A 144,179-nucleotide genomic window follows, 5' to 3' on the forward strand; every position below is an offset into this window, starting at 1 on the left:
TTTGACAGCACCACTGTGGGCGGAGCCTACCCGGTTACCAGGAGGAGGGGCTTGGCATCCCCTTATTTGCCGCCGCGCGCTGCGCGTGAACAAAAGCTCCAGCTCTACAAACGTGGCCGTGACCACTGCACCCCAGCACTTTCATCACCTTGCACTTTGAACTGCACTTTGCCCAGGCGGGGAAGACCGCGGGCATCACTGCCTTTATCTTCACAAGCCACCTATTTCACCACTTTGGCGGCCATCTTGATTTGACAGCACCACTGTGGGCGGAGCCTACCCGGTTACCAGGAGGAGGGGCTTGGCATCCCCTTATTTGCCGCCGCGCGCTGTGCGTGAACAAAAGCTCCAGCTCTACAAACGTGGCCGTGACCACTGCACCCCAGCACTTTCATCACCTTGCACTTTGAACTGCACTTTGCCCAGGCGGGGAAGACCGCGGGCATCACTGCCTTTATCTTCACAAGCCACCTATTCACCACTTTGGCGGCCATCTTGATTTGACAGCACCACTGTGGGCGGAGCCTACCCGGTTACCAGGAGGAGGGGCTTGGCATCCCCTTATTTGCCGCCGCGCGCTGCGCGTGAACAAAAGCTCCAGCTCTACAAACGTGGCCGTGACCACTGCACCCCAGCACTTTCATCACCTTGCACTTTGAACTGCACTTTGCCCAGGCGGGGAAGACCACGGGCATCACTGCCTTTATCTTCACAAGCCACCTATTTCACCACTTTGGCGGCCATCTTGATTTGACAGCACCACTGTGGGCGGAGCCTACCCGGTTACCAGGAGGAGGGGCTTGGCATCCCCTTATTTGCCGCCGCGCGCTGTGCGTGAACAAAAGCTCCAGCTCTACAAACGTGGCCGTGACCACTGCACCCCAGCACTTTCATCACCTTGCACTTTGAACTGCACTTTGCCCAGGCGGGGAAGACCGCGGGCATCACTGCCTTTATCTTCACAAGCCACCTATTCACCACTTTGGCGGCCATCTTGATTTGACAGCACCACTGTGGGCGGAGCCTACCCGGTTACCAGGAGGAGGGGCTTGGCATCCCCTTATTTGCCGCCGCGCGCTGCGCGTGAACAAAAGCTCCAGCTCTACAAACGTGGCCGTGACCACTGCACCCCAGCACTTTCATCACCTTGCACTTTGAACTGCACTTTGCCCAGGCGGGGAAGACCGCGGGCATCACTGCCTTTATCTTCACAAGCCACCTATTTCACCACTTTGGCGGCCATCTTGATTTGACAGCACCACTGTGGGCGGAGCCTACCCGGTTACCAGGAGGAGGGGCTTGGCATCCCCTTATTTGCCGCCGCGCGCTGCGCGTGAACAAAAGCTCCAGCTCTACAAACGTGGCCGTGACCACTGCACCCCAGCACTTTCATCACCTTGCACTTTGAACTGCACTTTGCCCAGGCGGGGAAGACCGCGGGCATCACTGCCTTTATCTTCACAAGCCACCTATTTCACCACTTTGGCGGCCATCTTGATTTGACAGCACCACTGTGGGCGGAGCCTACCCGGTTACCAGGAGGAGGGGCTTGGCATCCCCTTATTTGCCGCCGCGCGCTGCGCGTGAACAAAAGCTCCAGCTCTACAAACGTGGCCGTGACCACTGCACCCCAGCACTTTCATCACCTTGCACTTTGAACTGCACTTTGCCCAGGCGGGGAAGACCGCGGGCATCACTGCCTTTATCTTCACAAGCCACCTATTTCACCACTTTGGCGGCCATCTTGATTTGACAGCACCACTGTGGGCGGAGCCTACCCGGTTACCAGGAGGAGGGGCTTGGCATCCCCTTATTTGCCGCCGCGCGCTGTGCGTGAACAAAAGCTCCAGCTCTACAAACGTGGCCGTGACCACTGCACCCCAGCACTTTCATCACCTTGCACTTTGAACTGCACTTTGCCCAGGCGGGGAAGACCGCGGGCATCACTGCCTTTATCTTCACAAGCCACCTATTCACCACTTTGGCGGCCATCTTGATTTGACAGCACCACTGTGGGCGGAGCCTACCCGGTTACCAGGAGGAGGGGCTTGGCATCCCCGTATTTGCCGCCGCGCGCTGCGCAGAGCGCAGCGGGCTCCGGCGGCGCTCCGGCGGCGCTCCGGCGGCGCACCGGAGGCGCGCCAGAGGGAAGCCCGTCTGTGCCCGTCCGTGCCCCGGACGGGCGGACCAACAACAACTTATTTATCTCTCACTTTGTTTTTATTAATCCTCCCCCCCATCTTTATTAATCCTCCCCCCCATTGTTTACATATTTATTTCTTTTAACGCTGTTATTCTTGAAACTTCATCCAGTCTCCAAACTGTAAGTGTTACTCTGCGCATTCTTTATCGCTATCGATTATTTTTATGCTAAATGTTAAGATCATATATCTCTGACAATTGGTAAACTTGTCGTTATCTGTTATTGTTATATATAAATGATTGTGCCTCAGCTGTTGAAACCTTGTAGCATCATGAGTAACCTGAATTATTCTGCTTCTTATTTAAAGGCTTTAAATACTCATGGCCCAATAAGTATTCGCACTGCCCTCAAATTAAAGAAAAATAAAATATTATCTCACTATGGAAGCTCCCAAATTAAAACTATTCTTGATTTGGCCAGCAACCTTAGCGAGACTAATAATACTCTAAAGAGCAATCATGGCCCGTCTTTTAAGGGTGCACTATTGAATGCCCGCTCAGCAATTAAGAACGCTGAGGCCATCAACATCATAATTAAAGATAACAACCTTGATTTTCTATTTTTAACGGAAACATGGTTTTCCCCCTCAGCCCCACCTCGTCTTGATTAATTGCCCCCCCCCTGGATATCACATACTTATGTGCAATCGGGCAACAAGAAGAGGCGGGGGGATTGCGATTATTTTTAAAGAACATCTTAAAATCAGGGAAAATGAGATGGAGGTGACATCCTTCACCACATTTGAATATCTCTCCCTCCTATGGCAGCGCACTGAGAGGGAGACGGCAGGTCTAGCTCTCATTTATCACCCGCCTAATACTAGTACCCCCGTCTTTATGGAGGAGATATCTGAACTGCTAACTACTATTAGTCTTAAGTTTGCCTCCTCCATTATTTTGGGAGACTTTAACTTATGGGCTGATTCTCCATGGACTCTCATGCCCAGAGTTTAATACTCTACGCAAAAACCATAGGGTATAACCAAGCAGTGTCCGGCCCCACACATAGAGCCGGACACACGCTAGACTGGATTTTCCACAATGGGTTGATTTCTTCGACTACTACTCCTCAACCCACGGCCTGGAGTGATCATAATCTGATCAAGTTTGAGGCAGTAGGTGTTGAAATGAAGAAAATCCCCCACATCCCAAAAAGAAATAATATCTGCTCTTGGTCTCGAGATATCTCCAAAGTCACCGGACCTCTTCTTAGTACAACTTTTTCCAGCAAAATGGACTCCATTAAATTTCATGCTTCCCACACAGTAGAAGAGAAAATCTTACTGCTTAATTCAGTGATTGTAGAATCAATAGAACTTTTAGCCCCCATGAAAAAAACTTGTCTAGTAAGACAAGTAGACAAAAACCCTCCCTGGTTTAATCAGGTGACCAGGGAGATGAAATGGCGATGTCGAGCAGCTGAAAAACGGTGGAGAAAAGATTATAATGCCGACCTCAAATTGGAATATTTAAAATCTTTAAAATTATATAAATCTAGTATTAAAAATACGAAAAAACAATATTTTACAGATAAGATTACAAAAGCGAAGAACTCAGCGGCAGAGCTTTTTCGCACAACAAACCTCCTAGCAAATCCTAACTGTTCGCTTCCCCAAGAAGAAACATCTCAAAAGTTTTGCGAATCCCTCTCTCACTTTTTTAAACAAAAAATTGACCTAATTAGGAGCAACATAGTGGTGGAACCTGATACAGAAACTTTTACACCCTATGATGGCTCGATGTTCTCGAATTTTAAACCCGTTAGTACGCCTGAGATTTTGATCATCCTCAAGTCTCTCAGGGCATCGTCCTCACCGCTTGATCCCTGCACTGCACAGCTGGTGAAGGATGCCGCTGATGTTTTGGCCCCCTATATTGCAGACATTGTTAGTATGTCATTTGCCACCGGAGTTGTTCCTGGCATTCTGAAGCAGGCTGTGGTTATCCCACTGCTGAAGAAACCAACTGTGCCACGCTCCGAGTTGAGCAACAATCAACTTATTTCAACCTTGCCTTTTTTGGCCAAGATCATCGAGAGAGCGGCGGTCTGGCAAATTCAGCCTCACCTGGAGTCTAATCACATTCTGGATGACTTCCAATCGGGATTTCGACCTGGTAGAGGGACAGAGACTGCCCTGGTTAAAGTCCACGATGATCTCCTATGGGCCTTGGACAGAGGGGAGGAAATTGCCCTGGTACTCCTGGATTTATCGGCGGCCTTTGACACCATCGACCATGATAGATTGATAGAGAGGCTACTCACTGTGGCTGGTGTGGATGACAGGGCCTTGGCTTGGGTGACCTCATTTCTCCACGACAGGGTTCAAAGGGTAAAATTGGGAACATTTTACTCCTCTAACATCGCCCTGACGTGTGGAGTCCCCCAGGGTTCGGCTTTATCTCCCCTATCATATCTATGCCGACGATACCCAGTTGTACTTTCGCCTGGCCAAGAAAAAGGAGGATCAAATCAATCTTTCCTCCTGCCTACAGGATATCCAGTCGTGGATGGGAGCCAATTATCTAAAACTTAATGGCTCCAAAACTGAATGTATCATCTTCAGTAACCAGGAGGTGAATAGTATCTTTCCCTCATGGCCGGACTCGTTTTCTCCATCTCTGAGTCCTGCCGCCAAGGTCAGAGATCTGGGAGTCATCCTCGACTCCAGGTTGACACTGAAGCCCCAGATTAATCAGGTGGTAAGTTCTTGCCACTACCACCTGAAACTTCTGAGGTCTACTTTTAGATTCATTGCCCCCTCCGATCAAATCTCGGTGGTCAACGCCATCATCGGTAGTCGATTGGACTACTGCAATGCTCTATACCTTGGACTGCCTCAGAACATCATACACAAGCTCCAGTTGATACAGAACGCAGCTGCAAGGCTACTTACGGGTGTGGCCCGCAATGACCATATCACTCCATCATTAAGAGCCTTGCACTGGCTGCCCGTTCGTGAACGGGTTCTGTTTAAAACTGGTTGTTTGGTATACAAGGCAATCCATGGTATGGGACCAGACTATCTGAAGGATAAATTCACACGCTATGCTCCCAGTCGATCCTTGAGATCGGCTGATTTGGACTTATTGAAGATTCCAAATTTTAAAAAGAAAAAGTGCGGAGGGAGGACGAGTGATGTTCAGGGAGCGCAACTTTGGAACTCCCTGCCCCCGACATTAAGACTTGAGAATGATCTACTGAAGTTCCGCCGGAGCTTAAAAACAGTTTGCTCAGGCGTACGGGATTACATGAAAATTTTAACCCTGGTTTTAAATGCACTTGATTTCAATGCTGTTGTTTGCTGGATATTGTTTTATCTGTTTTTATTGCTGGTATGCGCATCGAGACCCTATGGGTAACAAGACTGCGTTTCTTAAGAATTTTTAATAAATACATTTTAATAATAATGTTTTAAATACAGGCAAACAAATTGTCAGGAGATTTTAAAGATAAAGGATACCAAGAAGGTTTGTTGGAGAGAACATACCAAGAGGTAGATGGGGAGGAGAGAGCACCCCTTTTGGAGTATAAGCAAAAAACACAGAAAATGATAATCAAGTAGCCTTCATCTGTGATTTTATTTGTAAGAGCCATGTTCTTAAAAGAATTATAAATAAATATTGGTCCATTCTAAGAGGTGATGAAACCCTCAATGCTGTTCTCCTGAAAAAATCAAAAATGACATATAGGGGTGTTCCAAATCTTAAAGATAATCTAGTACATAACCACATAAAATCTAAAACGAAGTCTAATATGTTTAATGAACCCGTAGGTTTTTTATGGGTGCAGAATATGTGGTGCTTGTAGGAACACAGGGAGCCAAACGAGATTTTTTTTTATTAATTTAGGAAACCACGAAGTGAAACAGAGAAATATCAAATTAAAGAGTTAATTAACTGCCACTCCAAGAAAGTCATCTACTTAACAGTGTGTACTTGTGGATTGGGATATGTGGGTAGGACGTCGAGACCCCTAAAAAAACGAATACAGGAGCATATCAGAAATATTAAAAATGGGTTTGAAAACCACAGTCTCTCCTTGCACTTTAACCCCTTAAGGACCAAACTTCTGGAATAAAAGGGAATCATGACATGTCACACATGTCATGTGTCCTTAACCCCTTAAGGACCAAACTTCTGGAATAAAAGGGAATCATGACGTGTCACACACGTCATGTGTCCTTAAGGGGTTAAGGGGTTAAACACAAACATAACCAAAACCCTTCACGACTCACTCAGTTTTATGGGTATACACTTAATTAAGACAAATTGGAGGATAGAAGAATTAATTAGAAAGATGGAACAATGTGAGATGTGGTGGATTTTTAACTTAGAAACCTCACTACCCTACCATTTAAACAGTGGTTTTGAATTATGTAATTTTTTATAGAGATAGAATATGTTATGGAAGGATGTGATTTGATCATCTCAAAAATGCACTTTATCACTGTGATGGAACACTGGCACTCCGACCGAGTACCTCCGCCAATCGATGCTCCTAGTGCTTGCAAAGGACTCCAAGCACTCCAACTGACACCATCAGCACTGCAGACCCCACTTCCAGCAATGCAGCTGCGCCAGGGTCTCGCGTCCTTCACCCACCCTGGACCCAAGGCCAGGATCCAGCTTCCAGTGGGCAGACCTCTCTTCCTCCAGAAAGTGTAGCAGGAACAAGAACAGCTCTTACAACAGCGCTTACTCTGGGGAGAATAGTGTGATTATAGCAATCCCCAGAGTGTAGTTATCCCATCCCCCAAGCATGAGCCAAGGCTTCAAGAAAGGGTCAAGAAGGTCTGTTTAATGCACAGAAAATGAATTTCTTTTATAAAAGATTTCCGGCCAGAGGCACACCCCCTGGACCTGGTGGTAAACTGTGACAAAAGGGACACAAACCAATGGGAACACTAATTAACAAAATAACACTCCCTCATACACAGTAAAATCCCTCCCCTCTATCCTGGAGATAATTGGCTTAAGGCACTGCAGTAAACTCAATTATCTCCAGGTACAGAAAATATCTCCATTTTACACTAACAGTAAAAATACATAAAAATACATAATTCCTATTATATTACACAGAACCCCCACCTTTAACCTATCACCAGATAGCTTGGATCTGAGTGCCCAATAAGTGAACAGCGCTCATATCCCACAAACAGAGCAAATTTGCCATGGGGTTAAAGTTTTGTAAGGGCTGATGAGAGATTGAGGAGGGACAAAGCAGCCAGTTTAAACTGGTCTGGCAGTGTCCCTGGGACAACGCCCTGCTGGAGAACAATGGGACAGGAAAAGGGGGGAGGGGAACAGGCACATTCTCCCATGGAATCAAAGGTGCAGAATTGTGCCAGTTCCAATTTAAGGGCCAGAACAGTCTTTTAAACACCAATAATTCCAAATATTGTTTTTAACTGGCAAAGTCTCCCAGGGACCATAGTCACATGGCAAGAGGCTGGCAATTAGTCCTCTCCAGGCACAAGTGGGAAGGGCACTTCTTCACAATTACATTTTATGTAGAGTCTTAAGATTGAGAATGTTGCTGTCAAGTAATGATATAATTGAAGTTTTAGCTATTTATAAGTTGTTCAATTTGATTTGAAATGAATCTTAAATAGACTCTTGTGAGGGTCCCTTTTTTTTTTTTTAAACAAAATCATTGCCAATATATTATGTACTTGTAATTCATTTTATAATATAATATATTAATGCCTCTATTTTTCTTTGTGTATGTCTTTGTATGTATTTTCCTTTATGTAAGTCTGGGTATTGATGGTAAAAACCCATCTACCTGGATGTGTAAAGTAGGAATTAAGTTCCTAAAACAGAGTGCAGATGATTGATTCCAGCACCCAAAATTGCAAAGGACGATTGGGAGGAAGTGACGCGACGGCAAACTCAGATACGTCACTTCCGATACAAGCAGAGGGAACTAAGTGCCCTGACACAAGATGGCAGACCAGGTATTGGATGTGGCGTGGACCACGTCACTTCCGGGGCACCGGGACGATTATTGGAAACAGAAGTGAATATACCCAGAGCCAGGTTCCACTGGCTCTGGAAAAGGTGTGCAACCACGTGCACTTAAAGCTACAACACCTTGATGTGATAACATACTACACCATAAGTGGTTTCTGTTTAATGTTGTCTTATTTCCTGAAGATACTTTCTGTGACCGTAAAGGCAGTGACGGCTCTAGACTTTGTGAGGCCTTAGGCGAAACTCAAACATGAGGCCCCCACTAACACCTAAAGTTAAAAATAGGGGTTGCATTGTGTGTATAAGGTGCTGTTGTTGTATTTAAGGACGAGCTTGCAGCGCTGGATACAGAGAGCTAGTCTCTGTATTCATCGTTCAGAGGCTTGCAGTGTAGCGGCTCCCTGTGCCGCCGCATTATGATTTCTCTGACTGTAGTTATGACATAATATGAAAACTAACTTAATTTGCAATAAACAAATTTAATTAGCAATTATGCCAATCATTTATACATGACTGAGGGGTATGGTTACATAGCCTTGCAGTCGTGTATACATAAGTGCCGGTGTATGTATATATGAGTGTATCTGGCATTGTCTACCTATGTGTGACAGGGTTTGGGGTGAGTGTTGCACAGTTGGAGTACAGGATTGTAAGGGTTTATGTAATAGGGTGAGTGTGGCATGGTGAAGGGGGTGAGTGGGACAGACTGATAGAGGATGAGTGACAGGGTCGGGGGGTGAGTGTGACAGTGCAAGAGAAGGTGAGTCTGACAGGGTTGATGGGGGGGTTATTGCAATAGGGTAGGTGTGGCAAAGCAAGGAGTATTGTATGGTTGCAGTGGGTGAGAGTGACAGGATTAGGAGGGGTTATGAAAGTTTGGCTGGGTGTAGGGGGCGGCAGTGTGTGGGGTCTGAAAGTGTTTGGGAATGGTGATAGTGTATGTGAAGGGGGTGTCAGTGTGTGTGGTAATAGGGTACGGGTGGGGAATGACAAGGTGTGCGGTGGAAGGCTGTGACAGTGCATGTGTGTGGGAAGGCTGTGATTGGGTGGGTGTGGGGTGACAGGGTAGAGGATCTGTGAGAGGGTAGGAGACTTTGACAGGACAGGGGGTAGTGGGGGGGCTGATGCAGGGGGTGGTGGGGCAGGTGGTGGTAGGGGGCTGTGACAGGGTAGTGGGGTTGTAGGAGGACAGTAGGAGGGCAGAGGGTGGCTGGGGCAGAGGGTGGTAGGGTTCCCCTGGGGCAGGGGGGTTATGACAAAGCACGGGGTGGGAGGACGGCAGTGACAGGGTACGGGGTGGTAGGGTGGCTGTGACAGGGGGTTGCAGGAGGGCAGTGACAGGGTACGGGGTGGTAGGGAGCAGAAGGTGGTAGGGTGGCTGTGACAGGGCAGGGGATGGTAGGGGCATAGGATGGTAGGAGGGCAGAGGGTGGTAGGGTGGCTGGGGCAGGGGGTGGTAAGAGGGCAGAGGGTGGCTGCGCCAGGGGGTGGTAGGAGGACAGAATGTGGCTGGGGCGGTAGGGGGGACTATGACAGGGCAGGGGGTGGTAGGAGGACAGTGACAGGGTAGTAGGAGGGCAGAGGGTGGCTGGGGCAGAGGGTTGCTGGGGCAGTGGTGGTAGGGTGGCTGGGTCAGTGGTGGTGGGGTGACTGGGGCAGAGGGTGGCTGGGGCAGTGGTGGTGGGGTGGCTGGGGCAGTGGTGGTGGGGTGGCTGGGGCAGTGGTGGTGGAGTGGCTGGGGCAGTGGGTGGCTGGGGCAGTGGATGGCTGGGGCAGTGGTGGTGGAGTGGCTGGGGCAGTGGGTGGCTGGGGCAGTGGGTGGCTGGGGTGGCTGGGGCAGAGGGTGGCTGGGGCAGTGGTGGTGGGGTGGCTAAGGGTAGTGGGTGGTGGGGGCAGTGGTGGTGGGGTGGCTGGGGCAGTGGTGGTGGGGTGGCTGGGGCAGAGGGTGGCTGGGGCAGTGATGGTGGAGTGGCTGGGGCAGTGGGTGGCTGGGGCAGTGGTGGTGGGGTGGCTGGGGCAGAGGGTGGCTGGGGCAGTGGTGGTGGGGTGACTGGGGCAGAGGGTGGCTGGGGCAGTGGTGGTGGAGTGGCTGGGGCAGAGGGTGGCTGGGGCAGTGGTGGTGGGGTGGCTGGGGCAGTGGTGGTGGGGTGGCTGGGGCAGAGGGTGGCTGGGGCAGTGGTGGTGGGGTGGCTGGGGTAGTGGGTGGTGGGGGCAGTGGTGGTGGGGTGGCTGGGTCAGAGGGTGGCTGGGGCAGTGGTGGTGGGGTGGCTGGGGTAGTGGGTGGTGGGGGCAGTGGTGGTGGGGTGGCTGGGTCAGAGGGTGGCTGGGGCAGTGGTGGTGGGGTGGCTGGGGCAGAGGGTGGTAGAAGGGCAGGGTGGGGAGCGGAGGCATAAATACCTTAGGATCCCTGGTGGTCCAGTGGGCGGCCAGGCTGTTTCCCTGGTGGTCCGGTGGGCTCCCTTTACGGTCTGCAGCTCCGCCGGGTGCAGAGCTGCAGACCACGTGGTAAGTTTAGTCTCGCGATCTCAGCCAGTCAGAGCATTGCCGTGGTAACCCGCGGCAACGCTCTGATTGGCTGAGATCGCGAGACCCACTCAGTCTGCAGCTCTGCGCTCGGCGGAGCTGCAGACAGGCTGGCTCTCCCGGGCAGGCATAGGAGGGGCCTCGCACCCGGCGGCATTAAGGGCAAGCCGCCGGGCACCCTCCTGTGTCGGGTCCTCGGTCTGTGACCGAGGACCCGACCTGTCACACTGCCCTAAGGCGATTTAGGCGGCCGCGAGGCCCCCATCAGCGCGAGGCCTTAGGCGGCCGCCTAAATCGCCTAATTAGAGAGCCGCCTCTGCGTAAAGGGTAATGTGCCACCAGACGGCACCACTGCTGATGTGATTTGAGCCTGTCCTTTAAGAGGCTCTAATCCATGTGAGTTGACATCTTATAGTTTTTGTTATCCACATTTCTAATAACGGACTTACGATACGTGATTTCCCTTTTTTTCTACCTTGGGTACTAATATGGCACTCCAATATGCTAATCTTTTTATGGCAGATCTAGAACAGAGATTGCTAGAAATACAGCACACCAAACCATAAAAATATTATCGCTATATCAATGATATCTTCATCATTTGGACTGAAAGCAAAGAAAAACTCATACAATTCCATGACTCTTTTAACTAATTTCATCCATCAATCAAAAAAAAATTGAATATTCTACAATTTTATGGATACCACTGTGACATGTAACAATGGCACAATCCACACATACAGAAAACCCACAGATAGATGCAATTACCTTCACAGCTCCAGCTTCCACCCCTCCCATACTAAACAGGGCATCATCTACAGCCAAGCAACTAGGTACCATCAGGGGCAGACTGAGAACCCTCAGGGCCCCCGGGCAAAATAAATCAAGGTCCCCCTTAGAGGCCCCACCCATACTCCGCAGCAAGCGCCACCCATGTCCCGCCTCAATGCACCGCCTCCAGCCACACCCTACACAATCTTTAGACACATGGAACAAAAGTGCAATAATCCCTTCGAGGCCCCAGTAGAGACTACAATTGAGGGCTAATGGGCCATGGAGGGGGGTCTTTCTAGCAGAGGCTATCTCAGTGTCCTTTAGAGAGTGTGTTAGAAAGAATCCCCTCCAGGCCCTATAAGAGACTACAATGGAGTCTAATAGGCTTGGAAGGGGTCTTTATAACAGAGGCCATCTCAGTGTCCCTGCTGGAAACAGTCGCCTCCAGGCCCCAGTAGAGACTACATTTGAGGGCTAATGGGCCATGGAGGGGGGGGGAGCATTCTAGCAGAGGCTATCTCAGTGTCCTTTAGAGAGTGTGTTAGAAAGAATTTCCTCCAGGTCCCATTAGAGACTACAATGGAGTCCAATGGGGCCTGGAGGGGGTCTCTCCAACACTCTGGTTCCTATTCACAATATAGCAACACAACATAGCTCGCTGATACCTAGGCCAAGTTAGCTCCTCTTACCTTAATTACTGTTGCTGGCTGGCAGTCTGTGGGCTTGCTGGAAGGCTGTGGGCTTACTGGCTGCGGCTGGCAGGCTGTGGGCTTGCTGGCAGGCTGTGGGCTTGCTGGCAGGCTGTGGGCTTGCTGGCTACTGCCGGCAGGCTGTGGGCTTGCTGGCTACTGCCGGCAGGCTGTGGGCTTGCTGGCTGTGGCTGGCAGGCTGTTGGCTTGCTGGCTGCAGCTGGCAGGCTGTTGGCTTGCTGGCTGTGGCTTGCTGGCTGCGGTTGGCAGGCTGCGGGCTTGCTGGCTGTAAGCCTAACTGGTGGCCTGTGGGCTGGCTGGCTGGCCTGTGGGCTGGCTGGCTTGCTGGCTACTGGGGCACTTGTAGATTATTTAAAGAAATAATCCATGCACAATAACCACTACTGCTCTGTGTAGTCGTTATGGTGCCAGGAGGGCCGGACCCCCCTTTCAGAGTAAGTAGTCAAACCGTTTAAGAACAGTTTGACAACTTACCTGGGGTCTGCTGGGATATGAGGCTGTAGTAGGGTATAGGAGCAGTGGTGCAATGTGTAAGGGGTGCAGTGTGTGTGTGTGTGAAAGGTTCAGTGTGTGTGAGGGGGTGTAGTGTGTGAATGTGTAGGGTGTGTGGGGCAATGTGTGTATGAGGGGGCTGTGTATGTGTGTGGCAATGTTAGTATGGGGAGCTGTGTGTGTATGGGTGGGCAGTGTATGTGTGTGTGTGTGGCAATGTGTGTAAATGTGTATGGTGTGTGTGGGTATATGGAGGGCAGTGTGTGAATGTGTATGGTGTGTGGGGGCAGTGTGTTTATGGGGCTAGAGTTCACTCTCACCACTGCGACCACCAGGAATCCCTGGTGGTCACAGTGTTGAGAGTGAACTCTAGCCCGTAGCTCCAGGGCTAGAGTTTACTCTCGCAAGAGCCGTAACGTTGCCTTGGTAACCGCGGCAACGATCTGCTCGTGCAAGAAGGACCCAGAGGAGCTGCAGGCTGAGCTCCCGGGTCCTCTCTTCCTCCCTCCCCTGCCGGCTGCCCGCACGGTGCCTGCAGGCAGGGGAGGGGGCAATTGCCCTCCTCTTACTCCCCCCCTCCCCCTCGTCTTACTGCCCCCTCACTCTCTTCTTACCCTCCTTCTTACTCTCCCCCTCTTCTTACTCCCCCCTCCCCCTCTTCTTACTCCCACCTCTTCTTACTCCTCCCTTTTCTTACTCCCCTCCCCCCTCTTCTTACCCCCGTCCCCCCTCTTCTTACCCCCTCCCTCTCTTCTTACCCCCCTTCCTCTCTCTTCTTACCCCCTCCCTCTCTTCTGCTAACCCCCCTCTCTCTTCTTATGCCCCTCCCTCTCTCTTCCTACCCCCCCTCCCTCTCTCTTCTTACCCCCCTTCCTCTCTCTTCTTACCCCCTCCCTTTCTCTTCTTACCCCCCTCCCTTTCTCTTCTTAACCCCCTCCTTTTCTCTTCTTACACCCCTCCCTTTCTCTTCTCCCCCCTCACCCTCTCTCTTCTTACCCCCCCTCCCTCTCTCTTCTTACACCCCCTCCCTCTTCTTAACCCCCCTCCCTCTCTCTTCTTACCCCCCTCCCTCTTTCTTCTTACCCCCTCCCCTCCCTGTTCATTCCCCCACCCCCTCCCTCTCTGTTCATCCCCCCCACCACCTCCCTCTCTGTTCATTCCCCCCCCACCCCCTCCCTCTCTGTTCATTTCCCCCTCACCCCCTCCCTCTCTGTTCATTCCCCCCACCCCCTCCCTCTCTGTTCATTTCCCCCCCCACCCCCTCCCTCTCTGTTCATTTCCCCCCCACCCCCTCCCTCTCTGTTCATTCCCCCACCCCCTCCCTCTCTGTTCATTCCCCCCACCCCCTCCCTCTCTGTTCATTTCCCCCCCCACCCCCTCCCTCTCTGTTCATTTCCCCCCCACCCCCTCCCTCTCTGTTCATTCCCCCCCCACCCCCTCCCTCGCTGTTCATTCCCCCCCACCCCCTCCCTCTCTGTTCATTCCCCCCACCCCCTCCCTCTCTGTTCATTCCCCCCACCCCCTCCCTCTCTGTTCATTCCCCCCCACCCCCTCCCTCTCTTTTCATTTCCCCCCCACCCCCTCCCTCTCTGTTCATTTCCCCCCCACCCCCTCCCTCTCTGTTCATTTCCCCCCCACCCCCTCCCTCTCTGTTCATTTCCCCCCCCACCCCCTCCCTCTCTGTTCATTTCCCCCCACCCCCTCCCTCTCTGTTCTTACCCACCCCTCCTCTGTAGCGTGGCCGAGCTGCTGTGCGGTCCGGTGCCTGGCCGGAGTGATAGGAAGGTGCACACTGAGTGTGCACCTTCCTGTCAGTCCGGCCGGGTACAGGAAACAGAAACTCCTGTTCCGCGCGGAACAGGAGTTTCTGTTTCCTGTACCCGGCCGGACTGACAGGAAGGTGTACACTGAGCACCTTCCTATCACTCCGGCCGGGCACCGGACCGCACAGCAGCTCGGCCACGCTACAGAGGAGGGGAGGTGAGAAGCTGCAGCCGCCTGAGCGCTCTTAAGAGAGCGCTCAGGCGGCTGCAGCATTTAAAGGGGCGGCCGGGCCCCCTGATGGCGGGCCCCCCTCCCGGCCGGGCCCTCGGACCATGTCCGAAGTGCCCGACCGGTCAGTCCGCCCCTGGGTACCATTGCATATGCTCTGATCCTAATGACCGTAATTCCCATCTAAACGTACTCCCCCAATCTATGAGACAGAAAGGCTACAAAACAAGGACTATATCAAACAAATCAACTCTGTAAAAACACCACGCATGCTCCTGCTACAATAAAGAGAGAGAAAAAAATTTCTACATGTGTACCACTTGGGGTCACCTACAACCCAGCTCTTGATGAAATACAGAAAATCATTAAAGACCTACAACCAATGTTAACAGAAAATGAGACTCTGAAAAACATTTTCTCTGAAACACCCATTTTGGCATTCAGACAACCACCAAATCTCCAACAAAAATTAATCAACAGGACCTATTCACTGATGGGAAGAATAAAGAAAACAGGACCAGACAATGCAAAAAACCTTGCGGCAAACTGTCCCAGCACATATGCACAGACAACACAGCCACACACAAAACAATAAAACCTACAGTATTAAAGGATCATACTCCTGCACACCCATAAATGTGATATACATGATTCAATGCACCAAATGCCACCTAGGATGCTACATTGGGGAAATCACACAGCAATTAAATGGCAGAATGAATATGCACAGACACTCCATTAAACACCACAATCAAGAATCCTACTGCACTCCTGTGGGACACCATTTTATCCACCCTGGCCACTTAATCAACGACCTAAAAATCAAAGTACTGAAAGGGGATTTAAAAAATACCTAATAAAGAGCTGTCCTGGAATGATAAGGAAGGGAGGACGTGGCTGATGACAGGGATAAGGGGATACATTTGGAAGTATACATTGTTGCAACCAAGGGACATGATAAAAAGGGTGAAAAGGGAGGGAACTCACCAGTCTCCTGGCAGAAGTGTAGTGAGCCTAACGTTTCCCACCTGCCCGCCCTAGAACTGCAAGTGTGTCTGTATATTTCGGGGGTTGTGGGTGCTGTTGTTGTTTCTTTTGTTTTGTCACAGCTCTTGGTATTCCTGGCCAGCACAGTTAGAAGTGGAAGAAGGTGCCGAGACGGCTTAGGGAGTCGCAGCCTACTAAGAGCTGATGGCGGGGGCAGGCTAGACTGGTTTATATTGGATAGAGCTGTCTGTTGGTGAAACATCCCAACAGCTGACAGAGTTAAGATGCTGGCTATTGAAGTTATCAATAAAGCTGTGGCCCTTGCCCTTACCCAAATTATATAATTTTCGTGTGTTTATTGGGCAGCAGGATATTACTTGTCAGCAATCAAGAAAAACCTTTGAAGCCAGAATGATCCAATTTTTTTAACAGCAAGAATAGATTACTAAATATTGATTTGTGTTTCCTGTCCCACTACCAACTGTGGCAAACCTAGCCACTTTAGATCATATTGCTCAGTTGACTCCCAGAACTGTGTTTCATCCGGTTACTGGGGGATTTGGGATATTGCCTTCTTTTCCAGCGCTTTACTTTTTACTTTTTACTTTCTATACCAGTGGAGATCGTGGGATTTAATATTGCAGCTCCGCTACACCAACACTTTACATGAACACTCCCCCAGCATTATCGCACTGTTCTGTCATATGTATCCACATCTTAAAATGCATTCCAATTACATGTTTATTATATCAATATACAAAGAATTATATATAGACCTATGCTTTCCCATACTCTTATGCTTGTATTCTTATATATGTGGCTGTGCATTGATATTTGTGTATATGAGTTCATGTACATGTAATTATATGTGTTTATGTTTAAATGCGTGTGTGTGTACATGTGTATGTATATCTGTGTATGTGTTTGCCTATAAATATATATATTTGTGTATATGTATGTATATATCTGTGTGTATATATGCCAATATATGTGTATATGTGAATAGTTGTATGTGTACATATACATATATATATGGGTCTGTGTATGTGTAGGCACATTTGTACATGTGTAGGTACATGTATCGGTGCTTGTGCATGGATGGATGTATATGTGTCCATATACATATATTTGTGCATTTGGTTGTATTTATATGCATATCATTGTATGTACTTGTGTATACTCATACACTGTGTGTGTGCGTGTATGTGTGTGTGTGTGTGTGTGTGTGTATATATATATATATATATATATATATATATATATATATTTGCCTGGATATAGGCCTTCATACATATTCTGTAACTCTTGGGTGAGAATTCATGTATTCTTTATCTAAGTAAGTAATTTGTTTACTCTCCCCTTCTAGCACCATCTTCTGCACTGTTTGCTTGGGTTTTTTTTTTCTCCCTCTCCCCCCTCGCTCTGTGATCTTCACACAAGATATTTACGACCCTCTGAGAGAATGGTGTCTATTTTCTATCAAACCTGTGTCTTATCTGCACTCATGTCGATTTAACCCCTGTATCACAACTCAGATTTGAATTCTGTGTCGTCCTTACTGAGAAATGCTTTAGACTTTAGAAAAGGAGGTTCTCCCGAAAGCTTGTCATTAAAAAAATGCTGTTAGTCCAATAAAAAAAGTATTACAAGATGCAAATGTTATCTGTTTTTTAAATTTAAAATATTATATATATTTAAAACCAAGAGGCTGCACTGACCTGAACATATACCTCGCCTATAGGGTGCCGCTGTGCCCAATTCACACAACATACAAAATCCAGAGTAGGACCTGCCAAGAATGGGGTACATTGACGTCGTGCTAGGCTTATGCAATGTATGATCATATACTTTAACTAAACCCCCATTATATTTTGCCTAGATTAGGTGCTTTTAAATCAAATTCATATATATATTTTTATGTTGTATTAATTGGCCCCAGCAGCACCCTATAATGTATGCATGTTTTGGTGAGTGCAGTCTCTTGGTTTCATGTATATATTTGGTAGTCTGGGCCAACTCCCCGGTTTTGCACCCCTCCCTGTCACAGGTACCTCATTCCACTCCTGATCTCATAACAACTAAATAGTGTAGAGGAGGATATATGGACCTAATCTGACTAGTGGGCATTTGATAAGACAAAATTGGGGTAATTATAGGAGACACAACACAACCCATGTCTAACTATATTTACATGCATGGTGGAAGCTAGAGCATTTATCATTGTGTCATTTTACTAAAGCCTGAGAGTATTTTGTTCTGCCATCGTGACATATTTACATCAAAATGTCATTTACTAGCGGCCTTTATCCAGGAAGAGACTGCCATCTTTCTGGGTCCCTGGGCACAATTCTGTCCAGGGCTCATTGAAAATGTATGTATTTATCAAATGCTGCATATAAAATGACGAACTTTCGATAAGTTGAGCAGAGATGCTGGAGATAGTTGTGTCCTCTTCTCCCCACCCACGACATAAATGTATATTTACCTAATGAAAGCATTGTGTGTCGTTTTACAAATTATAAGCATAGTGTGTATTCATGCATGGGGTCTCTTTTTTATATGTGTTTATGACAGCTAACAGTGTTATAATGTCACTATTGAGAAATTTTACAAATATTTATTTTGAAACAGCAATGTCCTACTTGTACTTATAGCCCTAAAACATGCACAAAAAAAGCTAAGAACATGTTAACTTTGAGTATTTCTAAACTCAGGACAAAATTTAGAAACTATTTTCAATCATATTTCATATAATTTTTTATCGTAAATTATATGATATGATGAAAATAATGGTATCTTTAGAAAGACCATTTAATGGCGAGAAAACCTGTATATAATATGTGTGGGTACAGTAAACGAGTAAGAGGAAAATTACAGCTAAACACAAACACCGCAGAAATGTAAAAACAGCCCTGGTTCCAAATGGTAAGAAAATTGAAAAACTGTCAGGTCACTAAGGGGTTAAATACATAAAGGGAATCAACACAGTAAAGAAGGAGACTATATTTAAAAGAAGGAAAACTACCACAACAAGAGGACATAGTCTTAAATTAAATGGACAAAGGTTGAAAAATAATATCAGGAAGTATTACTTTACTGAAAGAGTAGTGGATTCATTAAATAGCCTTCCAGATGAAGTGGTAAAGGTTAATGTGACGGTAGTCACCATCACCTGAACCCTCAGACAGACTATTATGTAGGTTGCTGGACTTTTCTTATGTTTTAGTTACCCTGTACCCATTATAGGTGCAGGGTGTGTGTAATGTAATTGTTTATAATGTATGTGTGTGTATACTGCTAAATGTTTTGTCTGCTCTCCTGTACTGCTGATTTTGCTACCAAATAGGTGGATTTAGCTCTGGAGCCTGTGTAGTGCCCTCTGTTGGTAGCAACAGCAATATGCGCTACCTGAATAGCAAGGCTACTTAATTTGATATATTTGGGAAGATTTGCATATGGCTAAATTCTGCAGGCAGGAGAGATATTTTCTGTTAATGATTGTCTTCGCCACCCATTTATAAATATGTCATTGTGTTATAATAAGTTGCCGTATGTTGTTTGCTGTGATTTGACTGTAATTGTATTGAGTTGTTAGCAATGTATATGTAAACTCTAGCATGTAAGCTCATTGAGCAGGGCCCTCAACCCCCTCTGTTCCTGTACGTCCAGTGGTCTGATCTCAATTATGTGTCTGTTAGTCCACCCATTGTACAGCGCTACGGAATTTGTTGGCGCTATATAAATAATAAAATAATAATAATAATAATAATAATGATCATATGTGCTAGTCCCAAGTAAAATAACGTTTTGGATGTCACTTCCTTTTGTCCTGTGTGTATTCGTATGGATCCCAGTGACAGAGTCTTTGGACATGTCTGCTGGTTGCAGGATCCCTCTACCCCTGGGATAAAGCAAGAGAGCTAGGCCGCAAGTTTCTTTTTAGACAAGAGACAAGACAAGAGCTATAACATTGTAGGCGGATGTGGATATCTGCCTGGAAGAAGGACTGCAGTGTATGAGGCAGAGGGGACGATACCTGCCTGGAAGAAGAGTTGCAGTGTATGAGGCAGAGAGGACGATACCTGCCTGGAAGGAGAGCTGCAGCCTGGTTGTGTGGAAAAGTTCCAGAAGGACCCCAGTCAAGCTTTGGCGACTGGGGATGAAGCATTCCACGGTCCCTGCAAGCGGCTAGGAAGCGGACTGGGTGGAGGTACTTGGTCAGAGTACAGGAGCTCCTTCACAGTTAACACAATGGAGTTTAAGCATGCGTGGGATAGGTAGATACAAGAGACTAATGAAAGTATTTACAAAATTGGGCAGACTAGAATGGTTATCATCTGCTGTCACATTCTATGTTTCTAAGAGTTAGATCAATCATTCAAACTATTTTTTCACCCTAGAATAATGTCTTACTAAGCACTCTCTGTGACTGCTAAAAGAAACCTACATAAAGCTAGCACTCTCTATATGTTCCTTTAAATAAATATCAAGATGAATATACAATAAAAGGTGAGTGTGGTCTGGAGGCCATTCAATTTGCTTGACTTTATTTAGAAACAAGTCACATAATGAGATATGGCATTTCAGTCCACAAAACAAACTACGGCAATCAAATGTGAACCATTTCATTTTCTCATAATAACCTTGCAGAAAATACTGCTTAAAGAATAAATATTGTAATTTTATAAAAATGTTATAATTTATGTATAATATTAACTGCCCTCTGTTCCCTTGCATACCATTCACAGTACAAATATATAAACTGAACAAATGAGACTACATTTTTTGAAAACGTTTTATTTTTTTTTATTTTAGCCATTACTTTTTAACATTCAGCCATTGGTTTCATAAAATAGAATACAATCCAGATTATTAAACATGGAGTTTCAATACTTTTTCACTTAGAAATCTTGCCTATGAACAACGCATATAAATGTACAAATAATGTATTTGCTGTAGTGTGAAGGTACATAGCATTGATGTAGTTTAAAATCTTTATACAAGTATAAAAAATATTTAATTGGTTTCTATTCTTCACATGATGGTTGTCAATCATACTCCATACCAGACCTGCAAAACAAAAATGTACAATTTAGTTTTAGCAGTTGTCACAAAAAAAAAAAAACTACTTCTACAAATACCATGCATAAATTTAGGGACAACAAATCCTGGTGTACAAGTAGTATAAGATAAAGGATAAAACAGAGTCGAATTGTCAGACAGAAATAATAGGACAAGGATATGTGAAACATAATATGCACATATGGTCATATTGTGGTCTAGTAGACAAACCTCATTGTTCAAGAGTAGGATGTATATATATATATATATATATATGTCTCTTTAAAAGCTGACTTGGAGTAGCATTCTGTAGTAAATTCCGTAGATATTTTGTAGCTCTAGAACATTATACCAGCTAAACTCAAAGGATTTGATGAGAGAGTCTTTGGAAGTGAGAAATGCAGAGAAGCTAAAACAGGGATTAACCAATATTTGTGCTATAGAAGGAGGATCTGTAGAGGACTTTCGAAATATCCTTGATTTTATAACAAGACACGGAGGCTCATATTGCATATCCCTTTCTTTACTGTCCACCAATAGCAGCAAAGAATACAAACAGAATGAAAAAATAATGAACATACATTAACATAGGCCCCTCCCCGCTCAGGTCCCAGTATAATAGGCAGCACTTCCCTTCCATTTCCGTCTTTCTTTGCTGCTCCGACACAAAGATAAGTACATGTCACTTTTGTCATATTATTTCCTATTTACATTTGTTTAATACTATCATTCCTTATAGATTGTATTGTTATTAATAATTATTATTCTAGTTGCTATTGTACTATATAGCTTCATTTTATTTTATTTTATTTTATTCTTATTAATTTCTGGTATATATATTTTATCACATTATATATTGCTTATTCTGTCTTAATTAGAATCATTTGTTGCATATTTTCTATTTGCTTATTGTGTCCAGGGTCCAGACCTCCCCTGTCATGTTTGGTGGCTTTTTGCCTCCGTTTACCTCTTCTTCCTTCTAATTCTCCTTTTCTTGAAATCCTCTGCGCCATTTTGCGCATGTTTTTTCCGCGGTTTTCGGCTGTGTGCGCATACGAATTAAGCACTTTCGGATGATTTGTAGTGCACACATACCACTCATCATTCGGCAGATAGGGCTATTCGGCTGTTTGCCACGTTCGCTTATTTTTCGCGAATGGCCCATTCGACGACATTTTTTTAACGTTTTCCTATACTTACCTATTATATCCACAAATTCGTCTCTTTTACCTGCTGAACGTTCGGTTCTTCTATTACTTCCAAACTTCATGACTTTTCGTCATGTAATAGCAAAATCATACAATTAAATATTATGTCTGCAAAGGATAAAGCAGCAGAGAAAGATGAGGTTAAGAATCCCGTAACACTACTTTGCTTTGATTACAGCTGGATTTATTGGTTGTTTGATGATGAGGATATGGTAATTATAAAGACATCATTAGTGACCAATAAACGGAATTGAGCATTATACTTTAGCAAATGAGGACAGGATCAAAAACGACATTGAAGTATCAAATTGCACCCAGATATAATAATATTGGACATGCTTTTCAAATCATTTCATATTTGTGGATACGTTTTTCAAATATATGTCATATATAAAAGAAATTTAATATGTAAAAACATATGAAAGTATATTTCAATATATTTAATCATTTTAAACATTTATTCAAAAATATTAAATCGGGGCCTTGATGATAGCAAACAAGAACCAGTGTAATAGGAATGAAGCGAAATGCGTTAAAATGATTTGATGATGTCTAGATTAAGAAGATATATAAATATATATAACAAAGATATTAATAAAATGTGCAGACTTATCACCACATCCACAGAGTAATTTTTTCAGGAGGGCTTTTGAAAAATAATTTTTATGCTATGTAAATGTTAGAAGATATTCTTCATTAACAAGAGCAAGTAGGTCAGGGTTGGAGTGTGGAGTGTGATATTATGTTGATTAACAAGAGGAAAGGTGTACGTCTGAGATTATGTCGATCTTGTCCTTAAAGTAGGAACATGAGCACTGAATAAGGAGTTTGGTAAATATGTGACGGGGTGAAGAATACACTTAAAAGAGTTTAAGAGAAAGACATTTTAAATCTCTCCCCAGGAGAACTACCATTCAAACAAACCTAGGCTGAAGTTATGTTGATTTAATTGTATTAGATCCGTTTTTATTTAGGTCAATATAAGGAACAGTTTACCCACACAGGGGTTATAATGCATGTTTGACAAGCAATATGAAATGCAGAATCGGTATAACAATGGCATTTTGTCATTTGACTTTGCAGGGACTTATAATGTGTGATCTCTGTTCTTGTTAAGATTGGCATTTTTAGCGAGTTTCCCAAGCAGGGGAGTGTGCATATGTCTAGTACTTATTTTAAGGTTCATTTACAGCTCGTTTTTCGACATATTCACGTTGATAATTAGGCACGTTGTCAGTGACGTTGGTTAGGGCGTGCGTCAGTTTTTTTGCGTAGTGTTGAGTGGTGCATTGGTCTGTCCTCTATCTCTTGGTAGTGTGTCGATTCAATTGCTTAAAACATGATTTTATTTCAAAACAGCAACATTTCAAAACTGATATTCAAGAGGAATCATGGACTATTTGTTCAGTCATAGCACACATAGAACTACTGTTATGTATTCTTTAAAATGGTTTTATTATTTGTTGTATTATTCCCCAGTGGAGTCTATCAAATACAGCTTGACATCAATAGAACAGATAGACATTGCAATAAAAAAAGTGCCAGTATTATCATGCGGTTAAAGCTAGATCAACTGTTTCAAGAGTATATTTCACATTAAATTTCCATTTTAGACAGCTTGTTAGGAAAGCATGCCTGTAAAGTTTTGGGAGTACATTCTAAAGACATACTTCATGGGGATTGTTACTGCGATTATATAGTCAACAGAAATGCCCTGTCACTCATAAACAGACAAATCATGGATTTAAAACTAAATAAATAAACCGCTGATAGTACAAATTGCAGTTATAGTGGATTGTAACATTCCTGCTGTCACATCACCAAGGAGCATGTGCACTAAATTAAATAGTATTTAAGAGAGAATAGGCTCACATTAACCATTGTAAATATGTTAAACAAAGAGGGATTTTAATGACGAAAGTCTAGTCAGCCAATGTCCTACTGCTACAGGACTCCCAAATGTCCCACGTTTGGCGGCACAGTCACAATTTCAGAGAGCTGTTCCACCATCCTGATTTAGTTTGCTGGTGTCATGCATCCAGGGACACCTAGGAACTGTCCTCGAGCACCACAGCATGAGCGCATCATTAGACCCACTCACACTGTGCAGTTTGTACTATAACCATGCAAAGAACACTTCATCAGTGCTCTCTGCATGGTCCTGCAAGCAGGAGGCTGTCTGTCAGACTGACGTGATGGATGCCAGGCTTACATGCCCCTTTGAGTAGGTGTGCATGCCCACTACTAGTATGGGCTCACCCATAGAAGCTTTCATCAGTTGCGTCACTACTGGCGATGCTCTCTAGAAGGACCACCCAGCAGTCGAAAGAGAGAGAGTAGTGAAGCAAACTCCATCTTCCACCTCCACAAGATCCTCTCCAACTCTTGCAAGCCTGGCAGGTAGAGCATTTGCCGCAGGTTATCATGGCAATGCTCCACGCGGCCTGCATGTCAAGCTCATGACCTGCCGGAAGGGGAAGACTAAGTCTCCTGGGCCCCCTCTTCACTATACTGTAGTTGGCAGCTAGTGATGTCCTGGACGGTTCGCCGGCGAATAGTTCACGGCGAACATAGCGTGTTCACGTTCGCCCCTAGCAACCACCTGCTATCTCCCCATTCACTGCATGCCACCTCTAGCAACCACCTGCTGTCTCCCCATTCACTGCATGCCACCACTAGCAATCACCTGCTATCTCACCATTCACTGCATGCCACCCCTAGCAACCACCCGGTATCTCCCCATTCACTGCATGCCACCCCTAGCAACCACCTGCTATCTCCCATTCAATGCATGCCACCCCTAGCAACCACCTGCTATCTCCCCATTCACTGCATGCCACCCCTAGCAACCACCTGCCATCTCCCATTCAATGCATGCCACCCCTAGCAACCACCTGCCATCTCCCATTCAATGCATGCCACCCCTAGCAACCACCTGCTATCTCCCCATTCACTGCATGCCACCACTAGCAACCACCTGCCATCTCCCATTCAATGCATGCCACCCCTAGCAACCACCTGCCATCTCCCATTCAATGCATGCCACCCCTAGCAACCACCTGCCATCTCCCATTCAATGCATGCCACCCCTAGCAACCACCTGCTATCTCCCATTCAATGCATGCCACCCGCTATCTCCCCATTCACTGCATGCCACCACTAGCAACCACCTGCTATCTCCCATTCAATGCATGCCAGTGCCACCCCTAGCAACCACCTGCCATCTCCCCCATGAGAAGTGGGGCTAATTATAAGATTAGAATGAGAAGTGGGGCTAATTATAAGATTAAAGACAAATGGGGCTATTTATAGTGCTGGGAAGGAAATTATTCATGACAGCAAAATCATTCATCAGTTTCTAGCCTGTTTGTAGAACAAACACAAAGCTGATCGTTTTCCTGCTGCTTTGTGGTTTGTTTGTTTTTAAAGGGAACTCATGCACTTTATTTATTGGACATTTAGAGGCAGACTGAATCTAGGCTTTATTCCCTGTCTTTTTTATTGAGCCAAAAGTATCTAGCCACAATCACTTTGCACTTATTTTTCAAATAATAATAGTAACAAAAAAATAGGACTTTATGCACTATCACAGACTTATAAATGCATTTAAATGTTCACTCTAAACGCCATGCATATAGGGTCTTTCAAATCCCCCCCTCCAGAGAGAGTCAATCCACACCGTACAGACAATCACTGCTCAAAATGTGGTCAGCAAAATCGAGCATTGGCAGGCTAAGACATGTGAACCAGGTGGATGACACCTGAAGCCTTCCTTTTAGTGCACCCACCCAGCACTTTCCTCGAATAGAATATTGCATAATGTGTAATGCATGGCAAGCTGCAAGGCACCAATTGGAGATAAATCAGCTGCTACGGAGTGTCTGCAACCTTTCATTATAGACACTAACTGCTTTGAACAAACCCTCATCCTAGCAACCACCTGCCAACTCCCCAATTATTGCCTGTCACCCTAGCAACCACCTGCCATCTCCCCATTTACTGCATGCCACCCCTAGCAACCACCTGCTATCTCCCCATTCACTGCATGCCACCCCTAGCAACCACCTGCTATCTCCCCATTCACTGCATGCCACCACTAGCAATCACCTGCTATCTCCCCATTCACTGCATGCCACCCCTAGCAATCACCTGCTATCTCCCCATTCACTGCATGCCACCCCTAGCAATCACCTGCTATCTCCCCATTCACTGCATGCCACCCCTAGCAACCACCTGCTATCTCCCCATTCACTGCATGCCACCACTAGCAACCACCTGCTATCTCCCCATTCACTGCATGCCACCACTAGCAATCACCTGCTATCTCCCCATTCACTGCATGCCACCCCTAGCCACCACCTGCTATCTCCCCATTCACTGCATGCCACCACTAGCAACCACCTGCTATCTCCCCATTCACTGCATGCCACCACTAGCAATCACCTGCTATCTCCCTATTCACTTCATGCCACCCCTAGCCACCACCTGCTATCTCCCCATTCACTGCATGCCACCCCTAGCAACCACCTGCTATCTCCCCATTCACTGCATGCCACCACCTGCTATCTCCCCATTCACTGCATGCCACCACTAGCAATCACCTGCTATCTCCCCATTCACTGCATGCCACCCCTAGCCACCACCTGCTATCTCCTCATTCACTGCATGCCACCACTAGCCACCACCTGCTCTCTCCCATTCAATGCATGCCACCCCTAGCAACCACCTGCCATCTCCCCCATGAGAAGTGGGGCTAATTATAAGATTAGAATGAGAAGTGGGGCTAATTATAAGATTAAAGACAAATGGGGCTAATTATAAGATTAGAATGAGAAATGGGGCTAATTATAAGATTAGAATGAGAAGTGGGGTTTGGTTATAGCTGCATACAGACTCTTCCAGTTGGGCACCTGCCTAACATTTGAATGTGAGCATATTTTTTTTATATTTAATTTTTGGAATTAGTTTTTATTATCTATATAACTTTCAAAACAGCAAATATTTTTTTTCCTATGCTCTTTGTTGAGTTACAAATCTTAAACATAGCAGAAGGAAAAATCACCACATAACACAGTCATCATCCGTCATCATACGTGAGTTGGCAAGAACTGGCGGGCAGGCAATTGGTGGGTTCAAGGCAGAGCTACACACCACACCCCTGTCTCCAATTGAGGATTACCCTAAACATTTTCCAAAAAAGCTGCCCTATCAGGTGACCCTTTGATGAAGTCATACTTCCTAGGTATAATCACCTTATGATTTTAGAGATCTGGAGTCAGTAAGTTGGTTACCTCCTGCTTTAGCAAAGTCCATGGGATTCCTGTTATTTTTGGCTTTGCCTTTATGTGAAAAGCCAACTGGAGTATGTTTGCTGAAGCTGCTTATTTCAACAATCTACTCTATTAGACCACAATATATAATGCGAATCATCAAACGTATTTTATTTTTTTTAATTTACAATTCTGCGTAACATTGAATGTGACAGCAGATACGAACCATTCGGCCAATCTAGTCTGCCCAATGAAAATAAGTATAAATTTTTCTGTTTTTTTTAAATAATATAATACATAGTTTAACTGCATATACAGTTCATTCTCTGTGTTTACATAAGTAGTGCTTACAAAATATTAAACTGCAGCCTCTCCTTATTGAATGATACTGCTAGTATATTTCAATAAAACTATTTACAAGCAAGTCATATAAGAGGCTCAGCTATCCGAGCATGAAGCAGCTGTATTAAGGACATGTGGTGAGGCTCAGGGAGACACCTGGCACCAGTTGTCAAAAATCATGACTGGCAGTGAAGCAGGTAGCGCCTGCCAGCAACTTGCCATTGAGTAGCTAACAGGACTATATTCTTATCACTGTCAAGCTATGCACACACCTGTTTTCTGTCCTTGAAAATCCTCTACATTAAATCAATCCCCTCTATGCTGCGACCACTATTTATTATTACATAACTCTAATCATAAATCATACCGCCCCAATTTTTTTTTTTTTAACTAGATAAATCAAGTACTTTAGCTAGAGAAAGATGCATATGCCCCTAAGAAGTGAATTTATTATAACCCCGTATAATAAATTCGGTTAGGGCATTGCAAATGATGGTTAGGGCATTGCAAAAAGTTACCGTATATTTTTTCCATGTACAAGACTGTGTTTTTTCTAAAGTTTTTTAGTCTAAAATCAGGGGTCGTTTTATACACGGAATGTCACTGCAGGGGTTAAAAACAACACTAAATTAAGATGACACCTGCCGCATTTCAGTGTGCCACAGCCTACACACATACCTGGCCTACCTCCCGCTGATGCATTTCTGAATGCTGTGGCAAGGAGGAAAAGGTCCCTATATGCACCACCAACGGAGCTTCAGAGACATGCATCCATGCATCCATATTTAGGTATGCTCCACCTCAGGTAGGTCTTGCTTTCTGATTTATATTTATGGTAGAGGAAATGGGGATCAGGAAACAGAAGAAATACTACTGTGATGTCCCAGCATGCCCTCACACAACCTGCTGTATTGTGGGAGTCTCCCAGCATGCACTATAGAGCCATTAACGTCACAGAGTACCGTAGCACAGGGAAGGCATGAGAATTAGATGTGTGTTTTTTTTCCTCAGAAGTCACCTCTAAAATATCAAAGTTGTTCTATTTGATGTATAAAATATTTATTTCTTAATTTTGGGCCCAAAAAATAAGGGTCGTCGTACACATGGAGGCGTCTTATACATAGAAAAATATGGTATGCTGTATCAGTTACTATATAACATGACAGTAATTATATATATATATATATTTTATTCTTTATTTATATCATCCCACATTTATATATCACAATGTAAAAGACAATCAAAATTCGCATAGTTGTGGGCACATATAACATTGATTAGACAACATTCGAGAAGCATGCGGAATGAAGTTTTTAGTTTTTGGTATCATGTTAAACAATAGACAGAAAATTAACTCGGTATTTCCCTAGTTCACATATTAGTTAATCACACTTCTTTTATGTTCGTTTGGGTTTATGTGAACTACGGATTGCACCCATTCTGGCGACTATAGGGGATCATGTATCCAGGATGTCAATTTAGTGCTAGTTTGGGGGGGTATGTGAAAGTCAGTACACAGTTGTCTGGGTGCAGTTTCCTTGTTCCCTTAAACCTACAATGTTAAACATTACGGTTTTAGGTCCCCTCTATCAGTTGACATCAGAGGAGCTGGAGCCCTACCCAGCTCAAGGGACAACGGCGCTGGAACAAGGAAAGTGTTTTGTTTTTTTTAATTCTTTATTTATGTTGTGGAATCACATACATGTGTCGCACCAAGACAAGATTTTCCACATGATTTTGTTATGTATAGTAAAAGGTAATCAAGTGGTGTGTGTGTATATATATATATATATATATATATATATATATATTGAAACATGGTTTAAGAGGTGGTTTAGTGGGTAGGGGCATGTAGAAAAACACTGTCAAAAGCAATAAGAACAATTTTTGTATCCTGATGACGATGGCACAGGCAGTTCTCCGTTGACCTCCAGTGCATCTGCCACTGCATTTGCATATTTCAATAAGACTTCTGGGCCCACCGTCTCCGGTACCCTGCTGTCAGGGTACCTGAGGTCTCTACCTCTAAGGGAGGTAGAGATTTGGTGGTTTGCCCGTCCAGGCGAGCTGTTTCCTTCGTTCCTCGCGGTTCATCCAGTCACTTAAACACCGGCCGCGAGGAATCCACGTCCTTTTCTAGCGGGACGCTCAATACGTGACGTCATGACGCTATCACGAGCGACCTGTCACTCAAGTGTCCGATATCCAATCGGTACTTGTCAGAGGCGTGATTACCATCCAGAGCCAGGGTATTTAAGCTTACTTCTCTCTTCAGCTCATTGCCCTGTCGTGGTTCTAGCTTGTCTAGTCACTCAGTGCTCTGGTATTCTAGTTTACTCTATTGGTTTTGACTCGGCTTGTTGTACTACCCTGCTTATCTCTGTTATCCCTTGACCCGGCTTGTCTCTCGCTTATCTGTCTTCCCGTTCCCTCGACCTCGGCTTGTCTCTGACTATTCTCTATTACTCTCGGTACGTTAGTCCGGCCATTCTAAGGCCCGGTATACGTACCTTTCCACTCTTTGTACTCTGCGTGTTGGATCCCTGTCCCGATCCTGACATTACGACAGGGCCAATGGATCCTGCAGGTACAAACAGTCAGCTTGGTTCTTCTGATCCCAGGTTTGACGCTATGGAGCATAGGATGGATCAGATGGCTCTAGCACTACAGGCACTTTTGTCTCGTGCTAGCAACCCACCTGAGGAGACACGTACTCCTTCTATTTCTCCTGCAGTCTCAGGTCTAGAGGTAGCCACTGTAGGTGCTTCTTCCTGTATTACCCCACCAGTACGTTATGGCGGGTCACCGGAGAAGTGCCGTGGTTTTCTGAACCAGATTAGCATCCATTTCGAATTACAACCCCGCTCTTATCCTACAGATAGAGCGAAGGTTGGATTTGTTATTACTTTACTCATTGAGAAAGCTCTGAGATGGGCCAATCCTTTATGGGAGAATGATAATCCACTAGTCTATAATTATAATGCCTTTGTAGCTGCGTTTAGAAGAACTTTTGACCCTCCTGGTAGAAAGGTCAATGCAGCTAGATTACTGTTGCGCCTTAGACAGGACAATCGAACACTTGTGGACTATGCACTAGAGTTCAGGTCCTTGGCGGCAGAAGTTAAGTGGAACGAACAGGCTTATATAGATGTGTTTCTGAATGGGTTATCAGATGTAATTCTTGACGAGGTCGCTACTAGAGAACTCCCTGAGAATTTGGAGGATTTAATTTCTTTTATATCTCGTATTGATGAACGCATAAGAGAGAGGCAGAACACTCGAGATAGGACCCGTAGACCCTCCTTTAAACTAGCGCCTACCTTTCAAAATTCTGAGTTCGAGGACTTACGTATTTCTGAACCTATGCAGATAGGCAGTACTCATCTCACAGAGAGAGAGAGACAGTACAGAAGAAGGGAGGGTTTATGTATGTATTGTGGAGTCAGAGGACATTTACGCCTAAATTGTCCTAATCGTTCGGGAAACGCTCGCACCTAAGTTTCTCTAGAGGACAGGCCTTGGGTGTTTCTACTTTGTCCTCTATTCACAACTACAAAGAGTTCAGGCTTCTGTTACCCGTTTCTTTGAGGTGGGAGAAGGGAGTAGTAAAGACTATGGCACTAATCGATTCTGGAGCTGCTGAGAGCTTTATAGATCAGGGTTTTGTTGCCAAGCATGCTATCCCATCCCAGTTAAAAGAGACACCACTGGCTGTTGAGGCCATCGATGGTAGACCGTTACTTGAGCCTGTTATTTTCCATGAGACCATACCGATTAACTTAACTGTTGGCATCCTACATAAAGAGGATATATCCTTAATGCTCATTTCTTCTCCGTCTATTCCCATAGTCCTGGGGTACTCCTGGTTGAGGAGACACAACCCTATTATTAATTGGGAGTCAGGGGAGATAGTTTCGTGGGGAAAGAATTGTCAAGAAAAATGCTTGCGGAAGGTCTTACCTCTCGGATTAACTAACACATCGACTACCTCTGACAATCCTACAGAGACACAAATTCCGCCTCAGTATCTAGATTTAAAGGCAGTATTTGACAAAAAGAAAGCCGATACCTTACCCCCACACAGGTCCTTTGATTGCAAAATTAACCTACTCCCTGGTACCATGCCTCCCAGAGGTCATGTATACCCATTATCTACGAAAGAGAACTCAGTTCTAGAGGAGTACATTCACGAGAATTTAGACAAGGGATTCATCAGGAGGTCCTCCTCCCCTGCCGGGGCTGGATTTTTTTTTGTTAAAAAGAAAGATGGTTCTTTGAGACCTTGTATTGATTATCGAGGCTTGAATAAGATAACCATTAAAAATGCCTACCCGATTCCCTTGATCACCGAACTCTTCGATCGTTTGAAGGGCTCTACAATTTTCACCAAGTTAGACCTCAGAGGGGCATATAACTTAGTGAGAATCCAGCAGGGACATGAGTGGATGACGGCATTCAATACTCGCTATGGTCACTATGAATATACGGTTATGCCTTTTGGGTTATGCAATGCACCAGCGGTATTCCAAGATCTGATAAATGAGGTTCTTAGGGAATTTCAGCAAGAGTGCGTCATTGTATACCTAGATGATATACTTATACATTCTAGTGAGATTGAGACTCATCACAAGCAAGTCAGGAGGGTTTTGCACAAGCTTCTTCAGCATGGTTTGTACTGCAAGTTGGAGAAATGTAGCTTTGATCAAACCCAGGTAACCTTTCTCGGCTATGTGATCTCTGGGGAGGGATTTAAGATGGATCCGGATAAACTCCAGTCCATTCTAGAGTGGCCTTTACCCAAAGGTCTTAAAGCCGTACAGAGATTTATTGGTTTTTCCAATTATTAGAGGCGCTTTATTAAGGGCTATTCTTCAATTATCGCACCTATCACTAATATGACCAAACAGGGGGCTGATACTAAGAATTGGACTACTGAAGCTCTTCTTGCGTTCAAAACTCTCAAGGAGCTTTTCGCTTCCGCTCCAATTTTAGTTCACCCCGACACTTCCCTGCCTTTTCTGCTTGAGGTAGACGCATCAGAGACTGGTTTAGGTGCTGTCCTATCTCAAAGGTTGGGTGTTGATAAACCATTACATCCATGTGGATTTTTCTCTAAAAAATTGTCCGGTACTGAGAGCAGATATGACATTGGTGACAGAGAATTACTAGCGGTTATCAAAGCTTTGAAAGAGTGGAGACATTTATTGGAAGGTACTTTACATCCTGTTACCATTCTAACAGACCACAAAAATTTGTCTTATATCGGAGAGGCCAAGCGTTTGTCCTCCAGGCAGGCTCGTTGGTCATTGTTTCTTACCCATTTCAATTACGTTCTGACTTACAGACCTGGCTCAAAGAATTCTAAAGCCGATGCGCTATCTCGCCAATTTGAGCCTTCTGCTTCAGTTGAACCACTTGTGTCCTCCATTGTACCCAAATGCAATATTATTGCTAATACCAGTCTTAAAATTCATTCTCCGCTACTTGACCAGATCTTGAAGTCACAACATCTAGCTCCCGGAAACACTCCTGAGGGAAGAAACTTTGTTCCTCCTGAACTTCAACTGGAGCTCTTACAATGTTTTCACGAAAGTAAGATAGCTGGTCATCCTGGTATTCGCAAGACATACTCTCTGATATCCAAGGATTTCTGGTGGCCTTCACTTCGAAAAGATATTGAGGAGTTCGTCGCAGCTTGTGAGACTTGTGCCAAGACTAAACTACCTCATGCTTCTCCATGTGGCCTGTTACACCCCTTGGACGTTCCTGAGAAACCTTGGTCCTGTTTGTCCATAGACTTTATCGTTGATTTACCTGCTTCCAAGAGACAAACTGTTATTCTCACGGTGGTGGATAGATTTACTAAGATGGCTCATTTCGTACCATTACCTAAACTTCCGACTTCTCCTGAATTGGCGGAGATTTTTGCGAGAGAGGTTTTTCGCCTACATGGGATTCCTTCGGAGATTGTTTCTGATAGAGGTTCTCAATTTGTCTCACGTTTCTGGAGATCCTTTTGTTCTCAAATGGGTATCAAATTGAACTTCTCCTCTGCCTATCACCCTCAGTCTAACGGAGCTGCTGAACGTACTAATCAAAAGATCGAACAGTATCTACGTTGCTTTGTTTCCGAACACCAGGACGATTGGGTCGGTCTGATTCCTTGGGCGGAGTTCGCACACAATAACCTTGTTTGTGATTCAACTCGCTCTAGCCCTTTCTTCATGAACTATGGCTTTCATCCTTCGATTTTTCCTTCGGTTTCCTCTTCTCAGGGGATACCGTCGGTTGATGATCATGTCGCCAACCTGAAGAGATTATGGGATCAGACTCGGCAAATTCTATTACATAGTTCTTCGTTGTTCAAAAAACACGCTGACAAGCATAGAAGAGCGGCTCCTGTTTTTGTTCCTGGGGATAGGGTATGGTTGAGTACTAAGAATATTCGCCTAAAAGTCCCATCTATGAACTTTGCTCCTCGCTACATAGGTCCTTACAGGATTCTCACTCGTATCAACCCGGTTGCGTATCGCCTTGCTCTGCCACCTGCCTTACGCATTCCTAACTCTTTTCATGTCTCCTTGTTGAAACCTCTTATTTGCAACAAATTCTCCTCTAAGGTTTCCTCACCTCGTCCTGTTCAGGTGCAGGGTCGGGAGGAGTACGAGGTCAGCTCCATCATTGATTCCAGAATTTCAAGGGGAAAATTGCAATATCTGGTCAACTGGAGGGGATATGGTCCTGAGGAGAGGAGTTGGGTACCTCAGGAGGACGTTCATGCGTCTCGCCTTCGCAGAGCATTTCACCTCCGCTTCCCATCTCGCCCCGGTTCCTTCCGCCCGGTGGGCGTATCTGAGAGGGGGGGTACTGTCAGGGTACCTGAGGTCTCTACCTCTAAGGGAGGTAGAGATTTGGTGGTTTGCCCGTCCAGGCGAGCTGTTTCCTTCGTTCCTCGCGGTTCATCCAGTCACTTAAACACCGGCCGCGAGGAATCCACGTCCTTTTCTAGCGGGACGCTCAATACGTGACGTCATGACGCTATCACGAGCGACCTGTCACTCAAGTGTCCGATATCCAATCGGTACTTGTCAGAGGCGTGATTACCATCCAGAGCCAGGGTATTTAAGCTTACTTCTCTCTTCAGCTCATTGCCCTGTCGTGGTTCTAGCTTGTCTAGTCACTCAGTGCTCTGGTATTCTAGTTTACTCTATTGGTTTTGACTCGGCTTGTTGTACTACCCTGCTTATCTCTGTTATCCCTTGACCCGGCTTGTCTCTCGCTTATCTGTCTTCCCGTTCCCTCGACCTCGGCTTGTCTCTGACTATTCTCTATTACTCTCGGTACGTTAGTCCGGCCATTCTAAGGCCCGGTATACGTACCTTTCCACTCTTTGTACTCTGCGTGTTGGATCCCTGTCCCGATCCTGACACCTGCGAATTCGTACATTCCGCCTGCGGAGCCGTGTCTTGAGGGTGCAGACTTTTTGAGTAAGTCTCTGTACCTGTTGAGAGTAGAGAATCTGCTTGAGAGCATGTCGCTGTGATTCGGGTGTCTCTGTTCCCTTCTCGGGTCTCAACTTCGTCAATGCGCCGGGAAAGTCCTCCTATCTCAGCCTGCACTTTAGCCAGTTCCCCGTTCCACACCTCTCGCAGGTCAATCAGGAGTTGTTTGATATCTCCCTTGGTAGAAGGTGAGGCATCGGAATCAGAATCTGCCCTCTGTTGTACTGTGCTTGAAGTCTACAGCACCCTGGGCTGTTCCTTATCTAGTGAGGCCTCCAAAGGCCTATCGAAGGACCATCAAATGTCCTGTAAGTGGCAGCTCTCTGAGTGGCCCAGTTTGTGTTTTTTCTGCTCCATCTCACAGCTGGAGGGGTTAAGGTCGTAGTAGGTATACATTTTTGTAGAGTTTTGTTGTTTTTTGCAAGGATTTGGACAATTTATTGCGGTGGAAGCCGGAGCTCCTCACCAACACATCTTGTTAGGATCACAGCTAGCCACGCCCAGATAAGTATTTAACGGGTAAATCACCCTTTATTTGCTGCTGGGGGGCACGAGTGAAGGAGGAGAAGAAAAACACTGTACAGTTTTGTATTCATAACACTATAGTGTTCCTTTAAGCTCAGAATAGCCAAACTGAAAAAAATTATCTAAGCCATGAAAGCTATGCTTTCAGTTTGGCTACTTTGACCTTAAATGTGAAAATTACTTTGAATTGACTTTGAATTCCAACTTTTTTGAATAACCCTGTTTGTGTTTACTCTGCTTACTGAGTAGTAAATTTCCCATGGACTTCAATTAACTAATTACTTTTCCGTAAACAGAGTAATTTGTTACAAGAGAATCCAGGACTATGAATCAAAATATAACTGAAACTGATAGGGAACTGTATGTATTGTGTGCAATGATCCATGTAACCCCAACAATGCCACAATGAAATTGTTGGCAGTTAAGATTCTATTGAATTCACAAAAGACTGTGTATTAGCATTACAATGACTATGCCACATGGTCTAGTTGACACATGATTAAAGTTGTTTTGTCCTATGAGGCCATCAATGTCCTCTATAATAATTTACGAAATATTATATTAATAACAAATTTAGTAGTCATTTATGTGACCTTGGAACAATGAAAAATAGATTTGACCAATAAGATTTTTAAGAAAACATACAGCTTTGTTGCTGCTATCAGTCTTGATATCAACTTCTCATGAGCAGCCATTATGTTGTTCTTAAGGGTTCTGTACATCCCACCTGGTTAGTAAGAAAAATGTACTTATTATTTATTCAGCCTCTGGACATAGAAATACCAACTGGATCCAGGAGAAGTTTAATTGGTAACTTTCAGGTTAAATACGCATTTCTACAGTATGAACATTAATTCTGTTCAATTGTCTTATTAGTTAGGCACCAGGGCTGCCATCAGGGGGTGACAACCATGACAGTTGTCATGGGCCCGATGGTCCTGGGGGCCCAGGCACCCAGGCCCCCTATTCCCAATGTGCACACACATATATATATATATATATATATATATAGTGATGTTTGAGATATATATATATATATATATATATATGTGTGTGTTTTGGCAGTGGCAGAACTACCTGAGAGAGCACATCGGATGACCCATGCACTTAGGGCCACCTGATAGGCATATCTCCAAAGGGTCCTGATCAGCGCTGTGGATTTCTAATAGCCGATCAGGCCCCTTTAAGGAACCTGGCAGTCCTTGGAGGAAGTGAGCTCACATCCTCCCAGCTAACACCCGAGTGAGAGGAAGCACTGGGTGTGGTAGTATTACAAAACTATAGAGCCGGAGAGGAGGAGAGAGCCAGACCCAGCCAGCAGAGTCCACCATCCTGCAGGCAAAAGGTAAGAAACAGGAGGGTGGTTAAAAGAAGAGTTTGTCAGTGTGTATGTATCTATGTGTACTTGAGTGTATGTGTGTATTATACAGTGTGTTTGTCTGCCTGTATCTGTGTGTATGTGTGAATCTGTCAGTGTGTGTATCTGTCTGTATCTGTGTGTCAGTGTACACCTGAGTGTATGTGTGAATCTGTGTGTGTGTGTCTGTGTATCTATCAGTGTGTGTATCTGTGTGTTTGTTTGTATCTGGGTGTCAGTGTGCACCTTAGTGTATGTTTTTGTTATTGTTTTTTGGACACTGGCCTGTAGTCCTTTGCTTTATTATATTTGATTATTTTATAGCAGGGCTGCAGTTTTTATGTCCATGGTTTTCTTGTTACTGTGCTTTTGATTTTTATGTACACTTTATGTCCACAATCGTTTTTTGTTTTTTTTTTACATTTTTACAATGTAATAAACAGGCTAGGTCTACATAAGAAAATATATGATGCTAAATAAACATGTTGCTCGTTGTCACAAGATTGCACAAGCCTCTCTGAATGTTAGAGTTAGTCAAATAAACAGTAGTCAAAATCTACGCTTAGTCAAGAATAGGCTATACATAGCATGGATGCTGTGTTGCAGTTTACTGTGACAAACATCAAGAAGAAAAACAAAAAAACATAGGTTACATTGACATGACACTGGGTAATGACAAGTAGTGGAGTGTTAGGCTAAACATCAGCGCTGAGCATATAATTAATTATATAGTGCAAGTGATAACAAACAGTTGACATGGCATTCAAACACACAGCACATTTTTTTTATTTTATATAACACCAGTTCGGTGAAATGTTGCAGTGGATCTAACTATGTGAGGTGGTATGTATGTCTCCGTGTACACTTTGAGTTCCTCTAATGTGTCAAGGCCTGGACCTCTTATATTGTGTTTGGGTTGCTTGTCTTGCTTCAGAGCTAGGCAAAGCTTCTGCTGTATTGGGGCACCATTGTACCCTCATCTGGGATGCCTAGGGCATTATATAGGTATAAATGCCAGGCTCTCATGGTCCTCTGTGGGGGGGAGGGGGATACAGTCCACTCGGTCTGTCGGTCGATTTAAAGGTGGGCTATTTATGTGGGAACTCCCTTTTGTGTTGCGCTGAATGTTTAAAAAGAAAAGTTGAAAGAAAAGAAAAACCTAAGTTAGCTAAGCTCTTTATAACATCAAAACTTTGAGTTGTAGAGCTCTATAAGGCTACGTTGTGTGATAGTTGTTAGTCCCAATTTCCTTTTCTGGTATTGGCCGCTGCATAACCAAGGAGTGATAAGAGGAAGGGAAAAAGGAAGATTATATCAAAAACAATAGAAAAAATATTAAAAAATAGAAAAATAGATTAGGCTGTGGTGGTGGTACCGGGCCGGTATTATTGGGGGACAACATTGTATCTCTGCCGGCAGTCCGAGGTGCTTCAGGTGGTGGCTGCTGTATGGGGTTCCTTCCTTGGTCCCCGTGGAACAAATGGAGGTGCAGTAGCTGGATTCCAGATGTGGGTGGTGGTAGTTGACCCATACCTAGCCATAGAGTCCCCTGGGAGCCCCAACGTAGGCAACAGTCCCTTTGCTCCCTGTAGATCGTGAACTGGGTGCGTGGTGTCTATGTTGTACCTGCAGGGTGCGGGGTGATCACCATCAATATTGGATGTTATTCTCTCGTAGGAGGGACGTGAAGGGCTGGAGAGAGCGGCGCCATTCAAGTGTGTTCCCCGATAGGTCTGGAGTGATTGCGTACTGCGTTGAGGACCACCATTTTGTCCTTACCCCTCTGGAACCGGATGATCAAGTCTTGTGGTGCCTCAGTTGGGGCCTTAACCGGTTTAGGTAAGCGGAACATCCCCTCTATCTCCACTGATTTCGCTTGCTTGGGCGGTAGAAGCACCTGGAGCAGTCTGTGTACCAGGTGAGGTAGCTCTGCCTCCGTTGTTTCTTCAGGGATCCCCCTGACCTTGAGGTTCAGGCTCCTCCTTTGGTCCTCCGCCGCCATAAGCCTCAGTTCTGTTTTTGCTTGTTGCTGTGTCAGCTCACGTACTGTTTGCTGCAGAAGCAATATTTGCTGAGCATTTTGGCTGGTTTCCCGTTCCAATGTGCCCTTACGGCCTGTCAGGCCTCAGGTCATGACGGATTTGGGCCACGTCGGCTTGTAATGTGTCTTGAAGGCCCGCTAGCAGTTCTTTCAGGACCGCTGTTGTGACTGGAGCCGAGTCTGGTGGTAAGGGTGGCGGCTTGGGGGCCGGTAATGTAGGTACGTGCTCCTCCAACTGCCCCATTTGAGAAATCATCAGAGACATCAGAGGCATAATCCGCGAAGGCGGCCATCTTGGGTTCCCCAGCTCTATGGGCCTGTCGCCAGAGTTCCCCTATGTTCTTATTCATGCCTGGCTTGTCCGGCTTAGCTTTCTTGGTCTTGCGACCCATTGTGCCTTTGCCTTCCCGGTGCTCCATTTCGGGATTATGTGGGAAGGGTTTATAGCCCTGTATTCTGCATTAAAGTGGCTTGTTGGTGCCGAGCAGTTCCAACATACAGCCATTCAGTTCAGCAGTTTGGCTCCGCCCCGTCCACAATCTTTTTCACTACTTAGTTGATATGCCCCATTTTTATTGTTATTTTTAGTTGGGGATCTATTTAACTGTTCTAATCAGATTGCTACTGTTTGTTTTGGTAACTTTGGTTGCTATGTGTATCTTTTTATTTGGTGCTGCCTGTCCTTTGCGTCTGTATGTATATGTGTATTAGTGTGTGTATCTGTCAGTCTGTGTATCTGAGTGTTTGTTTGTATCTCGGTGTCATTGTGCATGTGATTGTATGTGTGTGCGTGACTATGTATCAGTGTGTCTGTGTATTTGCATATATGTCAGCAGTGTCTGTATATCTCTTTTGTGTGTATGTGTATCAGAGTGTCAGTGTGTGCACCTACGTGTATGTGTCTGTATCTGTGTGTCAGTTTGCACCTGAGTGTGTATCTGTGTTTGTGTCTGTGTATCTGTTAGTGTGTGTATCTGTGTATCTGTGTTTCAGTGTGCATGTTAGTGTATGTCTGTGTGTAACTGTGTGTCTGTATATTTGCATGTATATTAGTGTGGGTATCTGTATATCCTATGTGTGTACATACAGTTGCAAGAAAAAGTATGTGAACCCTTTGGAATAATATGGATTTCTGCAAAAATTGGTCATAAAATGTGATTTGATCATCATCTAAGTCACAACAATAGACAATCACAGTCTGCTTAAACTAATAACACACAAAGAATGAACTGTTGCCATGTTTTCATTCTTTGTGTGTTATTAGTTTAAGCAGACTGTGATTGTCTATTGTTGTGACTTAGATGATGATCAGATCACATTTTATGACCAATTTGTGCAGAAATCCATATTATTCCAAGGGGTTCACATACTTTTTTTTGCAACTGTATGTGTATCAGTGACAGTGTGTGTGTGTGTATCTGTGTGTGTGCCTGTATGGATCTGTGTCAAATGTAAAAGAACACAGGCAGCACTCCAGGATAATGAAGGTAAGCTTAATTTGTGGGTTCACCACCTCACCAAAACATAAGTGCAAAGTTTCGGCTCTGCAGAGTCTTAATCATGCAGGATTAAGGCTCTGCTGAGCCGAAACGTCGCACTTTTTAAAGCCGAGAGGCTTTACTTCACTGCATACTTTGAGTGCATACTCAGAGTAGTGAGCACTTCTCATAGAGAAGCATTGGATACAATGGTATTTCTATAAGATATATTCTATTAGCAGAGAACTGAGCCGTAGATGTGCCGTAGGACCCTATCGCTTCTCTATTGGAAACATTGGGATGACCTTGAGATCATCAACGGAGTGACAGTGTGGAGACAGGAAATATTCTATTTTAATACACTGTGGGGTCCAATTAATCTAAATATAATAGGAGCAGTTTATAAATGTATATATTTCTTAAATAGTTAATAGTTCCTTTAAAATACCTGACTGGACAAGAGCTCCCCATCAATTACTATTGATGACACAACAAGAATAAATTATATAATTAATGCTTTGTGATCTCACCTTTTCTATCACCACTACTGTTCCTCTGCTCTAGGTACAAATTTAAGTCCACTTTTTTTATTTTGGATTTCGGAGAGATTGACTGCTGGTCCAGGAAGTTTCACTGCCCCAGGAAGTTGTTTCTTCTCTTCATTTGGTGATTCTTGTGGAACACTCTAAAAATAAAAGTAAAAATAAAAACATATGTATATATAAAAAAGTTTTTGTTCGACAATTGCCTTGTAAAACAAATGTTGCATCAACGGTAATATTAAATGTTACAACAAAACAGATCAAATATTTATCAGAACATTTTTTTAAAAATTATTTATGCTCAACTAACAAGTTAGAGAGGGAATTTAGGCATACAGCAATAGAGATATATTAGACAAAACAAACAATAGTATTAACAACCATCAATACAGCACGTCTCAAGTTGGCGTAAACCGGGAGCCAAGGGGTTTATTATTATGTATAGCTAAGGTCCAATTCGAGTGCCTGGCCATGACAGGGCTAACAGTGAGCCATTATTAAAGATCACTAGTTACAAATTTGCCTTTCCTCGGTTCGATTTATGTGAAAAAGTCCAACAGAAGGACGAAACTCATCAAGCAGGATACACTGGCTACTGAGCTCCAAGGAGATCCGGAGGCAATCACTGAGTGAACTTTTCATCTTTTAAGTCCACATATTTCCATCTGTTTATGCACTTTATCCCTGGGACTGTAAACAGATGAACGATTGGACTCCAGAGCTTGAAGTGCCTCAAAGATAAGTGGCCGCTTAGTAGGCAATGTTTTTATAGCACAATCTTGTTTATGCAACTTGTCCTCTGAGTGTCAGTTTTGCCTTATTTACTTTTTGTGTACTATATAAAATACTACACTATAAGTTTTTCCTTTTTATTTGTTGTTTCTCTCTTTATTGTATGCATAAAACCTTTGCTAGGACCCAATTTAAAGTCAAAAAGCTTATTAAAGGTAATACTTGTTTGCACATTTTTTTTTGCCCCGGCTTGAGTGTTTATATTATGCATTTTTGTTCTTTTTGCGCTAAAAACTTATATTTATATACAGATATTTTCACGTTTTGAATTTGGAACCATAAGAGGTGGTTCAATCTGTAGGCAGCACAGTCACACATTACATTAGACAAGTGTACACCCCTGAAACCTCATTATGCTTTGCTTTGGATCTATTTCGGACAAGGAGGTGGAAGGGGGAAGCCCTGCGGGCAGCCAGGGCAAATAGGGGCTAGAATTACTATCTGATGAACACTAATTTAACAAACGATCAGCCAATACATAGGATCACTTAAAGTTAGTTAATTAAAGCAATAATGTTTGCATTGTTTGACTTCATATTTTATATTACATAAAGACATTAAATCTCAGAAAAACAAAACATTTCATTATTGTGTCATGTTCTTTCCATGTTATCACATCTAGTCTATAAACATACATTAGAATGTATACTCTTCCCCAAAAAGGATCACATCAGTTCATTAATATCCCCAATTATAAATGTATGACTTTGTAACGTCTTTTTCCCCATGGATGTCATTCTGAACATTCCAAATATATAGAGAGAATAAATCCCACAATAGCATAACTAACATACCTCTTTTAATGTGGAAAAGAGGTCACCCTCCACGTGCCCTGATTAGCAACACATGCCTCTTTAATCCCTTCTTAAAGGAACACTCAAAGCACCAAAACCACTACAGCTTATTTTAGTGGCTTTGGTGTAAGAATTCAGCAGCACAATATAATTGGTTTCACAGTTGAGCTTGATGGACTTTAGTCTTTTTTACTATGTACTATGTTACTATGTAACTACTATTCATCTATGAATGCAGTCATCCTATATTTTTATGATCTGTTGTCACCCATAGAGGTCTAACACCACAACCGCTACAATAACATGTAGTAGTTATGGTGCGCCTGCATTTCGTGGTGATAAAATGCAGTTAAAAATATCTGATATAATGAACATTTGACCACGTAAGCTGTTTCATACTGCCCTACTGCCCAAACTTCTTTCACAAAAGGAAATGATCACCTTACCAAAACCAGGTATAGTGAAACACATGGAATTGGAATTTAAATCCAGTTTTCCATTTATATCATTGGTAAACCGCAAACTATCTCTAAGGGTATGACTTTCACTACTGAGAGACTTCTTGAAAATTATCAACAGATTCTATTACAACAATGTAGCACCTAATGGTGCTTTGCTACCATAATGGTAACTTACCAAGACCTTTACAATGATCTAGCACCTTGTGTGGACCTTCCGTATAGTTCTGGGCACAAGAGATGAGGGATTAAATTGTCTGTATTAGCACCAACACCACTTTAGTTTAAAGAGTGGTGCACAGATCGAAGATACTTTTTGCAGTTTCATTAGTCAACTATATTATTTTTTTATTATTTTTTTACCTCCTGACACATTGCTTGGAAGCTATAGAAGGATGCTGTACTATAATCAGGCTAGCTCGTAAAGATTGCTTTTTAATTCAAAATTGAATTTGCTTCTCATTTTATTACGCCCCTTAATATTAAACAATTGCATTGAATATAAGGTTTTAATATGTTCCCTTAGTGTGTAAGGATTTCCTCTACATATTAATGTATGTTGTATATTTTTTTAACTAATGGACCTTATTATTTGGTGCATCTTACACTTACAGGTGACATTTTTGTTATTTTATGGTTGGGGGATTTCAACTTTAAAGACTGATGATCCACAGTATATGTGGGCCACATTTGTGAAATAGGATTACATATTTAGTGGTGCCCTTACAGCTTTGCGTATGCATGTCTTGATAAATTCTGACAGTGGGGGCGGAGCTAAGCTGCCAAGCCGAGCGGTCGCACTGGAGAGGAGCTCCGGGCAAAAACGCTACCAAACGTCTGAAATCAGGGCAAAAACGTACCAAACCGGCGGCCAGGCGACCTGGAGGAGCTAGCCCTAACATTACAGAGCCAAGCGCCAAGCATCCCGACCGAAACCGGAGGCTCCTAACCGGGGATAGACCTGAGGCCTACCAGACAAAGCAGGGAACTGCAACCACCCACCTGGAGGTCTCCCCGGCATACTTTCGAACCCCCCCCCCCTGCCGGAGAGGGATATCCCGGCAACTACAGCATGAAACACAACTAAAACACTGAAGGGACTGTCCTACACAGCAGCACTAACGAGCATTGGGTCACTGAGAAGCAGCTAAGATGGCTGCCCAGCGAAGGACCCAAAAACGAAGCGCCCGCGCTCAACCACCCATGAACCCCCTGGAGGACTTCGACAAACTCTGCGAGAGCCTCTGGACCATGCTGAGTGAACGTGGAATGGCTTACCACCGGGCAGCGAAACTAGTGGCCACGTGGATCCGTCCAGCAACCAGGCGGCGTCACTACAGGCATCCACCACAAGCACCTAGAAAGGCAACCAGACCCCGCAAACAATGCCGAGCCCAAAAGCGGGAAACGACGCCATATTGCATGGGCAAACGCAAAGACCCCCGCACTCAAGAGGACAAGACTGCCAAACCAGCCGCCCACACAAGCCACTCACCAGCTCCGAGAACCGGCGCCCAGCAAAGCCCATCTCTGTCCCTCCAAGTCAGAGCTGCAAACCGGGGAGCTACGCGTCTGAACACTCTACTGAACACCGACGGAGCGGAGCCCCAACGCAGGTACGCCTCGGAGGACAAAAGACAAGTCCATGCAGTGGGCATCGGCTGAGGGACTTACCTTTGAATCGCCCACGTGAACATGCCACACTTGCATTTAGGGGGCACGCTGACATACGAACTACCTACACCACGTAAATATAACAGACTGAATTAAGCAATTGCCACTAGGCACTCTAATGGCGTCCGGAAGGCCCCAGGACGTTTTCTTTTCTTTCTTAGTCTAAAGCTGTCTACTTTTTATGTAACGAATTGTAAATATGTTTGATTGTTAGCATTGTCCCACACTTCGTTATGACCGCACATGCAACACGCTTTGTCTAAACCTGTGCACTTATATGTGACAAACTATTAACTTGCCTAACATGCCCCAAAATCGTTGACCTACCAGAAATGCTCATATATATAAACGCTAACCTCACGACTTGCCAAGCATACACTATAGCATGAAGCATTATGCCTGAATGTTTTTGGCACACCATAAAATAGGGCACTGCTCTACCTCACAACGTAGCTAGCAATGGGCAATACTGCTCCTACACGACCACTTACACGAGAAAGGCAGCACCCACTCCGTAGCACCATGACCCAGCCAGTTTAAAAAACCAAAACACAACGCAATACTATTAAGCGACTCACAATACTACATCGACTAAACTGGTCTACGGGTATTGCTACCGTTACACATGACACTGCATTTTCACTAACTTTTACTTTATTTCATGATCGGACAGATAAACGATGTTATTTTAGTTTAGCTTCTTTTAAGATATGAAAATGTCTCAGTCAGAACGACCGAACCGTGCAATGATTAGCCTAAATATATAAAAAATGTGCAAGGTTATCTTTACCCCTTCCTGTTAAAATGTTTCATAATGCGCTGGAGGAGTGCCTTTGGGGTACCTCACAAGCGACTGTACTTTGCTTATGCACTTCAAAAATAAAGAATTAAAAAAAAAAAAAAAAAATTCTGACAGTGGATAAAACGCGTTGTCACAGGGGAACAAACGTGTCAATATTATTAATTGGAGACATATTTTTCCACCCAGACACCAGAGAGGTATGGATCATTTTTGGTTTCACAGTACCTCTTCTCCACAGCAGACTGAGTCAGACAACTAAAGTTATTCTAGAGCAAGATTTTGAGAGAATATTTTGGGTTTTATTAACACATATTAGCTACCAGCAATTGTTTTGGATAACCACATATCAATTGAACCTCTGTTATTTCCCTATTGAATCTTTGCTCTGATTAGTGATCGACTTCGACAGTAGCCACATGTGATGTTTGCTTTGTGGATCAAACGGTGGTGTCTATCTACCAAGTCTGTAACCTCTATGTTGCGTTAGTGGGTGCTTTTTACTCACAGTTTTACAATACAGTTTTTAATAAATAACTATTTTAATAAGATATACTTATTCAAAATTATTTTACATATATTAATATTATTATTATTATTATTATTATTATCCCTGTGATATTTTAGGCTATAACTAAAAATAAGCATGAGTAGTCTTGTTCTGCAGAGAAAATATGTCTCAAAGGCAGCAAGAGCAAGTGTTTGTCAAGTTTCAAATACATCTCAGTTGGAAGACAGATGACAACTTTAAAAACACATTTGACACTGTTATATTTCATTGGAGACATCATACTTCTACAGGGCACATCTGACAGCAGATAAGATATAAATGTGAGACACACTTGGTCCATCTATAACTAAATCATTTCAAATCGCACAACTGAAAAGTTTGAATGGCAGAAAAAGTCAAACTTATGTTAATATTATGATGTTAGTAAAACTTAAAAAATAATGATCACTCCAGCAATTGCACATTACACAATTAAACATCACAGTTCATATCAGACATTCTATGTAGTGGATCTGTCATGCTTGGTGATATATAGTGAGATTGCATGGGACATTTTATTTTGCTTTCCTTTACATTTCTATGGCTGTTTATTATGAATTTATGTGTGTTTATAACATGTTGCACAGTGTGTTAATGAGAAAGATAGAATCTTTCAAAGTTATATTTTCAGCCTGACACTAGTCTTGTATTCAACTCCCGGTGAAGTTAGACATGCCGTCTACATGCAGAGATTGTAGAGCATCTTCCCAACAGGGTTTAGTAGCCTTTTATTTTGGTTACGTAACGTAGCAAATAATATATGGAAGCGTTACATTAAAACTTTACCAGTCAAAAAGGCTAAAAAAAAAAAGTGCAGTATTACAAAACCATGCAATCTCAGCCAATGCAACGAGTGACCAACTTAATCCAATTGGAACTCAAACAAATGAAGGGAGCACTAACTATGCAGTTAAACTACAACTAATACAAAAAAAACCCTCACAAAACACGAGAGGGGAATTTAAACTGCCATAAAATGCAGACAAAGTAAAACAGAATAAACACATAAAAATTATGATGTGGAAAGCACCCTATAATAAGCAGCTAGCCTCGAGCCCCATCACCGGATTAGAGTCCATCCACTGGCAGTGCAACAAATCTGATATGCTATAGGCAGACTTTAACTCCTGCAAAGACCTGCAGGAATATTTTGAGAGAACTACGGCCATGGATTCGCTATTTTTATACACGACTACTGCACTCAGCACTTTATAGTATTAGTAATCTATATTATGGCTGGCACTTGTGAGTGACATGATGCCCAGAATTTACCTTGCAATTGCGGCACCCTAGCTCAAGTTTTAACCATATGTAAATTAGAGACAATCTGTGATTATATAAAAATAAGGTAGATGTAATCTAATGAGTATCCAGAAGTAGTTAAGGTGAGTATAAAATACCTTTAAGAAATAAGAGCAGCGTCTTATATATGTATAAGGCTGAATAAAACGAAATATAATTCAATTAAAATACCAATGAATTGGTGAATAAGAAAGTACCAATGTTTCCAATAGTTAAAGTCTCAGTCTGGTAGAAGTATCACAACAAAATGTTGATCCAATATATGCAATGTTAGCTTGTATCAGATAGCTCCCGCTATTGGACCAGCTGGGGTTTATCTACTGAACAAGCTTTTGTATATAGTACAATAACAGTGATATCTTCTTCAATTGGTTTTGTATCAGTGATTTGTACACTGGATAAAAATGTATGTACTTTGAGATCATATATAATGGTCTTAAGTAACATATATTTACCGATAAAATGGAGATCCATAGTGCTTACTGTGTTGAATACTTTGATAAAATTGCTGAATTAAAATGCAATCACAATTTGCAGGTCTCTAACGAGTGTTTATGGAAAGGCTTGTTTTTGGGGGTAGTTGTCACAGTCCTACAGTTCGGCCGGTAGATGAAAGATCTGTAAGGTGCCACGTGCGTGTCACTGTTCTCTCTTTTGCGTTCCAATGCAACTCAGTAGTAAAGCAATTTGCGGTAAGTGCCGAAATGTTTCCTGTCCTTATGCGTTTCGTGAGTAATCTCTCACTTCATCAAAGTCTGTGATTATATACCTTTCCAAGGAGGATCTGCAACTGGCTCCGGTAATAGGATCTAGTGCACACTGCCGGTGGATGGACTCTTAATTCGGTGAAGGGCTTGAGGCTTCCTGCTTTTTATAGTGTGCTTTCAACATTGTAATTTTTACGTGTTTATTCAGTTTTACTTTGTCTGCATTTTATGGCAGTAAGAATCCCCTGTCTCATTGTTCTCTGGGGTTTTATGTATTTGTTGTAATTAAGTGATGATTTATTTTAACTGCATAGATTGTTAGTTCTACCTCAATTTGTATAACTTTTTAACAAATTAGTGTGTCACCCTCTTTAAAGTATATCAGCTTTTCTAACAAAGGATTCAATTTGTTTTATCTCTCAGTATCACTTATAACTATTTTTATATTATTCTTGTTTCTAAGCCAATTGAAAACCAGGATTCTCAACAGAAAAAGAACCCTTCCACCAACATTTGGACTATGACCTTGGACCTAAAAAATGGTGTTGAGCTATTTGCATCTTATGGCTAAGTTTAATTTTTAAGCTTTTTGTATTTTATTTAAACACAGATGTTTGTGTTTTTGTCTCACATATTTATATATATATATATATATATATATATATATATATATATATATATATATATATATATATATATATATATATATATATATATATATATATATATATATATATATATATATATATATATATATATATATATATATTATATGCTTTGCCTTTTCCAGCAGAGATTGGTGCTTCTGCTTACATAAAAGTACATCTTGTCATGACAAATCTCTACCAAGCATACAATACAAATGCATTTTTTTACTAAATGCATTACATATACAATTATTTGTTACTAAATGTATTACATATAAAAGAGGATGATTTTTAACTTATTTCTCCACTATACACAAAACCACAAATAACTGAAAAGTAGAATTGCTGTAATTAAGACGTTTCATCATTTTTTTTATACAATTAAAGTATAAAACATATTATGATGCAGGCATGAAGGTTTTCAGGGAAGAAGATGGTGTCACCCAGTAGAAGTGTGGCAGAACAACAAGGAAACACTCTCAAAGGCCTAACATTCTGAAAATATCTACAGAAATTGTACCAACAGGCCTTGGGGCAATACACCACTTATCCGAAACTGTACCAACAAAGCTTATAACAAGCTGGCTGAAAATCGTGTTCATTTTAGAAGATTCCGTTCTGAGTCTGGCTACTAAGGTAGTCAACGTAGGAGACAGATTTTGTCAAAACAGTATCAAACGGTGTGGAACCACTAAGGTGCTGACTGCAGTACTGTACTCTTATGTACAAATGTTCTTCCAAACTACACTAGTTAATAGTATACCAGTACACAGGCTGTCAAAGCCAAACATCTGCCTGACAAAAGTACCTGAAACAATTGTATGATTTACCTACTAATGTATAAGGAACATCTTCTTCCTAGTGCTAGGAAACCTGATGACAGTATAATATTAATTTCCTATATATGGACCTGTCAGGTGCCAGAATGCAAGAAAAATAAATACAAAAAAATCCCAGAAGAATTAAATTTAGGGACTTGTATTATATGCATGGTAATCTGGGGCAGGGGTGCCCAAACAGTAGATCTTCAGATGTTGTAAAACTACAACTCCCATGATGCTTTGTATGCCTTTAGAATGCTTTGAGAATGACAAGGCATCATGAAAGCTGTAGTTTTAGAACATCTGGGGATCTACCTTTTGGGCGATTTAGGGAGTGTTAAATGTGACCATCGAATGTGTTTTAGGTTATAGTTTTAGGACATTTTAGTTATTAAACACAAAAAGTTAAGAATATGGACCTTTTTTAGAATTCTGATTTTATAAGAAAACGCAGAACACAAAAAAGAGTTTTCCAAAGGGTTTGTTTGTATTTATTTTTATTAGAAGAAAGTTGTGTTACTGAAAAGATTGCTTAGCAACTACAGATAGACGTCTAACTGTGAGACACAATCTATTAAAGAGACACTGCCAAAACAAAGATGGTGGCAAGTCAGGCTTCTCGAGATGTCTGTTATTTGCTAAATAAGGATGCCAGCCCATGGATGACGCCAGGACACTATTGATAGCGCACTAATAATAGAAATAAATGGTCACAAATGAGTAATCAGTGTGCAAGTCACATCAACAAAGGGCAAGAAAAAAAAAACAAGAATTGTAAAAAGTCTAAAGAAAGATGAGTGAAGGGAGACACTGTGGCTCAGATATGTAACACCAGCAGAGCAGTTTCTTACCATAAATAAATCTTGTACAGTATCCCATGCAACCATTGCACTGTTTTTTTTCACATATTAATTAATTAATTGCTGAATACAGGATTGACCTTGAAGCTACATTTTCAGCAACAAAGTTAACTGCACATACATGGTTCTGTTACATGGGGGGTCTGTATGCTGGGTGGATGGTTTTCTGAATTTGGATTTTATAGTTTCATTTAGTTTACAAGATAAGTGACTGTCATTTTTACTCTTGCGTTATTTGGTGCACAGTAAAAAAAAAATGTTTTCCTGATCCAATATGGCAGCATTTAATTATGGGTTAGCTTTGCTCCTCACAGCAGAAAAGACAGGGAATAGAAGAACAGGCGGTCTTTTTTCCTGTATATCACAGCAGTTTGGAAGGAGTCTGCTTAAGCAGGCCTAGATTATTCTTTAATGCTCACCAGGTGAATATTTTTGTAGCCCCAGCCAAGGTTCAGCCTCTAATTCCTGAAGACCAAGTGAACAGCACAGATGTAAGAGCTACCTCTGTGGGGTAGTAGCCCTTTTAGTGACTGGGGGTCTGACCTTTAACCCCTTAAGGACACATGACATGTCTGACACGTCATGATTCCCTTTTATTCCAGAAGTTTGGTCCTTAAGGGGTTAAACCTCTCCCTGAGGGAATGAAAGTGGTCCACTGGATACATGAGACAGACCCAGGGCTAAGCTTTTTTCCCTGAAGACCCAGTAAACAGCATTTCTATAAGGTGACTGTCTGGGTATGCCTCTATGAGGTATACCACCATGTCCTGGGTTTGTTTTAAACCTTCCCTCACTGGTAATGATGCATGGCATATGGGGTACAGATGGAAGCCTACAGTTTAAATAGTTTAGGTTGTAATTTGTTCAAAACCCCATTTGCCGCTGAAACACATGCCTGCAGCAGTTTATCTGTCTCCGTGGCTGCTTAGCATGTTTTCCCACCTATGGAGAGTACATTAGTAATTTAGATTAAAGACTAGTATCTGGCTTTTAGTTCCTCCCAGTTGCTTACATTGAGCTTCCTTCAGAGTAAGTATGTGGTTGTTTTGTTCTCATGAGGACAAATTAATATCTTTTGACTATTCTACTTATTTATGTGTCTGTTGCCACAGTGTATCCAGTGCCACTGGTTACCACCTTTCATTGGTGTCCTGCCTATTACATATTACCTACTTATATTGATAAACAGTCTCTAATCATTTTAATTCTAATGTTTGGCATCATTTGTACTATTTACAGTATGTTTCATCTTTGAACGTATGTCCCGATATTAGACTAAATGCTCTACTTATAATTAGTAGTTGCCACAATGTTTATGCTTCATCCTTATATTCTTTCAGAGTCTGACATTTGTAATATGTAGTCATTGCTGCAGTGTTTAAATAACAAGCCCTATTTCTCTACTAAGCTTTGCCTTTTTTACAGGGAGATATTTTTTTGTGTTTCCTGTAACTACAAGTAAGTAGCTCACAAAAATGTAGCAGTGACAATTCTGTCTTTACTTAATACGTACTTTCAGAGAATGACTGACTGAATTTTCAGTTGGATTTATTCTCCTTTTTTATAGCAGTGTATGACTGTTTTCAATAAGCAGTGTCTGGAATTTCAGGGTTGGTACCCAGTCTGGTGTCTGTCTGGAAGTTATGCGTTTGACAAGGTTCTGATTTGAAAATGTCATCTAATGAATATTCCCACTATATTAGATAAAAAACATTAACTTCTGGTTAAACTATGTTTATAATTTCTAGACCAAGTCTTTATGTTTCAAGGAGGTTCTTCTCTAATCTATTTTATTTTTCTCCATAACAAGACAGATGCAAGATCGTTGTCTCGTTTTCAGGAGTTTATCTTGTATTAGTCTAGACCTGTTCCTTTTCTAAGTTTGGTTATCATGACCTTAATTCCTACCTGTCTCTATAATTCTCCAGGATATTCCCTATAGTTTAATACCAGTGGGGTGCTGACCAGCAGCCTCCGGGATACAATGACTTGTCTGAGCAGATATAATGACAATATTCTGTTTATTACTTGGTTGGCTTTTGATAAGGCTTATTAGGTTAGTGCAGCTCAGTAACGGGTTGTATAACTATTAACTGTATTTGAACTCTGTCCCTCCTACTGAATATACTATTTGGATATTACACATAAGCAGGGCATTTTGGCGCCCCTCACCCTCCTTTAAAAAAAAAAATGCATCTTCACCTGTGTGTATTTCCTCCCAAGCCACAGGCATCATTTTTCAGTCACACAGGTACACTGTCATACAAACACAGAAATAATCATACAGAGACATACAGACACAGACACATACAGTCAGAGACATACAGGCAAAGACATACATGCATACAGAGACATGAAGGCATATAAAGACATGCATACATACAGAGGCATACCGTCATACAGACACATACAGGCATACAGAAACTTACAGGCATACAGAAACATACATACAAAGACATACAGGCACATACCTACATACATACAGAGACATACAGGCATACAGACACATACATATATACAGGCATACAGAAACATACATACAAAGACATACAGGCATACATACACATACATATGTACATACAGAGACATACAGGCATACATAAACATACATAAGTACATACAGGCATACATAAACATACATACAAGACATACAGACACATAAAAACATACATACATACAGAGGCAAACCGTCATACAGACACATACATACAGAAACATGCATACAAAGACATACAGAGACACACAGACACATACATACATGCGTACATACAGAGACATAAAGGCACAGAGTTACACACATGCATACAGATACATACATGCATGGATACAGAGACATACATACATACAGAGACATACAGACAGAGACATACATACATGCATACAGAGACATACATACATACATACATACATACAGAGACATACAGACAGAGACATACATACATACAGAGAGAGACAGACAGAGACATACATACTTACAGACAGAGACATACAGAGACATACAGACAGAGACATACATACAGAGACACACATACTTACATACATACATACAGACAGAGACATACAGACAGAGACATACAGACAGAGACATACAGACAGAGACACACAGACAGAGACATACAGACAGAGACACACAGACAGAGACATACAGAGAGAAACATACATACATACAGACAGAGACATACAGACAGACATCCATACTTACATACATACAGAGACATACAGACAGACATACAGACAGACATACAGACAAAGACATACAGACAGAGACACACAGACAAAGACATACAGACAGAGACATACATACTTACATTTGTACAGTTCAATCTTGTCCCCTGGGTGCATGCTGTCCGGCTCTGTGGAGTCCTGCAGCCCAGCCCCATCACTGGGCGCCAGCCGCGCTGTGCGGTACACAGGGAGCAGGGATATGATGTCATATCCCCACCCCCTCCACACAGCCTGCGGCAGTCGCCAGACACCAGGGTAGGAGGTGGGCAGGCAGAGGCTGGGCTCCGCGGGCGGGAATCTATGGGCTGCGCTCGGCCACGCTACAAATAGTAACCGGCTGGAGGGGAGCGCAGTGCGCTTCCCTCCTTCCGGTCAGCCTGACATTGCACCCCCAGGGCTGGTGCGCCCTAAGGCGGCCACCTGGGCCGCCTTATGGTAGCGCCGGCCCTGCACATAAGTAAATGCTGCCTTGCTTGATCAGGAATATGGAACAGTGTTTCATACGTATCATTTTCTTTTCCTGATCATTATTCATGGCAGCAGTATGTTCCCACTCATCTACTATAAGAGCTGTGAAGATAATTACAAAGAATACCTGATGGGGAGAGGGAGGATATATTTATACCAATGTCAGAATTCTATTTCCTGTCCTTTCTGCTGTGAGGGGAGGAGCTAGCCATGAGTAAATACTGCCATGTATAATGATAAGGAAAATAAAATTATGGTAGGTATGAAACAATTTTCCTTATAATATACTCAACAAATAGGTATTCCCACTGTGCCCTCTTTCTTTTCTTTCGTGAAAGTTTGAGTTACCTGTCATGGACACCACACAAAAGAATACAACTTAAATATTTTGGATGATATAATTACAGTTATGCAAGAAATATCAGAATACAGGTGAAGTCCAGGTCTCCAATGTAAAGTTTGAAAAATACTGTTTAGAAATGTAGTTGAGCCTCGGATGCTATAGTATGCTGTACAACACTGACACACAGTGGCGAAAAATCTGTTATCGATTTTTCTAAATATTTTTACTGAGTTTACCTAGTTATTACTACTTACAGAAAAATGCATATCTCAGGATGTGTAAATCACAAAAAATATATATATTATAAAGTTTAACAAGTGCATTTATGTCCTGTCAAATCTTTGGTATAAGTTAGTAAAAGGTATAAATTGATTTAAATGTTGTATAAATTAATAAACGTATGCTAAATATCAGAAACATGTAGCATCCTTTTAAATAAGAAAAACTAGGAATGCAAACCCAAATTAAAGCATTAATATTAACAGTACATAAAAAAAATGGGTATAATCTGTATTTTATGTTGCCATACATACAGTTGTGCTCAAAAGATTGCATACCCTGACAGAAATTGTGACATTTTGGCATTGATTTAGAAAATATGACTGATCATGCAAAATATTTTACTGAAGGAAAGTGGTCAAATGAAGCCATTTATTATCACATAGTTGTTTGGCTCCTTTTTAAAACATAGTGATAACAGAAATCACCCAAATGGCCCTGATAAAAAATTGACATACCCTTGAATGTTTGTCTTCTTACAGACACACAAGGTGACACACGCAGGTTAAAGTGTCAATTAAAGGTTAATTTCCCACAACTGTGGCTTTTTAAATTGTAATTTGTGTCTGTGTATAAATAGTCAATGAGTTTGATAGCTCTCATGTGGATGAACAGAGCAGGCCTGATACTGAACCATGGGGAGCAGAAAAGAACTGTCAAAAGACCTGCGTAACATGGTAATGGAACGTTATTACGATGAAAAAGGATATAAAAAGATATCCAAAGCCTTGAAAATGCCAGTCAGTGCTGTTCAATCACTTATTAAGAAGTGGAAAATTAGGGGAGCTCTTGATACCAAGCCAAGGTCAGGTAGACCAAGAAATATTTCAGCCACAACTGCCGGAAGAATTGTTTGGGATACAAAGAATAACCCACAGATAACCTCAGGAGAAATACAGGCTGCTCTGAAAAAAAGATGGTGTGGTTGTTAAAGGAGCATAATACAACGATACTTGAACATAAATGAGCTGCATGAACGAGTTGCCAGAAAGAAGCCTTTACTGCACCAATGCCAAAAAAAGCCCGGTTACAATATGCCAGACAACACCTTGACACGCCTCACAGCTTCTGGCACCCTGTAATTTGGAGTGACGAGATCAAAATAGAACATTATAATTACAACCATAAGCGCTATGTTTGGAGAATGGTCAACAAGGCCTATAGTGAAAAGAATACCAACTGTGAAGCATGGTAGTGGTTCACTGATGTTTGGGGCGGTTAGCTCTAAAGGCATGGGGAATTTTGTAAAAACTGATGGCAAGATGAAGTCTCCTGACCTTAATATCATCTAGCCACACTGGTAAGATCTCAAACGTGTGGTTCATGCAAGACGGCCACAGACTTTGTATGACCTGGAGGCATTCTGCCAAGACTAATGGGCAGCTATACCACCTGCAAGAATTAGGGACCTCATAGACTACTATTACAAATGAATGCATGCTGTCATTGATGCTAAAGGGGGCAATACACAGTATTAAGAACTAAGGGTATGCAGAGACTTTTGAACATGGATCATTTCATTTTCTTCTTTGTTGCCATGCTTTGTTTAATGATAGTGCCATGCTGTTACAACCTACAGTTGAATATGAATCCCATAAGAAATAAAAGAAATGTGTTTTGCCTGCTCGTTCATGTTTTCTTTAAAAATGGTACATATATTACCAATTCTCCAAGGGTATGCAATCTTTTGAGCACAACTGTACAGCAATTGTGCATCTCTTTATTTTTGCTTATACCTTCATAACAATAAAAACATTTTTAAAGGATCAACCAACCATCTAGACAGCAAATTTAAAACAATGAGTTATATCTGTAACTCACTACTTTCACGAATCCTACATAGTATACATTTTCCATGGACATCAATCAAAACCATGCTTTGATTCAAATAGTCATAAAAACATTAGAGATTGTTCATGTAAAAAAATAATCAGTGATGGCTCACCCTTGCACTGTGTGTAAGCCGGGCATCACAGAAAACTAATTCACAAATATCTGCATTAACAAATTTAGTCTAAATTGACCTCGGCCTTTTGTAACCTCAGCTGTGGCATACTTAGAACGCAAAATGTCTCCCACAGCAATATTATTTTCTGGCTTTAATCATTTCTACAAGAAATTTAGAATCATTGAACTTCTCAAAATCAGATGTCCTACAAAAGACCTTGATGACCACAACTGACTACCTATTCTCCCCCCCACCATCCTCCCTCCTATCCTACACCTTCTTATCTTCATACCTCACCTGGACTACCTTGCTTCACTTACCCTTTTCTCCCATTCTAAATAATGAAAACTGTTCACAATGTTTCTTACAAAAATATGATGTTCATTACTGCTTTTACAAGAGGTAATGCATGACGAATATACGTACCGAATAACGATGTTCTACCTACTTTACACTGTGACAATATTATGGATGTAACAACTGTTATGTATCAATGTATACAACTGTGAACTTGAAAATTCATAATAAATTTTTTTAGTAAAATCGGGATGCCTCTGCTTTTGATTTTTCTGCATTATAGTAATTATTATTACCTCTTCTGCATCAGGTGTATATTCTTTTCTCTTGGGCGGCTGTCCAGCTCCGGGCCGAAATGCTCCCATAGGGATGTTGATATTGGCCTAATTGAAAGCACAGAAATGTATATATCATTAAATATTGATAATACAGGCTAGTGTGATGCTGTGATACAATTCTAGTCACTAATGTACAGTTTTGCATTTGCAAAAATCTCTTAAATAATTATATTCAAACTTTTGTGAAAAGAATAATATAAAATGCACAAGGGTCACATGCAGTGATGTAACGTAACATAGAGCAACACTGACATATAAATACAAATACATCTGCAATTAAATTCGTGGTGGGAGACCGAGAAATGAAGTGAATGCATGGAGGTAAGTCAGACATTATTCTCCTGTTCATGACAAGGAATAACTGCATGGATGATGTCACTAGACATGCAATCTGGGCCAGATTAATATAGGCGTGGGTGGAGCTCCAGGCTCATCCTGCTGTGATACGTTGACACTACTTGATAATCTGTCAATATTGCTGCTAGCTCCTCCCTCTTATCCTGATTGAGCTCTGGGTGAGCTGCAGACTATGGCTATACCTCTGATGTCATTAGGGGAGGTCTTTGCAGTCTGCAGCCAATCAGCTTGTAGGAATGAGGTTGATATGGACATGCTGCTGTAGACTGCAGGGAGGAGAGGGATAAAGCTACTGCATGGTTAGTTAGGGAATAACTATTATACATTTACACACCACAACGTCATATTCCTGCAATTTAAGGCTCTCCTGCTGTGGTCTACAGCTGTCATGCTGAGCCTTTTTTGTTGTTGTAAATATTAATTTTATTGAGGCACAATATTACGGTACAGAATGAAGAGATAGTTTATTGCGAGTCAAGTCAAGTATACAGTGGCATCTTACATAGTAACCTGGAGCATATCTGCCTCATTGTTATAGAGTAAAACAAGTTAGTACTATTAGACATACTGTTAGGCTAGGCAAACAAATAAGTCCTCTCACATTGTGGTATGTCAAGCTTTGTTGTTGCTATATAAAGTAAATTAAGATAAGATGCTTCTCTCTGCGTAGAACACACTAGATAACAGTAAAATAAAAGGGAACAAGCGTATTCTAGTAGCTAGAATCAAAATGAAAAATACAATTTAGTTCAGGCTAATTGCAGGCTAATGCATAGTAACACGACTGGCTGTCCTTAGACAGCTGCTTAGGACCTCATTATGCTGAGCCTTAATCCGGCTGAGTTTGATAAGAGTAGCAAGCCAAATGAGCTATAGGTTGAGACAAGCTCATCATAAAATAAAATTTTTACTCTAATCTAATGCACCATCAAATCGAATGCACACTTTCATTTTTGAAGTCTGGAAGTCGAAAACTGTTTCAGCTGGCGAGTGTAATGGGTATTTGTACAAAAAGATGCTGTACACAGAAACCAAGTCTCGCATACCTGTCGCCGCAATATGAATGTAAATTTAGAATTTCACCCCAACTAAGAAATACCGGTATTTTAGAGGAAAAAGATCAGCACAGTTTCATAATACCATAGCCTGCAGATGTTCAGTAATAAATTAAAGAGTGGACACTACAGAGATTACTACAAATAGAAGAAACCCTGCAGAGATCAGCTAGCAATGTTTTCAGACTTGGGCTCATCTTATTGAATATTTACTGGAGATTTATGGGTACTCTCAAGCACGGCCTTCAGTAAATATACTTCAAAGTGTGCAATATTCAGATATGTATTCTTTATCTGCTTTGCTGTGGTACACATTAGGTACGACTTCTGTCGTGCTAACTTTTCAGAACTGTAGCGTAAGTAAAGTTTATCCTTACTCTTAGTTGGCATAGGTTTTGGAATTTAAAAATTATGAACTGGATTTGGGCGTATTAGATTAGAGTACGAACGGGGAAATGCATCCCCCATGTGATTATAAGATCACATGGGGTAAGTTACCCCCCATTTTTTTATATATTTAATTAAGCGCTCCACTAATAGGTGCAGGTTTTCCCAACACCACCCTACACGTTGTATATTTTGGGTGTGGATAAGAGGGTATTCCACAGAAGTGTTTAGAGCTGCTGTTATCTATTTATCCAGTACAGCACTGTTTGATAGATCTCACAAGATCATGTGGGGTAAGTTACTCCCCAATTTTAATATATTTTATTAAGCGCTCCACTTATATGTGCAGGTTTTCCATACACCACCCTACACATTATATATTTTGGGTGTGGATAAAAGGCTATTCCACACAAGTGTTTAGAGCTGCTGTTATCTATTTATCCAGTTCAGCACGTTTTGGCAAACACCCCTCCTGAATAGGAGGTGTATTTTGTTTGAATCAAATGCATAGAGACTATAGAGACCGCAGTTATGGGCAGTGTGTACTGGGTCATACAGAGCCCTCAGTAATGTGCAGTGTATATGGGAGTATGTAAAGGAGATTTTGGGAGAGATAGTGGTAGAAAAGGAATATCAGAGTAAAAGACACTGGAAATAGAGACTGAGGAAAACATGATAAAGAAAAGAATAACATCAAAGGGAAGAACATGGAAAAGGTAAACACCCTTTATACATACAATAGACACATTAAATGCACTGGTATGTCATACACAGTATGCACATATATTGTATACATCACACCTTAAAACTGGATATGCATCATAGACATCACATATGTACACTGATCAACCACAACATTAATACCAGCTGGCTAATATCATGCAGGTTTCCCTCATGCTGCCAAAACAGCTCTGATGCATTGAAGCATGGACTCCACAAGATCTCTGAACATGCCCTGTGCTATCTACTCCAAGACATTAGCAGCAGATCCTTTAAGTCCTGCAAGTTGTGAGGTAGGGCCTTCTTGAATCAGATTTGTTGTTCCAGCACATCCCGCAGATGCTCAATCAGATTGAGATCTGGGGAATTTGGAGGCAAAGTGCTGACCTTGGACTCTATGTCAACGTCCTCAAACCATGCCTGAACAAGTTTTGCAGTATGGCAGGATGCATTATTCTGCTGAAAGAGACCACTGCCATCAGGGAACACCATTGCCATGATGGGGTGATCATGGTATGCAACAATCTCCAGGTAGGTGGTACATGTCAAAGTAACAGCCACATGATTGCCAGGACCCAGGTTTTCCCAGTAGAACATTGTCCAGAGCATAACACTGCTTCCACCAGCGCACCCTCTTCCCATAGTGCATCCTGCTGCCATCTCTTCCCCAGTTAAACAACACACACACCCCCGACCATTCCATCGGATCTAAAAGAAAACATGATTCATCAGACCAAGGCAACCTTCTTCCACCATTGAAGATGCTTGTTTTAGCGGTGGACAGGTGTCATTATGGGTACTCTGACCGGTCCACTACTATGCAACCCCATACCATGCAAACCGTGATGCACTGACAGCTTTGTAATGAAATATATTTAATGACCTTTAAATATCTGATGTGTTGTAGGATTTTATCTTTGTAATATGAATATTATAAGTCTTTATATTAGTTGAAATTAATTTAATTTCAAACTACTTTCAGACACAGGAACGAAGAGGCCCTATCTATTCATCTAGTATTACAGACTTTCATTGTATATCAATGATCACCACATATGGTTCTAGTTTAGATAATAATTGATGAAGGCCTGTTGATATTAACCTTTGACCCAGCTTTGCAAGCCAGACCAATTTCTGAAGGCATTCATTTAACGATGTATATAGTAATGCCCTTTGTGTAAATTATATTTTACCGACCCAAACGTATGGCTTTAACCCTTTAAGACCGGAGGGCGTACTATTACGCCCTATTTTAAGTGGCTCTAAACGCCGCCGGGCGTAATAGTACGCCCTCCGGTCTTTTGTTACTTACCCGGTCGCCGGGGATCCCACGCCGGCGATCGCGGTTGGGGGGACTCCCAGGGAGCCCCCCGCAGCACGTCCATCCTCCTTCAGCCCCCCCGGGCCATGTGAGAGTGGGGTCCTTGCGAGGACCCCACAATCACATGGCCGGGTTAGCTGTCGCTGTTTTGCCAGCAGGGGGACTGCCTGTAATGACAGGTAGTCCCCATGCTGGCTGGAAATAAAATAAAATAAATTAATAAGTGTAAAAAAAAAATATAATATACTTAGATCATATATATATATATATATATATATGATCTAAGTATATATATACAGATATACATACACACACACACATACACTGTCTAGGTGTATTTTACTATTAATATATATATAATTATATATATATATATATTAATATCAAATTACAGGTAGACTGATACTGATTAAATATATATATAATTATTGTTATGTATATATATATTTATATATAATATTAGAAAAAATATGTAAATACGTTAAAAATAAAATGAAAAAAATAATTAAAAAGAAATAATTAAAAAATATATAGATGTGTGTTATTTCGTTCTAACTGTATTGTGATATTAATATATATATATATTTATATCAAAATACACATAGAACGAAATAATATATATCTATATACATAAATATATACGTATATATCACTATATATATCTATATATAAATAAAAATATTTCTAAAAAATTATATATATATATATACATATATATATACACATACGTATATATATACATATATTAATTCTACACATATATTTATGCAATATTTTTACATAATTAGGTATCTTAATTAATTACAATTAGCGGGACCTGCCTGACAACCCATGCCGAAAGTAAAGGGAATTTAATTTGCTAGCACTATATTTAACCCTATAACTTTCCAAGACACCATAAAACCTGTACATGGGGGGTACTGTTCTACTCGGGAGACTTCGCTGAACACAAATAATTAGTGTAATTAGTGTAATATTACGTTGCCTTTGAGACCCTATGGTAGCCCAAGAATGAAAATTACCCCTATGATGGCATACCATTTGCAATAGTAGACAACCCAAAGTATTGCAAACGGGGTATGTTCAGTCTTTTTTAGTAGCCACTTAGTCACAAACACTGGCCAAAATTGGCGTTTTTTGCATTCTTCACACACAAACAAATACTAACGCTAACTTTGGCCAGTGTTTGTGACCAAATGGCTACTAAAAAAGACTGGACATACCCCATTTGCAATACCTTGGGTTGTCTACTATTGCAAATGGTATGCCACTATGGGTGTAAATTTTATTCCTGGGCTACTATACAGTCCCAAAGGCAACGTAACCAATCTGGCGAATTTCAATTTCAAATGTAACGTGCTATATTTGACCCTGTAACTTCCCAAAACACCATAAAACCTGTACATAGGGGGTACTGTTTTACACGTGAGACTTTGCTTAATACAAATATGTGTATTTTATTGCAGTAAAAGCAAACAGTATTATGACATTGACAGTTAAAATGTCATGTAGAACTTTTCTGCCATTGTTTTCATATTAAATTATGTTTCATAGCTAAATATTTGATATTAAAATGAAAGCCCGGTTTCCCTTGAATAAAATGATATATAATAAGGGGGGGTGCATTTAATATGAAAGAGGTGAATTACGGTTGGACAGACATATGGCGCAAATGCCAGGTTTTGTTTACGTTTTGTTTTGTTCACAACTTGTACATTTGGCTCAGTCCTTAAGGGGTTAATCAGAGATTGGATATAATGATTACTAAGCCACCGCTCTTTTTTTCTATAATAGCTACATATCTATAACCTTATATACACGCCCCTAAGTAACTGAATTTTAGACATATAAAAACGTTTGCAGTTAGGAATTCTTTACCAATATTGTTTAACATCAACCTTGGATATGATCTAGAAGTGAAATACATTGATGTATTGGTCCAGATGTGTGCAAAGACGTTATGCTATTTTCAGATGGTGTGTATGTTTGAATAAATATACATGTTTGGCTGCAAGACACTCTGATTCGATTATTAGAATACTGGTACAAAACAGCACAAAACAGCTAATTTCCTACATCTAACATGGCAAGCATTTAGTTTTTCAGCAATTTCAGCTACAGCAGCTCTCCTGTGTGATTGAACCAGAAGGGCTAGCCTTGGATCTCTAAATGCATCAGTGATCATTTGGGACCCATGACCCTGACGCTGGTTCATCAGTTGTCCTTCCTCGCACCACTTTTGGCATTGATGCAATGTTTTCCTATGGAGAAGCTTTAATGCGCATGTTGCGAGTGCCTCGCACATGCATTAGATCCCATTATCGCCGTGCCACTGCATGAGGAAGACACCAAGCCAGAGCCGAGGAGATATTGGCACTGGATTTAAAGGTAAAAAAGGCAAAAAAGAGTTTTTAACCCTTTACACGTTGGACAGTTGGGGGGGGCCTAATACGTTAGGCAAAGGGACACTAAAGTGTTAGGAATACAGATTTGTATTCAGAAATCTATATCATTCTCTTAAATCTAACTCCAAGGCCGCCATCAGGGCATGACAACCGCAACGGTTGTCATGGGCCCGGCGGTCCTGGGGGGCCCGGACTGCTCAGGTCGTCCGGGCCCCACATTCAGTGGGAACATACCGGGTCGCAGGGGGTCCTGCGACCCTGGTATGTTCCCACTGGGCCAGCCTCTTCTCCTGGGGGGCCCAGCAGCCGGTCACCTCAGGGCCCCCCAGAGGCTGGCCCTGCTGACACCCGGCGGGCTCGCGAGGGAGCACTCTCCTCTGAGTGCTTCCTCTTCCGCTCCCTCGCGCACCGTACTGATGCCGGAGCCGGAAGATGACGTCATCTTCCGGCTCCGGCATCAGTACGCAGCGCACGAGGGAGCTGAAGAGGAAGCACTCAGAGGAGAGTGCTTCCTCGCGCGCCCGCCGGGTCACCGGGTGTCAGGAAATTTGAGTGGGTGGGGGTGGGGAATTTGAATGAGTGGGGGGGAGAGGGAAGGCAGGAAATTTGAGGGAGGGAGGAAATATGAATGAGTGGGGGGGAGAGGGAGGGAAGGGAGGAAATTTGAGTGGGTGGGGGTGGGGGAATTTGAATGAGTGGGGGAGAGGGAAGGCAGGAAATTTGAGGGAGGGGGGAGGGGGGGAGGGAGGAAATATGAATGAGTGGGGGGAGAGGAAGGGGGGAGGGAGGGAATATGAATGAGTGGGGGGGAGAGGGAGGGAAAGGAGGAAATTTGAGGGAGTGGGGGGGGAGAGGGAGGAAATTTGAATGAGTGGGGGGAGAGGGAGGGAAGGGGGGAAATTTGAGGAGTGGGGGGGAGAGGGAGGGAGGAAATTTGGGGGGGAGAGGAAGGGAGGAAATTTGATGGGGGGAGAGGAAGGAAATTTGGGGGGGGAGAGGAAGGAAATTTGGGGGGGAGAGGAAGGTAGGAAATTTGGGGGGGGAGAGGTATGAAATTTGGGGGGGAGAGGAAGGAAATTTGAGGGAGGGGAGGGAGAGGTAGGAATTTGAGGGGGAGAGGGGGTAGAGGAAGGGAGGAAATTTGAGGGAGGGGGAGAGGAAGGGAGGAAATTTGAGGGAGGGGGAGAGGAAGGGAGGAAATTTGAGGGAGGGGGAGAGGAAGGGAGGAAATTTGAGGGAGGGGGAGAGGAAGGGAGGACATTTGAGGGGGGAGAGGAAGGGAGGACATTTGAGGGGGGAGAGGAAGGGAGGACATTTGAGGGGGGAGAGGAAGGGAGGAAATTTGAGGGGGGAGGAAGGAAATTTGAGGGAGGGGGGAGAGGAAGGGAGGAAATTTGAGGGAGGGGGAGAGGAAGGGAGGAAATTTGAGGGAGGGGGAGAGGAAGGGAGGACATTTGAGGGGGGAGGGGAAGGGAGGAAATTTGAGGGGGGAGGAAGGAAATTTGAGGGAGGGGGAGAGGAAGGAAATTTGAGGGAGGGGGGAGGAAGGAAATTTGAGGGAGGGGGGAGAGGAAGGAAATTTGAGGGGGGGAGAGGAAGGAAATTTGAGGGGGGAGGGAGGAAGGAAATTTGAGAGGGGAGGGAGGAAGGAAATTTGAGGGGGGAGGGAGGAAGGAAATTTGAGGGGGGAGGGAGGAAGGAAATTGGAGGGGGAGAGGAAGGAAATTGGAGGGGGGAGAAGGAAGGAAATTGGAGGGGGAGAAGGAAGGAAATTGGAGGGGGGAGAAGGAAGGAAATTGGAGGGGGGAGAAGGAAGGAAATTGGAGGGGGGAGAAGGAAGGAAATTGGAGGGGGGAGAAGGCAATGAGAGGGAGGGGGAGAAGGAAATGAGAGGGAGGGGGAGAAGAAGGAAATGAGAGGGAGGGGGAGAAGAAGGAAATGAGAGGGAGGGGGAGAAGAAGGAAATGAGAGGGAGGGGGAGAAGAAGGAAATTGACTGGGGTAGGGGGAGAGATTGACATCCATCACACACACACACAATGCCCCCCTTGCACACAGAAAAACACACAATGCATTACACACAGACACACATACACAAGCAATGCATCCCTTACACACAGCAACACACAATGCACCCCTTCCACACACTCAGTGCATCCCTTACAGACACACACACTGCATCCCATACATACACAAACTCACCTTGCAGCCCTTACACATACAAACACAGATTCACACAATGCATTCCTTACACACATCAGGACACCCCCCCCCCCACACACACACACACACACCTGTGAACAAACTCATTGGTGGAACATGAAGGTGGACCCTGGGACCCAAACCTTGAGCTGTGTAAAGGGCCCTCAAAAAATGGAGCTGCTTCTCGTTCTCCCAGAACATTGATTTTTGTGACCACAGTTACAAACCGCCTCCAGAGAGCCTGTTCTACACCAGACCAGTGGAGCCAGACGGCAGCTGAAGCCCATCATCATCCTCATCTGGTTGTAAGTAGGCAATCTAGTATATCATTCGTGGCACCAATCTTTAATTTACCTCACATTAAAGGGACACTATAGTCCCCAGAACCACTGCACTTAATGTAGTGGTTCTGGTGTCTATAGCCTGTCCCTGCAGGCCTTTTATTGTAAACACGGCGGCACTGCAGCACTGTGTTAGTTAACATGGCAGATCATATGGGTGGGGCACTGTGATGTCACATGGGGGCGGCAAACTTTACTTTTGCCTAGGGCGGCAAAAATCCTTGCACCGGCCCTGCAGACACTGCATCCCTGTGGGCGGACTCGGGGGGGGGGGGACACTCGGGTGCAGGCGCCGGGGGGCCCAGACCTTGAGCTGTGTCAGGGGCCCCAAAATTTCTGATGGCAGCCCTGTCTAACTCTAGTCACTATCTTCCTGACAGCTGCTAGAGGCACTTCCTCCTCCAGACTGAGTAAAACCCTGGGAAAGTTTGGATGTGCATACAGCACTTGCCGCATCATATGCATCAGTTTAACATTGGATTGGCCCTCGGCACAAGAGTCACATAGTGTTGCAAAATGAGTCTCAGCGTTGGAGGTTTTTATATGAAGCAGGGGGGAATTTAAAGAAAACCTGCAACTAGGGTACGTGTTTATATTCCTAACCCTATATTGTTCCATTAATTAGACAAAGACACAAAAGAGTTTTCAAACAGTTGTATATCCAAATGGAGATGAAAGGGACATGTAGATTGTCACTAATAGATTTGTCCACTCTCCCTCTGGGCAACTTTAGTCTGCTTCCCAGTTCATATCTAACGTCTGTCTCCTTGTGACATACATGTTTAATATTAAGTTCCTCTTGGGAATGTCTGAGTATTTTGTAGTGAAAGCATGTTTTATAGTCCGCTACCATTAGGATATTGACAGGAAATACAAATGTTAAATTATAATATAACATATCTTTAAATGATACATGAATGCATTATTGATTGGAGCATCAATATACTATTTTGTCTCTGACATAGCCATAAAACCGATTTCATTAAAATGTAACAATCCCTTTGACATTTGTGCAATTATCTGTTCGTACGTGTTGCAGGATATATACTGCAGAGATATTTTTACTTTTTTACTTGTCCTCAATTAAAGCTCATTTTAATATAATTTTGTGAGGAGGGCTGACTATCTGAAGACAGAAAGCAGCACTATTAAATATCCTTCACTGCATAAGGCTTCTTTGTGTTTTATTTTGCTCACATAAGAGCTCTGCAGCACAACTCTGCATATTAGCACCCTGGTTGGCTGTCCTGTAGGTTTATATGAAAAAGAAAGCTTCCGGTTTCCGCGACCATCTTAGCTGGCTGCGTTTCACCCTAGCTCTAAAACTCACCTCCAATCCGACGCCCTGGGGCCATGCTTACTGGTTCCAGGAGGTGCTCTGGCACTGTGTGCTCCCGGGCGGTCGGAGGGTGCCATCGGAGATTCAGGAAGAGGCCAGAATAGCCTCAAAAAGTTACGGGGACCTGCCAGAAGTCGAGGCCTATGTGATAGGCCACGCTAGCATACATCACGGTGCGGCCTGCATCAGGAAAACCCAGGGTTGGTGTCAGAGAGCAGAGGTGGCCTGTGGAGAGGTGCCACACGAGGTGCTTGCAGTGCAATTCACTGCTACTTTTCACCCAGCCGTGAGTAGTGATGCCTATCTCATATCAGCCCAAGACTCCTACCGCTGGCTCCTCTGTCTCCCCTACACTGCTTGTGCCACTCTAAGGAACTGTGTCTCACAGGCCAGTCTCTCACACTATACTGTCACCTCCCGCATTAACTTATTTTCTGCAGTCTCAAGCAATACTCTCAGTATGTACACACTACACACACTGCATTCACTTTACACACACTGCATTCACTTTACACACACTGCATTCACTATACACACACACCACACTCACTATACACACTCACTATACACACAGCTGCTGCCCAAATTTTGGAGTGGCGCTCCTGCAGAAAATTGCACTTACACCTACAATAAATATTGGACTGTGAGTCTGTGACTCACTCTGCATGACAGTGGGATGTAGTAGCTGCCTGCATGAACTATACAGTTTGCTACGTTTTGCATGCTCTATCACTGGATTTTCTGCTTTTCTGCCAGCATGCATGGCCCCTCAACCAGCTGACCAGCTTATGTTAAAGGAATACAATAATTAACTGCTTGCTAAGTCCACGCACTCCCTGCAGAACTGTACTTTTCCTCCTACCATACCTCTGTTTCTCTATCATAATATTTGCAGTTATCGGTGATACCAATTTATTAAGTGATTTTTCAGTGGACTCTCCAGACCCAGCCCTAGTTGCAGAGCACATTTCCGAATACTCAAGTGGCCGTGGTATCAAAATTGGTCTCCGAGATTCCTGTGCCACTCTGAAGGCCTGAATTATATATACATGTAACGGACCGTTTCAGCATAAAAGGGAATAAAATCCGTTTAGGCGATAATCCCCTTTAGATAGACCGGCACAGCTACTGCAGAACACCAAACTCCCGAACTGGATACAAGATAACACTCCGAACTGGAACAGCTGAACAAGAAAAGCAGACAATCCGCTTACACTCCTGGCAGTCAGCATACAATCCAATCCCCCCCAAGAACGAGACGACACTTCATTTTGAGGGTTAAACAGGAACTCTGGACTGGCTCATCCAGCCTGGCTTTTATTTCCAACTCACACATACAGGCCACACCCAGGGGGAGGCATAAAAGAACCAATGACATAGATGTTACATCCCACACATCCCCTCCCCTTAGTGTGACACATAATCCCATTATGCATACAGTTTAAAATATACTTTTACACAACTTTCATAACTTTAAAACCATACATCACATTCACATAAAAATACATATCCACAATCAATCCATTCAGGGGAACAACATATTAAAAAATGGCATGAATCCGACCAGGGGTTCAAAAGTTACTAAAAGTATCTTTTGTCCCTTACTAGCCGCATGGCAAACCAGTTTAGAAAGGTTTTACATAGGCCTCTATCCTGGAGACAAAGAGGAAAGTAATCCAGTTACCCAGGGCTAGAAGCAGACTCCATTAACCACATGGTTACAGAAAGACATAAAACACTTTAAAATACAGAAAGTTACTTTTTATCCATAACACACAGACATTTCACATATCCCCAGATAGCTGGGATCTGAGCGCACAAAACTACCGAATAGCGCGCAGATCCTATTCACACAGTACAATTGCCATGGAGCTAAAGTCTTTCCCATAGTCTTTCATTATATGAATAGGCTCCATGGTATAGCTATCTGGGGTATCACATTCCCATAAAGTCTGGTCCATAGTCCAAAGGCAGCAGGCGGGCAACCAGGCTTCTCCAGTTCACAGTGGCGAAGTTGGTTTCGCCACAATACATACCCTGCTTCACATTTCAATCCTTAAGGGTATTTTCTGCTACCTGTCACCCCAGAGTCCTTGAGGTCAGTCGACTTAATTCCCACTCTTCAGTCTTGTATCTGGGACACTTTACAAATCGCATCCTCTTCTGACACGCCTCTCATCATTGAGAGAGCACACAGGCTTAGACCGGACAGACCGGGCAAAGCCTCAAGACCTCGGTCTATCATAGCAAAATTTCTCAACTTTTATGACACTATCCGTATCTTAGCAGCATTCAAAGCCTTAGATATTCCCACTTATCAGGGGAACAAAATATTGATCTTTAAAGATTATTCAGCGCAAGTCACTCAAAGGCGAAAGGCATTTACACCCATTTGCTCAGAGGGGGATCCGTTTTTTGCTTTTCTCTACCCTGCCACTCTTCGCCTACAGATTGCCAGTCGTACTCACTCCACCTCATTGGTGGCTGAGGTGTACGAGTTCCTTCAGGATGTCATGCCGGACTGAGTCGCCCCTCCCCTGAGGAACAGTAAGATAATTGTTCTCATTCTCTTTTGGTTCCAACCACTGTATATAATTTGGGCCTCTAGGCCCTGTTCATGCTGGACTCACTGTTCACCCCACTCGCTTTATCCCTGGGACTTGTCCGTTTGCTCGGGCTGGGACAGACGGAACCCCAAACATATACATTCCCGTGTAATCAAATACGGTCCATGCCGAGGTATCAGCTAGCCACGGATGTCTCAATCATCACACATTTTACCTGCTCCCCCTCTCAAGTTCCTCTTGTGGAATGTGAAAGGTGCAAACACACCCATAAAATGCAAGATTCCTAACCTACTTAACCAAACATTAAGCCCAAGTCACACTTTTGCAGGAAACACACTGGTCATGCTCTGACACCACTCAACTCCAGGCTCATTGGATTTAATCCTGTATAGCTGCTAAATACAACTCCAAGGCTAGGGGTGTGGCGGGGGTGTGGCGATCCTGCTACACTATAAACTACAAAATGTAATCCACAGTTCTCACGATCAACAATACTTGTTATTGCATTGTCAATGTATATGCTCCAAATTCATGTGCTAACCCATTTTTCACCAAATTACTAGCATTACTCACTCAAATTGACATTGACCAAATAATTGTAGGGGGTGACTTTAATGTCGTCCTCGACCCATCTAAAAACAAATCCTCGTCGGTGTCAGACCCTCCCACAGACAGTAATTGTAGGCTCCTTCATCTGATTACCTCATTAACTCGCATGACCCATGGACAATATTGCATGGTGGGGAGCGGGATTACACATTCCATTCTAAGGTACATAATACCTTTTCAAGAATCAATAGATTTCTAGTCACCCCACCGGTGTTACCCTATGTCACTAGTGCCAACATTAGAAACATAGAAACATAGAAACATAGAATGTGACGACAGATAAGAACCAGTCGGCCCATCTAGTCTGCCCAATTTTCTAAATACTTTCATTAGTCCCTGGCCTTATCTTATAGTTAGGATAGCCTTATGCCTATCCCACGCATGCTTAAACTCCTTTACTGTGTTAACCTCTACCACTTCAGCTGAAAGGCTATTCCATGCATCCACTACCCTCTCAGTAAAGTAATACTTCCTGATATTATTTTTAAACCTTTGTCCCTCTAATTTAAGACTATGTCCTCTTGTTGTGGTACTTTTTCTTCTTTTAAATATAGTCTCCTCCTTTACTGTGTTGATTCCCTTTATGTATTTAAATGTTTCTATCATATCCCCCCTGTCTCCTCTTTCCTCCAAGCAATACATGTTAAGATCCTTTAACCTTTCCTGGTAAGTTTTATCCTGCAATCCATGAACCAGTTTAGTAGCCCTTCCCTGAACTCTCTCTAAGGTATCAATATCCTTCTGAAGATACGGTCTCCAGTACTGCGTACAATACTCCAAGTGAGGTCTCACCAGTGTTCTGTACAATGGCATGAGCACTTCCCTCTTTCTACTGCTAATACCTCTCCCTATACAACCAAGCATTCTGCTAGCATTTCCTGCTGCTCTATTACATTGTCTGCCTACCTTTAAGTCATCAGAAATAATCACCCCTAAATCCCTTTCCTCAGATGTTGAGGTTAGGACTCTATCAAATATTCTGTACTCTGCCCTTGGGTTTTTACGTCCAAGATGCATTATCTTGCACTTATCCACATTAAATGTCAGTTGCCACAACTCTGACCATTTTTCTAGTTTACCTAAATCATTAGCCATTTGGCTTATCCCTCCTGGAACATCAACCCTGTTACATATCTTTGTATCATCAGCAAAAAGACATACCTTACCATCAAGACCTTCTGCAATATCACTAATAAAAATATTAAAGAGAATGGGTCCAAGTACAGATCCCTGAGGTACCCCAATGGTGATAAGCCCAGGCTTCGAATATACTCCATTGACTACAACCCTCTGTTGCCTGTCACTCAGCCACTGCCTTACCCATTCAACAATATTGGAATCCAAACTTAAATATTGCAGTTTATTGATAAGCCTTCTATGTGCAACAGTGTCAAAAGCCTTACTGGAATCTAGGTAAGCAATGTCTATTGCACCACCCTGATCTATAATTTTAGTTAACCAATCAAAAAAATCAATAAGATTAGTTTGGCATGATCTCCCTGAAGTAAATCCATGTTGTCTCTGATCTTGAAATCCATGTGTTTTTAGATGTTCAACAATCCTATCCTTTAACATGGTTTCCATCACTTTCCCCGCTACTGAAGTAAGGCTGACTGGCCTATAGTTGCCCGACTCCTCCCTATTACCTTTCTTGTGAATGGGCACAACATTCGCCAACTTCCAATCTTCTGGGACTACTCCTGTTATTAATGATTGGTTAAATAAGTCTGTTAATGGTTTTGCTAGTACACCACTAAGCTCTTTTAATAGCTTTGGGTGTATTCCATCAGGTCCCATTGACTTATTTGTCTTTACTTTTGACAGTTGAAATAGAACCTCTTCCTCTGTAAACTCACATGTAATAAATGACTCATTTATCCTTTTTCTTAACTGAGGTCCCTTTCCTTCATTTTCATCTGTAAATACCGAACAAAAATATTCATTGAGGCAGTCAGCTAGACCTTTATCCTCTTTTACATACCTTCCTTCTTTTGTTTTTAATCTAACTAATCCTTGTTTTACTTTTCTTTTCTCATTTATGTATCTAAAAAAAGTTTTGCCCCCCTTTTTTTTACTGATTGTGCTATTTTCTCTTCTGTGTGTGATTTGGAAGCTCTTATAACTTGCTTAGCCTCTTTCTGCCTAATCTTATAGATCATTCTGTCTTCCTCACTCTGTTTTTTTATAATTACTAAATGCTAACTTTTTGTTTTTTACTATTTTGGCCACATCCGCAGAGTACCACAGTGGTTTCTTGAATTTTTTGCTTTTACTGACAAGCCTAATGCAATTTTCTGTTGCCTTCAGTAGTGCAACTTTTAAATAATCCCATTTCTCTTGGACTCCATTTAAATTGCTCCAGTCTGATAATGGCTCCTTTACACATGTTCTAATTTTAGAAAAGTCTGTTTTTCTAAAGTCTAAAACTTTTGTTTTTGTGTGGTGTGACTCAGTCACTGTTCTTATATTAAACCACACTGACAGATAATCACTGGATCCTAAACTTTCACTTACAGTAATATCGGATACCAAATCTCCATTTGTTAACACTAAACCTAGAATGGCCTCTTTACGAGTTGGCTCCTCAACGACTTGATTTAAAGACAATCCCAGTAGGGAGTTTAGAATATGTGTGCTCCTGGCACAAGCAGCTATTTTTGTTTTCCAATTCACATCAGGAAGATTAAAGTCACCCATGATGATAACTTCCCCCTTCATTGTTATTTTAGCTATTTCCTCAACTAGTAGATTATCTAACTCTTCTATTTGTCCTGGGGGCCTATAAATCACACCTACACGAGTTACTGTGTGATTACCAAATTCTAACGTAACCCAAACGGACTCTATGTTCGCCTCACTAAATTAGGCTAGATTATATGCTATCCTTCACATACAGGGCCACCCCTCCCCCTTTCCTGCCTTCCCTGTCTTTTCTATATAAAGAGTACCCTGGTATTGCTATGTCCCAGTCATTTTTCTCATTATACCATGTCTCAGTAACAGCGACTAAATCTACATCATCAGTTGCCATTATTGCCACAAGTTCATGAATCTTATTTCCTAAACTGCGAGCATTTGTAGACATGACTCTAAGCTTATCATTTTTTAACACACTTGCTACAGGCACCTTCTGTCCTTGATTTGGGGGACAATTGGATTGATGTTTTATCACCCTTTTGCCCCCCCTCCTAGTTTAAATACATCCTAGCAAAACATCTGAACTGCTCACTGAGAACATTTGTTCCCTTTTGAGAAAGATGCAAACCATCTTTTTTGTACAGTTTATTTCCATTCCAAACAGAGCTACCATGATAAATAAAGCCAAATCCTTGCTCCCAACACCATTCACCAAGCCACAAGTTAAAGTCCCTAATACGCATCCGCCTGTCGTTCTGAGTGTTATGCACAGGCAGAACTTCAGAGAATGACAGTGTGGAAGCAACCTGCCGTATATCATTGGCAAAAACACAAAAAACGTCCTTAACCTCTGAAACCTCATTGCAAGCCAACTCATTTGTTCCTAGATGGACAAGTACATCCAATTCGCCTTGCTGCTTTGCTCGCTTAACAATATTACAGATAGAAACAGTGCCTCTCTCCACAACACCACTAGCCTCAATGCCTCTCTCCACAACACCACTAGCCTCAGTGCCTCTCTCCACAACACCACTAGCCTCAGTGCCTCTCTCCACAACACCACTAGCCTCAATGCCTCTCTCCACAACACCACTAGCCTCAGTGCCTCTCTCCACAACACCACTAGCCTCAATGCCTCTCTCCAGAACACCACTAGCCTAAATGCCTCTCTCCACAACACCACTAGCCTCAGTGCCTCTCTCCACAACACCACTACCCTCAGTGCCTGTCTCCTTTTCACCATTACACTCTGAAAGTGCAGAAAATGAATTATGTAGAGCAACAGACTGTGCAATATGCCTTTTATCCACAACTCTAAGTCTACCAGATCCTACAGTGATCCATCTGCCATTCCTAGTATGTCTCTGCGGCAGTGGATTTGCAGCAGTTCCAGCCTGAGTTTGTTTACCAGTTGTTGCGGACCGTTTTGCACACAAGGGGATAAAACCCAGTTTAGGCGATAATCCCCTTTCTGAGAGACAGGCACAGCTACTGCAGAACACCAAACTCCCGAACTGGATACAAAATAACACTCCAAACTGGAACCTCACGAATAGCTGCTAGCAGACGAACAGGAAAAGCATGCAATCCGCTTACACTCCTGGCAGTCAGCATACAATCCAATTCCGCCAAAGAACGAGACGACACATCGCTTTGAGGGTTAAGCAGGAACTCCTTTACTGAGGGCTACCTGCCCAGTATTTATGCAGGTCTCCCACCTGCTGGACACTCCCCTAAGGGACCAAATGGGAGACTGAAACAGCAGACAGACATGCATTACTTTAGTACATACAGCCACAATACTTTCCCACAATGCATCCTGGCTTCCTCCTCTCTGTCCTGGAGATAATTAGAGAAGTAATTCAATTATCTCCCAGGACAAAGGCAAAACTCCATTACACACGTGGGGACACAAAACAGACTATCACTTTAAAATACATAAAGACACATTTTATACATAAAACACAGACATGTAACATATCCCCAGATAGCTCAGGTCTGAGTGCACATTATTAGGTGAATGGCACTCAGACCACACGAATACAGTTTAATTGCCATGGAGCCAATGTCTTTAATTACACTAATATGCTCCATGGCATGGCTATCTGGGTTAAAACATTCACATAAAACAAACTACCGAATTTCCATGCATTCGCCCAATCCATACGAATAGAAGTGCAGCGGTGCCTGCACGCAAAAGTGTCCGGGTTTGGTGCATGAAAGCCGGGCAGACAAGCGCTGGCTGCCCGGGGAGCTCCAGAACACCGCCATCGTGTGGCGGCTGAATGTAACCGCGACCACCCAGCCACAATCAATTAGACTGCGGTTAACCGCAGCTACTGGGTGGTCAATTGCCGGCACTCGCTTGTTAAGCCACGGTTAACCGCGGCTTCAGGGAGGTCAATAGGAGGCACACTCCAGCTTCTGGGTGGCCCATTAACAACGCCGGCTGGCTTCCCTCGGCTCTGGGGAGGTTGGTAAAACGGCTGTTTGTTGGTAAACTGCTGTGCAGAAAGGGAGAAATAAATCTTTCTGCACAGCAAAATTAACCCTTTAGCTGCCGGTCCATAATCTAAAGGCAGCAGGCGAGCAACCAGGCTTCTCCAGTTCACAGTGGCGAAGTTGTTTTCGCCACACTTCTCCCCTTTACCAATTAGACTAACAGGGTACCTGACCTCCTGCCGGTCAGTGCCCTTGTTAGTCCAGCAGCCCACCCACAAGACAGAAACAGCAGTACAGCCCACCCACAATAAATGGTTACTACACCTGGGTAGAGGAGAAACATGTCCATGTCCAGGTGCCTCACCACGGCTGTGTGGGGGACTGGTAGGCTGCCTTGGTGGGTTGCTGAGGGGACAGAGACCAGCGGTACTCTGTCCTGGTGCCAGCACTACCACGGGAGTAGTCTGGTTGGAGCCTGGTTGCTGGAGACTGACTGTCTCCCCTTTAGGTGCATAGCTCGGCTGCCGGAGGGGGAGACCGACTGTCTCCCCTTTGGATACACCGCTCTGTGGCTGGGGGACAGGACCGACTGTCCCTACCCCTTGTGCTGTAAGTGCAGAGACTACGGTCCCATCTGCACAGTTGTGGGGCTTAACATCTCCCCTTGGCAGGTTAGGCTGCCGCTGGAGAGAGGGTGTAACAAGCTCCTCTCTCTGGACGGTAAACTGCCGCTGGGGAGAGGGGTTAGCAGACTCCTCTCCCTGCCACTCTCTCTGCTGGTGGAAAGGGGGACCAGCTGTCTCTTCTTTCATTCTCTTGTCCTGCTGCTGAGGTGCGAGACTGACGGTCTCTGTTCCCTGCAGGACACTCAGTCGCTGGGGAGGAAGGACGGCACCTTCAGCTCCCTGGGGTGCACACTGCCGCTGGGGAGGAAGGACGGCACCTTCTGCTCCCTGGGGTACACACTGCCGCTGGGGAGGAAGGACGGCACCTTCTGCTCCCTGGGTTACACACTGCCGCTGGGGAGGAAGGACGGCACCTTCTGCTCCCTGGGGTACACACTGCCGCTGGGGAGGAGGGACGATACCTTCTGCTCCCTGGGTTACACACTGCTGCTGGGGAGGACGGACGACACCATCAGCTCCCTGGGGTACACACTGCCGCTGGAGAGGAAGGACGATACCTTCTGCTCCCTGGGACACACACTGCCGCTGGGGAGGAAGGATGGCACCTTCAGCTCCCTGGGACTCACACTGCCGCTGGGGAGGACGGACGACACCATCAGCTCCCTGGGGTACACACTGCCGCTGGGGAGGATGGACGGCACCTTCAGCTCCCTGGGGTACACACTGTCGCTGGGGAGGAAGGACTGCACCTTCTGCTCCCTGGGATACACACTGCCGCTGGGAGGACGGACGACACCATCAGCTCCCTGGGGTACACACTGTCGCTGGGGAGGAAGGACTGTACCTTCGGCTCCCTGGGACACACACTGCCGCTGGGGAGGACGGACGACACCATCAGCTCCCTGGGGTACACACTGTCGCTGGGGAGGAAGGACGGCACCTTCTGCTCCCTGGAACACACACTGCCGCTGGGGAGGACGGACGACACCATCAGCTCCCTGGGGTACACACTGCTGCTGGGGAGGAAGGACGGCACCTTCTGCTCCCTGGGACACACACTGCCGCTGGGGAGGACGGACGACACCATCAGCTCCCTGAGGTACACACTGTCGCTGGGGAGGAAGGACAGCACCTTCTGCTCCCTGGGACACACACTGCCGCTGGGGAGGACGGACGACACCTTCTGCTCCCTGGGACACACACTGCAGCTGGGGAGGACGGACGACACCATCAGCTCCCTGGGGTACACACTGCCGCTGGGGAGGAAGGATGGCAAACCCCCTTGCCCGCTCCGATTCCCATGGCAAGTACTCTCCCACCGTTTTTCTCACAAGCTGCACTATACTCTCCGAGGGGTTGGGTCCGCATAAAGCCAGCACCGCAGTGACCTCTCTGTCAAACGCCTCTTGAGTGTAGCTGGGTGCCATGCTTGCTCTGCTGAAGTTGGTTAGTTAGTAGATAGGGGCGCTGTACGGGTACTGGCGTTGCCCTCACCTTGTAAATCCAGGGAATGGTGTTACCTGTAGCTGTCCTTCTGGTTGTAGGAACGATCCCGCCGCTTGCCACCAATTGTTGCGGACCGTTTAGCTCAGAAGGGATAAAAACCGTTTAGGCGATAATCCCCTTTCCCATAGACCAGCAGCTACTGCAATCACCAATCTCCCGAACTGCAAACTGTACGAATTCACCAACTCCCGAACTGCAAACACACGAACCCTGGAATCAGCCGAACAGGAAAAGCATACAATCCGCTTACACTCCTGGCAGTCAGCATACAATCCAATTCCCCCAAAGAACGAGACGACACATCGCTTTGAGGGTTAAGCAGGAACTGAGGGCTACCTGCCCAGTATTTATGCAGGTCTCCCACCTGCTGGACACTCCCCTAAGGGACCAAATTGGAGACTGAAACAGCAGACAGACATGCATTACTTTAGTACATACAGCCACAATACTTTCCCACAATGCATCCTGGCTTACTCCTCTCTGTCCTGGAGATAATTAGAGAAGTAATTCAATTATCTCCCAGGACAAAGGCAAAACTCCAGTACACATGTGGGGACACAAAACAGACTATCACTTTAAAATACATAAAGACACATTTTATACATAAAACACAGACATGTAACATATCACCAGATAGCTCAGGTCTGAGTGCACATTATTAGGTGAATGGCACTCAGACCACACGAATACAGTTTAATTGCCATGGAGCCAATGTCTTTAATTACACTAATATGCTCCATGGCATGGCTATCTGGGTTAAAACATTCACATAAAACAAACTACCGAATTTCCATGCATTCGCCCAATCCATATGAATAGAAGTTCAGCGGTGCCTGCACGCAAAAGTGTCCGGGTTTGGTGCATGAAAGCCGGGCAGACAAGCGCTGGCTGCCCGGGGAGCTCCAGAACACCGCCATCGTGTGGCGGCTGAATGTAACCGCGACCACCCAGCCACAATCAATTAGGCTGCGGTTAACCGCAGCTACTGGGTGGTCAATTGCCGGCACACGCTTGTTAAGCCGCGGTTAAAAACATGAGACAAAAATCATCCCTACCTTTATTATATGACAGGATCCTTATGCCATATACATACACCTTTGGTCAGACAGTGTTTGAATGTGACAGTTTTTCTGCAGGGCTGGGGCAAGGATTTTTGGCTACATAGGTGAATATACATTCTGCTGCCCCCCCCCCAACCCCCCCCAACCCCCCCCCCCGACTCCTCACTTTTTTATCTGGCTCGTAGATTCCAAGCAAATGTGTCAAGCCCTGCTATAAGTACTCCAATGAGATGTGGTTATCTTTAGAAAACTCAGTAGAATGCTTCTCAATATTGACTCATGTTTTCCTATGAAAATCTTCATCCTCGTAAACAATAATACAACTGAACCAGGATGCCATGTGGTGTTCCTAAATTTATTCATAAAAGTACCGATCTCTCCTGTCCCTTTAACCAACTGTACCCTTTAACTATTGTAATATAATATGTGTATATTTAGGGGGGCGGAGCCTAGCATCCGAGCTGAGCGGTTGTGCTGCACCTCAGCTCCCGCTTAATCTGGTACTAATCGGGGTAATCCCACGAAAAACTTGGCACAGCCACACACCGGAGATGAGCCACAGTGACGGGGACACCCGGGGGAACCGCCAGATACCTGAACCAAGCCTGTACTCCCCCGGGACCCGACGAAACGATATGAGGCCTACCGGAGATCGAGCAGTGGGGAGGCGGCCGCTCCCCACGCTGTCTGACCTGGACTCGGACCTCACCTCCAACCCCCCCCCTATGGACCGATGGGGGTTATCTCGGTCCGACTTAAGCGAGAGAAGCAACGAAGGCGGTCTGAACACGCAGCCGGGCGACCCGCAGCACGGGGACAGCCGAGCACGTGGCCTACCTGAAATGATGGAGGCAAACGCAACAGGGGAGAAAACGGACTGCCACACGTCAGGGCTGGATTACACAGCCAGGCTCAACGCACTCTTCGCAGCATTCTGGGCTAAGCTGGAGCACCGGACATGGCAACCCACTCCACACGCTCACAAGGGTAATGAGGCGCCCAAGCAACCCGCCCGTAAGCGGATTACCACTCAAGTGTACAGCGCCCCAAGATGGCGCCGCAGCAGCAAACGCCCTCGGCCTGTACACAAAAGCGTGAAAGGGAAAAGGTCACTGAAACAAGGCCGCAGACCACCACGAACTCTCCATATACATAATACGCTGCCTTACTCTTCTTCCGAGCTGGGAGCTCACCAGGAGGTAGCTCTCCACCACCACCCATACACCCAGGGAACTAACCGGGACCCGGTGGAACCCTGGGCCCACGGCCCTGTTGATGGGGCCAATGGACATGTGGTACGGGCCCCCGCCAAAGCCTCGGGCCGAAGACAAAAGACACTCGTACGACTAAGAACCAGGAGGGAAGTGGCAACACTGCGGGCCAAGCGACTGGACAGCCTACACAGGCAAACGGGAAGAGCTGGACAGTATCCTAACCGAACACGAACGCCAGGGAATATCCCCACACATCCTGAGACTACAGAGGACTTTCCCTCACAACCTCAGTGCGACTGCTCGAGACGAGATCACTTGATACCCCTAGCTGGCATAGGGTAAACTGGGAGCCAGGACGGAGACACGAGATAGGCCCTTAGCCACTCACTGTCACTACCTGCCTTCATAGCGATGCTGGTGCCTATTAACTTATGCATAGTAACGTTACTAATGACGAAATAAGCCATACAATTGTGTCCATAGATTTGTATACATACATGTAATGCACCGTATGAGGGATATAGCACGCAGTGACTGGGCAACATGGAACGTGAACGGTATCTTAAATTGTGTAAAATATTCAATGTTAAGTCGCAGCATTATTATCTATACAACATTGCCTTTAAACTGACAATGTTACCGTTAAACATGTTTAATGTTCTAAGGCTGCTTAGCTAGGTCACTCGGCAATGCTACATGTGTTATTGAGACAGAAATAGCGACGATAATTTCTATGTTGTGTCACTAAAATGTATATAACAATCTGCCTAGCAACAACTCACTTGCATACCTATATCACGTATTATCTAGTGAATGTTGGCAATCAGATATATGTCAGGTGCTCTCCCTTTTGTCCCTCTTCTGACCCCTACTTTCTGACCTTCACTTTACTCATACTAGCGAGAATTTGATTTGTTATCAACCTTCACAATATAAAACTGTGCATAGCTAGCTAAAGACATAGCAATGAATGCAAACGTATACCAGTCTAACCTGAAGACGATGTTATGGCGCACAAGGGCTACTTGTCCTCTCTGATTTTGATTAATTTTGTTACTTACCTAAGCTTGTACCACTCTGTTTACTTGCATGTTTCACAAAAAAAAAAAAAACCATGGCAATCTTTCTTTGAGGTGCATTGCACACCATCTTGATACTATTACCTCATGTTACCCCACAATGCCTCCTCTTTCTCTTATGTACCCCATGATGTTTGTGCCATAATAAAAGAAAGATTTACAAAATAATATGTGTATATTTATTTCAATTAATGATAAATCTTATATACTTAAAGTGTGCAAACAAAAGATGGATGGTGATGTTTGACATGTCCTCTAGTATTTTAACACATGCATTGCTATTATCAGCTTGTTATCTCAGAAATGTTGTGAGTTACATACTGGAAAGAGTGATAGCTCTTTAAGCACATACCGAAACGAGCGATACCCCTGTACATAGCGAGGCACTATATATGTTTCTGCAATTCAAATTTCATTTATAGCAAATAAGAGCGAGCACACCCTCTCCAGGATTTTTGCTTGTAAACTATGCTATGTGCAGCTGCTAAAACAAATATTTCCAAATTACCATTTGCAATTTGTAAGGTAGTCCAATCCCTACACTTGTGCTCAGGGAAATTATAGTTTTATTGTGTAACGGCATATACTTTTAATGCTATTTAATTAATGAAAGGAAACGTACCTGGATAGATCTGACATTTGAAGCATGCTGTTTAGACATTTTGATGAGTTTTATCTTCTTCCTAAAAGAAAGTTTAAACAATCAATGTATTATATGTATCTTTATAATACTTTCTTTTCATTAGCAAGTCTACCGTTTCATTCTCCATTTCAATGTTGCTTAGATACTAACTCTAATTATGTGGTTAAGCAAGAACACCTGAGCTTCTATTTAATAATGTATGGTAAGACGTTTTGCTGCTTATATATACACTACACAGGTACAGTCTATTCCTCAAACATTCTTATACAAGCCCTACCTCTTAAACTACCACAACAAGAGGACATAGTCTTAAATTAGAGGGACAAAGGTTTAAAAATAATATCAGGAAGTATTACTGAGAGGGTAGTGGATGCATGGAATAGCCTTCCAGCTGAAGTGGTAGAGGTTAACACAGTAAAGGAGTTTAAGCATGCGTGGGATAGGCATAAGGCTATCCTAACTATAAGATAAGGCCAGAGACTAATGAAAGCATTTAGAAAATTGGGCAGACTATATGGACCGAATGGTTCTTATCTGCCGTCACATTCTATGTTTCTATGTTACTATGTTTATGTCTCCCTCATACTGATCATTTGGATTTTAGAATGTCACAATATGATAGTCATTATATAAATTCTTACACCACCAGTGACATTTTTCCCACCTTCTGTAATGTGCCAAAATAATCCATCTTTTTGACACGGTTTATTTTTCTTTCATAATTTTGTAACTTTCTTATCTTGATCATGTTACCATTGATTAGATTTACAAAATAAGACTGAGTAAAATTACTAGGAAGAAGCAAAAGGAAGAACATATCAACGACTTACCTGCCATATAAAATATGCAACTTACAGTGACAGACAAATTTGTTGGGGAAACAAGTGTGCTTTTGCACTTTAAAAAAATATATATTATAGACTGGAAGGGAAAAATATCTAAACCGAAAGAGAACAAGAAAATAAAATGATGCAATGAGGAATACTGTGGAATAAATAAGGAAATATATAGGTGCAAATAGGAAAATTGCCAGAAAAATGTGTAACAAATGGACAACATTTTTTTTATACAAAGTCCTCGTTATGCACAAGATAGCAGCAGTATGATAGTGCCTTCCATAAATGTAAATAATTTTGCTATGGTTAGGGTGGCTTAGATTTAAATAAAAAGATAATGGTGACTAAAGGTTACATGGTACTTGCACTGAAGATATTGTCTACTCTTACTGAAATGACTCTCAGACAAAGCAATCTGCTTCAGCTATCTGACTCACACAATGTTCCTTATGTAAAAAATTCAGAAAGGTCCAGGCACTACAAGATATCAACAAAAGGCTATTTATTTTAACCCACAGTCAAATCGCAACGTTTCGACCTACTTGATCATTGTCCTTGTAGGTCGAAACGTTGCTTGACAAAGACCGTGCAGGTCGAAACGTTTCGATTTGGCTGTGGGTTCAAATAAATTGCCTTTTGTTGATATCTTGGAGTGCCTGGACCTTTCTGCATTTTCTACATAAGGTACTTGGTTTCTTGGTACTGAGACCTGGTTTGGTTGCACCCAGATTCTTACAGATACAGGGGATTGAGTGCAGTTCCACACTGTTGGTTTTGGAAAGAATCACGCAATGTTCCTGTCAGAGTATCACGCTGCAGTTGTGACTGCTTCCTCAGCAGGAACCAATCGGGATTTGAGAATTTGCATTTGTGTTTAATTAGCCATATCTGCATTGTGAAACAGCACCAGCAAATAACACTAGAAAATAAGTTTCTTGTCATCTATGAGTACTTTGCACAAATCAGAAGCTTAACTCCTGGTTTCAGGGCCCAAACATAGGTCCCCATGTCCATTTAGTCGAGTCACCACTGGTGGAAACAAGCACGACATATTAATCAGAGCTCAGGTAATTTCTCACAATAATTTATTTCGGTAGCATAATTGTTTTCTACAGTAAGCAAAGACCCCTGTAATGTCTGAAGAGTCTAATTAAGATATAAAATATATAAGATAAATATTGCCAAATTTATTATAGTGTCAATCATATTACACGTGGAGCACAGATCACTGTGCTTATTTTCTAATTGGAGTATAGGTCAATGTTGTTTATTTAATATATTGTTATCTGACAAAAAAAGATTAAAAACAACTTGTGATATGGATGTTCTTTGTTATAAATTGTTTCCTTATATCTTTACAACTATAATGCAGGACTATGCATACCTCCAAAGTGTCCCTATTTAGGAGGGACAGTCCTTATGTTGGGCCCAACTACATTTGTTCCTCTTTTCTAGGAGCCCGATATCGTTGGTGCGTCTGAGTGAATAACAGAGCTCCACATCAATAATGCACACAGTGGGGCGTGGCCAGCAGCTGAACCGAGCGGACGTCTCTTCGCAGAGCTCCGCTCGAAATCATAGACATAAAAGTCCAAATCTACGGGATAACATAAAAGAATACACCCGAGACAAGGAATACCCCCAAGTAGAGACAATGGGGAAGAAAAACAAAAAGAATCAGGGCTCAGCTACGCCTAGGTAACCCGATATCAGACTCTCCTTTGAGCCCCTACGGAGACCCAAGATGGCGCCTGAGGCCTACTACTCTCCCGAAGCCTCCGCAGAAGAAGAGGACTCACTGCCCTCACCTCGCTCAGAGGTCCGAGACAGCTCGTCAGACCCTGAAGCAGACGAGACCCCAGCCACAAAGGGGGATATAAAAAGGCTCTTGATCGACCTAAGGCAGATTTGGAGAGAGGACCTCCAGAAGGTCCAGACAGAAGTTGAGGACGTGCGCCGCACAGTCCGCGACCTAGAGACACGGGAGACAGCCAGGGACAAGAAACTCTGTGATACAGATCAGAGCCTACAGGAGCTCACATCACAGGTACGAGACCTGAGGCGCTCGGTGTCTACTATGGAGGCAAGGCACAGGCGAAAAAACCTGCGCCTCAGAGGTGTTCCCGAAACCATAGAAGACACACAGCTCCTACCCTATGTCCATTACCTCACGACAGCCATGAGCATCAAAGGCCTTACAGACAGGGCACAAATCACCACAGCTTTCAGGGTGCGGAAATCCGCAGCAGCACCCAAAGAAGCACCTAGAGACATTATTATTGTTACCAGGGACATCTCTGTGCGGGCCGCCATAATAACCCGATCAAGGGAACTGGGAACAGTTACTCACGAAGGTCACAGAGTGGCAGTGTACCCTGACACACCGTTCTCAGCACTAATAGAAAAACGGAAATTGGCACCTATAGCCAAGAAATTGAGACGCTAACATGAGATACCGTTGGGGCATGGACGGATCCCTCACCACTGCCATCAAAGGGGAAAGCCACACACCGGAGCACTGTATCTATAACAAGTGCAAGCAAGACAAGGCAACTGGCACTATGACAATAAAGAGACTGACACCTGCACCCAGAGGAGAGCCAGAAAATTGCTGCTCAGGATGACGACTAATATAGCGGGAGCTTCCTTTTCACAACGAACCCATGCATACCTCTATACCAGTTATATGTTAACTAAATGTTTTTACACTAATTGTCATATATGAATCTATATACTACATACGACAGATATCGATGTTAAACTGTAAAAAACTTTCAATAAAACATACATTGAAATAAATAATGCACACAGTAATGTATATTTAAACCAAAATCGATGTGTGTGTTTAGGAATCTAGTTGTGTTTAGGAATTTAGTCTGCGTTAATAAGATACATTATTGTTGTTCTAAATTACATTTTAGTTCCAGAAACTGTCAATAGCAAGTCTTCTGGCCACAACCCCACTCACATCCGTAAAATTTAAATCTCCCTCTTTGTCCATTTGAAATTTTTGGAGACCTGAGTATGTAAGTTCCTGCTGGAGTAATAGGAGCAGGAGACTTGGTCTAGTAATCCAGCTGGGGTATTAAACAGCTGGGGTTGGATTTGTGAAGCAAGATATATGTCTTTCAACATTGGCCAGTATGAAGCTGGGTGAGAGGAATCTTGTGTGAGCATGCCAATGACGAGATGCAGAGACTGCATCTCATGCAGAGATACAGAGACCCCCCCCCCCCCTTCCTTGGCACCCAGTCCATGGCCAATTTGAGGGCAGCCATAGAGCAGGCACCAGCCATGTGGCACATCTACCAACAGTATACAAGTAGACAGATGCCTGTTTGGGCAGGATGGGGTTGCTCTGCACGCTTCCTACTGTCTGTCACCAGAGGTGGACCAGCACCCACTAATACACTTCTCGTTTGAGTACAATCTGTCTGCTAGTTGTTTCCTTTTTCCTCCTGATTTATTAGGGTACCTGTCTTGTGGTCAAGATGTGAAAATATGATGACATATTCCCAGTGCGGCTGATCAACAGTTCTCTTACTATCATGGGTTCAATAAACTTTAAATGCTAGTTTATAATAGCTCATGATTTTATATATGGCTGACAAGTTTACATGCAGGCAGACATCAAGTGCTTGCTCTTCTAGGCTAAAGAGATCAGAAACAGGGGCCACTATACCATACAGATTCAGGCCCCTGATGATTCTAATCTAGCATTGTACCCAATGACAATGTATACCCAAAAACACTCATACACTGACATTGCAAACACAGAAACACTCACAAATGGGAAATTTAGTTAGAGGTGAGGCTCTGCTTTAAGGACAAAACTGTTATATATCTACAAAAGGTTTTTTTAAAAAAAAAAATAGACATCCTTAATTAATTTCCCCAAAAAAGTGACTATGCAAATATTTCTTGACCAACACCCACAAATTTGCCTTCACAGCTACAAATATCTCACTAGACAATTGGCACATCTTGGTTCAGACCAGGGGTGGCCAGAAAGGTAAATCCCCAGGTGTGCAAGTACAATTCCCAGACTCAAATGTCTTAAACCAATTCATAACAAATGCCAGGCCAGTCGCCTTTACAGTAAATTATATTTCTGACATTAACACACGCAAAACAGTCCATCTCTTACTCTCGGTCTAAAGTAATAGAACTTCAAGAAGGTCTGACCGTTTTTAACTGCTATCTACAAATGTTATTTTATGCCCCCATCCCCTTCTACAAGGCATTGATTGGGCTCTAATTAATTAAACTGCAAGACAGCATCTTTCTGAGTGTAATGGAATCGATCAAGACACATTGGTAAAAGATGAAAGATACATGGAGATTGCAAACCTTAGTGTTGTAAGTGACTTAACTAAAATAATGGGGGGTTCCAGACAATTTTAAACCACATGAAGTTATTAGCCTTACTGTTGCTGCGTATGTGTCTCATAATCATCTGATGATTGTTTATTTATTATAATCCACCCTGTATACTGGAGGAGGTTAATAGATTTATGCCAGCTGTAAGCTATAAGAGATTGATGGAGTTAGATTGTCAACATTTTCACATTTTCACTAAAAAAAAGTTTTATGAAAGTAAAGGAATAGAGTGATTCATTATTTCAGCAAGAGATATAACGACATAATCAGACAACACCGTTTTATTGTACAAAGTAACGCAACCTCGTCTCAAAACCCCATATCTGAAAACCTTCTATCTTTCCGATAAGCCTAGAGACTAACAACCTGTCAAAACACTTGCTGTTTGTTTCTTTAAATAGATGTTAGAATTCGCTTTGTGTAGATATGAGGAACATTTTCCACGCTGAGACATCTGGTATTGTCAGGTGTTTCTTACATATCTCTTTCCTCACAAATATAAATTAAAGGATACATAGTATGATCATATAACCAAAACAATAGAAATCTCAATCAATTTATGGCTAACTGCAAAATGGTCAAGGTCTGATGACCTTCCTGAAAGCTATTAAAAACATTTGTCCTCTAGCGTTGCAGTTATATCATTAATGCCTTCAATACTACCTCACCAGCTAATCATCTACAGCCCCAAGCTCTTATGACCCACATTGCTCTGATCCCACCTTAAATTGTTACACAAAATCATGGAAGTTCCTGCAGCTGAGAGTAGTCTACCATGGTCTCTCACCACAAGATAAGAGACAATACCATCAAAGTACGGTAATCAATTTTGTCTATAAACCTGACTCTCACAACACTTTTTCAATCTCTGTTTCGATGGATGCCAAAAGGCCTGGGACAGAGTGGACTGGTCCTTCATTGTTCTCGAGGCCTTTGGCTTCAGTCCTAAGCTAGCTCATCCACAATGAAACCTTACAGGAGCACTGATTTCCCCATTTTTCTTTTAGCCATTAAACCATTGGTATCCTCAACGAGAGCTAATTCAGAGGATTAGAATTGGCTACCCACTCTTACAAAGTATAGATGATTGCTGATGATTTATTTATCTTGTGGAACCCTCCGTTTCTGCCCCAATCTCCTGTTGGAAGTCAATTATTATATCTTATATTCAAACCATCAAATCAGACAAGATAAATTACAAATATTAAGGATCTCCATCTCCTCCTTATTCACATTTCATTTTAGCAATCACCCTTTGAAGTATTTGGGTGCTCGCTAATCCCCATCCCTCTGCAATATGTTCCCTAACAACTTTTCACCCATTGAATACTTTGGAAACTTGGTAGCTGGTGCCTCCCCAATATTTCATAGTCAGGGTAAATTAATACTATACAAATGTATTGTCTTTCCCAGTCTTTATTGCCTATACAAATGTATTGTCTTTCCCAGTCTTTATTGCCTATACAAATGTATTGTCTTTCCCAGTCTTTATTGCCTATACAAATGTATTGTCTTTCCCAGTCTTTATTGCCTATACAAATGTATTGTCTTTCGCGTTCTTTATTGTCTATACAAATGTATTGTCTTTCCCAGACGTTTACATTTGTTTCACGCTTTCATTTTTTCCCAAAATGATTACATACATAAAATTCATTGAAACCGAAATGCCATAAATTTGTACTTTTTTATATCTACGATGAATTGGTTATGCAGAACCAAATCGTTTTTGCTATGCTCATATCTAGTTGTTAATGCCCTATTTAGCGGCAGTCATGCTCCCAAACACTGAAAGACAATCTATGTGTCGATCTTACATAGCACTAGTACAGCCTTTTTAGTACCTATAATTAACAGCTTTAATACATGCATTTATGATGGGATGAGCTAACCACATCTGTAGGGATTGATGTAGATATTACTACATCACCCAAGCATTGCTTTGGAAGAGTTTAGCAATATATATTGCCTACCTAAATTTACCAAACTGAACATTGCCACGGGAAACAACTCTGTACTCAAATAATTTAAGGGGATATACTGTAACTGTTACAATGTAATAGACCCTTTTTGGGCAAAGTAGGACATTCTTTATTAGGAAAACGTGATCTAGATTTAGGCATATCTAAAGTCATCTTCTTTCTAATGCGATGATCTAGCAGTTTAAATATACCAAGCACTCTGATCACTAAACAAACCTACCCTGAGTGTGATCTGAATCCAGCATGCCTTCCTAACACGGATAGCAATAAAATTAAGCTGTATAAATTTCTGTGAGGAGTTTCTGATTTTAGAATGCCCTCTAGGTCTCATTAATGGCATTTATAAATGAATTTATAGACGGTCAGAGCATAAAAATAGATCATGTTATTGTGCACTTTAAACTACATTAGATTGTATGACATCTATAAAAAAAATAATAAAGTGAAACAATTTACTCTTATTCCATTACTATAAAGCGCTGAAAGTTTTGTGCAAAGTAGTTTTATGTCAAATAACTTTTTTTTGTCTCATTGACAGCCGCTAGAGGCGCTTCCGCGCTTCTCACTGTGATTTTCACAGTGTGAAGACGCCAGCGTCCATAGGAGAGCATTGAGAATGCTTTCCTATGGACTGACTAAATGCGCGCGGCTCTTGCCGCGCAGGCGCATTCAGTCGATGACGTCAGAAGGAGGAGGAGAGTCCCCAGCGCCGAGGGAGCCCGGCGCTGGAGAAAGGTAAGCCTTTAATCCCTTCCTCCCCGTTCAGCCCGGCGGGAGGGGGGCCATTAGGGTGGGGGGGACCTATTAACACTATAGTGCCAGGAAAACTAGTTTGTTTTCAATACACTATAGTGGTCCTTTAAAAAATGGAAAACCTTGCAACTTCTGTTAAATCTCTGTACAGTGCATTTTCCCAACACAGAGATATGAAGATTTTAGGTGCAGCAAAAGGTCATTTGATAATACTTGCCCTCCAAGCAAAGGTTGTCAGCTCTCCCCTGGGCAGGAACAATGTGTATATTGTACTATAACACGTGCACAGAGACCAACTTATTCTGAATGAAATGGCTCTTTAAAGCCGATCTGTCACTTTCAGGGATCTTTCCATATTTTGCAAAGACCTCCCAAAGTGACGTCTCCGGTGATGGTCTGGTGGCTGCGGTGTGCAGGGGAAGGTAGTCCCTACTTTGTCTTATGGTATATTTGGATTACGTTGGAATTTCAGTGAAATCCCAATGCAGTCAGGATGAATATTTGTATAAAGATTGTATCTTTACGAAATGCTCAAAGATGACAGAGCCTCTTTAATAATGATAATTTTCAACAAAATGCCCATAAATCCCTCCTGTTTTTTTGTTTTTTTTATACGCCAGCTCTCATTATAATGTCACAGGAGGGTCACATATAAAAATAGACTTTCAGCTGCCAGGGACTAGTTGGCTGCATAGTTTTGATGAAAGATTTTGTAACAAATCCTTCCTTGGAAAATTCTAGGTCAATCAAGCACAATGTATTCGAAGACAATAAGTTATTATTAGAGGACAGCATTTAATAAGAGATGACAAATTGATAACCTTCATTATTTCTTTCAACAGTATACCAGACTCCCAAATTTCAGCCTGCAATATACATGTTGTAGAATAGAGGAGTTTAATTCTAAAACTTTTCAACTCATAGCAAACTGATCCCTTTAGAGCATATAGACAACAGTACAGTATAGACAACATGTCTTTCAATGGCTATTTGTTTCTTTACTAGAACTGTTTATTTACAAACCAACACATAAAATCACGACAGCCAATGAGCCTTACATTAAAAGTCTACAGAGTTTCCAATAAAAATATGTAAATCCTGATCTTTAACCTTAATGCCTAGATTTCTTACATATTACACAAATAAATGGAAAAAGGATTGCAAACAATAGAAAGACAGACAGTAAGACAGACAGATAGATATAATCCTTAAAATGAATAAGTGTTAAAGGGACATTATGGTCACCTAAACAACTTTAGCTTAATGAAGCAGTCTTTGTGCCTCAAACGTTTCACTGCTCAATTCTATGTCGTTTAGGAGTTAAATAACATTTGTTTCTGTCCATGCAGCCCTAGTTACACATGGGAAGGAAATGGTTTCATTTTTAACCAGCTGTTAAGTTAATTTAGACAAATATCCTGCCCCGTAAATTGAACTTTAATTACACACGGGAGGCTCCTGTTAATAGAGCAGGAGATAAATTCTAAATGAAACAGACTGTGCAATAACAGAAGTATAATCTTTAGATCTCCCTTTACAGGAAGTATTTAGGGAAGCTGTGCATGTTACATGCAGGGAGGTGTGATTAGGGCTGCATAAACAAAGTGATATAACCCCTAAAGGCAGATAACTGTGTAGTAAGACAGCTGGGGCATAATCTGTACACCAAAACTTCTTCATTAAGCTAAAGTTGTTTTGGTGACAATAGTGTCTCTCTCAGTGCAAATGTAACTAGAACATGCAGTCTTATAAAAACTATTTTACATAATGTATAAACTGTGTTAACCTCACTTGGAATAAAAATATGAAAAGTACAAAGTATTTTTGGAGGAAAAGGGGTTTATTCACTGAAATGGCAAAGTTCAAGCTAATGTAGCCAAGGTGTGGAGGTGTACAATCTTTCAAAATCAGCCCTTTTTGCCAATTTTTACAACCCTATGTTCAAATCACTGCAATTTGATGTTTGGAGAATAAACTTAAGAATGGAAACGTTGGCCCCCAGATTGTGCACTGTACAGGGGGCATTGCTGTAAACTGCTGAATTGTTCTACACTATAACTCATTGTAAAACCCCTGTAGTATTTATAAACTCACACATGCAGACACACAAACACACTAAATATATATATTTTTTTACATAGTCAATGGTCAGTTTATTACATACAAAGACATTAAATGTCTTCTGTGTATGCCTGTGAACATCATTTTGAGTGGTTTAACAGTGATAAACTGCAAGCCCTACCCGAACATATACACACACACGCTTTTTTTTCTTTACAATGCTCTGTTTAAACAAATAGGATAAACATATCTATTTAAAAACTGTTTGGTTATTTCAGTGAGGTAAATATATTTAGACTGTACTGATGGAAGCATTCATTTTATATAATGAAAAACAAAGACACACCAATGTTTACTCATGTCACAAATTGCATAAAAGGGATATTACAACAAAAAAAACAGAAAATGGTAATGTGAGAGCAATGCAAATGTCTATGGGGTTTAACAGCCAGAATGTTTTGCATCAATCCAGAGAACTGCTCTGTTGATAGGCATGGATACGCACTAGACACAATATTTTGTCTGGATGTGCAAAATCTGGAAAAAATGATCAAATTCTGACTACATTGGCAATCTCCATATGTTTTAAAGCCATAAACTGTTAAAATTAGGGCAGTCCAATTGGATTTGCAGCAATCATCAATTGAAATCAGTGCTTTTGCATCCAGTGATTATGACATCCATATTACTATAAGGGAGGTTTTTAACTGTTATTGGGGAAAGGGGGTAAGTAGGGTTGATTTAATTTAAAGTGGGGTGACTAGGTGCTTTGGGACCCATAACCCCCTGGGGGGGAGAGATTTAGAAGATGCCACTAACTGGGGGGTGAACAATGGCATGTCCACCACCCCATGCATAACTGCCACCCGTGGGTCAGAGCTTGCGTGTGGGACACTAGGTCTTCATTATATTGTTTGTGGTCAGGGCAATATTACCGTGATGGTAAGATAACACATGGTTCGTATACAACAAAACATAGATAATAATACCAGTCGGTTGTGGTATGCAAGAACCGACAATGCAGTAGGCCTGTAATAAAAAGGGCAAAAAGACCTTCTGTCTTTTTAAGGAAGGCCGGGATATCCAGGGATTCAAAAAGAGTCAACATGTGTGTCAGGCTGGCAGGGGGTAGTGAGTTGTTTTCTATAGTGAGGAAGTCATCCAAATAGTGAATTACAGTCGGATATCTGCAGACCTCAACCAGCAACCAACACAAGGTCTCAGCGAAAATATCAAATATTTTGGGGTTGCTTTTAGAGCAAAATTGAGCCAGGTGAAGAAATAATATAGTCCTTTCCACTCAATGCCGTGCAGATGCCAAAATGAAGGGTGAATGGTAAGTAATTTGAAAGCATTGACAATGTCCGTTTTACTTAGCCATGCTCCTGTCCCAGCAGCCAAAATGGTCCAGATGGCATTGTCACTTGTGGAATATTGCAGCGAGAATTTGTCAGAGGATATGAGGGAAATTAAACTGGGGACCGTGGAGGAATGCAGGAACTAAACCCACAAATTCCCGCATTAAAATTATTACATATCTGGGACTTGTCCAAAAAAACGATATCTCTACCCAGTTTATCCTTCAACCCTTTAGTTGACCTTGCAAAGTTAGGGACTGAGTGGCCATGTTCCCCTTCAGCCAAATTGGGGCATAGGTTGGTGGAGTGTGCCGTGGATGCACAAATCGCACAAACCGGGGGCCCTGAGGCCTGCAGAATAGCTCAGTACCTAATCTACTATAGTTGGTGCTGTAGTTGAGCCAGAGCTGCAGCCACCTTTGCAGAGAAGTAACAGTGGTAGTCATAGAAGGCTATACCACCGTATTTATGCCCCAGATCCACAAGCTTGTGCAAGTATACATCCAACTGTTCCCTTTTCTCTGGATAAACTGAGCTATACACATCCCTGTAGATCCCAAAACACAAAAAGACAAATTCAGGTATGGATAATTTTATTTAGCCTAGGATCTCTATCCCTCAGTACTACTGATATGTCCCCATACGCGTATGTCCTGTTCTTAAGGACATCCTGGGAGGCAATTAGGAGCGAGACTAGGTTAACATCCTTGCCCTCCAGGGTTTCCTTCTTGAGTGCAGCCGGGACCATATGCGCCGTGTTTATATTTTCAGGGATTTGAGATGGGACAAGAGAGTTACCCGGTGTGGCAGATGAACCCCCACACAATGGAATAGCGGGCCAGCAGGCACGTTAGAGGAACAGACTGCTTATAATTTCTCCAGTCTATCACAAATCAGTCCAATGGAAGACATTAACGAGGTGAGCATAGCATGAACATCCGGCAACTGGGATCCGCTAGTCCCCTCCCCTGACCCCGAGTTGTCAGTGTTTGTATTGAGAAGTATGAAAAGCTCCACCTTCCTGGCAGTAGCCGGGAATGGAATACATCGTTTATGGATATAACAAAAAGAGAGAAGGAGGAAGGGGAAAAAAAAGAGAAAGATCTGTTCCTGAGAGGGAGTATACACCAAATGTAATAAGAAAAATAATAGAAAATACTTTATTAGTAAATAAACATCAAAATAGCTATTTAGTATTTTCTAGTATTTTCTACCGACCTATCTGCTAAAAGGGGCTAAAAGAGATAGGGATTCTAATTGTCGTACCTGCGAAGGTTAGAGTCAGAAATGATGGATACGTATTTCACCTAAAGATGAAAAGTGATATAGTATCTGAGTATGTGAGAGAAGTATATATATATATATGGGCCAGAGTAATATAAAGAAACCTACCCCAATCCTAGATGTGAGGGGAAGAATTTGGCAAATGTTGCCACAAATGGAAGAAACCTTGTGACTGCAAACCAGTCTGGTCAGATTTTAACACCTACAGAAATTAGAGATATTAACGAAGAACCAGGAGGGATTAGCTAAAATAAACCAACATTTAAAACAATTTACCAACCAAGTCTATGGCTTAAATAGCAGTGTGCATGTATGTATCTACTGCTAGTCACTAGACGGTACTTATAATATGTCATACGAATATGTTAATGGAAGCATCTGCATGCGTAGCAAAAGAACCGGACGGGGTATATCTATTTGTGTGGTAGAAAGAACGAAATGTCCATACCACAGGACTAAACTCATACAAATTAATGTGAAATGCTGAACTCATACGGAATTATATGAAATGGTACGAATAGACATAGACCAGTGATGATGCTGAAAGAGTGCAACTGAGGCGCATTGCTGTGGGTCTAACTTATGTTGAATCAATGCATCTTTATGAGGAAATTTCGGCGACTCCATGCAGAGCATGGGCACACTGAACGTCAGAGCTGCTTTTTTGACAGCACCAATCCATGAAGCACCTACAGTGGCCATCTAAGGAGTGGCCACTTGGAGGTGTCCCTAGAGGCAATGTAAACATTGCCTTTTCTCTGAAAAGGCAGTGTTTACATGAAAAAAGCCTGAAGGAAACTATTATACTCACAAGGACAACTACATTAAGCTGTAGTTGTTCTGGTGACTATAGTGTCCCTTTAAATAGTGTCAACAATGTGTTGCCCTATTTGGTTTGGGGCCATTCTTCAAAGGTCCTAGCGTGAACATTAATTTGATGCAACGCATGTGAAGCATGGCACAACTAGGATAGATTATCACATTGAACATTTAAAGGAACACTACAAACACCATAACACTGTAGTGGTTTTGGTGCCAGGAGTATCCTAATCCTGCCCTCAATGTAATGTAAGTAGCCTAACCATTTGATCTTTAATCTGGGATCTTCAGGGCATCAATCCTTGCTTCCTCACAGCCTGAAGCTCTTCACTAAACTACTCCTGATGGTGCAGGGCTTAGCTCATTAGCTGAGACCAAACAGACTCTCTGACATTCACTTTGAGCTGCGGGGAGGCAGGAAGTGGTGCCCCAGCGATCCCCAGGTAAGAAGTAAAACCATTAGACAATTATTTGAAACGGTGCCCAGGCACACCTAACACTATAACCACTACAGAGCACTGTAGCAGTCATGCAGCTTGCATTGTTCCCATAAAGGGACACAATATGCACCCAGAAGACTTTAGCTCATTGAAGTGGTCTGTTTGCACTGTCCCTGTCCGTTTAACCCTGCACTGGTAATTATTGCAGTTATTGAGAAACTGCAATTACTTACTTGCAGGGTTAACTCCACCGCTAGTGGCTGTCTACCAGAGAGCCACTAGAGGCGCTTCCGGGTCATCGCCTAACTTACGCTGGACGTCATCACGCTATGCTTTCCTATTATCTTAATGCGAGTGTGGCACTTCACACGCATATGCATTAGTTCCCCAACGTCGGGGGAGGAGAAGTGAAGGCGGAGCGTGACCCAGCGCCACGGGACATCGGCATTGGATTCAGGTAAGTGTTAAAATGATGTTTAACCCTTTCATCACTACAGGGGGTAGGGGGCATGAGTGAGGGGGGGAGGGGGGGGACTATGGGCTAGGAATACAGTTTTGTATTCCAAGCCTATAGTTTCCCTTTAACATATGAAAAGAAAACAAACTGCATGTGATCTTACAACAAGCTACTTTATGGAGATACTCCAGGCTGGAGTCATATAAGCAATGCATTAAACACAAATATGCAAAAAAAAAAAATTAAATGATGATGGAGGATAGTATTAACTAATTAGTGGTAAGAAAAGCCCCTACCCCTTTCTCCCACAGCCATAGCTAGTGGCCTACGAGTTTGCAAAGGTAAAATAAATTACAACCCTGTTCAACGTCCTTGATTGCACCAATGAAGGGCATCCTGTAAATGAATGGTCATAAATATCTGTGGCGAATGAGTACAGCACTAATGTAGGCTCCTCACAAATGAAGTGCCAGGAGCTGAAGAATAAAGATTGCAGCACCCACAGGAGGCAGCAACAGGTAAGAATAACCCACCATGCTCCACCTCTGGACCTCCTAACCCTGAGCACCGATTTGATCATAGGATCTGTGCCACTTTAACTAAAGTTAACAATTTATTTCAGATGAAGCTTTAACTTTGTTACCAAAAGAGAAATTTTAACTGTTATATGAATCCCATGAAAATTAATGATGGCACCCTGATAGCCACAGGTATTGAAAATGAAAACAAACAAGTATTTCCTAAACCAACTATTCAATACATCCAAGCAGATGAACAAACCAGTAAAACAAGGACGGCTGACTTCCCATACATAATACTGTGCAGCACAATACTACCTGGAAACATGAGACTATCTGCATTATTTAAGAACACAGGAGTAAATTGCATTAGCAAAATATCAGTGAAAATTCAGCTTTCTGTTATGTAAGAAATCAATTTGTATCTACAAAAAAAATGAATGATACCCAAAACAGCAACTTAAATGGATAGTCTATGCTCATGGCAAGGTTATGGCGCAAGTTGGTCACTATCCTTGCGTACAATTAGTTATAACTGCAGTGATTCGCAAAACCTGCTTTGGACTGCCCTATATTCCATTTTAATGGGATCACAAACTGTGGTAGATTTGCGATCCAATAAATTTGTGGATGGCTGAATTGGGGTGCAAAGGATCATTCTTTTGAGGAAATTATTTCTGGGAACCAGGGCCCTTGGGCCCCAACACAAAAAATGCTGCTGCAAATGAGTGTGCAAACCCTGAATGTTGTGCTCAAGTGAGAAATTTTGTTATGATTGCTATCAGTATTTTACAAGTTCCATTCATCCTGTGTAACTAATGGAATGTTATAACCCATAAAGTTTAGGTTATGATAAGGGAGACCCCTTAGGCCATAATAACATGTTTCTGATTGGTTGAGCCTGTTCCTTTCTGGGATGTACTCTTTCCTGATGTGCCTTTCCCCTGCATCAGCTGCATGACCTTTAAATGTGATCATCTTTTATTTTGGTTTTTATTTATGTCTCATTGCCTTTATATTGCACTTCAGACTGAAATGCTTTCTAAATATAGGGTGGGGGAACAGGGGGAAACCCTTAGGCATCCTCCTACCCCCTATATATATTTTATAATCTTTCCCACATCATAGAACTGCTTCCCTTCTGTTTTTTTTATTTGCCCCATTCCAAAGTATAGTCTGTGCCACCCATATACTGAACACCTTATCTGCTCTCCAAGGGTAAGAGGGTATAATGGGGGCTTTTTCAGCTTTTTCTGATAATTGACTTTCTGCACACCATTCCACATCCCACTTACATAGTAATAATCACACCCTATTATGGAGATAGTAGGAGGAGGGGGACCATTTGGCTCTTGCAGTTAAGGGGTTAATTGTCATGTTCGGTATAATTAACAAATATATTTAGCAAAATTTAGAAGAACTGAATCCCCCCCAAAATAATAAATCAAAAGGAAATAAATGTCAAATGAGAGTAGAATATAAATTGTCCTCTTCAGACACATGGCAGGTAAGACAAGTCTGTACAATAAACCCCATGGTAGGCACAAAGGGATATCTCCATGTATCTTCTAGGAGTAATGTACTGGTACTGGTGGACCCCTATCAACCAGTTACACAAAGAGGTCTTTCTTTTCTTCATAGTGTGTGTGCAGATACCATGCTGCCCATGCCCTGTGACTCAAGACATCATGCCAGCCAGGAAAGTTTAATTGTAGGAACTTTGAGCTTATGACATCACAGAACCTTGTGAAAAAGAACTGATGAGGCAATCCTACCAGACTAATGCAAACTGTGCTGGTGGAGCCTGGTAGTCAGGAATGTACAGCTGGTCCATAACTTGTAGAGCTAATTTCTGTTGACCTCTTGGTATTCTACTGTTACTGTTCTCTAGAATTAGAAGTTGGACTTCAATGTTCTGTATATTTATATATAATGAGATATGGAGAGAGAAAAACTGGGTCATAAATGAGAGACATGCAAGATATTTCTAGGTAATAGTAAGTTTATCAAATTGCAAACAGTCCACTTACTATGCCACAGTTATTATCCCTCTCCTGAAATTTCACTTTTGGGAGTATTTAAGAACTGCAAATAGTTAAAATACTTAGATTTTTTTTTTTAGTAACAGAACTACCAGAGAGCATGATTTGGATTAAGAAAGATATGACCTACATTTTTTTGGCTTCCTACACAGAGCCTTTTATTCTGAACAAGTTTCACAATGTTCGATAATGAAAAGCAGGGGATCTAGTTATCTGTACATATATAATGACTTATTAAACTTCCTGAAAAGGAAGACACTGATGTAATATAAACCTTATTAACCATTCAGAAAACACAAATACATGCCTCAGTTTAGTTACCTGTGCAATTACTAATTAATAAAAAATATAGCAAAGTGTATACAGGTACCAGAAAATGTAGTCACTTCAAGACCGAATAAAAAATGTTTATTATAAAAAAAAGTTCCATGTCTCCAATATAGACACTGTCTGGCACTTTTATCCCAAATTGTGCAAGAGATTTTTCAGTTGTTCTCTAGAAATCTGAGTTTAGTGAATAAACCCTTATGTCTCTATGGTACATTTATAGCTATAAGCAATGTAATAATAATAAGTAATTCTCCCTGTGCAGACTATAACCATGAGCACTATAATAACATGCAATTAATTATTAACTACAAAAATACTATCTCTTCTTTGATGCTAAGAACCCATTTTTACTGACACTGCATTGTTTTTATTACAATGTACACATTATATAAGTGAAAGATGTAAAGCAGTACTGAATACCCCCTTATAATGTATCAGATATCATTTTTTTTTTATAAATAACACTTTTTTAAACCTGGGTTTTGCAAAAATAGACAAGCATACACCTACTAAATAATAAAATAAGCAAAATTAACTTTTTTTTTTTAAATTATATATATATATATATATATATATATATATATTATAAACTGAGTTTCTAGCAAATTAATTTATTCTAAATTCTCTGTCTGCTATAGTCCTTTATGTTTTTATTTTGTAATGTACTTACCTTGCTGATTTCTTGTTTCCTTGTTTTTTTTCCCTAAATGTTTCTGTTGAAGAAGAGTTTGGCAGGTCAAAAAAAAATGACTGAGCGGATTTTTTTTTTTCTCACAATGATCACAAACTTCCCCTATCTCTCCTGGTATTTTTTTCAGTCAGTGATTATCCTTGCCAGAGGTCCTTTTTTAGTGCAGCTGATACAGCTTTGTGCCTGCCTCATACTCCAGGCTGCCTCAGAGCTTAGAGATAAACCCAGTTTGGTAGCTTAAGCGTGAAAAGGGATTCCTTTCATAGCTGAGGGTTGTTCTTCCTAAATATAGAGTTTGTTACACATGGTAACAGTAGGTTGTCAGTGGCAGCCTCTCCTCTACTTCACCTGATTATTCTGCTAGGGGTGACTTGAGTTTCCATTGAAGCAAAACAATGACAATGCTTAATGAATGATTGCGCTCTGTTTGTGATAAAGGATCTTTGGCACATGTGCATGAGAATAAATAAAAAGCTCTTCAAGGTTAGAATTTACTTGCACCTAGTTCTTAATGTTGGGAAATGACAGTAACTAAACTGAAGCACCAGAGGTATCATATTCTTGGGAGGGAAAGTATACGCTTTAATTTCAAATGAGAGACAGCAACTCCAATTTAGTACTTCAATGGAGGAAAACTATCTTTTGCACTGATCAGCCACAACATTAAACCCGGCTGCCTAATATAATGGAGGTCCCCCCGTGTGCCGCCATAACAGCTCTGATGCGTCAAGGCATGGATTCCACAAGACCTCTTAACGTGTTCTGTGGTATCTGGCACCACAACGTTAGCAGCAGATCCTTTAAGTCCTGCAGGTTGCGAGGTGGGGCCACCATGGATTGGATTGGATTTTCCAGCACATTTCACAGATGCTCAATTGGACTGAGATCTGGGTAATTTGGAGGCCAAGGCAACAGCTTGAACTCTTTATCATGTTCCTTAAACCATTACCGAACAATGACATGGTGGGGTGAACATGGTCTGCAACAATCTCAAGGTAGATGCTATGTGTCAAGGTAACATCTACATCAATGCCAAAATTTTCCTAGCAGATCATTGCCCAGAGCATAACACTGCCTCCACGAGCCTGCCTTTTTCCCATAGTGAATCCTGCGGTCATCTCTTCCCCAGATAAACGATTCACATGCATCCGGTCACCTTCCTGATATAAAAGAAAATATGATCCAGTTCTGATCCTGTAGATTCCATCTTAAAAACATAGCCCACATCCGCCCCTTTCTTGCACCAGATACTACCAAGGAGCTTGTCCAGGCTCTAGTAATTTCCCGCGTGGATTACTGTAACCCTCTCCTGAGTGGTCTTCCCAAAAGCCGTACTGCACCCCTACAGTCCGTAATGAACGCTGCTGCTAGACTGATTTTCATCTCTAGTCGTTTCTCTCACACCTCACCCCTCTGCCAGTCCTTACATTGGCTTCCTGTATGCTATAGGAGTCAATTCAAGGTACTAACTCACACCTATAAAGCACTGAACAACTCTAGCCCCTCTTATATCTCCTCACAGATCCATAGGTATGTCCCTTCTCGGTCTCTCCGCTCTACCCATGACCACCTCCTGTCCGTTGTCCGCACTCGTACGGCCAACTCGCGCTTGCAGGACTTCTCGCGGGCGGCTCCCTTCCTATGGAATAGCCTGCCTACCGCCATCAGACTCTCCCCTAGTCTTGCATCTTTTAAGAAGTGCCTTAAAACCCATCTCTTTAGGAAAGCTTATGGCCTCCAAGACTAACCAATACCTAACATACCTGTCTCTTGCCCTCTCCTAAAGGGCAGTCCACCTTATTTGATTGCAAATTCCTGTCCTAATGTGTTTTACACCCCACCTCCTATAGAATGTAAGCTCGTTTGAGCAGGGTCCTCTTCAACCTATTGTTCCTGTAAGTTTATTTGTAATTGTCCTATTTATAGTTAAATCCTCTCTCATAATATTGTAAAGCGCTACGGAATCTGTTGGCGCTATATAAATTGCAACAATAATAATAATAACATGAGGAACAGTGCACATTTTATATTTTTTTGTGCATAAGATTACAGGCGTGGTTTTCATGAGTAAAACATAAACTTGGCATGCAGAAAACTTTCACGTTTTTTATATTGTGTATACCGCTTAAACTAGCTGAACTAATGAATCTCTGTGTTGAGGCTGAGTCCGTATGTGTAGTTTATAACAGGTTGGCTGTCGTGTGAGGGTGAGCAACGTTTGTTGCAGAGAGTGTAGGTCTCATTCCCGCTACTATCTGACATGCAGTGGTTGAATGGCTGTGCCCAAGCTAAGCATACTAAGGGTACAGTAGTTGCTTAATTCCCGGCTATTCTTAGTATATGTACTCATATGTTACAGGAGGGTCTAGTACAGCGTATCAGGATGGTATATCAGCAAATCATCTTTCCCTGCATATTGGTATATCATCTAGCTCTGCATGTTGGTATAACTTAAGCTAGACTGTAGATAGGCATGCTGTAGAGTAAGTGTGCCCCTAGTCGCATTATTAGTAGCACGTTACATTGCAGCATCATAGGTTAGCATAAAGAGGGTCAGCAAAAATGAAAATGAAAATATAAAGTATATAAGACTCAAGATTAGGTGCATGGCCTCGAGGCAAGAGCAGCCGCTCATGTCAGTAGGCGGAAAAGTCCAGCACGGTGATCAGGGCTGCCATCAGAAAGTGTGGGGCCCCTAACACAGCTCAAGGTCTGGGCCCCCGTGTGCCCACCTCCAAGCCCCGCCTCCAAATCCCGCCCACAGGAATACACACAGACACAAAAGGACACAGACACAGAAAGATACACACATACTAACAGACACACACACATATAGACACATACACAGATACACACACACACTGATATACAGACACACACACTGACGTACATACATACTCACATACTGACACACACACATACATACATACTGACAAACAGACATACATACAAACTGACATACAGACATACACATACATACACACACACACACATATGGATATATACATACACAGATACATACATACACACACACACACAGACATACACACTGACAGACATACACACTAACATACACACACACATACACACACACACACACACACAGACATACTGACAGACAGACATACACACAGACAGACACACAGACAGACATACACACAGACATACAGACATACACACAGATATACACACTGACATACAGACATACAGACTGACATACACACAGACATACACACAGACAGACATACAGACATACACACAGACATACACACTGCCATACAGACATACACACTGACATACACACACAGACATACACACAGACATACACACTGACATACACACACACTGACATACACACACACTGACATACACATACAGACATACACACAGATATTCACACAGACATACACACAGACATACACATAGACAGACATACACACACACACACACACACACTGACATACAGACATACACACAGACAGACATACACACACACAGACAGACATACACACACACACACAGACAGACATGCACACACAGACATACACACAGACATACAGACATACAGACATACACACAGACAGACATACACACAGACAGACATACACACATACATACATACATACACACTAACATACACACACACAGACATACACATTGACATACACACACACAGACATACACACACACAGACACACACACAGACATACACACTGACATACACACACCTCATTTATCAGCCACCCTCCTCTTACCTTTAAGTTGCAGGAGGGTGGCTGGGGATGATGGGAGTGAGCGGATGCCTCTCCTCTCTCCTCTCCTTTGCTCTCCCTCCGCGCGCAGTAAGCTGGGAGGAAGTGACTGGACGTGGGGTCATCAGCAGGTTGGAGATGTCCCGCAGCAGGAAGAAACGGGGCGTCATCCCATTGAGGCCTGGTGGTTTCTATACCCCGAGGAACTTTAGAGGATGGAATGCCCAATTCAGTAAGAAAGGCAGTTGAGTCCTCCACAGTGAATATTTTATGCCCAGTTCCCTCTATTATAACTTGCAGAGATCGTAGACTGCCTCAGCACTGCAGCACGTTGTTTCCCCTCAATGCGTTAGTATAGGGCGCCTCGATTGCCTCCATAATAGGGTTCATCTGGATAAGTCTGCATAGAAGGACAAGGGGCAATTTTCAAATTCAACTGCTGTGGTCACCAGAACTGCCATCCTGACAAGGTGAGTGATAAATTGTGCAATGAAGTCCCCAGAAGTTTATGCAGGGGCTCGAGCTGGTTTACAGGGGCGGTTTAAGCTGTCAAGGAGTAGTCCCTTCGCCTGTTTAGGAGGCAGGAGGTGATGAAAAAGGAGGCTTAAAAACTGATGGAGTTCTGCAGTCTCCACAGACTCCGGGACGTCCTTTATTTTAATGTTGTGATGACGATTACAGTCGCCCGGTTCGGCCAGTTTAAGTGCCATGTCCCCTTGAGTTTGAGACATGCGATCTTGCCTGGAAATTATGGAGGCTTGTTGGATCTTGAGGTCCATTTTATCTTTCTCCATTGCCTTAATTCTCCTAGCGAGAGTGTACAGTCCCTCTCTTATAATAGATAGGTCTGCCTGGAGCAGTGCACAGATGTCTCGCAACAGGGCCTTATTATCACTCATAATTGCAGGCATGTTTGTGTCATCGTTATAGGATGACTGGTGCAGGCCCCCAGAGCTAAGGATAACATCTAGCGTTTACAGAAAGGGCTCCCCTGTGGAAGTGGAGTCGTCTTTGAGCTGAGGCGCCATTTAAGGTGCCTCTTGAAGTAGTCTGCTAAGCATGTATTCCCCGATATTGCAGGACCTGAGCCCTGTTGTGTGCATGTTATTTTTAATTTGTTTTCCCATCTAGTTCTGTAGGTGATGCCTCATTACAAGCAAACCTATGAAAAATAGTTATAAAACAGCGATTGCATTCGGAGCTTAAAAAGAATACATCCGTACAACTGAGTACATTCGAAGTATATAAAGTCTATATAGTCTATAAAGTATATAAAGTCTATAAAGTATATAAAGTCAACGGAGTATATTCAAAGCAAGGTCTAGTTACCAGTGGGATTCTTTAGGGATCTGTACTTGGACCCATTCTCTTTAATATTTTTAATATTAGTGATATTGCAGAAGGTCTTGATGGTAAGGTATGTCTTTTTGCTGATGATACTAAAATTTGCAAAAGGGATGATGTTCCAGGAGGGATAAGCCAAATGGCAAATGATTTAGAAAAATTAGAAAAATGGCCTCACTTGGAGTATTGTACGCAGTACTGGAGACCGTATCTTCAGAAGGATATTGATACTTTAGAGAGAGTTCAGAGAAGGGCTACTAAACAGTTTCATGTATTGCAGGATAAAACTTACAAGGAAAGGTTAAAGGAACTTAACATGTATAGCTTGGAAGAAAGACGAGACAGGGGGGTTATGATAGAAACATTTAAATACATAAAGGGAATCAACACAGTAAAGGAGAAGAGTATATTTAGAAAGAGAACTACAACAAAAGGACATAGTCTTAAATTAGAGGGGCAAAGGTTTAAAAATAATTTAAGGAAGTATTACTTTACTGAGAGGGTAGTGGATGCATGGAATAGCCTTCCAGCTGAAGTGGTAGAGGTTAACACAGTGAGGGAGTTTAAGCATGCGTGGGATAGGCATAAGGCTATCCTAGACTTATGATAAGGCCAGGGACTAATTAAAAGTATTTTGAAATATTGGGCAGACTAGATGGGCCAAATGGTTCTTATCTGCCATCACATTCTATGTTTCTATGTTTTACAAAGCGTTAGCTTCCAGTATTCACAATTAAACCACAAAATTTATAAAAATGTAGAAGTAAATGTAAAATTAAATAAATGATGAATTCCACACTGGCAGGGTTATTCACTAAAATGAGAATTTAAAGAGAATCTAGTTTTTAATTAGCTCAAAATATGTGAACTGGAAAATTCTTAATGTCAGCAATGCTTTTAGCTTTGCAACTCTGGCCATAAGGAGACACTATAGTCACCAGAACCACTACAGCTTCATGTAGTGGTGTCTAAAGCATGACCAAGCATGAAATCAAGGCATTTCTATGAGGGAATGCTGATTGTTGTAGTGCCTTGTTTTGCTGCGCAGTAGCCTCCCAGTGCTTTAATATAATAAATGAGATGATCTCAGCCACATAGGCGGGCAGACCTGCGAGGCATATTTGTGTTTAGCAAGTCTCCCGAGTAAAACAGTACCCCCAATGTACAGGTTTTATGGTGTCTTGGAAAGTTATAGGGTTAAATATAGTGCTAGCAAATTAATACCTTTTATTTCCACAGAGAGGGGTCCAGGGAGCTAAACATGTATTCCAGTACTACAGTGTCAGGAAAATGTTTGTATTACTGACACTATAGTGTTTCTTTAAATTTTTAATACACTTTGAATTCTTACTTTAGTAAATAACCCTGTGGGTGTTAAATTATTGTACAACAACCCAATTAAAATACAAATTCAAACCAATTCGCATGAAACAAAAATTCCATAAATTCTAACCATTAGCAAAAAAAAAAAAAAAAATACTCCAAAAAAACAAAAATAAATGCTTACTTTGTGATTCACTGTAGGTAATGTACTGCACACATTTCTCTATTTTATCAGTTATCCTAATGGTCTACATCGTCTTTCTTTTTTGGCAAGCTCTCACAAAAAAATAAATAAGTATAAAACAAAAGATCCAGGTCTGTAAAAAGTCAATATTTACAAAACACGCAATCTAATCGGTGATTTCTATGGCTGGCTCTCATAGTGATCACATGACTTGTAGATACAATGCCCAGTTCTCTGAGGACTAACCAACACTCCACTCCAAGCAACAATGTGTCCTGGGAGAGACATGATAACGCTTGGGCATACAATTATAATTATAGGACTTTAACTCCTTCAGATGTTTTGCAAAGACTGATGTCCGGATATGAAGGAATACGTCTATATCCTTGTCATGACGTGGTTAAAAAAAATACATTTATTCTCATAAGTATGGCTGGAGACACTTTGCAAAGTATCAGAGGTTAAACAAGTGTCAACAGAAGAGACACACAACAGGTTTAAAACAGGCTGGTTATTGTGAACCCTGGCCATCATTTGTGCATGTGAACAGTGCAATCAAAGACACACAGAGATGAAAATGCATACGATTTCCTGTATTTTTACTGCTAACAAATTGCTTTACCTCTCAGAAGGGAATAACCTCCACCAAAAAAACACATACGCTCAATGAGTACTAGCCCATAGAAAAAAGGTAATGCTGAGACACCAAGGGTAAAGATAACTAACCCTAATGGTACTCCTGTACCACATAAATCTGTGGGTAGGGAGATCGAGCTTAACAGTTTTGAGTATCTATAGGTAGAGTGCTATATATACATTACAGCTCTTACTGGGATGTTCATTGGGGATTTTTTTATTCCTATTTCCCTAGTCTATACTGTCTTCTCTACCTTCTATTTCCCTCCCCCTTCCCTGACCCTACCTGGTTTATTGTTTGTTACAATATCCAGTGATTGTCTGGACTAGGGTACCTCTAAAGGAGACCCTTGTAACAAGGGGATCCCAGAGTGTACTCAGAGCTACACTCTGAGATCCCCTTGTTACAAGGGTCTCCTTTATCTATACATGTTTATTTTTGGGTTCCCCCTACTGTGTAGCTCCGCGATAGGTTCCTTTTAGGTCTGATCTGATATTTTCACACGATCAGTGTGCTTATGTAGACCAGCCCTATTCCATTTTTCTTCCATTTAGGCTGTTAGACATGCTAAATGGGATCAGGGATCATGTTCAGGGTGAATTACAATGCTGAAACACTCCATGGAAAATATTTTATAAGGTTGGTGTGTGGCATAATGCTCCTTTAGTGAGCAAGAAGAAAAAAGAACTATATAGCTGCAAGACCCCTTTCAGCAAGCTGATGACTATCCAGGTCCTGGTTAGTTATTACAATGAATTTGTGTATGTACCCCTTGTTTTACACAAATCTCAATATTTAGATTCTGAACATGGTGCCAGGATTCTTTTGGCTGTTTGACAGTAAACAATCTACAGTAATGTGCCTTGAAGATATCCATTTGCAAGAGTCCTACAACTATTTTGACCTTTTCCCAGTGATAGGAAAAAAACGGTATATCAATATAAGCCACTGGTGTTTTTCATTTATTTTTGTGATTGTAATTCCACAGAGGTATAGCAATATCCAGTACAGTTGACTGTACTACATGTATTTATACTAATTGTCTCCAATTTATAATGAATAAACTGTAACACATACTGGCCTATACTACAATCTGAAGTTCGAAACAAATCAGGAATGTTTTTTGATTTAGCAAAAATGAGATTTTATGAGAACACTGAGAACGGGCAACAGCTCAAGTAGCTTGTCCTTTGATGAGTTCCTGATCAGGTCTCATACAGGATGTAGCCTACCCTTGCCATTGCAGAGAGAACCCTAACCTGTCAGATACCAGATTGAGCCCAGCCAAGTACCAGTAGGCTCCCTCTTCAAAGAGACACAGCAACCCTAGACAATTATGTCAGCCTTCAATGGGCCTTATCCCTAAGGTGTAGCTTATATCCCCAGCTACAGTGAGCTGGGGATATCAGGATTACCATTTAGACTTAGGTCAGGGATAGGCTACCTTCGGCTCTCCAGATGTTGTGGACTACATCCCCCATAATGCTCTTACACACATAATGCTGGCAAAGCATCATGGGAGGTGTAGTCCAAAACATCTGCAGAGCCAAAGGTTGCCTATCCCTGACTTAGGTAAACCCTAGTCATATGCAAATTAGCCAAAAAAGTTTATGAGAATAGTCAGATGAAATCGTTTTTCCTTTTATGTGTCCAAGCTCAGGTCTGATACAGGACACCGTTATGCCAGTGATCACAATCCACACATTTCCCAAATCTCTTTTAGGCTAGTTACAATGATAAACTCAGAAAATGTTACTATCTTAAAAACAGGTCTATGAAGGTCTGTGCACACAAAGGTCGGACAACAGCAATAGAGTATTTCTTAAACTGCAATCCAATAAAGTGTGCTTTCAGGCGACTTTTGTGTGTCCAGACCTATCTTCGGATAGAAGTAAAAAGGGCTCTGGTGCAGCATCCATCTAATACAGGTGTGTGCAGTCCCTAATCTGTGTTTTCAAAAATGGGTTTAACCCCTTAAAGACACATGACATGTGTGACATGTCATGATTCCCTTTTATTCCAGAAGTTTGGTCCTTAAGGGGTTAAACCATGATTTCAGCCCTTTCACCTGATAGTAAGTCTGATAGATGAGTGAGGACCCATATATAACCTGCTTTACCTAGTTTAATCTTTGTACAGATCATAATGAAAGGAACAAGTTATGAGTGTGCAATGTACATAGACTTTCAAACCTACCCACAAACAGTCTGCACAATACACTATCACGGAGCTCTATTCTTGTGTCCCAACCAGAATTCTATACATATATATATATATTTTACTTTTACAAGACTTTGTAACCAAGAATTATTTTGAACCTAGATTTTTTTTTTGTTGTAGCAACTTTAATAACTAAGTGCCTCCACCATATTTTCATATTCCCCAGACACTGTCTGTTATTACTAGCAGTGCCAAACAAGCTCTTAGGAGTTCAGAATTACAGGATAGAACTACATCTAAGCTGCACAAAAACAAAGTACAGTGTGTACTGATTCTATGTCTTTGTTACATACTAGATATTCTAATTTGAAAAGGAATAAAAAGCGAATGTCTCTATTGGATTTGTGCATGGCGGAAAAATTTGATTTGGCTGAATCAATTTGTAAAAAAAATCAAAACAATTTGTTCAGGTAATCTCAAATTGATCCCTGTGGCTGGTTGATTTAGATGATTCTTGTCCATGCAAGTAATTAGGAAAAATAATTCAAACGAACAAAAAAGGCCTGAAAATGGGCCAGTGTACTGCAACATATATACATAAAATAAATATTATGTATATATGTTTTCACTGAGAGGCGCATTATCAGGTGAGAACCAACAGCGGGAAAAAAAGAGAACCAGTAAAAATATATTATATATATTTAGATCTTTATTAAAAAAAATTACAAATACAGATTTAATTTTTTTTTTACTGCACACCCTTTTTTTCGGTCTGTTTGTCACTTCTCACTTGACCTGTGTATACAATCAACATTAAGCTGTGCTTCTCTAGCCATCAGTCATCCTTTTTCCCATCGCCACAGATGGAACATCGAAATCTGAAAAAAATTTACCTGATCATCAATTGTCTGTTTCATTTTTGTTTGTGATACGTCCAGATGCTGCTTCAGAAATACCTCAAACAACCTGTCAATCTCCCAAAATTCTGATCATCCCGGTTCACCTAAAACAGAATTGCACAAGTCTAGTTTCTATATTGTTCCTCCTAATATTTTTGGATAAGCTTTTGAAATGATTTAACATTTTTGGATAAACTTTAAAAAAAAATGCTTATAAGGCGGCGGAGCCTAGCCGCCAAGCCGATTAGACACGTGCTGAGTGGGCTCCTGCACTATCTGCAACAAACAAGGTGAGATCCCAGACCCACTAGCCTGAAACTACCCCTCAGTGAATTAATCACACTGAGTGCCAAAAGACAAATCGGAGGATACCTCACCTGCCATAATTAGCATCCGGGAGCTGGCATCAAAGCATTGCGGCCTATGGATGAAGGAGCTAAGGAGAGACAGCCGCTCTCCTCTCTCTCTCTATTCTATGGAACAGGCTCGTTGGTCTCCTACTCCACCCCCCTACAATAATGACAGCAGTGAAACTAAGTGCTACTACCTCCTGCGACACACTCAAGATGGCGGCGGCCACGGGGGTCCCCTACATCTCAGGGGGTAGACTTGATATCCTGTCCAGGCTGGATGAAATCTTTAACCCCTTAAGGACACATGACATGTGTGACATGTCATGATTCCCTTTTATTCCAGAAGTTTGGTCCTTAAGGGGTTAAAGGACTTCTGGCGCAAGGTGGAAAGTCGGATATGCCACGCTGCCTCCAGCCATGTGGGAGATTACTAACCTCAAAAGCCTTAGCCGATGCCACAACAAAGATCTACAGCCCCCGCAATGCATCACGTCTCAACATGGCGGTGAGACAAGCTGCACACTTCACTCTGAAGTAAACGCAAGAGAGCACCAGGGCGCTCCGACTTGGGATTTCACACTCAGATGACGGTCCTGGAGATATCTCAACCTCATGTGGCTCAACATGTTGAACCCCAACTGAGCAAGGATGCCTGTCCATCTCTTAGTTCTGGGACTCTGATATGCACCAGACCGCTATAGGTTAGCTTGACCTCCTGGATTGAATGTGGAAGCACTCTCAGCCCTCCCTTTTCTCACACATATAGTTTAAGTTCCAATGTCTGCTCTCTAGCCTGACTCTCACCTACTTAATCAAATGCTTCCTTTCCTACTAAGTAGCCTGTTAGGAGTCTACTGTTATAAGCTTATGTTTTATTATTTAGACCAACCAAGCAGTCAGCCTGTATGGCGTAGTGTCGTACTATCTAGTGCTCCTATCCATTGACAACTCTAGTATCAGCAAGTTTATTACACTTACAAATGTGCAGTGCACCATTCTAACTCTGTGTTTCCTCCTGATATAACAGCATACTTTAACTTTTACCTCAAGCAATGCATAGCTAGCATGTTTAATTTGTATTTTCTCAATCTTCTTAAATCGCATTACTCTAACTATATCTCACACATACTCCACTAAAACAAAATGTCAGTTTACACAACCTTTTACTATTACTCATATCTACTAATCTTCATACATAACTAGCATTATCCTGTGTATTCATTAAAAAAAGTGCAGTTCAATCTTATGTCATAATAATGTCATTGTTGAAATGTTTGTTATTGCTATAGTGGCATCGCGGACAAAAATAAAGAATATAAAGAAAAAAAATAAATAAATAAATGTTTATTAGCCACGCTCCCCCTCTGTATGACATCAGAGGAGGCAGGTCTCTGACCCAGAGTTGATGGACATCGGTGCTAGAATCGGGAGAGCAAATAAAGGGTTTTAACCCGCAGGGGAAAGTGAGGGAGGGGGGAAACCAAAGGTCACTGTAGTGTAAGGAATACAGCTTTGTATTCCTTACTATAGAATCCCTTTAACGTCACATAGATTGCAATTACATGGAACTGTTAGAAATGTTTAAACTGTTGGTTGTTTTTCTCTCTCGATTTTGCAGGGGATTGGAAACGGTGCCAAAATTAGACCCAAGGCTTTTTAGGATCTCACTCTTTGCTCTAGCCTCTGTGAGCCTGCCCCACTCAAATCCCATGGGTTAATGAGTGGATAGCTTGGCTGAGATGTGTCTATTTCAGGAAATGCTGCTATTATTCTGCTCCAGTTTTACTGAATGACGGCAGATATGTGAGAATATCACATCAGAAAAGTGAGAAAAAGAGTGGCAGAAGAGGTGCAAAGCACACAGGGGATTAAATAGGTGCAAACGGAAGATGCGACAAGAAAGTCGCAAGGCAACTGCAGCACCACTTATATACATCTTCCACTCTGTGTCCATAAGAGGGCTGATAAAGTCTAGGCAGGATCAAGTCCCTCCACAGGCCACGTAGTCTTTCTATCACAGATGAAAGATAACAAATCTATTCCTGGGGGAATCATAGCTATTCCTGGTAACATGTCAGAAGATGTGGTTGGGGCTTCCATATCAAAAGCAAAGGAACTTCTGTCACAAGCTTTCTTTTCAGTGATTGTGGAATGTGGAAAATGTGATGTTGGGAGGTTATTTCACAGTTTGACAGCTCCGTATGGGAAGGATCTTTGGCTTAGTGTTAGTAATGAAACTCTGGTCCCAGAAGCTGTTAGGAGATTATAGTGACAGTAGTTTAACAAGACAAGATAGGCGAAGGATACATCATGTTTGAATTTAGTAAACATTTGTTTATGAAGGCTTAACTGTGCTCTTAACCAATGAGCTAGCGCTGCACTGCAGGACTTAACGTAAAAAAGATGATCCTGCTTAGGAACGTCCGGCACTTCAGCATTAGTAGTGACTGGCGTAGCCCAGGTAAGAAGCCAATAATTCAAAAACTACTTACAACAGAGACATCAGGGCAACAAGCTGCAGTGGCTATAGTTCCTGCAGTGATTCTTGGACCAGGTTATGGGGGGTTATGGGAAGGGAGCAGTTGCTGTCCAGAGGCTGGATTATTTAAATTGTACTTTTTTATATTTTAACACCTTGTCACATATTCAACTCTGCCTGCCCAAGCCAATGTACGTCTTTGCCCCTCATGTCTTTTGACTCAATGCAATCCTTTACTGACATTTTACATTGTGTCTTCCCCTGTTGACATTGTAATTTAAAAGTTAGCTCAATGTAATCAAAGCATCCTTAAGAAATGGTTTGCATACCTTTAATTCCACTACTGTGACAGATCCTTGGCAAATGAGGAAGGTCTGTATTTATTCTGCCTAGAAGAAGACTATTAAGGGCAGCACAATCTTTCTTGAAGGGACACTATAGTCACCAAAACAACTTTAGCTTAATGAAGCGGTTTCAGTGTATAGATCATGTCCCTGCAGTCTCACTGATACCGGAGAAACTGACGGAAGCCAAGCACAGAGAGATGGACACAGGTTTCTTCAGGAAGGAAGAGATTCTTTATTGGATCACCGATCGGGACTCAGAGGGACTAGCGTCACCAAAATACAGCAAAGTCTGAGTACTGAATACATAGAGTACATTCCTTATATAGCACTGTAGCTCCTCCCACAATTAACTACACCCACACATACCCTTAACCTATTTAATGAATAGAGTCTAAACTCATCCATCCGGTCTAACCACGTGGCTCATCTGATACAAAGGAGAGGGACGCGTAATTCCAGTTCTTACATTCCTGCACCTGGTCAGTACAGTGATGACAGTATCTTAGCTACGTGTAATTAACCAACTGATACTACAAACACATATACATACATATGCCTTGTGGCAATCTTAGCCTGCTAAACTTGTATTTTACTGGAATTACATCACATTCCCCCCTTTGATGCCTCTGATATTTCACAATTACTTGAGGCATCACTTAACCTTGGTTTGCATATACCTCAGGTTACCATGAACCAGACCAGACTTATCTTATGATGTGAATCTTCAACATTCATCTTCTTGCATTGGTTCTCCCTGATCTAGAGCCTTATACTTATATATCGCCATTATCTGTGCAGCAGCCTTCCTCTCTGCTATACTTCCTATCAGGCTTTGCACAGACCTAACTACTAAGGGTATAAGACACGGTAGGAGTAGACACAACAATAAAATCAGTAGGACTCCACCTACCACTGCCTTAAGCCCTCCAAACCACTCATACCAGCTACCAAACCAACTACTTGGATTGTACCCTTTCCATACCTGAGTAGGCACATGCGCTAGTTTAACCATATGGCTAGTAAGCTCAGCTATTGCTTGCCCTTCGTCATCTATTTGAAGACAGCAATTACTTAGGTTAAACTTCCCACATACACCTCCCTCTACTGCCAAAAGGTAATCCAAGGCTAATCTATTTTGGTAGACTGCTGTCCTCATCCTGGTGTTATGCTTCGCTAGAAGATTGAGCGCTTGTGATGTCTCATTTGTGATAATCTCAACCACCGCCTGTAATCTTATAATACGGTTGAGCATATAAATAGGGGTTCTATAACCAAAGGTACCATCCTCAGCCCACGTGGCTGGCCCATAGTAATCTATAATACGCTGGGGAGGCCATTCATCATCTTCCCAGGCGCCTATCTCTATGGGTCCCCTTTTCTTCCTATGATTCACATCATACACTTTAACACCTAAAGTCTCACCTGTTTCAATCGGTAACAAGAAGAAGGATGGTTTGAGCATACCCAACACACATGCCCCTTCCCAGTCCTGTGGCAGCTCCGAATAGGCTTTCTTACCACAGATCCAGTACAAATTTGCTGGGGCTCTCCAAATAGATGTGATGGATAGATCAAACCACACATCCTTTAAATTGGCATATCTAGCAAACGGGTTAGATGGTTCTGAGACATTTGAAGCCGACCACCAAGTTGTATTCTTTGTATCATCATCATAAGCTTTTTGCCCTAGACAAGTTAATTCTCCTACAGAAGTATTATACATTATTCCTTTCCTTGCTATGCAAACATAACCTATGATGGAGGTCTTTAATCTCCACTCAGATTTACCTCTAACACTCATATGATAATCGGCTTGTGTAGATATTAATTGGTCAACTGCCTCAGAACCGGACATTACCTCCTTTGCTTCCCAAGGCCATTGGTCTCCCATGTTAGTACCTCCACACACATAGCAGTTGGTAACATTAAGACTACCGGCAATACTTTCAGCTAAATCGATGAACAGGTTTTTAGCATTATGGGGGATCTTATTATCTATACTCATCTCTTCGTAAAAGGAATGGTATACTTGATGAGTCTGGGAGGATACCGTATCAGTCTCTATCCCTATAAATAATATTGTCCCAGGGTCTAAACCCGTCCCGTATATTTGAAACCCAAATAAATTTCCATACTTATCTAAGAACTTGTCGGGGTTATTAATGAGTATATGGACTGGGTTGCATTCCATAGACTTACAGTATGGATTGGTAGGCAACTTAGTCACTATCATGTCTTTGTCTACTGTCTGTCCCCAAGTTGCCCACCCCACACAAGACCAATATGGGCAAAAGTTATAATCTCTATTTGGGCATCTAGGACTTACATATTTATTTTTGCTACTGGGACAAATATATTTATCGTTAGACCCATACGTCCTCTCCCATCTAAGATCCCCACATACATTCCACGGCTTTCTACCACTCGATATCGCTTTACACGCATCAAATAGCAGAACACCCGAAGAATGTACGGATTCTAACACCGTTTTATTAATTAGGGTCCCCTGAGGATCTCCATTCCTGAGAGTCAACCAAATTGTACGAGGTTGATACTCCGGACTGAAGCACTTAGGTTCTCCTACTCCTAAATGGCACACACTATAGTCTATATTTAAGTATCTACATCTCGATACATCTCCTTTACACTCGTATTGTGAATGCCAAATTAGGGTTTGGGATATATGGTTACCTGTTCTCGTAGTCTTAATGCATACCTCACAGCTAGGAGTGTCGGTACCTCTACCTTCCTGAATATAAAAACACATATAAATAAACACTATCAAAAGCACATCTTTCGCCGTCATCCTCAGTCTTCGTCCGTGCGATGGCGCCTCAGCTTCCAGGATGTGAGGGGCTGCAGGGAATGGAGTTCTGCTCATCTTCACAGGTGTCCCTTCGAGACTTTCCTGGCTTATACACTATGTGATGGTAAGCGGACAGGCTTTATTATGGCCTTCTCACTCACACCTGTAACAATAAAATTTGTAATCCACAATAATTCCTCGTTACTCCGACTGAGTAGTACGTTTTAACCGGATCTTGCAGGGATTCTCTGGATCTGCTGTAACTTGCCAAGAATCGACTGCTGCTGGTTTAACCCTGGAGTGATGTATCCACGGAGTCACTTCTGCTACTTTTATTGCTGTAGGGGTAGACAAAAGAACAACATAAGGACCTCTCCACTTGGGCCCTAACGGTACATTATTCCACTCTTTAATCCACACTTGATCTCCTGGATGATAACTATGAACAGGGGGATAAATATTCACAGGTAATCTATCTTGTACCCATTTCTGTACCTCCTCCATAGTCTTACCCAACTCTACAACCTGCTGCCGGGTAATTCCTTCTCCCAACTGACTCAAGTCCCCCCTTAAGTTACCAAGTACGGGAGGTGGTCGCCCATACATGATTTCAAAAGGAGAGAGGCCCATCCTTCTGGTAGGGGTACTGCGGATTCGCAATAAAGCTATGGGTAAGAGAACGTTCCACTTAAGTTGGGTTTCCTGACACATTTTAGCCAACTGGTTCTTTATAGTTCTATTCATTCTCTCTACCTTACCAGAACTCTGGGGTCTATATGCAGTATGAAGCCTCCACTTTATACCAAGCATATGAGTCAGTTGTTGTAGGCACTGGTGAACAAAAGCTGGACCATTGTCCGATCCTATAGAACAGGGTAGTCCATATCGGGGTATTATTTCTCGTAGCAGGAATCTCACAACTTCTCCTGCTTTCTCTGTACGAGTAGGACATGCTTCTACCCAGCCTGAATAGGTGCACACAATTACCAGCAGGTAACGATGTCCACCCGATTTAGGCATCACTGTAAAGTCTATTTGTAGATCGGACATGGGGAGTCCCCCCATAAACTGAACTCCTGGTGGCTTTACTGGTCCTTGTCTTGCATTATTCTTAGCACACGTTACACATCTGCGTACAATGGCCTGAGTCAAGTTGGACAATCTTGGTATGTAGAAATGTTTTCTAAGAGATTCTTCAGTACTGTCTCTCCCAGAATGTGTCCCGTTGTGATAATTTTGGACAATTTCTACCGCTAGCGATGCTGGTATAACTATTCTTCCATCTTCTAGCTGATACCACTTGTTCTCCAGATACTTTCCCGGTTCAGTCTTTAACCACTCCTCTTCTTGAGCTGTATAAACTGGAGTCCATTGGGACAGTGGAGTTGGTATAAGAGCAGCTATATGCCCTACATACTCCTGTCTTCCTGATTCAGCAGCACGCTTAGCTGCACTATCTGCCATCCGATTTCCCTTGGTTACATCACCATCTCCTCTCAGATGCGCTCGACAATGTATGATACCGACTTCTTTCGGCTCCCACACTGCTTCCAATAGTTGTAGGATTTCAGCTGCGTACTTGATTTCTTTGCCTTCTGAATTCAGTAGTCCTCTTTCTTTATACAAAGCTCCGTGGGCATGAGTGGTTAAAAACGCATACTTAGAGTCCGTATAGATATTTACTCTTAAACCTTCAGCCAATTGTAACGCTCGTGTTAGTGCTATTAATTCTGCCTTTTGTGCTGATGTTCCTTTCGCCAGTGGCCGAGCTTCTATCACCTTGTCTATTGTTGTCACTGCATATCCTGCATAGCGGATCCCTTCTTTCACATAACTACTGCCGTCGGTGTAATATTGAACATCGGGGTTCTGGATGGGAAAATCACGAAGATCTGGTCTACTTGAGAATACTTCATCCATTACTTCCAAACAATCATGTTGACTTTCAGTAGGTTGTGGCAAAAGGGTAGCTGGATTTAAGGTGTTTACAGTCTCTAAATGCACTCTTGGGTTTTCACACAACATTGCTTGATACTTGGTCATACGGCTATTACTAAACCAATGATTTCCTTTGTAATCCAACAACGTCTGTACTGCATGTGGGACTCGTACATAAAGTTCTTGACCCAGAGTGAGTTTATCGGCTTCAGCTACTAGCAGGGCGGCTGCAGCTACGGCTCTTAGACAAGGTGGAAGTCCGCTGGCCACTGCATCCAGTTGCTTAGACATGTAGGCAACAGGTCTTTGCCATGATCCCAAGTACTGTGTCAATACTCCCACAGCCATTCTTCTTTGCTCGTGTACATATAAGTAGAATGGTCGTGTGTGATCAGGTAGACCTAATGCTGGGGCACTCATCAAAGCCTTCTTCACATCTTCAAATGCCGTTTGCTGTTCTTGGGTCCATAAGAAGGGGTCGTGCTCTGTACCTTTGATAGCTGCGTACAGAGGTTTTGCTAGTATCGCATAACTGGGAATCCATATCCTACAGAAGCCTGCTGCCCCCAAGAATTCTCGCACTTGTCTTCTATTCTTGGGTATTGGTATTTGGCAGACAGCTTCTTTTCTCTCTGGCCCCATAATTCTTTGACCTTCAGAGATATGGAATCCTAGATACTTGACAGTTGGCAAACACAACTGAGCCTTCTTTCTAGACACCTTGTATCCTGCCTTCCAGAGAATGTGTAGTAGATCGTGCGTTGCTTGCTGACAGATTTCTTTTGTAACTGCTGCTATCAACAAGTCATCTACATATTGTAACAATACACACTCTCCTGGGATGGACTCGAAATCCAATAGATCTTGACTTAGGGCTGAACCAAATAGGGTAGGTGAATTTTTTAAACCCTTGGGGCAGTCTTGTCCAAGTCATTTGGCGTTTTGAGCCCGTTACAGCGTTCTCCCATTGGAAAGCGAAAATACATTGACTTTCTGCGGCAATTCGGAGGCAAAAGAAGGCATCTTTGAGGTCTAAAACTGTGAAGTAAGTAGCCCCGCCCGGAATTAAAGCAAGCAGGTTATATGGATTGGGTACAACTGGATGTATGCTAACAACCGCATCATTGACTGCTCTTAAGTCCTGCACAGGTCGATACTCATCTGTGCCGGGCTTTTGAACAGGCAGCAATGGGGTGTTCCAGGGGGAAGTACAGAATTTTAGGATACCATACCGTATGAACTTATCCAGATAGGATTGGATGTTCTTCTTAGCCTTCTGCGGAATGTGATATTGTCTTAGGCTCACTGGATAAACCCCATGTTTCAGTTCAATTTTTATTGGTGGAATATTGCGGGCCAGTCCTGGTGGGTTGTTCTCTGCCCAAACTCCTGGTATGTTAAACAATGTCTCATCACTCCTAGGGTTTTGGCTAGTCAACACTGTATAAAGTCGCCACTCTTCTTCCTTTGGTACGGATAAAGTCATAATACCTGAAGGTCCATTAAACTTTAAAGATGTTGTTCCATCTGGTAGGAACGTAATCTGCGCTTGTAATTTGGATAGCATATCACGTCCCAGCAATTGGACTGGACATTCAGGCATATAAAGGAATTGGTGTTTTACTACGTGGCCTCCCAATGTACAGAGTCGACTTTTAAGAACCGGTCTTTCAGCACTTCTTCCAGTTGCTCCTATCACAGTAATAGTCCTTCCAGATGGAGGAGCAACTAGATTAGTCACCACTGAATGTTCAGCACCAGTGTCGATCATGAACGCACTCCTTTTCCCCCCTATTGATACATCGACCATAGGCTCCGCTCGACCAAGGGGGATGGAGCCCGGTCGGTATCAATAGTCCTCCATGACCGTGTCAGCCAATCCTACAAAGTCCCTACCTTCTCTATCGCGAGACCTTTGCGCTGCTGGAATATACCTGTCTTCCCTAACACTTCCTCTGTTCCCATTACTCCCTCTATAACCATTACTCCCTCCGGGACCTCCTCTACCTCTCGCTCTGCCTCTAAAGTTTCCGTAGCCTGCCCTGGGTTGGTCTCTCTCGTACTGCTCTCTTTGCGGACATTCGTTCCTCCAATGCCCTTCTTCCTTGCAATACGCACACTGATCCCTACTCAAAGGCTCCCTACTCCATCTATTATTGCCTCTATCTGGGCCCCGTTTATCTACGCCTGCGATCGCTACCGCTAGCATATCAGCCTTTTTACGCATCTTGCGCTCCTCCTCTTTCTTGCTTTCTGTTTCCCTATTCATATAGACCTTATTAGCTACCTCCATTAGTTGGGAGATTGACATACCTGCAAACCCTTCTAACTTTTGTAGCTTGCGCTTAATATCTCCGTAAGCTTGGCTGACAAAGGCGGAGTTAACCATTCGGGAATTGTCTGCGTCTTCCGGATTAAAGGGGGTGTACAAGCGGTACGCCTCCAATAATCGGTCATAAAAGACACTGGGCGCTTCATCGCTTTTCTGGATCACCTCAACTGTCTTCGACATGTTAATGGCTTTCTTTCCTCCGGCTTTCATGCCAGCAATTATAGCGTCTCTATAGGCTCTGAGTTGAACCATATCAGCACCATTTACGTTCCAATCGGGATCAGTGTTGGGATAATGTGTTGCGGCCCATGCTGCTGGATTAGCTTGGTTCAAAGCACGGGCTCTATCCTCTAATGCTTTAATGGCTGCTTGATTTATTCTTGTCCTTTCCTCATTGTTAAATAAAGTCATTAATAACTGCTGGCAATCAGCCCATGTCGGATTATGTGTCTGTACTATTGAGGTGAACAGATCAGTCATGGCTTGTGGTTTCTCAGTATACGAGGAATTATGGGTCTTCCAGTTTAAAAGGTCGGTAGTGGTGAAAGGGACATATACGAAGACAGGGTCAGCGTGTGCCATTTGACCTGCGGCATCGATATAAGCTGACCCGGGATTTAAGCGAAGAGGCATCTGATAGTGCTTTAATTGTTGGGCACCAGTCAACTGTCGGGTTTGGATGGGGCTACGTAGGGAAGCGTCAGTCATGGGTTCCGGTCGGGGAGATATAGGGTATGGGGATGTGGGAGGTTGGTTTTGGGAAAAGGTAGTGAATAGAACACTTCGGGCCGAGCTAGATGAAGCTTGACCGGAAGTCTGAAGTGGCGCCAAATCAGGATATTCGTTTCTAATGGGGGTGGGTTCTGGTTCCGGAAGGGGAGATTTAGTATGAGGGGGGGTGGATCCTGTACTGGAGGAGGAAGCGGAAGTGGATGAGGGTAATGAGGGAAGGGTTACAGGACTTCCTGTATTTGCGTCACTTCCTCTTACCGGAAAGTAAGGGGGCGGCAAAGGGATCTCGGACTCAGGGGGCGTGTCCAAAATGGGCCTAACACCAGTCCTAGTGGACGAACAAGTCCTAGCTACCATGAGGCGACACTGCTCCTCGTGGCATGTCCGGAGCCATTTTGGCGAGTCATTTACGGCCTGTCTCCAACAATCAATATAAGGAAACTGGCCGTAAAGTTCAGGCCTACCTGATACAGCCACGTGTAAGCGCTGTACCAGAGTTGGATCCAAACTGCCACGTGGCGGCCATGCCGCAACCAAAGTAGGCCACTCCCTAGTGCACAAAGTGACCAAACGTACAGGGGACATCTTAACCCCAAAATCACAAACTTTGAATCCCTTTTTAAAATTCTTAACCATACATCCTAAGGGATCCGGAATCGTTGACTGCGACGCACCCATATTTAACAGTGGAACGTCGTCGACAACGATTACTATACACGCGTACTATTCAACAGTCACACCCGTTTCCTCTGGCAACAGCACCACGTGGTATGGTTACCAAGTGAAACGTACACAATAACAATAAACACTCAGGGAATTCCCATACACACACAGCTGCTACACCAGTCACTATATAATCAATATTATGCCCTTTGGCGTAACTACACAGTCACCCACGCTATAATTCTCTATATACGAATTACCCGTCTATAACACACCCCAGTAACATCGTCTTTTACAAATAGCGGTTACAGTACGGTTAGCATAGGTCAAAGCACAAGTTAAGGTCACAATACAATTATTAGTGGTTATGGTGTTAAACATGCAATGGACGACAATGATTAGTACTTATTATATAATGTCAGTAAATATACAGGGTTATGGTACCGTGCACTATAATACAGCAACACACTATTAACACTCTCGCTAGACGGCTGAGCTCGCGCTATCTAACAAGATATACACTTTACTAAAACAATCGTTAACACATTTACAATTCCCAACTAAACTATTGGCCAGTACCTTGAATGGACTACCTAAAACTATATACACCCGTTTTGGTTAGCCACACTGCCCAATCACCACATATATATAGCGAGCTAGAGAACCGAATTTACACAGACGCCTCTTAGTCGCACTATACAACGAGCTAGAGAACCGAATTTACACAGGCGCCTCTTAGTCGTACTATCAAAAGTCTAGTGGGTTCCAAATTTACACGCCTTCCCACTTAGCCCAGATAGGATGAGAACTAGCGAACCGAATTTACACAGGCGCCGCTTAGTCTCCCGGTCCCTCCGACCTAGCGAACGTAATATACACCCTAGAACGCTAGTCTAGACAAGACACCGGTGTCCGGCTAGGGCTATTTACACCAGGACCCCGCCTGACTAACCAAATCAAACGGTCTGACTAAAGAGCGTTCGATCGAGCGGTGCGCCTTCGCTCCTTCCCTCCGACAGAGGGGGCAGATACAGATTCAAAAACCCCTTTGGGCCTACCGCACAATCGGTATACCCCTAGCGGGTCCTGCCGTCTAAAACAGCAGTTATCTTACCTCCTCGTTCCTGAACCTGAGTTCACACTCATCGACGGGGACACCCCAGCACTTCTCACGTAGAGGCCGATGATCTCCTGGACAACAGACCAGTGGCGCCGAGACGAAGGGAGGTCCACGCAGAAGTTCAGGGGTGCAGCCGTAGAGAACGTGGGCAAAGATAGACCGTCTCACGCCTCTGCCTCTCAGCTACCGTTGAACGATGAGCTTCCCGGCCAATGCACCAAATGATACCGGAGAAACTGACGGAAGCCAAGCACAGAGAGATGGACACAGGTTTCTTCAGGAAGGAAGAGATTCTTTATTGGATCACCGATCGGGACTCAGAGGGACTAGCGTCACCAAAATACAGCAAAGTCTGAGTACTGAATACATAGAGTACATTCCTTATATAGCACTGTAGCTCCTCCCACAATTAACTACACCCACACATACCCTTAACCTATTTAATGAATAGAGTCTAAACTCATCCATCCGGTCTAACCACGTGGCTCATCTGATACAAAGGAGAGGGACGCGTAATTCCAGTTCTTACATTCCTGCACCTGGTCAGTACAGTGATGACAGTATCTTAGCTACGTGTAATTAACCAACTGATACTACAAACACATATACATACATATGCCTTGTGGCAATCTTAGCCTGCTAAACTTGTATTTTACTGGAATTACATCACATCACTGTTTAATGATATACCATTTAGGAGTTAAATCACTTTGTTTATGCAGCCCTAGGCACATCTCTCTGCACGTGACTTACATAGCCTTTCTAAACACTTCCTGCAAAGGGTCATCTAATGTTTACACTTCCTTTATTGCATATTATGATTAATTGAGAATTTCTTATTTCCTGATCTGTTAATAGCCTTCTAGATCCAGCAGGCGCCTTGTGAGTGAATAACGTTCAATTTACAGAGAAAAAAATATATTTTTTTCAAAAGTAAGTAACATCTGATTGAAAATGAAACCATTTTGTTTTTATACAGTCTGTGTCAGCCACAACCAGGGAAGGTGTGGCTAGGGCTGCATAAACAGAAACAAAAGTGATTTAACTCCTAAATGGCAGATAATTGAGCAGTGAGACTTCAGAAGCATGACCTATACACCAAAACTGCTTCATTCAACTAAAATACTAAATAACTTGTTCAAGCATTTGATCTAGACAATTTTGGAAGGCTCTTTGTTTTTATTTTTAAAAGAAGTCAAAGCAATTGGTGACACATTTTATATTATTTTATTAAATGAACACCCTTATTGTTAAACATAATTTATGTATATATATATATATATATATATATATATATATATATATATAGTTCCACCTTCTGTGACTAGATGAGGCACAAAGTGCATGCGCAGCAATCGTTGCACTTCTTCAAACGATGCTTCTCACATAAAAACATTGAACACAGAGCGTCTCTATGAGAATCATGGGACTAAATGGGTGTCATCATGCTGTGTGTGTTGACGCTAAATATGAAGATATTCAAAAATCAAAGGTCTTAAAGGGACACTATAGTCACCACAACAACTACAGCTTAATATAGTTGTTCTGGTGAGTATAATCATTGCCTTCAGAGAAAATGCAGTGTTTACATTGCCCCCTAGGGACACCTCCAAGTGGCCACTACTCAGATGGCCACTGGAGGTACTTCCTGGGACAGTGCTGCACAGTAGGCTGCACTGCCGTTCAGCGTCTCCACGCACTGCATGGGGACGCTGAATTTTCCTCATAGAGATGCATTGATTCAATGCATCTTTATGAAGAAGTGCTGATTGGCCAAAGTGGCATTTGGGCCTGCCCCCATCCTGCCTCCTTGCCGATTTTAGCAAATCCAATGCTTTCCCTATGGGAAGTGTCAACCAGACAGCCACTGTTTTCGCACAAATGTAAACAATGCCATTTCTCAGAATATTCTCAAAAGGACATTAGTGATAGCATCTATGCACCAAAACCACTATTTAAGTTGTAATATTTTTGTTGCTTAGTGTTCCTTTAAAAAAATTATTTGTGCTTTATTTAAATCTATATGCATGCACAGTACTTATTAGAAAAGTCAGGACTATTAAACTGACCTGGACGAGCTGCACACAGCAGTTTATTCTTGAATTGTTCCATTATGCTTTCTCTTTATTTTTGCGAATTATAGTCTAGGAATGGAAAATAGACCTTAATTGATTTTTAAAATAAGAGGCTCATGACATTTGCTGCAGTCCAAGTAATTTGCTCATATGATACACTTTAAAAAGATTTGACTCACTACTAAATATTTTGGCAGACATCACTAGATTTCTAATAGAGACTTCCCCTTTAATTGGATGATTTCCCTTTAAGATGTTTTCAGACTCCCCTTTTGTTCATTTTGGAAACAATATTAATGGCAGAGATAATAAAGATTGTAAAATTAAAACTACAAGTCTCTTTATTTTCTGAAGATATGAATATACATTTCCTGTAAATGAAACTTTTGCAAAAAGAAATGCAGTTTTTTTTATTTTTTATTTTTTTATTTTTTATTTGTGCATAGATAAATCACATCTGGCTTACAATGCCACAACAGCTAGGGTAAGCATTTTTCGACATAGCTTGACAGTAGTTAGGCATTAGTGGATACTGCACAGTTTTATATAAAATAACATTGCTTATCTAAGTGTGGTTCTATGTTGCTGCATATGGAAGGTAAATTACAAGATTAAACATAGCAGAGTAATATATATTTAGTGCTATAGAGTAAGGTGTTCCTATTGCAGATTATGCTAGTGAAAGGTGTACTGGTAGTTGCTTATGAGTTTCTGCATGTTGATTATTAAGCTATTTCTAGCGATTATTCAAAATATTCAAAATATGTTGCCTGCTTGTAAGATGGCTAGCTCAGGTGCAGGCATCATTTAAGTGTACACATCGTGGTGAGCCTAATGTGTAGCGTTCTTATTAGGTGATGCCAAGTCCAGGTCAGGCGGTTTAACCGATCCCCATCAGTTTTAGGTTTGGTGCCCGAAGTAGTGGTCGATGGGGGTCCCCCCAGTCAATGTTCTTCCAGTTCCCAGCTGGGATGTGGTCCGAGGATAAGGTGGCAAAAGTCCCCTGACCTGTGGTGAGCCTGCTTTGGGCTTGTTGTCTCTGGCTGGGGTTGTGGAGCTGGTGGTGGCTGGGGTCTGCAGTCAGGGCGATTTGGTAAGGCCCCCCTTGCTTCCCATCTCTATCAAGCAGAGGTGTTTGGCTGAGTCGTGTCTGGGAATCTGGGGGTGTCTGACGGGATGTCTTCGCCCGGGAGGGTTGATGGTCCCCATGAGGGAGAGGGGGGATTGGGCGGGCAGACCCCGAGCTCGCTGCTTGTCAGGTGGGTAACTCACCGCAGGCAGTCTGTTGCTGACCCGCCATGGCTTGTATCTAGTCTCCCGCCTTCTCCTCCCAGCCTTCCAGGCTGTAGTTGCGCCCTCTCCTGGAGCCGCCAGCAGACGGTCCAGCCGCTCAGAGAGTGGCGGCAATGAGGCTCTGTGTTCTGGCTGGCACGTGGCGTCCGCCATGTTGTGTAGTGCTGGACCTGCAGGGTAAGTAGTCTGGAGTGTTTCCATGCACCTAAGGCCTGAGCCGTGTGCCGGGATATCCCTCTCCGGGGGGTGGGGGGGGTGGGTGAAAGAGTGTGTCGGGGAGACCTCCAAGTAGTTTGGCAGCGGTTAGCAGAGGGATCGTCCGCCTCCCCGTGCCGTCCGTGTAAGCTGCTTATGGGCCTCAGATCAATCCCCGGTATGTTGTTTGTTGTCCGCCGCAGACTCACTGGAGCGCTTTCTCTCTGGTAAGCCCTTTTCCTGTGGGCTGGAGGGTAGGCAATTTTAGGGTTTATTGTCGTTTTTGTGAGGAGCTCCTCTGATGTGCGGCCGTTCGGCTTGGCTGCTAGGCTCCGCCCCCCCAAGAAATGCAGGGTTTTTAAACCTCCCAAAGTATGATGGGCAGTGTGGCAAAACACAGGAAAGACAAGGCAATATTCAGTAATAAACAAGAGTCCATAGAAAACAAAAATAGTTTGAAGTAATGCTAAGGGTGTTTTTTTTTTGTTCGTTTGTTATTCCAATCTTTGTTGCTTTATCATAGAAAAAGTACAATAAAAGGAGAGTGTGATTAAGATGCTCACGTAGTAGCGAAATAACAGGGTACACAAAAGTCAGGTACATTTAACCATTAATTTCTGAACATTTAAAGAAAAGCACGGTAGAATAGTCAAAAAGCAGAATATGCATTATTCAGATCAAAACAGGACTTTACATCTCTTCTCCTTTATTTTCTGCTATATGAAAATACTGTTCCCTTTTTATAATTCGGATAACTGTTGGACCATCATTAGGCATTCATTTTACCAAGAATGTAACACTTGTCCGGAGCAGTCAACATTTTATCTTTGTTCAGTTGGCTCATAAGCAGTGGTAACTAGTGTGATCGATGGAGGGCTCTTTGTCGTTAGTGCTCCATTCGGAGCACCAGCCCAGTGTTTTAGTGAAAGTAAATGGTCACAGTAAAGAAAAGAAGCAACGAGAGAGAAGGAAATATAAGTTTTGAATAGTTAAAAGGCCTAGAGGGATGATAGAATGAGGAAGGGGGGAAAAAGGGGGAGTAAGGGGGCAATGGCAGTGCTAGGGCTAAACTCAGGCAGGATAGGTATGAGGATTTAACCCAAAAGCAGTGGGTAAGTCTCCCCCTTCACTCCCCCTCTCCACAGCCGTCCAGCTCCATCTACAAGCCTTCCAAGAGGTCGGGGACGTCTAGTGAGACATAGACAAGCAACGTTTATCGAATTAGGCATCATCTGCCCTATTTTCTTCTTGCCTCTCCATCCCTGCACCTGCATCCTCTGCGAGCCATTGCAGCTAATAGAACCATGCCTCATAATATGATTTTTTTCTGCCGGCCCTGTTCATGATGAATTCTTGATCTGTCTTATCTCCTGAACCCTAGTCACACAGTCCGAAAACAATAGAATTCTAATAAAGAGAAATCAGGCTTCGGGCAGCATTGATTAAGTGTGATAGTACCGACTTCTTGTATTTAGAAGGTGAGAGTGATGTCACGTACAAAAGATATGTTTCTGGAGTAAGTTCTAGCTGAATATTTGTCAATGTACAGACAGCTTGATGAATTTGTTCCCAATAGGGACATATCTTCGGACAGGCCTACCAAATGTGGTACAGAGTACCTAGTTTCCTATCACATATCCAGCACTACTGGTCGCAACTGACCCCCATAGTGGTTTCTCTGGGGTCCAGAACCAGTGTGATAGCATCTTATATCCGGATTCTTGACTCAATCTCTGTCCATTGTATGAGGGTTGATCTCATCGGTGGACTCAGTGCTACAGGCAAGGATGATTTTTTTCCCATTCATGACAGGTGAGGCTCTGCTTACCTGCCTCCTCTGACTGTACATCACTGCTGTCCATACATAATGATTGACTTTACTTAGAAATGATATCCAGTATAAATCAGCTGCACTGCAATGTATAAATTAGAATTTACTGTTCTCTACCTTATATTAGTGTTACAGAATGTGAACGAGCTGTAACCAAAGACAATTTCAGACATAGCCCTAGGCTACTAGTTAAATAAGTCAGGCATATGTTGGCAGTGGTAATTTGAGAAAGGAAGATTTACATTTTACTGTTGGAAACAATGCTGACAATCATCTTACAACAGCTGATTGCTCATTGACTGGTTCTTAGCAGGTTTTGCATTATGGGTCACCTTGAAATGCTCCTATCATTCATTATGGGTCACCTTGAAAAGCTCCCATCGTTCACAAATTAAACCACAAAATTTATAAAAATGAGTAGGAGGGAATGTTAAACTGAAAAAAATAAGGAATTCCACACTGGCAGGGTTATTCACTAAAATGAGAACTAAAAGAGAATCTCCAATTTAATTATTTCAAAATATATGAACTGAAAAACATCTCTAAGTCATGCTTTTATTTCTGCTCCATTGTCCTTAAATGGACACTATAGTAACCAGAACCACTACAGCTTAATGTAGTGGTTCTGGTGCCTGTAGCCTGTCTCTGCAGGCTGAGCAATGTAAGTAAAAAAAAATTTAAATATAGGCGCTCACTATATACTAGTGGAAAAAGCTGCAGTCAATCGTACAAAGATTCCCAAACCTTGTGAAAATACAAATAAATTGTCACCATTAAAGGTACACTGTCGGCACCCAGACCACTTCAACTCATTGAAGTGGTCTTGGAGCAGTGCTCCTATTGCACTTAGTGCTGCAATGTAAAACATTACAGATTCAAAGAAACTGCAATGTTTACACTGCGGCACAAAGTCTGCCTCCAATGGCTGCCAACCAGACAGCCACTGGGGGCCCTTCCTGGATCGTAACAGACCTTTGGTCTGGTATCTGTGGTATCTGACGCTGTATGTGCTCTCGCTCTGCATGAGGACAATTTTTCCTCATAGGAAAGCATTGATGATGGGAGGTCTAATGAGCATGCAGCTTTTCCCACGCATTCGCATTAGCGCCCGCTTATCGCGGGACGTCCGAGCAGGCAGAGCGTCGACCCAGCTCCAAGAGACATTGGCACTGGGATATTCCTTTATTTACCGTGTGGGGGGTGGGGGAGAAGGAGGGTGCGAGAGAGGGGGGAGGCCTGTTGAGCAATTGTGCCAGGAATACAGCTTTTGCTCAATGATATCAGCTTAGGTGGTAGATGTGGAGGTTCTTTTAGATTAAAAAATAAAATGCAAGATAAAAAATACATAGAAAATAAACAAAAAATTTTGAGTGTAAAACCAATGTTTACTATAATATACCACACAAAATAAAAACAGATAACAAAAAGTCCTTCTATATAATCACAACACGTTTCACCTATAGGCTTTATCACTTGAGAAAAAAAGTACTATTTTTTTAAACAATGAGCACTATATCTCATTTTATTCCTTTCATATGCCGTTTACATTGAGAACATCAAAAGAGGACAGCTCCAGATGTATCCTTGAGCGGGGATTGTACTGCTCAGAGCCCTATCTAAGAGGTGAATAGAAGCTCTCTCCTTGTGAGTGTATTTTATCTTAAGTTTACCTAAAACATTGTATATACTGGATTACACTATTGATGGTTTATTTTGTGTTTTATTTCTTAAGACACCAACAACAGAATTCCTCATATGCACTAAACATTTGTCTACTTGAACTTTCACAAGGTTTTTATCTCCAAAAAAATACCTTTACTGCTGGGACTCTATTATTGTTATATCTCAATATTTTTGTATATAATATTGTGTATACATATATATCTGTATAAGATTATCTAGTATTTCTTATTTGTCGCAATCTGATTTTTCTGCATTTTTTTTCCTTGCTCCTCTTCAGTTATAGGGTATCAAAGTAACAAACCTTATACTGCTGCCTTTGGAGTTAGCGCTGTATCTCTCCTTCTTTTGATTCACATTTTAGTGTCTGTCCATTTTAACTCTACAGTTATGGGCCCTGGCACCCCCCATTGTAATTAGTTAAACCATTTTTGAAAAGGAAGTGTCACTGTTCTACAGCTTTCTGTTGTGGTTATGGTACTTTGAGTGTTCCTTTACATTATTGCCCCTTTAACCCCTTAAGGACACATGACATGTGTGACATGTCATGATTCCCTTTTATTCCAGAAGTTTGGTCCTTAAAGTTAAATCAAAGTAGCCCCCCCAAAAAACAAAGACCTCATCACCTGTTTCTCATTTTGCTCTGTTGAATGTTTATGAAAATAAAAACTTCTGACAGAATAGTAACGCTTGGTATAATTACACAAAATGCAAAAAAGTATGAAAAAGCGTTATTTGCATAAGGTAACTTTGGGTTCAAGTACAATGAAATTCTGCATAAATAGCTACAACTAGCAAACTGACAATAGGTACAGTGTTTTTTTATTACCTTTGAAATGATTAAATACTTGTAAATATTAAAGTATTCAAATCAGGTTTCCAAGCAGCTCTTAAACAAAAACATTACATATTGTTTATTTCAAAAGAAATTTGCAAAACCGTATTTTTAAAGTGTGCATTTTATCCACTACATGTGTTTCATTCCTGCTTGGTATTGTGGGTTTTGTGGGTTTTACCATACTCCTACACTAGTAAGTATGTGGTGGAATCTCGGTAAAAATAAATTTAGTAGGCCGAGATTACCACGTGGCATGTGTACGTGCATATGCTGACGTATCGATCAGTTGGTTGCACGAGGCAAGATACGATCAGTAGTGTACGGAGCATGTGCAAGAATACAGGATATAGTATTCCCCTCCTCCATTGTGCTGGACAAGCCATGCGGTCAAACAGGAAGTTAATTCTTATTTGTGTTGATTGGTTAAGAGAATGTGCGGGTGGAGCTTAATATGGGAGGAGTTATATGCCTATATAAGGAGCCTGCACTATTGTCCGGGGCTCAGAACTTGTGGTATTTTGGTGACGCTAGTCCCTCTGAGTCCCGATCGGTGATCCAATAAAGAATCTCTTCCTTCCTGAAGAAACCTGTGTCCATCTCTCTGTACTTGGCTTCCGTCAGTTTCTCCGGTATCATTTGGTGCATTGGCCGGGAAGCTCATCGTTCAACGGTAGCTGAGAGGCAGAGGCGTGAGACGGTCTATCTTTGCCCACGTTCTCTACGGCTGCACCCCTGAACTTCTGCGTGGACCTCCCTTCGTCTCGGCGCCACTGGGCCGTTGTCCAGGAGATCATCGGCCTCTACGTGAGAAGTGCTGGGGTGTCCCCGTCGATGAGTGTGAACTCAGGTACAGGAACGAGGAGGTAAGACAACTGCTGTTTTAGACGGCAGGACCCACTAGGGGTATACCGATTGTGCGGTAGGCCCAAAGGGGTTTTGAATCTGTGTATCTGCCCCCTCTGTCGGAGGGAAGGAGCGAAGGCGCACCGCTCGATCGAACGCTCTTTAGTCAGACCGTTTGATTCTGTTAGTCAGGCGGGGCGCTCTGGTGTAAAATAGCCCTAGCCGGACACCGGTGTCTTGTCTAGACTAGCGTTCTAGGGTGTACATTTTGTTCGCTAGGTCGGAGGGACCGGGAGACTAAGCGGCGTCTGTGTAAATTCGGTTCGCTAGTTCTCATCCTATCTGGGCTAAGTGGGAAGGCGTGTAAATTTGGAACCCACTAGACTTTTGATAGTACGACTAAGAGGCGTCTGTGTAAATTCGGTCCTCTAGTTCGTTGTATAGTGCGACTAAGAGGCGTCTGTGTAAATTCGGTTCTCTAGCTCGCTATATATGTGGTGATTGGGCAGTGTGGCTAACCAAAACGTATGTAGATTGTTTTTAGGTAGTCCATTCAAGGTACTGGCCAATAGTTTAGTTGGGAATTGTAAATGTGTTAGCGATTGTTTAGTAAAGTGTATATCTTGTTAGATAGCGCAAGCTCAGCCGTCTAGCGAGAGTGTTAATAGTGTGTTGCTGTATTATAGTGCACAGTACCATAACCCTGTATATTTACTGACATTGTATAATAAGTACTAATCATTGTCGTCCATTGCATGTTTAACACCATAACCACTAATAATTGTATTGTGACCTTAACTTGTGCTTTGACCTATGCTAACCGTACTGTAACCGCTATTTGTAAAAGACGATGTTACTGGGGTGTGTTATAGACGGGTAATTCGTATATAGAGAATTATAGCGTGGGTGACTGTATAGTTACGCCAAAGGGCATAATATTGATTATATAGTGACTGGTGTAACAGCTGTGTGTGTACGGGAATTCCCTGAGTGTTTATTGTTATTGTGTACGTTTCACTTGGTAACCGTACCACGTGGTGCTGTTGCCAGAGGAAACGGGTGTGACTGTTGAATAGTACGCGTGTATAGTATTCGTTGTCGACGACGTTCTATTGTTAAGTATGGGTGCGTCGCAGTCAACGATTCCGAATCCCTTAGGTTGCATGGTAAAGAATTTTAAAAAGGGATTCAAAACTTGTGATTTTGGGGTTAAGATGTCTCCTGTACGTTTAGTTACTTTGTGCACTAGGGAGTGGCCTACTTTGGTTGCGGCATGGCCGCCACGTGGCAGTTTGGATCCAACTCTGGTACAGCGCTTACACGTGGCTGTATCGGGTAGGCCTGAACTTTACGGCCAGTTTCCTTATATTGATTGTTGGAGACAGGCCGTAAATGACTCGCCAAAATGGCTCCAGACATGCCACGAGGAGCAGTGTCGCCTCATGGTAGCTAGGACTTGTTCGTCCACTAGGACCGGTGTTAGGCCCATTTTGGACACGCCCCCTGAGTCCGAGATCCCTTTGCCGCCCCCTTACTTTCCGTTAAGAGGAAGTGACGCAAACGCAGGAAGTCCTGCACCCCTCCCCTCATTACCCCCATCCACTTCCGCTTCCTCCTCCAGTACAGGATCCACCCCCCCTCGTACTAAATCTCCCCTTCCGGAACCAGAACCCACCCCCATTAAAAACGAATATCCTGATTTGGCGCCACTTCAGACTTCCGGTCAAGCTTCATCTAGCTCGGCTCGAAGTGTTTTATTTACGACCTTTTCCCAAAACCAACCTCCCACATCCCCATACCCTATCTCTCCCCGACCGGAACCCATGACTGACGCCTCTCTACGTAGCCCCATCCAAACCCGACAGTTGACTGGTGCCCAACAATTAAAGCATTATCAGATGCCTCTTCGCCTAAATCCCGGGTCAGCTTATATCGATGCCGCAGGTCAAATGGCACACGCTGACCCAGTCTTCGTATATGTCCCATTTACCACAACCGACCTTTTAAACTGGAAGACCCATAATTCCTCGTATACTGAGAAACCACAAGCCATGACTGATCTGTTCACCTCAATAGTACAGACGCATAATCCGACATGGGCTGATTGCCAGCAGTTATTAATGACTTTATTTAATAATGAGGAAAGAACGAGAATAAATCAAGCAGCCATTAAAGCATTAGAGGATAGAGCCCGTGCTTTGAACCAAGCTAATCCAGCAGCATGGGCCGCAACACACTATCCCAATACCGATCCCGATTGGAACGTAAATGGTGCTGACATGGTTCAACTCAGAGCCTATAGAGACGCTATAATTGCTGGCATGAAAGCAGGAGGAAAGAAAGCCATTAACATGTCGAAGACAGTTGAGGTGATCCAGAAAAGCGATGAAGCGCCCAGTGTCTTTTATGACCGGTTATTGGAGGCGTACCGCTTGTACACCCCCTTTAATCCGGAAGACGCAGACAATTCCCGAATGGTTAACTCTGCCTTTGTCAGCCAAGCATACGGAGATATTAAGCGCAAGCTACAAAAGTTAGAAGGGTTTGCAGGTATGTCCATCACCCAACTAATGGAGGTAGCAAATAAGGTTTATATGAACAGGGATACAGAAAGTAAGAAAGAGGAAGAGCGCAAGATGCGTAAAAAGGCTGATATGCTAGCGGTAGCGATCGCAGGCGTAGATAGACGGGGCCCAGATAGAGGCGATAGTAAGTGGAATGAGGAACCTCTAAGTAGGAATCAGTGCGCTTACTGTAGGGAAGAAGGGCATTGGAGAAATGAGTGTCCGCGAAGAGAACAGTCTGAGAGAGACAGACCTAGGTCAGGTTACGGAAACTTTAGAGGCAGAGCGAGAGGTAGAGGAGGCCCCGGAGGGAGTAATGGTTATAGAGGGAGTAATGGGAACAGAGGAAGTGTTAGGGAAGACAGGTATATTCCAGCAGCGCAAAGGTCCCGCGATAGAGAAGGTAGGGACTTCGTAGGATTGGCTGACACGGTCATGGAGGACTATTGATACCGACCGGGCTCCATCCCCCTTGGTCGAGCGGAGCCTATGGTCGATGTATCAATAGGGGGGAAAAGGAGTGCGTTCATGATCGACACTGGTGCTGAACATTCAGTGGTGACTAATCTAGTTGCTCCTCCATCTGGAAGGACTATTACTGTGATAGGAGCAACTGGAAGAAGTGCTGAAAAACCGGTTCTTAAAAGTCGACTCTGTACATTGGGAGGCCACGTAGTAAAACACCAATTCCTTTATATGCCTGAATGTCCAGTCCAATTGCTGGGACGTGATATGCTATCAAAATTACAAGCGCAGATTACGTTCCTACCAAATGGAACAACATCCTTAAAGTTTAATGGACCCTCAGGTATTATGACTTTATCCGTACCAAAGGAAGAAGAGTGGCGACTTTATACAGTGTTGACTAGCCAAAACCCTAGGAGTGATGAGACATTGTTTAACATACCAGGAGTTTGGGCAGAGAACAACCCACCAGGACTGGCCCGCAATATTCCACCCATAAAAATTGAACTAAAACTTGGGGTTTATCCAGTAAGCCTACGACAATACCACATCCCACAGAAGGCTAAGAAGAACATTCAATCCTATCTGGATAAATTCATACGGTATGGTATCCTAAAATTCTGTACTTCCCCCTGGAACACCCCATTGCTGCCTGTTCAAAAGCCCGGTACAGATGAGTATCGACCTGTGCAGGACTTAAGAGCAGTCAATGATGCGGTTGTTAGTATACATCCAGTCGTACCCAATCCATATAACCTGCTTGCTTTAATTCCGGGCGGGGCTACTTACTTCACAGTCTTAGATCTCAAAGATGCCTTCTTTTGCCTCCGAATTGCCGCAGAAAGTCAATGTATTTTCGCTTTCCAATGGGAGAATGCTGTAACGGGCTCAAAACGCCAAATGACTTGGACAAGACTACCCCAAGGGTTTAAAAATTCACCTACCCTATTTGGTTCAGCCCTAAGTCAAGATCTATTGGATTTCGAGTCCATCCCAGGAGAGTGTGTATTGTTACAGTATGTAGATGACTTGTTGATAGCAGCAGTTACAAAAGAAAAATGTCAGCAAGCAACGCACGATCTACTACACATTCTCTGGAAGGCAGGATACAAGGTGTCTAGAAAGAAGGCTCAGTTGTGTTTGCCAACTGTCAAGTATCTGGGATTCCATATCTCTGAAGGTCAAAGGATTATGGGGCCAGAGAGAAAAGAAGCTGTCTGCCAAATACCAACACCCAAGAATAGAAGACAAGTGCGAGAATTCTTGGGGGCAGCAGGGTTCTGTAGGATATGGATTCCCAGCTATGCGATACTAGCAAAACCTCTGTACGCAGCCATCAAAGGTACAGAGCACGACCCCTTCTTATGGACCCAAGAACAGCAAACGGCATTTGAAGATGTGAAGAAGGCTTTGATGAGTGCCCCAGCATTAGGTCTACCTGATCACACACGACCATTCTACTTATACGTACATGAGCAAAGAAGAATGGCTGTGGGAGTATTGACACAGTACTTGGGATCATGGCAAAGACCTGTTGCCTACATGTCTAAGCAATTGGATGCAGTGGCCAGCGGACTTCCACCTTGTCTAAGAGCCGTAGCTGCAGCCGCCTTGCTAGTAGCTGAAGCCGATAAACTCACTCTGGGTCAAGAACTTTATGTACGAGTCCCACATGCAGTACAGACGTTGTTGGATTACAAAGGAAATCATTGGTTTAGTAACAGCCGTATGACCAAATATCAAGCAATGTTGTGTGAAAACCCAAGAGTGCATTTAGAGACTGTAAACACCTTAAATCCAGCTACCCTTTTGCCACAACCTACTGAAAGTCAACATGATTGTTTGGAAGTAATGGATGAAGTATTTTCAAGTAGACCAGATCTTCGTGATTTTCCCATCCAGAACCCCGATGTTCAATATTACACCGACGGCAGTAGTTATGTGAAAGAAGGGATCCGCTATGCAGGATATGCAGTAACAACAATAGACAAGGTGATAGAAGCTCGGCCACTGGCAAAAGGAACATCAGCACAAAAGGCAGAATTAATAGCACTAACACGAGCGTTACAATTGGCTGAAGGTTTAAGAGTGAATATCTATACGGACTCTAAGTATGCGTTTTTAACCACTCATGCCCACGGAGCTTTGTATAAAGAAAGAGGACTACTGAATTCAGAAGGCAAAGAAATCAAATACGCAGCTGAAATCCTACAACTATTGGAAGCAGTGTGGGAGCCGAAAGAAGTCGGTATCATACATTGTCGAGCGCATCTGAGAGGAGATGGTGATGTAACCAAGGGAAATCGGATGGCAGATAGTGCAGCTAAGCGTGCTGCTGAATCAGGAAGACAGGAGTATGTGGGGCATATAGCTGCTCTAATACCAACCCCACTGTCTCAATGGACTCCAGTTTATACAGCTCAAGAAGAGGAGTGGTTAAAGACTGAACCGGGAAAGTATTTGGAGAACAAGTGGTATCAGCTAGAAGATGGAAGAATAGTTATACCAGCATCACTAGCAGTAGAAATTGTCCAGAACTATCATAACGGGACACATTCTGGGAGAGACAGTACTGAAGAATCTCTCAGGAAACATTTCTACATACCAAGATTGTCCAACTTGACTCAGGCCATTGTACGCAGGTGTGTAACGTGTGCTAAGAATAATGCAAGACAAGGACCAGTAAAGCCACCAGGAGTCCAGTTTATGGGGGGGCTCCCCATGTCCGATCTACAAATAGACTTTACAGTGATGCCTAAATCGGGTGGACATCGTTACCTGTTGGTAATTGTGTGCACCTATTCAGGTTGGGTAGAAGCATGTCCTACTCGTACAGAGAAAGCAGGAGAAGTTGTGAGATTCCTGCTACGAGAAATAATACCCCGATATGGACTACCCTGTTCTATAGGATCGGACAATGGTCCAGCTTTTGTTCACCAGTGCCTACAACAACTGACTCATATGCTTGGTATAAAGTGGAGGCTTCATACTGCATATAGACCCCAGAGTTCTGGTAAGGTAGAGAGAATGAATAGAACTATTAAGAACCAGTTGGCTAAAATGTGTCAGGAAACCCAACTTAAGTGGAACGTTCTCTTACCCATAGCTTTATTGCGAATCCGCAGTACCCCTACCAGAAGGATGGGCCTCTCTCCTTTTGAAATCATGTATGGGCGACCACCTCCCGTACTTGGTAACTTAAGGGGGGATTTGAGTCAGTTGGGAGAAGGAATTACCCGGCAGCAGGTTGTAGAGTTGGGTAAGACTATGGAGGAGGTACAGAAATGGGTACAAGATAGATTACCTGTGAATATTTATCCCCCTGTTCATAGTTATCATCCAGGAGATCAAGTGTGGATTAAAGAGTGGAATAATGTACCGTTAGGGCCCAAGTGGAGAGGTCCTTATGTTGTTCTTTTGTCTACCCCTACAGCGATAAAAGTAGCAGAAGTGACTCCGTGGATACATCACTCCAGGGTTAAACCAGCAGCAGTCGATTCTTGGCAAGTTACAGCAGATCCAGAGAATCCCTGCAAGATCCGGTTGAAACGCACTACTCAGTCGGAGTAACGAGGAATTATTGTGGATTACAAATTTTATTGTTACAGGTGTGAGTGAGAAGGCCATAATAAAGCCTGTCCGCTTACCATCACATAGTGTATAAGCCAGGAAAGTCTCGAAGGGACACCTGTGAAGACGAGCAGAACTCCATTCCCTGCAGCCCTCACATCCTGGAAGCTGAGGTTCCATCGCACGGACGAAGACTGAGGATGACGGCGAAAGATGTGCTTTTGATTGTGTTTATTTACATGTGTTTTTATATTCAGGAAGGTAGAGGTACCGACACTCCTAGCTGTGAGGTATGCATTAAGACTACGAGAACAGGTAACCATATTTCCCAAACCCTAATTTGGCATTCACAATACGAATGTAAAGGAGAGGTATCAAGATGTAGATACCTAAATATAGACTATAGTGTGTGCCATTTAGGAGTAGGAGAACCTAAGTGCTTCAGTCCGGAGTATCAACCTCGTACAATTTGGTTGACTCTCAGGAATGGAGATCCTCAGGGGACCCTAATTAATAAGACGGTGTTAGAATCCGTATATTCTTCGGGTGTTCTGCTATTTGATGCATGTAAGGCGATATCAAGTGGTAGAAAGCCGTGGAATGTATGTGGGGATCTTAGATGGGAGAGGACGTATGGATCTAACGATAAATATATTTGTCCCAGTAGTAAAAATAAATATGTGAGTCCTAGATGCCCAAATAAAGACTATAACTTTTGCCCATATTGGTCTTGTGTGGGGTGGGCGACTTAGGGACAGACAGTAGACAAAGACATGATAGTGACTAAGTTACCAACTAGCCCTTATTGTAAGTCTATGGAATGCAACCCAGTCCATATACTTATAAATAACCCCGACAAGTTCCTAGATAAGTATGGAAATTTATTTGGGTTTCAGATATACGGGACGGGTTTAGATCCTGGGACATTATTGTTTATAGGAATAGAGACTGATACGGTATCCTCCCAGACTCATCAAGTATACCATTCCTTTTATGAAGAGATGAGTATAGATAATAAGATCCCCCATAGCGCTAAGAACCTGTTCATTGACCTAGCTGAAAGTATTGCCGGTAGTCTTAATGTTACCAACTGCTATGTGTGTGGAGGTACTAACATGGGAGACCAATGGCCTTGGGAAGCAAAGGAGGTAATGTCCGGTTCTGAGGCAGTTGACCAACTAATATCTGCACAAGCCGATTATCATTTGAGTGTTAGAGGTAAATCTGAGTGGAGATTAAAGACCTCCATCATAGGTTATGTTTGCATAGCAAGGAAAGGAATAATGTATAATACTTCTGTAGGAGAATTAACTTGTCTAGGGCAAAAAGCTTATGATGATGATACAAAGAATACAACTTGGTGGTCGGCTTCAAATGTCTCAGAACCATCTAACCCGTTTGCTAGATATGCCAGTTTAAAGGATGTGTGGTTTGATCTATCTATCACATCTACCTGGAGAGCCCCAGCAAATTTGTACTGGATCTGTGGTAAGAAGGCCTATTCGGAGTTGCCACAGGACTGGGAAGGGACATGTGTGTTGGGTATGCTCAAACCATCCTTCTTCTTGTTACCGATTGAAACAGGTGAGACTTTAGGTGTTAAAGTGTATGATGTGAATCATAGGAAGAAAAGGGGACCCTTAGAGATAGGCACCTGGGAAGATAATGAATGGCCTCCCCAGCGTATCATAGATTATTATGGGCCAGCCACGTGGGCAGAAGATGGTACCTTTGGTTATAGAACCCCTATTTATATGCTCAACCGTATTATAAGGTTACAGGCGGTGGTTGAGATTATCACTAATGAAACATCACAAGCGCTCAATCTCCTAGTGAAACATAATACCAGGATGAGGACAGCAGTATACCAGAATAGATTAGCCTTGGATTACCTTTTGGCAGTAGAGGGAGGTGTATGTGGGAAGTTTAACCTAAGCAATTGCTGTCTTCAAATAGACGACGAAGGGCAAGCAATAGCGGAGCTTACTAGCCATATGGTTAAACTAGCGCATGTGCCTACTCAGGTATGGAAAGGGTATAATCCAAGTAGTTGGTTTGGTAGCTGGTATGAGTGGTTTGGAGGGCTTAAGGCAGTGGTAGGTGGAGTCCTACTGATTTTACTGTTGTGTCTACTCCTACCGTGTCTTATACCCTTAGTAGTTAGGTCTGTGCAAAGCCTGATAGGAAGTATAGCAGAGAGGAAGGCTGCTGCACAGATAATGGCGATATATAAGTATAAGGCTCTAGATCAGGGAGAACCAATGCAAGAAGATGAATGTTGAAGATTCACATCATAAGATAAGTCTGGTCTGGTTCAAGGTAACTTGCGGTGTAAGCAAAACTAAGGTTATGTGATGCCTCAAGTAATTGTAAAATATCAAGAGGCATCAAAGGGGGGAATGTGGTGGAATCTCGGTAAAAATAAATTTAGTAGGCCGAGATTACCACGTGGCATGTGTACGTGCATATGCTGACGTATCGATCAGTTGGTTGCACGAGGCAAGATACGATCAGTAGTGTACGGAGCATGTGCAAGAATACAGGATATAGCATTCCCCTCCTCCATTGTGCTGGACAAGCCATGCGGTCAAACAGGAAGTTAATTCTTATTTGTGTTGATTGGTTAAGAGAATGTGCGGGTGGAGCTTAATATGGGAGGAGTTATATGCCTATATAAGGAGCCTGCACTATTGTCCGGGGCTCAGAACTTGTGGTATTTTGGTGACGCTAGTCCCTCTGAGTCCCGATCGGTGATCCAATAAAGAATCTCTTCCTTCCTGAAGAAACCTGTGTCCATCTCTCTGTACTTGGCTTCCGTCAGTTTCTCCGGTATCAAGTAGAGTAGTCAGTGCACTAGGCATTGTTATGGGATGTCACACTCTCAATCAATTACGAAAATTAGAATATGAGCGCCTACTTAAAAAAATCTTACTAGTAACTTACACCTCTCTGCCAAAACATTAAAGTTGTATTTTAAAAATAAAATTAAAATTGCATATAAACATTTACTTTGTGACTTGTACATATCAACAGATAACTAAAATATCGCGTTAATGTGATCAGGGTATTATAAACTGCCAAACATGACTTTCAGTCACTTTACATCTATATATTGTGCTAACCAGATTTCTACATTAGATTTAATTTTGTTGATTTCTCTGGCATTTTTCATTTTAACTTTGATGGCATAAAAAACAAGACTACAATATAGCTTGGTTGCTACATCTAAGTGCTGCTTCAAAGTGTGTTACTAACTCCCGACTGATTCCTCTCTTGCAACTGTCATTAGTCTAATAATATCCTTACCTTTTGTGTCATTTTACCCCACTCCCTCTAGCATGTAAGCTCATTGAGCAGAGCCCTTAATCCCTCTGTTCCTGTGTGTCCAACTTGTCTGGTTACAACTAGATGTTTGTTCGTCCACCCACTGTAAAGCGCTGCGGAATTTGTTGGCGCTTTATAAATAATAACATAATAATAATATTCTTGAGATAAACATAAGGTAATCTGATGCAAAAAGATAAGTCCTGCGCTCACTCCCATCACTGGGCAGTAGCAATGACTACAGTACACATGGACCCCAATATACAGTAAAAAACAAAGAAAAACAAGTTACCTGCGTTCTCTCCTTAATCCCTATGTATTTTTAAATAAATGGAGGTATTTTAGTTACCTCCAATGGCCATGAGAGAATAAGCCCATCTGCCAACGTCAAGGAAGTACCCCCCCCCCAGGTGGGTCCTAACTCTAACCATTCACATTGCTTCCTTGAACTTCTGGCAAAGATCTCTAATGAGACAGAAAGGGGTATTTTTTATATATACCGCTATATATTATGGTGAGGCCTAATAGAAAGCCGTTGTTGTTGGGGGATTCTATCATAAGTGATGTGGAGCTGCACAATAGTGGTCTTGTGAGAAGTATTCCTGGAGCTACTGCTCACAGTGATAGGAGATGTATTTGTAATATTGTTAAGCGAGCAAAGCAAGGAATTGGATGTACTTGTCCATCTAGGGACAAATTACTTGGCTTTCAATGAGGTTTCAGAGGTAAAGGAAGTGTTTTGTGTTTTTGCCAATGATATACGGCAGGTTGCTTCCACACGGTCATTCTCTGAAGTTCTGCCTGTGCATAACACTCAGAACAACAGGCGGAGGCGTATCAGGGACTTTAACTTGTGGCTTGGTGAAGAAAGGGGGAGGGGTGGCCCTGTATGTGAGGGATAGCATTAAATCTCGGCTAATAAAAGTTAGGCGAACATAGAGTCCGTTTGGGTTACGTTAGAATTTGGTAATCACACAGTAACTTGTGTAGGGTGATTTATAGGCCCCCAGGAGAAATAGAAGAGTTAGATTATCTACTAGTTGAGGAAATAGCTAAAATGACAATGAAGGGGGAAGTTATTATCATGGGTGACTTTAATCTTCCTGATGTGAACTTGAAAACCAAAATAGTTGCTTGTGCCAGGAGCAAACACAGGGGTGTGTTTACCCCGAGGCAAATAAGGCATTTGCAATAGACAGCACTTTATGGGGGGCGGCAAAAAAAGCCGCCCCCAATCACCCTGGCAAATGCCTTGCCAGCCTCTTGTCCTGGGGGGCCCAGGAGCTGGCCGGATGGGAACCTCAGGGCTCCCCAGGCTGGCAGTGGCGGCACTTTCCAGCTCTGGCATCACTACGCAGTGCGCAAGGGAGCTGAACAGGAGGATTAGTGCTCCCTCGCCGACTGCAGTCACCGTCCGGCAGCCCAGCAGCCTCACTGGACCCCAGGGAAAGTGATAATCCACCCCAGCATTCCCAAAGGTAAGGAGGCTGCGGGGATTGAATTTAAAAAAAATGTATGTTGTTAATGTGTGTGTGTGTGTCTGTTAGTGAGTGTGTGTGGGTGTCTGTTAGATAGTGAGTGTGTGCGTTTGTTTGTTAGTGTGTGTCTGTTAGTGTGTGTGTGTGTGTGTGTCTGTTAGTGAGTGTGTATGTCTGTTAGCTAGTGTATGTGTGTCTGTCAGTGAATGTGTATTTAGAAGGCAAAGCGGGGCAGGGGGTGCCTGAGTTTTATCATGCCTAGGGCAGCACAAACCGGAATACACCACTGAGTACACATATTCTAATCTCCCTACTGGGATTGTCTCTAAAACAAGTCGTTGAGGAACCAACTCGTAAAGAGACCATACTAGATTTAGTGTTAACAAATGGAGATTTGGTATCAGATATTGCTGTAGGTGAACGTTTAGGACCCAGTGATCATCAGTCAGTGTGGTTTAATATAAGAACAGTGACTGAGTCACACCACACAAAAACAAAAGTTTAAGACTTTAGAAAAACAGACTTTTCTAAAATAAGAATATGTGTAAAGGAGTCATTATCAGACTGGAGCAGTTTAAATGGAGTCCAAGAGAAATGGGATTAATTAAAAGTTGCATTGCTGAAGGCAACAGAAAATTGCATTAGGCTTGTCAGTAAAAGCAAAAAAATTTAAGAAACCACTATGGTACTCCGCAGAAGTGGCCAAAATAATAAAAAACTAAAAGTTAGCATTTAGTAATTATAATAAAACCCCAGAGTGAGGAAGATAGACAGATCTATAAGATTAGGCAGAAAGAGGCTAAGCAAGTTATAAGAGCTTCCAAATCACACACAGAAGAGAAAATAGCACAGTCAGTGAAAAAAGGGGACAAAACATTTTAGATACATAAATGAGAAAAAGAAAGTAAAACAAGGATTAGTTAGATTAAAAACAAAAATAAGGGAGGTATGTAGAAGAGGATAAAGGTCTAGCTGACTGCCTCAATTAATATTTTTTGTTCAGTATTTACAGATGAAAATTAAGGAAATGGGCCGCAGTTAGGAAAAATGACAAATGAGTCATTTGTTACATATGAGTTTAGAGAGGAAGAGATTCTATTTCAACTGTCAAAAGTAAAGACAAATAAGTCAATGGGACCTGATGAAATACACCCAAAGTTATTAAAAGAGCTTAGTGGTGTACTAGCAAAACCATTAACAGATTTATTTAACCAA

General features: G+C 42.7%; 1 protein-coding gene across 1 annotated transcript; it reads right to left on the bottom strand.

Moving 5' to 3' along the window:
• Positions 1-20,455: 20,455 nt before the first annotated feature.
• SMPX (small muscle protein X-linked) lies at positions 20,456-99,988 on the bottom strand. The gene is made up of 5 exons (XM_063444299.1): positions 99,719-99,988; positions 81,771-81,831; positions 57,240-57,326; positions 40,968-41,122; positions 20,456-20,723 (listed from the first exon to the last, which is right to left on the bottom strand). The coding sequence occupies exons 2-4, from the start codon at positions 81,807-81,809 to the stop codon at positions 40,982-40,984; spliced, it is 267 nt and encodes an 88-aa protein (XP_063300369.1). The 5' UTR covers positions 81,810-81,831; positions 99,719-99,988; the 3' UTR covers positions 20,456-20,723; positions 40,968-40,981.
• Between the last annotated feature and the right edge of the window lie 44,191 nt (positions 99,989-144,179).

Source organism: Pelobates fuscus, chromosome 1 (assembly GCF_036172605.1).
Source record: "Pelobates fuscus isolate aPelFus1 chromosome 1, aPelFus1.pri, whole genome shotgun sequence".
In the NCBI taxonomy this organism is placed as follows: Eukaryota; Metazoa; Chordata; class Amphibia; order Anura; family Pelobatidae; genus Pelobates; species Pelobates fuscus.

Bases quoted from the DNA above. Each gene is read 5' to 3' on its own strand.
- SMPX (XM_063444299.1), bottom strand. From the start codon at position 81,809: ATGTCTAAACAGCATGCTTCAAATGTCAGATCTATCCAG. The intron at 57,327-81,770 runs GTACGTTTCCTT...GCTTTCAATTAG, and splicing joins CAAATGTCAGATCTATCCAG to GCCAATATCAACATCCCTAT. The intron at 41,123-57,239 runs GTAATAATAATT...TTTTATTTTTAG, and splicing joins ATACACCTGATGCAGAAGAG to AGTGTTCCACAAGAATCACC.